This window comes from Cetorhinus maximus, chromosome 13 (assembly GCF_964194155.1).
Source record: "Cetorhinus maximus chromosome 13, sCetMax3.hap1.1, whole genome shotgun sequence".
Classification (NCBI taxonomy): Eukaryota; Metazoa; Chordata; class Chondrichthyes; order Lamniformes; family Cetorhinidae; genus Cetorhinus; species Cetorhinus maximus.
The window spans coordinates 114,045,580-114,189,758 of NC_135891.1; the positions used below are offsets into that span (position 1 = coordinate 114,045,580).

Genomic DNA, 144,179 nt, shown 5'->3' on the forward strand with positions numbered 1-144,179 from the left:
CTTCTGGAAATATCTGGAGATTGGTCAAAGAGGTAGATTTTAATGAAGGTCTTACAAGGGGAGGAGAGGGAAGTGGCGATTGATAAATTCAATGAAGGAACTCTGGAGAAACTTCTTTACCCAGGGAGCGGTTAGTATGTGGAAGTCACTGCCACAGGGAGTAGTTATGATGAGTAGCACTGATTCATTCAAAAGGGAAGCTAGATAAACACGTGAGAGAGAGAGAAGAAGAAGAGTATAAGGCTACGTTGATGGGGTTAGACGAGGGGTGAGAGAATGATCACGCGGCGCACAAACACCAACATAGACCAGTTAGGCCGAATGGTCTGTTTCTGTGCAGTCAAATTCTCCATACTGTAGGAAGTGATTCCAGAAGTGAGGCCTGCACAGGTCAGGCGTCTCTTAACTACAGACTCTTCCTAACAGCACTGTGGGTGTACCTACACCACAGGGTCTGCAGCGGTTCAAGTCGGCGGCTCACCCACCACCTTCTCAAGGGCAATTAGGGACGGGCAACAAAAGCTGGCCTAGCCAGCGACGCCCACGCCCTGGGAAAGAATAAATAATAAAACATCTCCGGGATGACCTTGCTCATTTTGGGCATAGTGATACTGGGCCGAGGCAATTTTAACACAGCCTCATAAATGCTGGGTGACGGGCAGGGGTGGGGTGTTATTGTTTCAAGGGATGTGGGTGTCCCTGGCAAGACCAGCAATTGTTGCCCATCCTTAATTGCCCTTGAACTGAGTGGCTTGCTGGGCTATTTCACAGGGCAGTTAACCACACTGCTGTGGATCTGGAGTCACATAGGCCAGAGGATGAGAGATTTCCTCCCCTAAAGCACATTAACAATCGGTGATAGTTTTTACGGTCACCATTACTGAGACTAGCTTTATGTTGCTGTTTTATTAATTGAATTTAAATCCTGCCAGCTGCTGTAGTGGGATTTGAACCTGTTTACCCCACCCCCAGAGCACCAGCCTGGGCTTCTGGATTCCTAGGCCAGTGACATTACCACTACACCACTGTCTCCCCTGCAGTTTTAAAAATGTCAGCTAAGGGCTCTGTGCCTGATCCCTATCCCGCAAATCTGCCCAGAAAGCAAACAGGTCGGCTTATGCAGGCCTGTCATACCACTGATCCGATCATGGTTCAACAGCGGGGCCAACTCTCACAACCTAAACTCACAAATGGAAAAGGGGCCACTGGAGTGAGGTGTGTAGGCGACAAACAAAAAAAAAATAAAGAGCCCTTGAACTCCCTATTTAGGGAACAGATTCAGCCCACGGTCAACGACATCTCAACGGAGAACCACACGACGGCAACTTTCATTTATATAGCACCCTAACTGCGGAGGTACCTTCGCCACATGGACTGCAGCAGTTCCAGAAGGCGGCTCACCACCACTTTCTTGAGGGCGATGGGTAATAAATGTCAGTCTTGCCATGGACGCTCACATCCCATGAATAAAACAAAACGGCAATTGCAGTCGGTTATGGGACAAGGCAGGAGAGTTCAGTGACTCACCTCGATAACCACTCCACCACCGCCTTATCTTCTTCAGCTGTTGTGGCCTTGCCCTGGTCGTTCGCACCCTCATGCCGCCTCAGCCTGGCGTATGGGTGTTTTGAGCAGTGTCGATTGGCGTGAGTAAATTTGCTGACACAACCTGGAGAGAATTATTATTTTTTTAATTCCAATGTTACTTTACTTACACAGATACCGGAGGTGCACTTAATCCCCACAGAAATGCCACGCCACACAAAATCTCACAGGCTCAACATGGTTTCACTGCTTGCTCAAACTTTTGCCTATCTGGAGTAAAATCGCACGAGATTTGATAAAAGCCTGAGAGCATCTTGTTGCCACCTCCCGGGGGTCAGATTCAGCCACAGTGAGCTACACCTCAGCGGAGAATCATACAACAACAGTTTGCACTTATATAGCACCCCAACACAGCAAGATGTTCCCAAGGTGCTCCGAAGGAGCGTCATCAAAGAAAATTGGATACCGAGCCACAAAAGGAGACATTAGGACAGATGGCCAAAGTTTGGTCAGAGGCAGATTTTCAGGAGCTTCTTGAAAAGAGAGAGAGAGACAGCAAGGCCGAGAGGTTTGGTGAGAAAATTCCAGAGCTGAGGGCCCAGTCAGTTGAAGGCATGGCCACCAATGGTGGAAAATGAATGATCAATGACACGCAGGAGGCCAGAATTGCAGGCGTGCAAAGATGTAAAAAATCCCATGACACTATCTGAAAAGGGCAGGGAGTTCTCCCCAGTGTCCTGGCCAACATTTGTCCCTCAATCATCGTCACCAAAATAGATTATCTGCTCATTATGGCAATGCAGTTCGTGGGAGCTGGCTATGCACAAATTGGCTGCCGCGTTTCCTACATTAAAACAGTGACTCCACTTCAAAAGATACTTCATTGGCTGTAAAGGAGCTTTGGGATGCTCTGAGGTTGTGAAATGTGCAAATTCTGTGCTGGTTAGCAGCAGGTTTAAGCCACAGCAACACTCCCGATGCACAATTGGAGGCTACCCACATCCCCTGCCCCCCAGTGAAGTCTTGGCTCCGACAAATAGCACTCAGATTCTCTGTGTCTAGAGAATTGTGACGTGTCCCCGTCAAGACAGAGTGTGCTGCACTCCACGCTGGGTGAACGGAATCGACAGTAGCTGCTATTGGACACCTGGTGGCGCTGCGAGCGAACAATGCGCTGCAGTTCCTCCGAGCCCGGTCCAGTGCCGTTTGCCTTGAACCTGGGCAAGTTTGTGTCTGTCTGGGGAGTCATGCTGCTCTCCATTTAAATGACTGTACAAGCCCTCGCTCAGTTACTCAACAACCACATTGAATAAGTTTCCCCGCATGTAGATTTTTAAAAAAAAAAACAGCACAGGAAACCATTTGGCCAGTCATGCCTTTGCTGTCTCTTTGAAAGATCTATCCGCATAATCTCACTCCTCTGACCTTCCCACAATCCGTTTAAAATATTTCTCTTTCAAATATTTAGCTTCTTCCGCTGTAAAAGCTTTTTAAAAAAAAAAGTGGTTTGCAGCCATGGAAGTTGAAATGAAATGGGGGAAGAGGCAGGAATGGGAGGCCACAATCAGATCAGCCATGATCTTATTGAATGGCAGGGCAGGGTCAAGGGGCTGAATGGCCTACTCCTGCTCCTATTCCTTACATTCTTAAGATACATTTTGAAAGTGTAGTCACTGATCTGCTTCCCCCCCACTCCCCCAGCTGTGCCTGGTAGAGAATTCCACAAGCTCTAACTGTTCACAAAAAAATGGTCATAAAGCCAGGCTGATTCAGGAAGAATGTCACCGTGACTGTGATTTTACAATTAGCGCATTTCCCAAGGTCCTGCAGGACAGGCCCAGCTCTCCCTCAGTACTGCACTGGAGTGCCAGCCTGGATTTTTATGCACACATCCTGGAGTGGGACTTGGACCCCCAAACTTCTGACTCAGAGGACAGCGTAACTAAATACAAGACAGTTAAAAATAAATCCAATGAAGGAATTCGGGAGAAACTTCTTTGCCCAGACAGCAGTTTGAATGTGGAACATGTGAACAAGGAGAGTAGGCCATTCAGCCCCTTGAGTCTGCTCCGCTATTCAATAAGATCATGGGCACAATGCCACTTTCGTACCTACCTCCTATACCCTTTGACTCGCTTGTTAGTGAAGAATCTATCTACCTCAAATTTATTCATTGACTCTGCCTCCACCGATCTCTGGGCAAGAGAGCTCCACAGATTCCCGACTTTTAGAAAAAATATTTCTCCTCATCCACCTTAAATGAGACACCCCTTGTTTTTAAACTGTGTCCCCTAGTTCTAGTCTCTGCCACAAGGGGGAAACATCCTTTCAGCATCCACCCAGTAAAGTCCCCCCCCACCCAGGATCTGATATATTGTTTTATTCATTCATGGGATGTGGGAGTCGCTGGCTAAGCCAGCATTTACTACCCATCCCTAATTACCTAGAGAAGGTGGTGGTGATCTGCCTTCTTGAACCACTGCAGTCCATGTGGTGTAGGTACACCCACAGTGCTGTTAGGGAGGGAGTTCCAGGATTTTGACCCAGCAACAAGTGAAGAAACGGCGATATATTTCCAAGTCAGGATGGGGAGTGGCTTGGAGGGGAACTTGCAGTGCGTGTGTTCCCGTGTGTCTGCTGCCCTTGTCCTTCTGATGGTAGTGGTTGTGGGTTTGGAAGGTGCTGCCTAAGGAGCCTTGGTGAGTACCTGCAGTGCATTTTGTAGATAGTACACACTGCTGCTACTGTGTGTCGGTGGTGGAGGAAGTGATTGTTTGTGGATGGGGTGCCAATCAAGCGGGCTGCTTTGTCCTGGATGGTGTCAAGCTTCTTATGTTGTTAGAGCTGCACTCATCCAGGCATGTGGATAGTATTCCATCACACTCCTGACTTGTGTCTTGTAGATGGTGGACAGGCTTTGGGGAGTCAGGAGGTGGGTTACTCGTCACAGGATTCCTAGCCTCTGACCTGCTCTTGTAGCCACAGTATTTATATGGCTAGTCCAGTTCAGTTTCTGGTCAACAGTAACCTCCAGGATGTTGATAGTGGGGGATTCAGTGATGGTAATGTCATTGAACATCAAGGGGTGATGGTTAAATGCCCTCTTGTTGGAGACGGTCATTGCCTGGTACTTGTGTGGTGTGAATATTATTTGCCACTTGTCAGCCCAAGCCTAGATATTGTCCAGGTTTTGCTGGATTTGGATATGGACTGCTTCAGTGTCTGAGGAGTCGCGAATGGTGCTGAACATTGTGCAATCATTAGCGAACATCCCCACTTCTGACCTTATGATGGAAGGAAGGTCATTGATGAAGCAGCTGAAGATGGTTGGGCCGAGGACACTTCCCTGAGGAATTCCTGCAGTGATGTCCTGGAGCTGAGATGTTTCAATAAGATCATCTAAACTTGGACAGGCCCAACCTGTCTAACCTTTCCTTGTAAAATAACCCCTTCATTCCAGGAATCAGTTGAGTGAACATTCTCTGAACTGCTTTTAATGCAATAATGTCCTTTTTCAAATAAGGAGACCAAAACTGTACACCATACTCCAGATATGGTCTCACCAAGACCCTGTAAGCTGTAGGCTGTAGCAAAATATCCCCACTTTTATATCCCATTCCTCTCACAACAAACAACAATATGCCATTTGGCTGATACTAACTTTGCGATTCATGTACCAGGACATCCAAATCCCTCTCTACCACAGAGTTCAGCAACCTCACTCCATTTAGATAAGATGCTGCTGTACCTGCCCTGGGAGTGTTTGATGAGGACAGTGTAGAGGGAGCTTTACTCTGTATCTAACCCCGTGCTGTACCTGCTCTGGGGAATGTTTGATAGGGTCAGTGTAGAGGGAGATTCACTCTGTATATAACCCAGTGCAGTACCTGCGCTGGGAGTGACTAATCAGACAGTGTAGAGGGAACATGGAACATGAAGTGGTTGAGGTGAATAACATAGATGTCTTAAGGAGAAGGAAGATAAGGAGAAAGGAATAGAAAGATATGTTGGTGGAGTGAATCACAGAATTGTTACAGTGCAGGAGGCGGTCACTCAGCCATTGTGTCTGCACCAGCTCTCTGAATGAGCAATTCACTTTGTGCCATTCTCCTGCCTTCTCCCTGTAATCCTGCACATTTTTCCTTTTCAGACAACAGTCTAATTCCCTTCTGAATGCCTCTATTGAACCTGCTTCCACCACACTCTCAGGCAGTGCATTCCAGACCTTAACCACGTGCTGTTGTGAAAAAGTTTTTTTCTCAAATCGCTTTTGCTTCTTTTGCCAATTACTCTAAATATCTGTTGCCCTCTCATGCTCGGTCCTTTCAGGAGTGGGAACAGTTTCTCCCTGTCTACTCTGTCCAGGCCCCTCATGGTTTTGAGATGAAGAGGAGGCTCGTGTGGACCATAAACATCGGCGTGAAGCAGGTAAGCCAAATGGCCTGTTTCTATGTTCTAAGCGTAAAGGCAGATCAGCCATAATCTGATTGAATGGTGTAGCAAACTGGAGGGGCTGAATGGCCTACTCCTGTTCAAAGAGCCAGCACAGGCACGACGGACAGAATGGCTGTACAATTCTATGACGCTTATGAATTAGTCGGTTAAAGATCAACCCCAGCCAGACCTCCACATTGCCCTCAGACCAAAGCCCTTACATTCCCGTTTCACTCACCTGGCTCAGAGCAGATGAACGGCTTCTCTCCCGTGTGCAGGCGCTGGTGCGTCTTGAGCTGTCCACTCTGCACGAACGCCCTCCCACAGCTCGGATAGTCACACACATACGGTCTCTCACCTGAGGACCCAGTCAGAGGGGGAGAAGAGGAAGAAAAAAAAAATTTTTTAAAAAGACTTTCCCCCTCAACAATAACACACAAAGACCAAGCTCGGCAAACGTTACGACAATTATGTACTTTTGAATATCTCTTATAGAGCCAATAATTTGACACTTGTCCTTGGCTGGGCATCTTCAGTTTGATTCCCTGCAGAACGGGGCACAGGAAAAGCAGGAGTAGGAGGCCATTCAGCCCCTCGAGCCTGCTCCACCTTTCAACTAGAGCATGGCTGACCTTCTACCTCAATGCCATTTACCCACACTACCCCCAGAATCCCTTGATAAGGAGCCAGCCACTTGGACAGCGTTAAGAGGCGAGCAAGGCTATCAAACCACCTCAAGGCTGTTAGCACCAGGCGATGGCAATGAGAAAAAAAAAATTGATGCTTTCTTGTCGAGAAGCCTGGGTGAAGGCCCAAAGTCCAGTGGGTGAGGCATCAAGCTGACAAAGAGGAGTGAAGGCCACACAGCAAGCAAGAGCAGACGCCCTGGCTGAATTTTCTTTTTAACCACAGGCTCAGCACCGCTGGCTGGAGATTCCCCGATCAAGGTCAACTAACCACAAGGCAGACCAGAAATCAAACCAGTAATCCCCCACTGTGCATGAGTCCACCACATTTACCAACCGAGCCACGAGGGGGAAACTCCCAACACCATTTTTCTTTTTATTAAGCAAGTGTTAGAAACCATAAATAATAGAAATTCTGTAGACAGAAATACGTTTAACACTTCAGCCAGGATCTGTGGAAAGACGAATAAAGTTACCATTTCAGGTTGTTGACCCATTCATCAGAACTGACGAGATGTCACAGACCTGAAACCTTAACTTTGTTTCTACAAATGCCGAGTGTTTTCCAGCACTTTGTTATTATAGAATAGAATCACAGAGTGGTTACAGCACAGAAGGAAGCCATTTGGCCCATCGAGGCATGCCAGCTCTCTGCAAGAACAACTCAACTATTCCCACCCCCCCATAACCCTGCAAATTTGTCTTCAGATAACTGTCTCTTTTGAAACCCACGATTAAATCTGCCTCCAACACACTCTCAGGCAGTGCATTTTGGATCCTAACCACTCGTTGTGTAAAAATAATTTTCCTCATGTCACTATTGCTTCTTGCGCCAATTGCCTTTAGTTGGTGCCATCTGCTTCTCGATCCTTCTGCCAACAGGATGTTTCTCCCTATCTAGTCTGTCTAGACCCCTCATGGCCATGCCTCTTTTCAAATCTCCTCTTAATCTTCTCTTCTCCAAAGAGAACAGCCCCGATTCTCCAATCTATCCTTGAAACTGAAGTTCCTCAACCATGGAATCATTCTCATATTTTTTTTTTTTAAATTGAGGGAGGTGTAGGCGAGATCTTGTGGCACAGTGGGTAACATCCCTGCCTCTGAACCAAAAGCTGCAGGTTTGAGTCCCAGCCCAAAACTTGATGGCCAAGGAGGTTACTTCATAACACAGCCAGGTAGGTTGTTTATCAACCTGCAAATCCTTCCAACACACACCTGTGGCAGGCGGTAAGAGTGGGAGAGATTCCTGATCAGCCATGTGATGGAAAGAACATTGGAGCCTCTCCCATCACTATCCATAACTCCAGACTGCAACATGCATTTAAAAGTGCAAGTTGCCACAGCAACTCAGGCTCCCCAAGTGAACTATGACATATCACTACCACCACCATTAGGAAGGCAGGAAAGATTGAGGTCCAAGGTGCAGATTGTAAGAGACAAGCGAAGGTAAATGGAAAACCAGTGTTAGACGATAACCAAGCTTGAATATTAAAGGCCTATAGATTCACAAACACTAAAAAAATTATTTACGTGAAGCACTTTGATAGTTCAGGTTACATGAGAAGGAGCTTTGTAAACAGAGTTAATTTTAAGATTACAGAAGGAAGGCAAGACTGAAAGAGTTAAGATTTCCCTTAACTGAGACCCCAGAAAGGAATGAACTAGTGTAGGAGACATTGCGAGGAGTCTTGAGCTTGGTGAGTGGGCTAAGAACGATGAAGATAATGATGATAAATTTTGCAAAACATGTATAGGCAGGAGCCATGAAACATTGGTGCTGTCCCCTCAAGTGCTTACCGGTGTGTGTCCTTTTGTGCGCTTGCAGAGATTTCTCCCTCGGGAATACTCGATTGCAGATGTGACAGCGGATCCGACTAGTCGACAGGGTGCCCTCAGTGATCAAATCTCGGACTATTTCTGCTCTCGGACGGCCACGTCTCATCCCATCCTGCAACACACAACCCAAGGATGTCACTTGTGAACCTCCACAATCCCGAGTTAGAATCCTGTGCAGCGATGGCCACTCTCCCATTCACAGCGAGGGAAGGGTGGGGCAGTTGGCACATTGCAATTGGCTGCAGCTCTGTCGAACCAAGTGAAAAAATAGCACAATGATATAATTAAAATAATGGTCAGGGCCCCTGTGCCTGCCGAGTATTCAGCTACCTTTGACTGAAGGAGAATGAATGGGCTTTGAGTGCCCTGATGTCTTTAAGTATGGTATCCCTGGGAAACGGTAGTGCGGGGTTGTTTGCACTGTAGAGTAACGTGCGATTTTTTATGGCAGCTTGACTCAGTAGTAGCAATCCCAGAGGAATTAGAAGGTTCCTGTTCCAAGCTCTGCTCCAATATACAATCAAGACACCATCATGTTGGTGCAGTTTGGGGGAGTGCAGCTTTGTCACCATGTGAGATGCATATAATAGAAATTCTGTAGATAGAAATACATTCAACACTTCAGCCAGGATCTATGGAAAGACAAATAGAGTTAACGTTTCAGGTTGTTGACCATTCATCAGAACTGATGAAATGTCACAGACCTGAAACCTTAACTTTGTTTCTACAAATGCCGAGTGTTTTCCAGCACTTTGTTATTATAGAATAGAATCACAGAGTGGTTACAGCACAGAAGGAAGCCATTTGGCCCATCGAGGCATGCCAGCTCTCTGCAAGAACAACTCAACTATTCCCACCCCCCCATAACCCTGCAAATTTGTCTTCAGATACCTGTCTCTTTTGAAACCCACTATTAAATCTGCCTCCAACACACTCTCAGGCAGTGCATTTCGGATCCTAACCACTCGCTGTGTAAAAATAATTTTCCTTATGTCACTGTTGCTTCTTGTGCCATCTGCTTCTCGATCCTTCTGCCAACAGGATGTTTCTCACTATCTAGTCTGTCTAGACCTCTCGTGGCCATGCCTCTTTTCAAATCTCCTCTTAATCTTCTCTTCTCCAAAGAGAACAGCCCTGGTTCTCCAATCTATCCTTGAAACTGAAGCATGCATGTAAAAGGTGGCACTTTTGTGAAGGGCAGGAAGTTATTCCAGTGTCCTGACCTGGGGAGGATCGGTCACACAGGAACTCAGGAGGTATCCCGAGTGGCCCACATGAATGGTTGACCAGCACCGTATTATCTGCGACCAGAACCGATCTGCCCCCCCACACCCACCCCCTCCCCCTCCCCCACTCCCAATTTTCACTGAACATCCCATGCAATTTTCCACCCATCGCTGGTTCTGGCCAGCATTCTCCTGCCAACAAGTCAAAAGTAATCATTCCTTATCATTTTTGTCTTGTCCACTGCATTGCCGGGCTAGTGGTAATGTTCCCGTACTATTGATCCATAACCCTTGACTAGAAGCCTAGAGAACACAAATTCAAACCCTTCCATGGCAGTTTGAGGACTTGAATGCGATCTTAAATGGCCAAAAGCTGTTGGATTATCGATAAAACCTAACAGTTTCACTAATGTCCTTTAGGGGAGGAAACATGCTGTCTTCACCAAATCAGGGGCTAGAAATGACTCCAATCCTCACCAACATGCCTGGCTTTTAACCGCCCTCTCAATTGGCCTCCTAAGCAACTTGGCTGCATCAATCCCTCCGCGGTTCAAGGTAACTACCACCACTTTCTCATGGTCAACAGGGGAAGCGCATTAAATTTAGTCTACTGCATTCGTTGCTCCCAATGCGGTTTCCTCTACATTGGAGAGACCAAACGCAGACTGGGTGACTGCTTTGCAGAACACCTTCGATCTGTCCGCAAGCGTTACCCAGACCTCCCTGTCGCTTGCCATTTCAACACTCCACCCTGCTCTCATGCCCACATGTCCGTCCTTGGCCTGCTGCATTGTTCCAGTGAAGCTCAACGCAACCTGGAGGAACAGCACCTCATCTTCCGACTAGGCACTTTACAGCCTTCCGGACTGAATATTGAGTTCAACAATTTTAGATCATGAACTCTCTCCTCCATCCCCACCCCCTTTCCGATCCCCCCCCCCTCCTTTTCCCAATAATTTATATAGATTTTTCCTTTCCCACCTACTTCCATTATTTTTAAATGTATTTCCATCCATTGTTTTATCTCTACCTTTTAGCCTTTTCTGATTCCTTCACCCCACCCCCACTCGGGCTATCTGTACCTTGCTCATCCTGCTTTCTACCCTTAATTAGCACATTCCTTAGATAATATCACCACCTTCAACACCTCTTTGACCTTTTGTCTGTGACATCTTTTGGTTATCTCCACCTATCACTGGCCCTCTATCCAGCTCTATTTGTCCCAACCCCCCTTAAACCAGCTTATATTTCATTTCTCTTCTATTTTTACTTAGTTCTGTTGAAGGGTCATTCGGACTCAAAACGTTAACTGTGCTCCTCTCTGCAGATGCTGCCAGACCTGCTGAGTTTTTCCAGGTATTTTTGTTTTTGTTGTTGAAGCGCATTAAATGTTAGCCTCACCGGCGACGCCTATATCCAGTCATTTTGACAGAGAAGGAGGCCATTCAGTCCATCAGGTCCATGCCAGCTCTTGGTGGAGCAATCCGCTCAGTCTCATTTCCGCACTTTATCCTTGCAAGTTTATTTCCTTCAAGTACCCATGTAATTTCCTTTTTGAAATCATTCATCATCTCCACCTCCACCACCCAGGTCATACCCACTTGCTGCACGAAAAAATTCTTCCTCACATTTCCCCAGCATCCCTTGTCCAAAACCTTAAAAATGGATCCCCTTAGTCCTCGTAGGATTTTAATTTTGTCTGGATAATAGCAACCCGTGCTTCAAAACTAATTCACTGGCTCTGACGCTTTCAGAATGAGACATCAATGCAAAATTTTCTTTAACCCTTTGACTACAGTGGTGGGGCGAATCAAAGGGCGATCTGGGAAGCTATTTCAAGGTAGTGGGGTGTTTTGAGGCATTAAGCTCAGGAGACTGCAGAGTTTCCACCCCACCCATCCCTGTACTATAATTGTTTCCAATCAATCATAGCCTGCAGCTATCAGTGAGGATTACTTCGGTGCAGATGAAATAAACGGTGAAGAATTAAATATTAAAAAGGATGAGAATTTGTTTAAACTCCCTTTGCAGAAAGCCCCAGGATTTCCTTCAGCTTGACAGCCGGCTTGAAGAGGCGCTCCCACAGTGTAGCGAACCGACAGTGGCCAATCACATACAAGGGGCGGGGCCACCCGGTGTCCCGTCGCCATGGGGATGGAACGTTGGCGCCTGCTACATTTTTGGCGGGTTCCGCGCAAATACTTGCTATTTCAGGCCATTCAAAAAGAAAAAGATCTGGAAAGGCGGCATCACGACCAGCAACAAATCTCTAAATTATATTTATATTTTTAAAATGCCTGGCTTAAATGAATAATAATTGTATTAAACACGGCCCACGGTCGGGGAGAAGGAGGAAAGATTACAAGTTTTGGCTTGCAAATTAATTTGACAAAATTCAAAAACAGGAGGAAAAAAAAATTTCTGATAGATCCGGAAATTGACCTGAATTGTTAATACGCTCATTTAAAAGAAACAGCCGAAATCCACGCTGGCCTTAGAGGGAGGAACAGCAAGTGATTTCCAACGTATAAAAACAGAAAATGCTGGGAGAACTCAGTAGGTCTGGCAGCATATGTGGAGAGAGAAACGGAGTTAACGTTCCGAGTCCGTATGACTCTTCAGATTTCCAGCATCCGCAATATCTTGCTGATTTCCAGCAAACCTGTTCACCACAAACTAAATATAATCTGCAATTAGGACTTGCAGGAACTCTGCGCCTTTTAGCTCAAAGCTTACAAGATTGCAAATCAAGTTATTAGTCACAAATAGTGGCAGGACAAGTATACTATACATGCAATCTCGCCCTTTTTTTCTGACACAATTAATTATTCGCTGCATTAGGTATTAAAAACTAGTTGACAGTCCCCCCCCACCCTTGTCTGTGCAGCACATCTCTAAGACCCATTACGGGGACAGGCACAGGGAACGCAGCCTCCTTTACCTTGTATGCGGGGATATCAGGACTCTGCCCGGGTGAAGCTGATCCTGTCGATCCGATGCTGGGGGTCGGGCTCAGGCTCATACTGTTGGAGTTTTCCGGCCATTTGTAGGGAAAACCCATTGAGAAATCCCCCAGACTTAACTCCTCGGCGCCGCACTTGGGTTGGAATGGCGCGGCTTTAATCACAGAGACAATCATCCGCTTCGGCGAATTGCAGCTCGCACTCCCAGACATAATAATATACATTGAATTTTCCTTTTTTTTTTATAAAAAGGGAGATGGAAAGTCCAGTTCTTCTAAGTGTCTTTTCCTCTGACTCCTTTCCCGCGTAATTTTGCCTGCTGGGAAATCTCATTAACCAATCAGACCAGGGACACGAGGGAATCCCCGCGCTTTCCGTCCAATCAGCCGGCGAGCTTTTGTGTGTCAAGTCAGGTATTTAAACTGAGTTTAAAGCTGAAGCCGTTTTTTTTAAAAAAAAGCATGAAAATGACTCAGACTCTGGCAAGATAAGGAGATCATTGCGGAAGCATTGCATCACTGAGTGTATTGAGTAATGAGAAAAGTATGCTCTTAAATAGTAATCCGCTTTACAGTAAATTTATACAGTAATGTCTTGTCTAATGATCGAAGTGTTGTTGCGTTGGAGAATTTATGTTTAAAGGGGCAATGTTTTATTACAAATATAACTAACCTATATCTGCCTGCTCAGTGGATGCGAAAGATCCCATGGCACTATTTCAAAGAAGAGCAGGAGAATCGTCCCCAATCAGTATCACAAAAAACTGATTACCTTGTCATTCTCCTGTTGCTGTTTGTGGGAGCTTGTTGTGCACACATTGAATGCTGCGTTTCCTACATTGCAACATCCAAAAATAATTTAAAGCACAAAGTCAATACACAGCCTCCAAGGCATCGAAAATGCTTGGGTTCATGGAACGGAACTCAACTACAGTAAAGGACATTGGTTCGGCCACACTCCGAGTACAGTGTAGCCGCTTGGGACCCATCTACAGCAAAAAAAAACATTACCCTATCTGAGTGAGTTCAACACCGGGCAGCTAGTTTTGTTACAATTACTTGCAAGATTCTAGCGTCTCCCAGCTGGTCCAGTCACGAGGTTGGCACATTCGCCACAACCAAAGGAAAGCCCATAGGCTATAAAAGCAGTGCATTAAGCCCAAAAGTGGTCGAAGAGTTCATAACCAACATAAACCCCAACATGCTTCCTTTGCGAACTCATTTTTCCCCAAAAACAATTAAGGACTGGAACAATCTTCCACAAACCTTCATTCTAAGGATTCATTTAAGGAAAATCTGTCGAGCTTTTTTAATTAATGCGACCATTGACTGCGGTCATTGTGCACCTACTGAGAAAATTCCCTGGTGGAAGGCGATGGAAAGAGCCCTTACCAAATACAATGGCTAAAGTTGAAAAGCACTTAATTGGCTGTGAAGCTCCTTGAGACATCTGGTGGACGTGAAAAGAGCTATATAAATGCAAGTCTGTCTGTCTTTTCCTTTATGTGAACCTTGTACTCAGAGGCAGGAGTGCTACCCTGGCTAACTCAGACATGGTCTGATCCTCTCCAGATGCCCATTCTTCGCGTGTGATTGTAATCAATATGCAATTTGGCTCCTGCTGGCAGAATCCCAGACAAGTGATCCTGCCCTTGGCCAGTGTCCACACAAGTGCACATCCAGATATAGATCACTGGACAGCAATCAGTCAGGCGGTCGAGGGGGTCATGGTCCGACTATCTGCCTTTCTTCCTCAGGAACTTGATAATCATTGATAATCAAAACTGGGTTTTAATTTGAAGTGCTAAATTTTCCTTTAAGGTTTTGGTGTTTTTTTGTTACAGTTAGTGGTGCCCCTTTAAAAAGGCGACATTAATTCCCTCTTCTAATTAGTAGAAACATCCAATTGATTGAATATAAAAGAGGGGGAAATCTGTTTGTCTTAGCGACGACTCTCACGAGTGAAGTTTCCTTTAAAGGTTTGCTTTTTGTTCCAGTTTATTAGTTGTACCTCTTTAAAAAGGGAGCACTTATTACCTGCTTTAAATATTTGATTTAAAACCTGTTATCATTGGTTTACATCAAAAGTAGAAAGTATCCCATTGGAAACTATCCTTTTCACTGAGTTTCCTTCAAAGCTTTTTTTATTACGTTCACTAGTGTGTGCCCCTTTAAGGGGTGGGAGCACATAACCTGCATTTAAATATCTGATTTAAGCCTCTCATCATTGACTGAATATAAAAGGTAGAAACCAAACCCTTGGCTACAATCCCATTTCAATTTGAGTTGTGCCCCTTTAAGAAGGGGGAGGTTGATGGTGGGTTAGTGAACTTGTTACCTTTATGTTGTTGACAAGAACCCCTGTCAAAAGTAAAAGGCAGCAATCAGTAGCTGGGTCCTTGCCTCATTAATTTTCCAGTCCCAGGTGAACTGAGAGAAATTGTAGTGCCCCTACCATTTACACTAGTGTTCTGTCATCTGGTTTCCATAAGTTAGAAATAATCACACTTTAGACATGAAATGGGATGTCTTGTGGTGCAGTGGGTAGTGGCCCAGCCTCTGAGCCAGCTGTTCCACATTCAAGTCCCATTCCAGGACTTGATGGCCAAAGGAAAGTGCTTTCATAATGTTGCCATACAGGTTGTAAATTCTTCCAACACACGCCAATGGCAGGCAGTTAGAGTAGGAGAGATTCCTGGGGAGAAACTGGAGCCTCTACCATCACTAACCATAGCTCCAGACTACAACATGCATGTAAAAGTGCATGTTGCCATAGCAGCCCACACTCCTTTGGGGAGGGAAGCTGGTTGGCTCAATTGGGGGTGCCGGTGTGCATCAGATTGGTGTCAACAGCACAGAGTTCAATCTGTTCTGGCTGGGGTGGATTTGGGACCTACCCCCTTGCTCTACCCGTGGTCGAGGTCATGGTACTGTGGGTAGGACTTGCCTTTGGGCAGAGAACTCAAGAAAAAGACGAATCAAAATGTTAGAGCACCTAAATGTAAGATATCCTAACGTGCTTCACACAGGTGTAATTTTTCTTTAAATGGGTGCTGAGCTGGTGAAAGAAATATCAGGAAAGGTGATCAAAAGTTTAACTGAAGGGATATTACAGAGGACCATGAAGGTGGAGAAGAGTTGGACAGGCAGGGTTTTGGGAGGTGATTTCCAGTACGTGGGTCAAGGCAGCTGAAAGTGTGCCCAGTTTGCGTGGGAGATGGCTTTGGGTTGGAGGAGGTTACAGATAGGATCTTTTACTTTCATCAATGCTGCTGCATTGCTGCAATTTGGGAGCTTTGTTACTCATTTTTTAGCCAAAAAAACCTGCAGCGTATGTCCAATCTGTGGCTGAGTTTAAACCTATGTATTTTTTAACATTGTTTATTCCTGTGCTCAGTAACATATTCTGTGCATCATGGGGTTTGCCAGGGTTGTGACAACGATGCCACTTTTAGTTTCACTCTTCTGACTAATGCCTGTTTTAAACATTTACTTTTTTAACAATTTTTTTTTGTTGAGAGTATTCTGTATAGTGAATGTTCTAGGAAATGGAGAAAAAAAACAACTTTTCACACTGCCATCCAGAGTCAGGGTCTCTCAGCACTCTTAAGGTCAAGTGACCCATGGTTCGTGCATAGTTAAGATGTTTCTATATTGTCACAATATACCTCAGTTCACTCTCCTTCATCAATGAATTTACACCCCTGCCAGAATTGCTCATTTCCATTCCAGCTTTTCTAGGGTTTGATCGAATTATGCTCAATTCTAGACGACTTTCACTGAGAATCCATAAGACTTTCACTTACAATCAGGAGTGTATACTTTTCACCCATCAGTGTGGGTTTGTTTTAAAAACCAATGGATTGCATTTTAACATTGTATTTCAAGTAATCTCAAGCACTGGATTGAGGCAGAGAGGAATGTAGTCAGGGTTCCTTCTCCTGAGTGCTAACCAACAAGTCCTACTGGAAGGAGTGCACGTCAGATAACAAAGGGTCAAGTTCAATTGTGATGGTCCCTGAATAACGCACAGATGCTGGTCTGGTTTCACAAAAGAACGGTTTTTCCTGTGAGGTATTTGAAGGGATGCATGTACCCATGGAACTCTATAAGTCAGTGTGTTCAGCAAAAGTAAGGGGAAACAAATGAGGTTACAATGGAAAAAGGTAAAAAAAAATCCAAATAAAAATACATTGTTTCTAACTGGAAAGCAAAATATTGTGGATGCTGAAACTCTGAAATAAAAACAGAAAATGCTGCACTTAGCAAATCGAGCAGCAGAAACAGAATTTTCCTGTTTCATACCTTTCAGACTCAAGATTTTTTTCTACCCCAAACAATTTCCTCCAAATTTGAAGTAATAAAAACACAAAAAAAATCCAAGACCCAGTTTTATTAATTCAAATTCTAAAATATTATGTGATTCATCACTGTGCCACCATATAGTTTTTTTTGATAGAGAAGCAATCCTTGGATTCACATACAGTCAAATTTCATGTCACTGATCTATTGCATGGGCATTGCTCACTGAGGACGTTAAACAGTATCTCTGCCCATGAATAGATGTCAAATTGTGTTGATTACTAACAAAATTCTTTCTTGTTGGTTATAGATTGTGGATACTGTTTGCACAGAAAACTTTTTCCATCCATTTCCAGAGTGATTACATTTCCTTATAGTCAATTGCACTCATTATGCAGGCAGAAGAACTCGACATTTGGTGCCAGCTGCTCAGTTTGTCTCTGGGGCATAATCTGCAGCACATGTGACTTGCGAGGTTACTAGAGCTGGGATTTAATGCCGCTCCCTCTCCTCTTGTGAGAAAACACGAAGGAGACATGGTCATCCTAATGTCTACTGATTAGTGAAAATATATTTAGCAACTGACTAATCTGAAATCAGGAATTCACCAAGTGAGAATGGATGACCACAAACATTTATCTCATCGTTTTGTAACACAGTGGGTGGTATTTAATGGAGGTGATGGGGGTCTTGCCCACTCTCTGGAGAGCCAGCAAGAGCCCCGCATCACCTCTTTTAGGGAAGGTCCGCCAAGTGCCATTCAGGCACTTAACTGGAAAGCAGAATTGCCCCAGAATCCTTGATCACGGGGGCAGATGTCCTGCCACCGAGAGCTGTCAGCCAGAGGGCAGCAGTTCTACCGAACAGCAGCACTATCAAGAAGGCAGTGGCTGCTGCCTGTACTAAACCCATCCAAGGCCGAGTATCATTGCTGGATCCCAGGCCAGAGGTGAGTGATGGCAGGAGGGTGGGGCTTCCCAATGCAGGGTCCCTCAATTAGGCACTGTACCTTTGAACGAGGATTTGTTTGTGCTCCCCACATAGCCAGCCCCTGCCTACCACTGGGTTAATACCAGTGGCAGTGCAATGAGGCCCTTAAGTGGGCAATCAGTGCTGATTGCCCACTTAAGGGCCTCAATTGGCAGTAGGGCAGGAAGGCTGTCCACAGACCTTCCCACTAGACTTAATCAGGGTGAAGGCTGGAAGAGTGTAGATCTCCCCCCCCCACCAACCACAAAACTTGACATGGGTGAGGGCATTAAATTCCACCCAATGTGTTGGAACATGCCCAAGTGATCCTCAAGCAAGGTACAGCTTAAGGTTGTGAACCTGGGCAAAAAGTTTGGGAATACCCTCCCATACAGCATAGTGTCATTTCTGATTACTGAAATTAATTTTCCTTTAAAAATTAGTTTGATAAGCATTCAAAGCATAAATATAGTAAACAAACATCGCGTATAATTAGCTAGCCCACACCCGTATTGCCAACTGCACTGGGACCAAAGCACCAAGGAATATAATGCACCATTAAACCCAATTGTTTTTCCTCCCTATTTTGTGCCTTTATTCTCATGCTCAGATACAATTCCACAGGTGGCAGAGGCTTTCCTCCCATTACTCATGCATCAGATTTTCAAATAAGGTTAGTGGATAGCCATCAGGTGCAGGGGTAATGGTGGATTTTCCCACCACACCTCCACCTCTCCCCTCCTAAACCAGATTCAAAAGCCAAATGCAGTGTCTCCAGTTCTGGTCAGATAACTGGACGCAGAGTGGGAACGTTCCTAGTTTATGCGGCCCGATAGCACATGGAGTAGACCATCAGGAAACTTTGCCAATGGTTTGAAATCACCAGGTCATATAATGAAACTACATTCCATTAACACTCACTGCATATTCTTTTTATCATGAAGCAAGTCTCAAAGGGGGAAAAATGTGTAGAAAACAAGTACATTTACACTAAAATGTCCCCTTAGTCTTACTGCCTGTAATTAAATATTTACATTCTAATATTAAGCTATTGATTTGTTCACACTAACATTATGTTTTTTTGATGCTTTGTAAAGGTAAATATTTATTACTAACAACATGTGGAAATTCTTTCCGTCATCCTTTCTAAACTTGGTGATTTCTCCTATGGGCGTGATTGCTGCTGCCTCTGCCCAAGTAGCTATGTCTACGTGTTAATGTAGATAGTGAGTAGTGGCAGGCTATACTAATCTGGAGGGCATCACAAGCCTAATCTTGTCCACACTCAATGCCCCCGCACACAGGCTATCCAGCAGACATGTCAGTGAAAGAAATTCCACCACACAACTGTTACAGTGAAGGGTCTATTTGTGTGGAAAGAGCTTATTTCTTAGACCTTTTTCCTCATTGATTATGCAGAGATTACAACTGAAAAGATTTCACCTAAATTATCATACTATTTTTTGGGTTTAAAACAAGGTTTCTGCTACAACTCAGGGAACTCCGGTTAATCTATTGCCCTGCTGAAGTTGTGCAATAAATTCACTTTTGGAAAAAATCCATTTGGAGACCAGTCCATTGGTGGTATAAGTGGAAGGAGATAAGCGCTCACACGATATACAGTGAAATGAACAATCTCAACAGGCAGAAGGGGCGGAGTGTTTGTCCTGATCGATTCTCAGCCCTTTACTCAGGAGGAAGGCCTCCTGCTTTGGCTCACGCCCCAAGAAACTTTTCAGCATTTCCTCAGCATCCAGAGAGCCACCTGGTTTAAGAATGAAGTTTCGGTAATCTACGCCAACCTAGAGGGACAAGCACAAAATGGGTAGGTTAGGGGGGGGTTCTTTTAAAAGTGTATAGGATCTTTCATTAAGAGTTAACTTATTATAAGCTTGCCCAAAGGAAAACTAGGTCTTGGCTGTGATAATATTGTACCAGGGAACGTTAGCTGTAAAAAGTGAGAGGAGCAACCAGCAAGTCCAACGTTAAACTATTGACTCGGCTGCCAGCAAACCTCTCTGAACATTTTTTCTTTTTTTAATTCATTCACGGGATGTGGGCTTCGCTGGCTGGGCCAGCATTTATTGCCCATCCCTAGTTGCCCTTAAGTGGTGGTGAGCTGCCTTCTTGAACTGCTGCAGTCCGTGTGGTGTAGGTACACCCACAGTGCTGTTAGGAAGGGAATTCCAGGATTTTGACCCAGCGACAGTGAAGGAACGGTGATATATTTCCAAGTCAGGATGATGAGCGGCTTGGAGGGGAACTTCCAGGTGGTGGTGTTCCCATCTATCTGCTGCCCTTGTCTTTCTAGGTGGTAGAGGTCGTGGGTTTGAAAGGTGCTATCTAAGGAGCCTTGGTGAATTCCTGCAGTGCATCTTGTAGATGGTACACACTGCTGTTACTGTGCATTGGTGGTGAAGGGAGTGAATGTTTGTGGATGGGGTGCCAATCAAGCGGACTGCTTTGTCCTGGATGGTGTCCTGCTTCTTCAGTGTTGTAGGAGCTGCACTTATCCAGGCAAGTGGAGAGAATTCCATCACATTCCTGACTTGTGCCTTGTAGATGGTGGACAGGCTTTGAAGAGTCAGGAAGTGAGTTACTCGTCACACGATTCCCAGCCTCTGACCTGCTCTTATAGCCACAGTATTTATATGGCTGGTCCAGTTCAGTTTCTGGTCAATGGTAACCCCCAGGATGTTGAAAGTGGGGGATTCAGTGATGGTAATGCCATTGAACATCAAGGGGAGATGATTGGATTCTCTCTTGTTGGAGATGGTCATTGCCTGACTTGAATGTTACTTGCCACTTGTCAGCCCAAGCCTGGATATTGTCCAGGTCTTGCTGCATTTGGACATGGACTCTGCTTCAGCATCTGAGGAGTTGTGAATTGTGCAATCAGCAGCGAACATCCCCACTTTGGACCTTATGATGGAAGGGAGGTCATTGATGAAGCAGCCGAAGATGGTGGTGCTTAGGACACTACCCTGAGGAACTCCTGCAGTGATGTCCTGAAACTGAGATGACTGACCTCCAACAAGCACAACCATCTTCCTTTGTGCTAGGTATGACACCAACCAGCGGAAATTTTTCCCCCTGATTCCCATTCACTCCAGTTTTGCTCGGGCTCTTTGATGCCACACTCGGTCAAATGCTGCCTTAATGTCAAGGGCAGTCACTCTTACCTCGCCTCTGGAATTCAGCTGTTTTGTCCATGTTTGAACCAAGGATGTAATGAGGTCAGGAGCTGAGTGGCCCTGGTGGAACCCAAACTGGGCATCAGTGAGCAGTTTATTGCTAAGCAAGTGCCACCTGATAGCACTGTTGATTACCCCTTCCATTACTTTACTGATGATCGAGAGCAGACTGATAGGGCGGTAATTGGCTGGGTTGGATTTGTCCTGCTTTTTGTGTACAGGACATACCTGGGCAATTTTCCACATAGCCGGGTAGATGCCAGTGTTGTAGCTGTACTGGAACAGCTTGGCTAGGGGCGCGGCAAGTTCTGGAGCACAAGTCTTCAGTATTACTGCTGGAATATTGTCAGGGATACTGCCTTTGCAGTATCCAGTGCCTTCAGCTGTTTCTTGATATAGCTTCACCAGGTTGACACCTCATTTTTAATGGTTTCACGGTCATTGGACTTTTAATTCCAGGTTTTTTATTGAATTCAAATCTGCCATGGCAGGATTCAAAGCTGGGTCCCCAGAGCATTGCCCTGGGTCTCTGGATTACCAGTCCAGCGACAATACCACTACACCAGATGGGACGTAGTTGAGGCAAATAACATGGGGAAGCTAGAAAAGCACATGCAGGGGAAAGAAAAGGAAGGATATGCTGATAAAGTTAGATGAAGTAGAGTGGGAGAAGATGGTGAGGAGCATAAACACCAGCATGGACCTATTGGGATGAATAGCCTATTCTTGTGCTATGCATTCTATATATGTGCACTTTTTTATAATGCTGGGAATAGGAGTTGCATTAGGTGCTTTTTCATAACATTAAAAATAATTCTCATGATTTTATAAGGTGTCTAGAAGATCCAACCAGTCACAAAATCATGGATGATCTTCTACCGCAGCTACAACTTCTCACGCTATTCACATGTCCTTTGATATTCAAAAAACTTGTGCCTTTTAAAATTGTCTTGGCACCACAGAGTTATATTTCGTATGATGCTAAACCCGGTGTAAAACAGCCTCCTGGAAGAAAGCAGGGTGGGGGAAGGGAAGGTCTTGTATCGCTTGGTTTTAACGTGTTCAGATTGGGGCTTGATAGGGTAGTATTGCGACTTTCATGCCAAAGTGCACCAAACTGATTTGCATTGATACAAAAGTTTAATGCAACTGTGCTCATCGACTGCAACCAGGCTACAGATTAAGAGTGCAACCTGACAAAGGAAAGATAGCGCAGTTTAAAAAATTTTTAACATGTTCAAGGGTTTCAAAATGAGCAGAGAAAGAGAATAGAAACTTTTAAAGGGTTATGAAGGGTTTTAGAAGTGTGCATTGGTAAAGATTCCAACTAGGGACTCAGTAATAAGGGTCATTAAACTGTCAGAGTGTGAGGAGAGAGTTTAGAAATATTTCTTTGCTTATAGAGAGTTGTTGGAGCATGAAATACTTTGTCACAGAGAGTGGTTCCATTAGAAACCAATACATCTTTTCAAAGAAAAGTTAGATAAATTTTTGAGGCCGAGGAAAGTGCAGGGCTATGGGAAGATAGATGGTGGGGGGTTTGTTTTGGATTGCTCCAGTAAAGGATCAGCACAAATGAGGGCTGAATAGCTTTCTTTTGTGCTGTAAATTTCTAAGGTCCTACTCCCCCATTCTGGAGGATGCTCACTTGTGCTGGAGACAATCTAACCTGGCTCAGCAGCCAGGGCTAGGGAGGGAAGATGAAAAAAAAGGTAAAAATCAGTCAGGGTTCCTGTTTCTAATCACTATTTAGTAACCAATCTTGCAGAATTAGGAAGGTCAATCTGGTTACAGATATTTGGATAATGGTTATTTTAAAATCAGAACTCTGGGTAAAAATTGATCAGTACCTTTGAGCTCATGACGCCCTCTTGTCGAAATCGGGTATAGAACATGTCCATTGAATAGACCTCACTCCAGAGATAACCATAATACTGGGCATCATATCCCCCAGCCAGGTGTCCAAACGTGGCTGGCATATTAGTTCCTGAAAAGCAAATACAGTTACATTATCATCTCACCTACGTGAATTCTTTTCAAATACCTATGCCAGTGTTTCAATATTTAGTGCCATTTTTTTAATTACATTTTCATAAGTTAGATCTGGACAGGTTTGTGTTAGGATACAGATTGGGTACACACATGCATACTGGAAATGGTTAATTGTTTAGTTGGGTCACAGAGACTGTTCCTTGTAGCGGTGGGGTGAGGTGGCGGGAAGGGGGTGGGGGCGCGGGAAATGGTCAGAAAAACAAACAACATAGCAGCTCACTTGATGATTGTGTTGACAAAGCCAGAGCCCATACAATACAGAAGTGCTGGAAAAACTCAGCAGGTCTGGCAGCATCAGTGGAGACAGAAATAAAGTTAATGTTTCGAGTCCAATATGATTTCTTCAGAACTGAAGAAAGGTAGGAAGGTGATGGGTTTTATGCTATTGATAAAGAGGGGAGGGACAGGTGAAGTGAATGAGAAAGTCAGGGATAGGTTAGAGGGCAGGGGAGATTGAATGACAAATATGTCATGGAACACAAGGAAAAAGAAATGGTAATGATAATATTAAAGACACAAAGAATTTATTCTCTCCCACTCTCTAATCTATCCCTGACCTACTTTGCTCCACTTGCCCCTCCCCACTTTTCAACAGCATAAAACCCATCGCCTTCCTACCTCTCTTCAGTTCTGAATAAGTCACATTGGACTTGAAACGTTGAGTCAGTTTCTCTCTCCACAAATAATGCCAGACCTGCTGAGTTTTACCAGCATTTTCTGTTTTTGTTTCACATCTCTAGCATCTGCAGTATTTTGCTTTCATCTACACAATACAGACCAGGAGAGTTCCGCATCTCAGACAAAAGTAGCAGCGAGGACACTACAATTGGTCTCAGCTCATCTCAGCTGGATGGCTATTCCATATTGTGGTACCTCCCTATCTGCCATTTGCTTCAATGGCAGAAAATAATTTTTCTTTTTGGTTACCTGGTGTTGCTGGAACTCCCATTATCTCTTTACATAGCCTAGCGTACTCTTCCTTAGCATCCACATTCTTGTTCGTACACATGTGTAGTGATTGGTCAACCTTCGCCAAAACTATCTGTCGCAAATTAAAGAGACCTGTTGAATAAAGAGAGAAAAATTGTTTGTACGTTCCTTTGCACAGCATCAATGCAAAAATTGATAAATCTATGATCAGAATGCCTGCAAAGATGAAAGGCAAGTCAACTCTAATTAAAAAAAAGTCTGTTTACTCACTTCTTAATTTACTGTAAGGCTACACAGATGTGAAAAATTGTGCCAATATTTACCGGTGTTAGCTAGCCTGGATTTAAGGAGCTTTTCCAGCAGATCTTGTGGAATCATGCTCCCATCCTTGTAGTGCTTGGACATCCGGAGTAGGGGTTCCTTTTCCCAAACCCAGTTCTCCAACATCTGAGATGGAGCCTCCACAAAATCTCTCTCAACATGTGTTCCACTGAACATGGCAAACTCAGCCTGTCAGAAAATAATAGGATCACTGCATCAACTCATTTCATGGAATACAGGACTCGGCTTAACTGTACAGAGGACAATTTATCCTGCAATCCGCCTGACATTATCTAGGCACTGGATTCAAATACAACAAAGGCACACCCAGCCCAGACAACTCGACAAAGTCCTCCACAGCTGTCTGAGATATGAAACGTACAGAATATTAAAATGAATACATTAAAGATCCACAACAGTTAGTTATTATCTGTCCTTGTCTACAGTGAAGTCTGTTAGCTCAAGAAACAAAATGGAAGTTAGGTCATTTGCACAATCAAGCTTTAAGAACGAGTGTAAGGCAGCAAAACTGTATAAAGAAAGTCAGTCAGTGGTCCCATTCCAAACCGTCAACCGTTGGCCTTTGTTGGAAAGCAAATGTATAACCATTGTATAAGATCAGGTTCAGGCTCAGTTGCATGTTCCAAACTGAAATAACCTGCCAATAAATATTGTCTAGCACACATGGTGAATGGCAGCTTAGCTAAGGGATTGAAGGGCTGCAGCACAGCAAGAGATAGGGGGGTGGAAATTGAGAGAAGAACCTCCGAGTTTCACAACATTGATATCAGCAACAGCAAGGATAATGGCAGAGTCATGAGGGTAAGAAGTCCTTACTTGGGAGCATATTTGATGCATCACATGACCAAACTCATGGAAGTAGGTCTCAACCTCATCGTGTTGAAGTAATGATGGAGCACTGGGAGTCGGCTTGGTGAAGTTTGCCACCATAGCGGCCACTGTAATCTGCCTTGTACCATCAGGTAGCAAACATCCTGGCTGAAGCCCAAAGCAGGCAGCATGTCCGTACTTTCCCTCCCTGTAAAACAAGTATATCAACACCTCTGTGATTACTACTGGTAACTAAGTAAATATACCCATGGCCTTATAACAGCTCAAATAGTTCATGAAAGTCATACTTTAATTTGGTATTATTTACAATAGGTGTGAATGGAATTTAATTCTTGGATTACAATCAACTGCAAGTTGAATTTATATTGACTCAAGACTTAAGCATTACTGCCACATCTCAAGACTCCTGACTTATCGCTCCCCTACTTTTGGCAGGGTACAAGAGAAAGTTTGTCAACTGGCATATAATTCCTCTATTGCTATTGGACCCGAGTGAACCCTTTCTCTGTTCTTATCTTCTGTTTTGATACTAGCTACTTGAAGCCAGCAGCCCCACCGCGGTACTTAAGTGGCCATTCTTCATCTATAAACATAGAGGGAGTGCTAGTTGGCTATTCCACCGTGGGTTCATAGCTCAGTCTGATCCTGAGCTCACCCAATGCCAGCTGATATCTCATGATGTGCTGAGAGAGGTGTCTTGGTATAGGCGGAACTTAAACATCCTCTCTGTTTCAGTGGTTCAGGTGAGTGTTAAGAGATCTCCTAGCACCATAAACATGTTCTCCTGGCCAGTCTGCAATTCTGCTGTGAAATCCCAGTCAACTGTCTTCAATCAAAACCATCCTGAAGAAAAACTAACTTGTCATTCATCTAATAACTGTTTGTGAGTTTGATTGATTGGATTTGGTAGGAGACAGAAAAAAGATAAACAGTCTCCATCCCCATCATTTACAATTTGATATAAGTATATGATCTGCAGCCATGCCTATCCTATTTAAAATCTGTATTTCTTTTGCAGAGTAAGTAAAACGTTATTCCATTTTTTTTAACCTGAGAAACTGAAGTCATAGGGCAGGACACCCCAAGATTGAAACGAGTAGGAAAGAAATAAGGCAAGCTCAGCTGTCAACCTTTAGATCATACAAGAAGGTAGGATTTAATGGCATTCAGGTTCTGGGAATTTTTTTTTTAATTTGAAGGGTTTAGGTAGAGTGAATAAAGAGAATCTGTTTCCAGTGACCAAAGGGTTGATGACCAGAACGCATAGATTTAAGGTGAGTGACAAAGAACTAGACGCAGCATGAGGGAAAGCTTTCTTAACTCAATAAGTGGTTACAATCTGGTATGGTACTTGATGGATGCAGATTTAGTAGTAGTTTTCAAAAGGGAATTGGATAGATATTTGAAAGAAAAAAATTACAGGCTTATGGAAAGAGTGGGGGTGGGGGACCAACTGAATTCCTCTTCGAAAGATCTGGCAGATTCAATGGCTGAATGACCTCATTCTGTGCTGTAGTTCTCTGATTCTATAACCGTGCATCAATTAGCTAACACTTATGCTTACAAAACAATGATTGTGCTTCAACAAGAAGTTATTGTATGTGAAGCACTTTGGGACGTTTGAGATGCCATATAAATTCTTTCATTAACATCCATACATGCAAAGTCCAATAAGAGTCACTGGATACTAATCAGGGACAGGAACCCCGTTGATTTATTTTTTTCTCCTCCTTAGTCTAGAGGCACTGAGACTAACTGTGCTGTTCCATCTACTGACCAAGTTGACATTAGCTAACTCAGCAATGACCAGGGATCAAACGCAAGACTTTCTAGTCCATATTGATCAGTTTCACAGTGGGCAGTGCTTTTCGCCCAGGCAAGATATTTTAATAATATTAGAGGACCTGTAACTTGATGAAAGGCTATCTGTTTTTGAACAATTATATTCCCTCCTTAATAGATTAAGGAATCACCTTGGATATAAATCTAAATAGAATTGTCCCATCAACTCTCCAGTTGCCGTGTCTTTCACTGAGTACAGTTTTACATCCTCATGCCACACAGGCACGTTCTCAATGAGTTGAAAGGTCAATCCCAGCAGTTCCTGGTAGATTCCCAGCAGGCCAGAGGTTACAACTTCCATCGGAAAATATTCCTTCAGCAGATTCTGATCCACAGAGTACTTCAATTCCTCCACCTGGTTCATGTAGTAGCGCAGATCCCAGGCATTTATAATATTATCAAAATCCAGCCCTCGCTTCTCACACTCTTCTTTCTTCAGGTCTAAGATAACCGCCCTCTCCTCGTCACCAAGTAGTTTCAGCTTCCGTGTTAGTTCATCTAAAATATGAATTTGAAAGGTTTATAAGTACTGACATTGTTCCCAGGTGGACGTAGATCTCCTCTGCATGAGGCCCAAGCTTCATTTCCCCATTCCCAGTGAGCTCTGAGTAACTGTTTCAGTGCGCGCTGGTCAGGAATGTTGGTGCGGACGGGGAGGTGGTGGTTCAGAACATCCTTCTGACCCACAAAAGTTAGAAGTAAACCAACCAAACTGAAAATTTCAAAACCATGATTTTTCAGGAACAGCTTGCAGCGGATCTCTTTAAGGACTGCTGGACAGGCCACTTAAAACAGGTTTCAATGGACTAACACCAACCAAAATGGCAGCAGGTGGGAATGGGGCAGTAAGTGAATTCCTATGATTTTTGGGAGCAGTATTACCCCATTTCTACCAGATGAGTAGTTAAAATTGCCTCCATTATTTCTTTTCTCATTCAAGCCAACTTTTATAACAGTCCAGATTGTAGGCAGATGATTTAATTTTAGGACACAACATAATCCAACCCAATACTGCCCTTACCTCACATGTGCCTACATACAATTCCAACTGCTAAGAGCATCCACCTTTTGCACCACGGCAAGTTTTTTAAAATTAATTTTCAACACAGCAATCCTTTGCTCAAGAGTGCCAATTTGTGGATAGTTCCATGGCACGGTATTGAACCCACTAAAAATGGAACTAGACTGAGCATGCTAATTTTATGAAGAGCCCTTCTAGCTAACAGAATGCAAAGGCTTTCACCCCATCAGGCAAGGCTGGTTTCAAATGTGAATCCTCAAGACGAAAAGACCCTGTGTTGACTCACTTCACCCAAGGTAAGCGCTTAGTTGTAAACTGACATTCATTACCCAAAAAGATATTGACATTTTTGCTATTCTTAGCCATGTTCATTTCGAGTACGAAATCCGAGTGGGTCTTAAAGTCCAGAAGACAAGACTTCTTCGTACGAAGTTCCACCAGTTCTTTAAGGATTTTTGTGTTGTCCTAGACAAGGAAGAAAAAGTTATTTCATTTTGACTTTGTTTCCAACACTAAGCAATATTTCTTAAAAGTAGAATCACATTTTGCTGAACTGCCCACTAACCCTCAATGCAATAACAGAGATATCTGTACAATATCATACGTTGGAAATATCTGCTGAGCTTCTACAGTGAATAGCTGCATCAGATGATGTGGTACTGAGCCATGCAGACCAGCAAAGTTCCACACTCGATCCCCCTATTTGAATGAACCTAGGTGATCTCAGCTGGGACAGTAGTTGGGGATGCAACAATTAGCCTCTCTTCTCTGGGAAAGTGGAGGACAAAACAGAAATCAGCCCAGTTTCCTGCTGCTGATGACAATCCAGTGACTCCTGTTGGAAAGTACACTGGATGCTGCGGATCAGGCTTGGCTGCAATGTATAAACTTAGGTATATTCTCAGCTGATGAGGAGGTCAAGAAGTGATCTGAACCAATTAATAACATCCAGGAAAGAAGATTGTGTAAATACGGAAAACATCATAACAATATATGACTCAAATATGAAAAGAAAGAAAGATAGGGTTTTACTTGGTGGAAGAGATAAGAAGAAAAGACAAGGTATTGGGATTAAAAAGATGGAGTTAAGACTAATAATAAATTCAAGTAAAATTTCTGTACTCAGAAGTGAAAATATGGAACTCACTATACTGCAGAGTGGTTGAGGGGAATTGTGTAGCTGCATTTAAGAGGGAGCTGGATAAGTTCATAGTGAGAAAGGATCAGAAAGATATGTTGATGAGTGAGATTAAGTAAATAGAGTGGGAGGAAGTTTGTGTGGATCATAAACCCCGGTGTAAACCAAGGTTGAAGGGCATGTTTCTGTACTGTAAATTCTGTGTAAAACACAAGAAACCGGCTTGACTCACCTCCATGCAGCGGGAATTAAAGGCGTGCTCCATCCTTTTCCTGGTTTCTGGGACATAACATTTCTTCATTAAGGGAAAGTAGTGGGGATACTTTAGAGTTACCTTCAGCTTCCCATTGTCAGCTTTCTCCAGGCTACCGATAAAGTCATCAGGGAGGCCACCTAGTCACACAAGATATTAATATAACCAACATGACTGAGTGAAAATCTTTCAGACGAAACAAAGCCATTCATATCACTTATTAATCATCACTGATTACAGATTGAAATGAGAAATTGAGATGCATCCCTTCTGACTAAGCTTGTAAACGCAGCTCCTAACTCATTCAGAGAGGCCAAAAACGTCTCTGGCTCAATTCTCAGTCTGCATGGAGTTATCTGAACTCAATCAGGACTGCAGTAAACCTCAATATCCCTATGGGAAAATAATGGGGAAAAAAAGGAAGACAAGCCAAGATGCCAGCATGATCATTATCCAAACAACCCTACCTAAAAGAATGCTGTTAGAAATGTCGAATGAGGATGAACTTGGGCTCGGCTGCGATGCCCCCATGTTAAGACAGCCTACCAAAACACTGTTTTTAACTCACACGAACAGAGGTGAGGTGTCAGAGAGTTTCAAGAATTCAAAGGAGCACATGTCAACAGAATCCTACTCTTTCAAGCCTAAAGGAGAAAATTAGCAAAATAAAGAAATTGGATAATGAATGGTTTGGAAGCAGAAAGTGACATGCAGAGTCAAGGATACCTTGCAGTCACCATTTCAGCAAGGCCCGAGTGCGCATGCACAACTGTACCTGATGCCTTTCCGGTCAGCAGCAGGAGTTACAGCGTTTCAGCAAAGTATAATGCCGAGTCATGAATTTTTCTCTGTTGATTTCAGCTGTGAAAAACCTAGTAGTGCAATTCTAGACTGTGTCATTGTAAACTTAGTTGCATCTGCAGAAAGAATGTTGATCTGTACAACACTAGGATGTAATAAGCAATAAAGGAAGAACTTGTATTTAAATGGTGTCTTTTGTGCCATCAGGAAGTCCCAAACCACATCACAATCAAGGAAGTAATTTTGATGGTTGAGGGATAAAGGTTGGTGAGGACACCAGAAGAACTTCCCTGCTCTTTGAATAATGCCATGGAATCTTTTATGTCCACCAGAGAGGGCAGACAGGTCCTCAGTTTAAAAACTCATCCAAAAGATGACACTTTAGATGATGTGCTCCAGTTTCTGGAGTGTTGCTTGAACCCACAATATTCTGTTTCAGAGGCATGTGTGCTAGCACTGAGCCAACGCAGACGCCCTGCCATACTTTAACTGATGATAGCATGGATGGGAGTAATTTCAGGCAATGAATTGAAATCCTAATCACATAAGCAGCAGATTGGCAAAATATTAAAATGATGGCTAAACAGGGAAGAATAGTTCAGCAAGTACTCTGCGCAGAAACGATATGTTCAGAAAATTACTCAATTTTTTAAAACTACAACAGAAACTCACCATGGCAACACTGAATGTGGGAATGGTTTTATTCCAATGCCTCTTCATGAATATTTGGCAGGCAATTTCTGTCATCACCCCTCCAAAGGAGAAGAGAATCATTGCCATGACTAACCATAAATAAATAGCCTGGTGCCATGTTCATCCAAGATCAGTCTGCCTAAAGGCCAATTAAACCTTTATGGTGACAGGCTGTATCTCAGAGCCAAATTCCCAAACTCAAAGGCAATAGCCTTTTTCTTAAAAGCTATTTGGCCGCACAATGGACATAGTTTCATTCCAATTTACAAGGCCAAATTCCAATCCTGTTTTTCATCCACACAGTAACTTATCTCTTACCCAATTCATCCCGTGAAAACTCCAGAAAAGTAGTATTCTCATTCAGGTTCTTGCTGAAGTCTATACATAAAGTGCTGATTTTCTTCTTGATGGCTTTGATCTCCTAAAGCACAGGATAAATGAGCAGTGAGCCCTTTTACTGGCAGTTAATAGTTTACTGAGATTTGCAGCAGTGAAAAGTGGGGCCAGGGGGGTATTTTGCACTTCTAGAATAAGGAGTTTATTTAGATACAGTGTTAGATGCCACAGAAAGATCAAGGCATCATAACTAAACTTCTATTCATTAGACTAAAAATAAAAAGCTGTATTTTCACCAAAGACCTAGTGGATATATGGCATGATACTTAAACATATGAACCAGAAGGCCCCAGGTTGCATCTCTGTTCCGAACTCGGTCAAATGGTCTCAGTAGGCACCAGAAACCACATTGCTGTAGGTGACTGGGATTGATTTTTATGCAAGAGCTCTGTTTATTGGAACTGTAGAGACTTATTTCAAGTGAACTCCCGAAATAGAATTTGATTTCTTTGCTGTTTGCTGAGAAGGTAAACATTGTTTAGTTTGCTTAAAAAATCCACTGTCTGGCTTTAAGTCCTGCTGGTATTAAGTCCTGCCCTGCCTCCAACTCATTGGCTGAGACAGTTGGGTCAATAGACATTTCAGACAAACTAACCTCAGCACCCAAGGCTGGAACAGATGGGGAAAGAGCTCGGAAATGGACTGGGAGGGAAAAATCAGGACTTGGAATTCAGACTATGGACTCTGCGGGGGTGGGGTGAATGCTCTCCTGCTCTTCCTGGCCCACAACGAGTGCTTCAAAAAGCACTTGGCTGTTGTAGCCAGCTGCTCCTGTATCCATTTTGCTGTTGGATTTCCCGAGCCTTAGGAAACCTGGCTGGCAACTGTTAAGTTTAAAACCAGGCTCCCAACTGCATTGGTTTAACATTAAGATGAAGTGTCCCATCACTCCAAGACAGGACACATATACACGCCATGCTATTCACTGCCATAATAATTGGGCCACACACATAAATTTAGGTTAGTGACACAATCTCCGATTTTTAATTTTTTTAACACCCGCAACCTGATAGTTGTAGGAAGTTTAATATTGACCCCACTATGTATTTTCAGCATTCCATTGTGGTTGGGTACCCATCTACAAATGCCATTTTACCGCTACTTACATCTTGCTTATCTTTACACAGGTGGAGTCCATTTCTCTTTCCCAGTTTCAATAGCCTTTCCATGTAGCGCCTAGCCTCTGGCCGTAGGTCTTCCGCCTGACAATTATCCTGGAAGAACAAGCCCCCAGAGTGATGCAGCCACAGCAGCAAGAAATTATCTCAAGTATATCTGTTTTCCTTCTAATTAAATGGGAAAAAGATCTGTGAGTGTATGCAAACATGATTCTTGATTCCTACTGTGATTAGTCTGCCAGAACAGTTAGAGCAACTCACTTCCAAATAACATGGCCTTTCTAGAGATATTTGCAAGATGAACCATTTTATAACAAAATTCCTGCAAATCTTTTGTGAAAGAAATTACTAATGATTGCACTAATCACTGTCAAATTTTACATGTCTTTTGAAGTATGTTATGTAAAGGATGGAAGCCATTCTGCAGCAGTGGAATAAAATAAGATGAATGACCAGTTAATTTGTTTCTTTGTTGTATTGTTTGATGAAAAAACGAAAGCCAACAAATCAGGAGAACTTTAGGTTCTTCAAATATGCAAATAAGATCTTAAATATTCAACTCAACAACCAGAGAAGGCCTCAATTTAACATCTCATCTAAAGAATGACACCTCCAACAATGCAGCATTCGCTCAGTACAGCACAGGAATGCCAACCTAGATCAAGTCCTGGTGTGCTAGTGAATCCCAGAACCTTCTAATGTAGAAGCAAAATGTGCTACCAACTCAAGCAAACCAACACTTTCAGAGTGTTCTCTATTTGATGGGATTGCAGTGAGTCGGCCAGTTCGAAAAGTACAAAGAACGCTTTGGGGCAGCTGCCGCAAAGGCGCAATGGGGAAGGGTCGCTGCCTAAGACCTTTCTGCCACAGTGCACCAAGGGGCTGGGAACTGTTTAAATCCCCTCGGGCTGTACAGCTCAAAATAAATGTCTGCAAATGATTGTAATATTCATTGTTTGTACTGATGCACCTTGTGATACATGTTGTAAAAGTTGAACCTGATTGTACCTTTGTAATGGTGATTTTGAAATGGTTTGGAATGTGGTTGAAGTATTTTATGAATAAAGTATATTTTTGCAAAAAAATACAAAGAACGCGATGGGTCACTGGTGAAAGACACTCTTTGGTCTGCCCGAAACTTGTTGGTCTTCCAGCGCAAAGTTGTCCCCGACCGTGTGTTGCAGACTGGCACATTCCAAAGTCCAGGACTACGTGCTGAGGGACGCACTAAAGCTTGGGGCAGCCGCTGCAAAGGCGCAATGGGGAAAGGTCGCTGTCTAAGACCTTTCTGCCACAGAGCACTGAGGGACTGGGAACTGTTTAGAGCCCCTCGGGCTGTACAGCTCAAAATGAATGTCTGCATTGAATAATAATTGTATTATAAATGTATTGAAGCACCTCAGAGTGCAACATGATGTATATGGATAACTCCAATACCTTTGTCTGATTGTCTGCATTGACCATATTGAAATGATTGTAATATTCATTGATTGTATTGATGCATCTTGTGATCTATGTATAAAAGTTGAATCTGATTGTACTTATGTGATGGTGATTTTGAAATGGTTTGGAATGTTCTCCAGATATTTTATGAATAAAGTATATTTTTCAAAAAAAAACAAAGAATGCGATGGGACAATTAGAGATTGATACTCGTGATCTCAGAAACATGAATAATTATGGTATCTGATATTGGAACAATTTAACCCTAACTGGTCAATAACTATGCTCACAATTTCAGCCCCCCAAAAATATCTGATCCTTGTCTCCCAAAGGAGCTGCATTATACTGCAGGGGAGGTTTCACTGCTGTCAGGTGATTTAATTCATTCATGGGATAGAGGGCATTGCTGGCAAGGCCAACATTCATGACCCATCCCTAATTGCCCTTGTGACAACTCTCAACTTCCATCTGAAATGAGATGAGATAAGTCAACCACATTCCTATGGGTTCAGTCACATTTGGTCAAACTGAGTATGGATGGCAGATTTCCTTCCCTAAAAGACATTAGTGAACCAGATATGTTCTTATTAAAACCTAGTAGTTTCATGGTTACCGTTAATGATGCTAACTTTTTATTCCAGGATTAGTTAATTCACTGACTTTAAATTTCCCGACTGCAGATGTGGGATTTCAACTCATGTCTAGAGATCATTAGTGCAGTAACATAACCACTCTGCTACTGTATCCCCATTCTCCAAGTATGTCCCTAAATCGTGAATGTTGCTGAGCTATCCAACAGTGGAGGACTTCACAACAGATTTGACCCTGTCCTGAAAGAAGTTCATACATAAGCATTTGGTAGCAGGAGTCATCAGGAGCAGGCATTTTGATTTTCTTTTCTTCATCTTAGCTTGAGGAGCTGAGGTCAATCATGGTTGCAACTGCAAGAAACGCTCTACCCACAATTTTTAAACTAATATTCTAAAACTGTGTCAGAAGGAATCCTGGGAGATAGAAGTGATCTGAAAAATGTTGTCATTTCCCACACCAGCTTCTCTCCTCTTTATTTAGCTAGCATCAGTTCTCACCTGAAGAGCGACAATCCTTTTGTAAACGTCTTCTCTCATGCTCATTTCCACATCAAACTCCGACAGTTGTTTATCTGCCTCGGTGCTTGCAGTCCGAATGTCTTTGCAAGGAGAAACATGCTGGGGGAAATCTAGAATATTCCGTTGCACTGAAATATCAAACAGCAAGTCTCAGTGTCTGAAGTAACATGTTTAGCAGATCAATGTCACTGCTAAAGAGGATGATAGGAGGAGTTCCAATCTAATAAAGCACATCAGGAAGGGCACTTTTACTTTCCCCTCTACTGTATTTCAGAATTTTTACTTCTCATTTTAAAGATACTGATTCATATTGGGGTAAAAGATTGCCTATTTGCCACACTGTCCAACTTAAATGTTGCCTCAGTTTATCTGCTGCTGAAAGCCTCACCCGTGCCTTTGTTACCTCTAAAGCCGATTATTCCAATTCACTCCAGCAATTTCCCACGTTCTATCCTCTGCAAACTTGAGGTCATTCAAATCTCTGCTGCCTGTGTCCTAAGTCACACCAAGACCCGCTCACTGATCACCAGTGTTTGCTGATCTACATTGGCTCCCAGCAACACCTCAATTTTAAGATTTTCATCCTTGTTTCCAAATCACTCCATGGCCTCACCTGTCCTAATCTCCTCAATCCCTACAACTCCCCCCAGATCTCTATGCTTCTCCAATTCTGGTCTCTTGAGCATTCTTGATTTAATCATTCCAACGCTGGCAGATGTTCCTTCAACTGTCTATGCCCTAAGCTCTGCAATTCCCTCCTCATATCTCTCTGCCTCTCTTTCTTCCTTTAAGACACTCATTAGAAGTTACCTCTTTGACCAAGCTTTTGATCATCTGACCTAGCATCACCTTACGTGGCTCAATGTCAAACTTTGTTCCATAATACTCCTGTGAAACCTTGGGTCGTTTTATTATGTTAAAGGCACTCTATAAATACAAGTTGTTGTTGTAAAAGTCCACAGGCTTTCTTTTTATGTTCTTTCTGTGTTCCTATGGCACTGTAAAAGGCATCACAATATAACCCGGTCTCATCCTCACCTAACATCCACATACAGACACTTTCCAACATGCCTTACTGGGATGGCAGCTGGAGCAGACTTTCTTACAAAGGAAATAATCATAATGATTTTTTAAAGATAAAACATTGAAAAGAATTTTATAGAATTATTATTTCAATTTACACATATTATTAATAGTTGAAACTTAATTTCCTAAAAATGCAATTATACTGAACTCTTCCATGAATGTATACAATGTGTTTAGTTGACTAGACAGTTCATTATTTTTGGTGTGACCTCTAGGTTCTACTGTACCATTGTGAAAACTGACATAACCTCAGAATTATTAGTCCAACAAAGCCAGGGAGAGAGTAAGGTAAAGCCTCCAGTCAGCAGCTATTCCCACACAAAACTGCTGAATGTTTGGACTATTGCTTACATCTGCTTACAAAGGCTTTTCCACAATACGTAGCGCTCTGACCAGTAGTTTCTAGATACAACGGTCAGTTTGAAGGGGCCACCAGAGAAATTTGTTTATGCTTCATTGTCAGTTCAGACAAAATGTGACATGTTCCTCAATCACCCCCATTCAGCTTATAGAATTTTATTTAGAAGTTATCAGAAAAATGGAGTTTTCCATTCACATGGTTTGTAGATCAGTCTCAATAATTAGAACAATAAAAAGGCTGAAAATAAAAAGGGATTTATCTTGGTCAATTGGCATTTAAGGCATTGAACAAAAATATCAATTCGTCCAAGTGGTGTCACAGTGGTTGAATATATTTAACTGTGATTTCCCCCCCTCTTTATCTCTGTGAATTACTGTAGTGTTTGATTCCATGTGCATTTGCTATCTTCTGGTTCATCAATCTTTATGTACAAGCCTCAACAATGAGCTGCTGACATTAAAGACAACAGATCATCAACCACAGATTCAGGAAATACTGAGTTCAGTACAGTATGTAGCCTTGCCACATTGTTAATTTATAAATCATTCCCCAAGGAGTTTGCTGTACTATATTCCACTGCTATTAATGTCTCCATGAGCAAGCACAACCTAAAAGCTCATGTGTGAAAGTCACTAGTGAGCTTTTAGATTATCTTCCCAGCTAGAAATACAGGACAATATTTCAGTTTTATAGGAAGTATTTCTGTTATAAACTGCATGCGGATAGTCATTTTCACACAATAAATGTAGAGAGCAACTGACTTTCACCCATCGCTCAAGAAACAACACAAGTCAGTTTTATTATTTTTCCCCTCCAGATTTCACCCCTTGTCATCAAGCAGGATACAGATCCAGCAGACACAGCTACTTTAAAATCTAAACAGCAAGTGTCAGAAACCTATTCAACATCAGGAGCTATTAGAGAAGCCCAACTCTGTCCGCACTAGAGTCTACATCTCAGCATACGAAATAGGAGCACAAGTAAGCCATTCGGTCCCTCGAGCCTGCTCTGCCATTCAGGAAGATCTTGGCTGATACGTTTACGTTTCAAGTTCTACGTTCCCATCTATCCCCGATAACCTTTGATTCCCTCATTTCGCAAGAATCTACCTCTGCCTTAAAAATATTCAATGGCCTCTCCTCCACTTCTGCTTGGAGAGTTCCAAAGTCGCATAATCCTCAGAAAAAAAGTGTCTTCATCTCTGTCCTATAAGGGCGACCCCTAATTTTAAAACAGTGCCCCCTAGTCCTGGGCTCACCCACAAGAGGAAACATCCTTTCCATGTCCACCTTGTCAAGACCATTCAGAATCTTATATACCTCAATCAAGTCACCCCTCACTCTTCTAAACTCCAGTGTAAACAAGCCCAGCCTGTCCAACTTATCCTCATAAGACAACCTGCTCAATCCAGGTAACAACCTAGTAAACCTCCTCTGAACCGCCTCCAATGCATTTACATGCTTCCTTAAATAAGGAGACCAAAACTGGCACACAGTATTCGAGATGCGGTCTCACCAATGCCCTGCATATAAGTAAGGATGTTATGCTTCAGTTATGTTCAATTCCTCTTGTAATAAAGGATAGCATTCCATTAACCTCTTGACTACATGCTGTTACCTGCATACTAACTTTTTGTGACTCATGTACGAGAACACCTAGATCCTTCTGCACCTCGGAATTCTGCAGTCATTCTCCATTTAAGTAATTCTCTGCTTTTTTGTTCTTCCTGCCAAAGTGAACAACTTCACATTTTCCCACACTGTACTCTATCTGCCAGATTTTTGACAACTCATTCAACTTACCTATATTCGTCTGCAACCTCCTTATGTCCTCTTCACAACATACTTTCCTACCTATCTTTGTGTCATCCGCAAATTTACCTACCATGCCTTCGCTCCCCTCATTTAAGTCATTGATATAAATTGTAAAACGTTAGGCCCCAGCACAGACCCTTGTGGGACTTCACTTGTCACATATTGCCAATTAGACAAAGACCCATTTTTGCATACTCTGTCAATCTTCCAACCAGTCAATCTTCTAACCAGACTAATATGTTACTCCTATACCATGAGAATTTATTTTCCGAAATAACCTTTCATGTGGCACCTTATCAAATGCCTTCTGGAAATCCAAGTACAGTACGTCTACAGGTTCCCCTTTATCCACAGCACGTTACTCCTTCAAAAAACTCTAATAAATTGGTTAAAATGATTTCCCTTCCACAAAACCAATTCTGCCTCTTCCCAATTACCTTGTGTTTTTCTAAGTGTCCAGCTATAACCTCTTTAATGATCGACTCTAACACCTTCCCCACAACAGACGTCAAGCTAACTGGCCTATAGTTTCCTGCTTTCTGCCTCCCTCCCTTCTTGATTAGAGGAGTTATATTTGCTACTTTCCAGTCTGATTGAACCTTTCCAGAATCTAGGGATTTTTGGAAAATTCACGCCAACGTATCTACTACCTCTGTAAACTTAAGGTAATCCAAAACTCTCCTGCCCGTTTCCTTACTCGCACAAAGTCTTGTTGACACATCACCCCTGTGCGCGCTGCCCAACACTGGCTCTAGTAAAGCAATGCCTCGATTTTAAAATTCTCTTCCTTGTTTTATCTCTCAAGCTCTATAGGACAGTGACTAGTTGTTCAAAACAAGAGTGATGGATAAACTATAGGCTAGATGGTCTGAAATCAGTGGTGGGGCAACTTCTAGAGAAAATAATTCAGGAAAAATATAATTGTCTCTTGGAAGAGTATATTTTAATAAATGTCAGCCCACACGGATATGAAGAATACAATTTGTGTCTGACAAACTTGATTGAGTTGTTCAATGAAGAGGGTTGATGAAGTTATTGCAGTTGACAATGTGTATATGGACTTTCAAAGGGCATTCGATGAAGTGCCACATAATAGATTAGTTAGCAAAATTGTAGCCCATGGAATTTAATGGGGTAGTGGCAGATTGGATACAAAATTGGCTAAGAAGTAGAAAGTACCGAATAGTTGTTTTTCAGACTGGAGAAAACTATACTGTACTATCCCCTAAGGATCAGTATTAGATCCACGATTCTTTGTAACATCCGAATTATTTTGTCTTGAGAAGAGGTGTCATAATTTCAAAGTCTGCAGATGGCACAAAGCTTGGAAATATGGTGGACAATGGGGAGGACAGACTGGTGAAACAGGCTAAAGTTTTATGGGTCACATGGTCTTTCTTGCTCCCATTTCTTATGTTCTTAAATCACTAGGTTCAGCCTCAGCTGGAGTATGGTGCCAATTCTGGACACTACACAACAGGAATTGTGAAGAACTTGGAAGAGGAGATTTATTCATATAGTAACAGGGATGAGGGACTTCAGAATAGGGAAACTAGATTTGTTCTCATTAAGGCAGAGATTAAGGGGAAATTTAATAGGGATGTTCAAAATTATAAAGGATTTTGATAGGCTGGATATGGAATAATGTTTTCACCAGCAGGTAAGGTATCAAAGGACACAGATTTAAGATAATTGGCAAAAGAACCAGGGAGCATATGATGAGAATTCTTTTCTACAGTAAGTTATGATTATATGTAATGATGAATTCTGAAAGGGTGATGGAAATGGATTCAACTGTGATTTTCAAATGGGAGCTTGAAAAAGAAAAAAAATTGCAGAGATTTGGGGGAAAGAACAGGGGGTGGGACTAATGGGATAACTCTTTCAAACAGCCAGCACAGGCAAGATGGGCCTTCTTCAGTGCTGTGTGATTCCATGAACAGTAGCACTCAACCTGCTGTCCCAGTAAAAATAGTTAACTAAAAAGGAAAGCTTTCTTTTTGTTAACAATGGAATTTGATATCATTTTATGAGATGTATCGGTCGTGGTTGACATAATTTCCAAACTAACAAATCTTTTGGGATTCTTTTTCCAGGAATTATCTGAAAAAGGAAAAAAATTGCAAATTGCATCTTTTGATTATCTGCTCCTATCACTGCTTGCTTATCTCCCCAATCACCACACCCTCAACTTCTCTCTCCCCCCGCCCCCCCCCACCTTAAACCAGCTTATATTTCTCCTTTCTCCTAACTATGCTTCAGTTCTGCTGAAGAGTCGTGAAGGCTCGAAACGTTAACTGATTTCTTCTCCACCGATGCTGCCAGACCTGCTGAGTTTTTCCAGGTAATTCTGTTTTTGTTTTGGATTTCCAGCATCCGCAGTAGCTTTTAGCTTTTTGTTTTTATGAAAAAAATTGCAAGGCTACTGGGGAAAGACAGGGAAGTGGGGTCTCCCCTACCCAACTCTGCCCAAAGGGTGGGGTCTCCCCTACCCCACCCCACTCTGCCCAAAGGGTGGGGGTTTCTCCCCTACCCCGCTCTGCCCAAAGTGTGGGGGTATCTCCCCTACCCCGCTCTGCCCAAAGTGTGGGGGTATCTCCCCTACCCCGCTCTGCCCAAAGTGTTGGGGTATCTCCCCTACCCTGCTCTGCCCAAAGTGTGGGGGTATCTCCCCTACCCCGCTCTGCCCAAAGTGTGGGGGTATCTCCCCTACCCCGCTCTGCCCAAAGTGTGGGGGTATCTCCCCTACCCCGCTCTGCCCAAAGGGTGGGAGTATCTCCCCTACCCCGCTCTGCCCAAAGTGTGGGGGTATCTCCCCTACCCCGCTCTGCCCAAAGTGTGGGGGTATCTCCCCTACCCCGCTCTGCCCAAAGTGTGGGGGTATCTCCCCTACCCTGCTCTGCCCAAAGTGTGGGGGTATCTCCCCTACCCTGCTCTGCCCAAAGTGTGGGGGTATCTCCCCTACCCTGCTCTGCCCAAAGTGTGGGGGTATCTCCCCTACCCCGCTCTGCCCAAAGTATGGGGGTATCTCCCCTACCCCGCTCTGCCCAAAGTATGGGGGTATCTCCCCTACCCCGCTCTGCCCAAAGTGTGGGGGTATCTCCCCTACCCTACTCTGCCCAAAATGAGGGGGGGGGGGTCTCCCCTAGCCCATTTTACCCAGAGGGGGGTCTCCCCTACCCTAGTCTGCCCAAAGTGAGGGGGGGGGTCTCCCCTACCCCACTCTGCCCAGAGTGAGGGGGGGTCTCCCCTACCCCAATTTGCCCAAAATGAGGGGGGGGGGGGTAACCCCTAAACATTCTGCCCAAGGGGGTGGCCTCCCTTACCCCACTCTGGGAGGGAGAGAGGGGGAAGGGGAGAGAGGGGGAGAGGGAGAGAGGGGGGAGAGGGAGAGAGGGGGGAGAGGGCTCCCCTACAAACTTCACCCACGAGGTTCCCTTCCTCCATCAATGCTCATCACCCCCCCTCCCCCCCCATCCTTACCCGTGTATTCCACCTCGATGTCCGCCAGATCCTTCAGCGTGTTCTCGTAGTTCACCTCGGCCAGATCCAGTGAACCGACTCGGTCGTACACCTGCTTGGTTCGGCGGATCAGGGCCCCAACCTCCTGCTCCATTTGCTGCTTGCTCAGGTTCCAGCGGAGATGGTTAAGGCCTGCGGGGTCTCCTCTCCCGCTGCCGCCGCCGGTCAGAGGCTCGCCGGTGGGAGACATCGCGATTTATTTTGTGCAGTGTGAGATATATATAAATAAATATAAATCAATCAGGGGGGATCTGGAACAGTTTGATCGAGCCGCACGCGTTGCCGTCTACCGACTGACTAACTTGGACTGTCACGCTGTCATTCAAACCTCGGCCGCTCGCCAACGACTACGGATAAGTCCCGCCTCCCTCTCACCCTCATTGGTCATCTCTCCGACGCGCCCTCCGCATCCGCTATCCCGATTGGTCCTTGCGACCGTCATTCATTGCAACGGGGCGGGAACAGCGCGCAGCTCCAGCGTGATTGACAGTCCACCTGCCTCCCTATCATTGGCTGGATCTATTGCCTTACTCCTCGATCATTGCTGATGTCAATCACATTTGATTGACCAGGTGGCTATTTATATCTCAGCAGACATTAGTGCGTGACTGACTTAGATTTAAATCTGTTCAGCGACAAAAAAAGGCTTACTCCTGCTGCTATTTCTTATGATCTTATAACTTGTGTTTATGTAGCTCCTTTATTGCTGTCAAATGTCCAAAGGCATTTCACACAAAGAAAGTTTAACACCTAGGCACAGAAGAAATTCTTCTTCTTAGGCAGCCCCTTGGGGTCGAGGATGACACTAAACATGAGTTCTCAGGTGACTGAAGAGTCCAATGCACAACCTACAGTCTCTGTCACAGGTGGGGCAGACGGTGGTAGGGGGAACAGCTGAGTGGGGTGCCCAGGTGCCATGGTTGCCACACGCTCCTTTCGATGTCAATGCTTGGCTTCAGTTAACCTTTGGCGATGAGACTTTGAGGTGTTCAGCTCCTTCCCGGGTGCTTTCCCTCCACTTCAGGCAGTCCTGGGCCAGAGATTCCCACATGTCGGTGGGGATGTTGCACTTTTTCAAGGAGGTTTTGGGGGTGTCCTTGAAGTGTTTCCTCTGCCCTCCTAGGGTTTGCTTGCCATGTCGAAGCTCCGAGTAGAGCGCTTGTTTTAGGAGTTTCGTGTTAGGTATGTGGATGATGTGGCCCGCCCGGTGGAGCTGATCGAGCATGGTCAATGCTTCAATGCTGGGGATGTTGGCCTGAGCAAGAACACTAACATTGGTACGCATATCCTGCCAATGGATTTGTGGGATCTTGTGGACACAACTCTGGTGGTACTTTTCCAGAGTTTTGAGGTGCCTGCTGTACATAGTCCACGGCTGTGAGCCATATAGGAGGGCGGATATCACTACTGCTCGATAGACCATGAGCTTGGTGCCAGGTTTGAGGACCTGGTCTTCTAACACTCTCTTCTTCAGGCGGTCGAAGGCTGTGCTGGCACACTGAAGGTGGTGTTGAACCTCGTCGTCGATGCCTGCCCTTGTTGACAGTAGGCTCCCAAGGTATGGAAAGTGGTCCACATTGTCCAAGGCCTTGTCGTGGATTTTGATAACTGGGAGTGCAGTGCGGTGTAGGGGGGACAGGTTGGTAGAGGACCTTTGTCTTGCGGATGTTTAGTGTAAGGCCCATGCTCTCGTATGCCTCGGTGAAGGTGTTGATGATGGCTTGGAGCTCAGCCTCTGAGTGTGCGCAGACACAAGCATCATCTGCATCCTGTAGTTCAATGACAGAAGATGGGACGATCTTGGATCTGGCCTGCAGGCAGCGGAGATTGAATAGGTTCCCACTTGTTCTGTAGTTTAGCTCCACTCCAGCAGGGAGCTTGCTGAGGGTGACAAGGAGGATCAAGAAGGGCATCACTGCCTTGTTTGACCCTGGTCCAAACTTGGATTGGGTCTGTAGTGGATCCATTGGTCGGGATCACGGCTTGCGTGTCATTGTGGAGCAGGTGGAGGATGGTGAAAAACATTTGGAACAGCTGAAATGGAGGAGAATCTCCACAATCCTTTGCATTTGACAGTGTTGAAGGCTTTTGTGAGGTCAAACAAGGCCATGTACGAGGGTTGGTGCTGTTCCCTACATTTCCCTTGCAGTTGCCACGTGATGAAGATCATGTCCGTTGTGCACCTTAGTGGGTGGAATCTGCATTGCAACTCTGGGGCGAGCTCTTCAGCCACAGGGAGAAGGCGATTGAGGAGAATTCTTGCGATGACCTTCCCTGTGGCTGACAGCAGGGAGATTCCCTTATATTTACCACAGTCAGACTTGTCACCTTTCTTGAAGATGGTCGTGATTATGGTGTCCTAGCCACAGAAGAAGTTATTAGGTACATGATCGTAAGTTTGGTCAAAGAGGTAGATTCTGAGGAATGTGTTTAGGAGGAAACAGAAGTAGAGAGGTGGAGCACTTTAGGGAAAGAGCTCAAGGGCTTAAGGCCGAAACAGTTGCAGTAAAGACCAATGGTAGAATAATTAAAACCGAGGATGCACAAGAGGCCAGAATTAGAGGAATGCAGAGATCTCAGAAGATTGTAGGGCTGGAGGAGGTTACAGATAGAGGGGGAGGGATGAGGCCATGGAGGGATTTGAAAACAAGGATGAGAATTTTAAAATCAATATATTTCTTAACTGGGAGCCAGCGTGGGTCAGAGAGCACAAAGGTGATGGATGAATGGGACTTGGTGCAAGTTAGAATGTTGTCATCAGAGTTTTGGTTGGCCTCAAGTTTAGGAAGGGTAGAATGTGTGATGCCAGCCAGGAATGCATCAGAGTAGTCAAATCTGGGTAGTTAAGACATGTATAAAGGTTTCAGCAGCTGATGAGTTGAGGCAGAGGTGAAGTCTTTCCATCTACATCTCTAACTCTTCTTATGCCCACCATCACTTTAACAGTTTCCAATTTCCTGGCCCTAATCTTCTCCTAGTCACCATGGATGTTCAATCTTGCCACACCTCCATCCCGAACAATGCTTCTTTCCTGATTGAAGGCCCAACCAATATCCATCCACCACCACCCATCTCTGTCTGGCTGAATTTGTTCCAACATTGAACAACTTCTTTAACTCTACTCACTCCCTCCAAATAACAGGTGTTGCTATGGGTACCCACATGAGTCCTAGTTATGTCTGCCTTTTTGTGCGACACGTGGAACATTCCTTGTTCGAGTCCTACCAGGCCCCCTCCCTCACCTCTTTTTTTCAGCACATTGATAACTACTGGGATCATTGCACTTGCCCCTTTAGTTGCTCCCCATTTTAACTTTTCCCAGTTCTGATAAAGGGTCGCGTCTAGACAGCTAAGGCACTTCTACCAATAGTGAGGTGAAGGAACTAGGGTTGCACAAGTCAAGAGGCCAGAGTTAGAGGAAATCAGAGTTTTTGTAGGAGATTATGGAGGGAGGGAGGGGTAAGAATTTGAAATTGCACCATTGCTGGACCAATAATCTTCAGAGAAATAAAGGTCACAAACGTTAACTCTGTTTCCCTCTCCACAGATGATGCCTGACCTGCTGAATATTTCCCTGCTTTTTATTTTGAGTGGTTACACCTAATAACACTGCAGATTCTTTTCTCTTGAAAAGCAATTAAAGACTGAGGGGTGACCTGATAAAGGTCTTTAAGATTGTGAAAGGGGTTGACAGGGTAGACATGAAGATGTTTCCACTTGCACAGCAGATCAGAACTCAGGGCCGTAAATATATAGTCACTACTAAATCCAGGATAAACTTCTTTACACAGACCATGTTTAAAAAGTGGAAGTTACTTCCACATGGTGTAGTTGAGGTGAATAGCTTGGATGCATTTAAGGGTAAGTTAGATAAACACATGAGGGCCAAAGGAATAAAAGAATATGTTGATGGGGTTATTTGAAAAAGAGTGGGAGGAGGCTCAGGTGGAGCATAAACACTACACAGCACTCCTTCCAAGTGAAAGAGCAATTCACATCTACTTTCAATTTAGTATACGGTATTCACTGCTCACAACATGCCCTGCTGTACATTGGGGAGACCAAATGCAGATTAGGTGATTGCTTTAAGGAACACCTCTGTTCAGTCCACAAGGATGACCCTGAGTTTCTGCCATTTTAATTCTCCACCTTGATGTCATGATGACCTCTCTGTCCTCAGCCTCCTACAGTGTTCCAATGTAGATCAACATAAACTTGACAAACAGCACCTCATCTTTCGATTAGGTGCTTGACATTCTTCTGGACTCAACATTGAGTTCAACAATTTTGGACTATAATCTCTGCTTCCATTTCGTTTTCTTTCCCTTTTGCAGGTTTTGGTTTTACTCTCACTTTTTGCTTTTGGGTAGCAGTTCTTCATCATTTACTTCTTATTCTCCAGACAAATGGTTTGCTTCTTTACTTGTCCCATTGCCACTCCCTTTGGCCCTGAACCACCAACTCTTGTCATTTAATCTCCCCAAGCTTCCACCCTATCACACACGATCCGTTGTGTTCTTTTTCTACCCTCCCCCATTTCACTTGCTCCTGTTTATAACTTTTCCCAGTTCTGTTGAAAGGTCTAGACAGCTGAAGACACAGCTGCCAATAGTAAGATGAAGGATTTAGGGGATGCACAAAGCAAGCGGTCAGAATTAGAGGAAATCAGAGTTTTTGTAGGAGGTTACAGGGATAGAGAGAGATCATTTGAAAACTGCAGTGTTGCTGGACCAATAAAGTTCAGAGAAATAAAGGTCACATACCTGATATGTTCACTCTGTTTCTCTCTCCACAGATGCTGCCAAACCTGCTGAGTATTTCCAGCACTTTGTTTTCATTTTGAGTCTTTACCTAGGACTGCAGGCTCTTTTCTCTCAAAAAATAATTAAAGTCTGAGGGTTGAGCTGATAATTGCCTTTAAGATTGTGAAAGGGGTTGACAGGGTAGACAGAAAGATATTTCTTGTGGGGCAGATCTGAACTAGGAGCCATAAAGAAAAGGTAGTCACTACAAAATCCAGGAGAAACTTCTTCACACAAAGCATGTTTAGAAAGTGGAACAAAAACAGAAAATGGGTAATACGGACTCGAAACATTAACTCTGTTTCTCTCTCCACAGATGCTGTCAGACCTGCTGAGTTTTCCAGCATTTTCTGTTTTTCAGATTTCCAGCATTAGCAGTACTTTGCTTTTTTTTAGAAAGTGAAATTTGCTTCTACAAGGAGTAGAATAACTTGGCTGCAGGCAAAAGGAATAAAAGCATATGTTAACGGGGTTAGATGAAAAAGAGTGTGAGGAGGCTCGGGTGGAGCGTAAACACTCCATCAGCCTGTTGGATCGAATGGTCTGTTTCCGTGCTTTAAATTGACCCCCAAATAGAATTATTAAGCCGAACAAGTTCTAACCATAATAAATTATACGTCTTTGTGTCGCTTGCCAGTTTTACCAGTTAATGCACTCGATTAATTTATAAACAGAGTAAGGACCATAAGCTTTTATTTTTTCATATCTCCTCAACATCAGATCAGCTCTCAACCCTGAAAGGAGCTCGTGAAGAATTAATCCAAAGAAGGTCTGACAGCATGTGTGGAGAAAAAGACAGGGATAAAGTTTCGAGTCCGTATGACTCTTCTTTGAAATCCTGCGGATGCTGGAAATCTGAAACAAGAACAAAAAATGCTGGAAATATTCAGCAGGTCTGACAGCATCTTTGGAGAGAGAGACAGAGATAACAAAACAAAAACAGAATTACCTGGAAAAACTCAGCAGGTCTGGCAGCATCGGCGGAGAAGGAATAGAGTTGACGTTTCGAGTCCTCATGACCCTTCAACAGAACTGAGTAAAATTAGCTTATATTTCACCCCTCTCCTAATTTTACTCAGTTCTGTTGAAGGGTCATGAGGACTCGAAACGTCAACTCTATTCTTCTCCGCCGATGCTGCCAGACCTGCTAAGTTTTTCCAGGTAATTCTGTTTTTGTTTTGGATTTCCAGCATCCGCAGTTTTTTGTTTTTATTCATATATGAGACAGAGATAACGTTTGAAGTCCCTATGACTCTTGAAGAAGTCATACAGACTCGAAACATAACGTTTCGAACCAGGGATAACCCCGGTCTTTTTCTCCACACATGCTGTCAGACCTGCTGAATTTTTCCAGCATTTTTTGTTTTCGTTTCAGATTTCCAGCATCCGCAGTATTTTGCTTTTACTATTATTATTAATTCAAAGAAGTCTCGCTCCTGCACCGGAGCATGCGCAAAATGACTCCTGTGTTACAGCGACAATGCAACACGTGGAGAAACGCATGCGCTCTGCGATCCGGTCGCGAGTTCCACGGACGGCGCATGCGGCACAAGCCTGTGATTTCCCAGACCGCATGCGCTCGACGATTCGGCCGGGAGTCCAGGACGGCGCATGCGCTCCGCCATCCGGCAGTGACTCCCGAACAGCGCATGAGCAGAGAAGTGCCGAGTTGGTGGTGAAGGTGTCCGTATTTAGTGGCAGAAAACGGTGAGTTTAAAAGGGAATTTTTCTCAACAGGGCTTGTGTGGCGGGGGTGCCTGGAAATTAGCATGTGCTTCCAGGTTTACGACAAGGGATAGTTACAGTTTAGGTCTCACAAGTTGGGTTATTTTCCTGACGGCTAAGTGTGAGTGAGGAGGCGCTCAGGGACGCTAGGCCCAAGCTGGAATGTTCTGTCCTTGTGTTACTCCGGCTTGTGTTTTCCTGTGTGTGACTGCTTCATCTGGTGAGCGATGGCACAATCTTTGCAGAGATCATTGCACAGCTCTTCTGCTAAACTGACGGGCCTCCCAAGAGTATGGAAAAATTGGGTGATAATTTTTAAGGGTCTATTGGTACCAATATGGCATAAGAACACTTAATTTTCAATGAGTTATTAGCTATTTGCTTGCTGTTTTACTATTTCCTTAAATTACATTTGCTGCTGAGAACAAATCACCAGTACTGCAGCGTGAAATGTTCCCTTCAAGCACTCCAACTTTGAAAGGACTGAGTTGGGTTGCTAGTGCTACTTAATTCAAGTGGACAAGGTGTGAACATTTACTGATGGCACTGCATTTTTCATTAATCGGCATGTTGAAGGTTGACGGTATATTTTCCTTCCCTAATCTATTATAAAGTTTCGACAGTCAATCGCAGCAGACAAGATGGATATAACAGCAAAATGCTGTGGATGCTGGAAATCTGAAATAAAAACAAAATGCTGGAAAAACTCAGTAGGTCTGGCAGCATCTCTGGAGAGAGAAACAGTTAACATTTCGAGTCCGTATGGGTCTTCAGAGTCATAGAGGTCTACAGCACAGAAAAAGGCCCTTCGGCCCATTGAGCCTGCACCAGTCAAACAAGCACCTAACTGTTCTAATCCCATTTTCCAGCACTAGGCCCATAGCCTTGTCTGCCATGGCATTGCAAGTGCACATCCAAATACTTCTCAAATGTTATGAGGGTTTCTGCCTCTACCATCCTTTCAGGCAGAGAGTTCCAGATTCCCACCACCCTCTGGGTGAAAAAATTCTTCCTCACATCCCCTCTAAACCTCCTGCCCCTTACCTTAAATCTATGCCCCCTGGTTATTGATCCCTCCACCAAGGGAACAAGTTCCTGTCTACCCTATCTATGCCCCTCAATTTTATACACCTCAATCATGTCCCCCCTGAATCTCCTATGTTCCAGGGAAAATAACCCCAGTCTATCCAACCTCTCCTCATGACTAAAACTCTCCAGCCCAGGCAACATCCTGGTAAGTCTCCTCTGCATTCTCTCTAGTGCAATCACATCCTTCCTATAATGTGGATTCCAGAACTGCACGCAGTACCCTAGCTGTGGCCTAACCAGCGTTTTATACAGCATAACCTCCCAGCTCTTATATTCTATGCCTCGGCTAATAAAGGCAAGTATCCCAGAGCTAAAGAAAAGTAGAAATATGATGGATTTTATATTGCCTAGGAGGAGGTGGAACAAGTTGGAAGGTTGGGGACAGATGACAATTATGGAGAGATTGACAAAGATGTCATGGACACAAGACAAAGGGAGTGTTAATGGTAGTGTGAAGTAGGTGCTGACAGTGGCATGAAGGTAAGACAGCAGAACAAGGGTCAGCACTCTGTGAAGCAAAACATAAAAACAAGTGACAGATGGCCTGTGAGGGGAGGGGGTTTGGGGAAAAAGAACAAAAAATGAGCACAAATAAAAGAATAAAATAAATTTTTAAAATTGGATTAAAAAAGGGGACAAGAGGGAGGTGAGCGTTCATGGTCTGAAGTTGTTGAACTCAGTGTTAAGTCCGGAAGACTGTAAAGTGCCGAATTGGAAGATGAGGTGCTGTTCCTCCAGTTTACGTTGGGCTGCACTGGAACATTGCAGCAGGCCAAGGACAGACATGTGGGCATGAGAACAGAGTGGTGTGTTGAAAAGGCAAGCGACAGGAAGGCCTGGGTCATGCTTGTGCACTGAGCGAAAGTGTTCTGCAAAGCAGTCACCCAGTCTGCGTTTAGTCTCCCCAATGTAGAGAAGACTGCATTGGGAGCAGCAAATACAGTAGACCAAATTGAAGGAGGTGCAAGTTAAGCACTGCTTCACCTGAAAGGACAAAATAACATTGTGTCCTTCCTTGAAACAAACTTGTTCAAGATCACTGTTCCAAAATTCCATTTTGCATTGGTACAGGATTTTTTTCATGTTTAAGATACACCATTTATTGTACATGCTGATTTGCTTCTTTGCTGTTTGTTTTGTGACCTTTTTTATATTCTCTTTTCCAACTTCTTTTGTTTCCTTTATTCCACAAAGGAAGATTTTCCTTCCTTTTCTGATGCCTCCTTTGTTACATTTGTTTCCTGGTTCTTTCTATTATTTAAATAGTGCTTACTGGGTTCTATTGAATTTGTCATTAGCCTTACTGAGAAGCGGGGCTGACTCATCTCTTCATTTTTACCCCTTCTCCCCAATTTTAATTTTATCCCTAGTCAGGGAAATTGACTTATTTTATTGCAGTATGGTGTCCTGATTTTTCATTCCAGGAACAGGAGAAAACAGTGGGAGGTGGACAAGGAAATTTGGGTGGGGATCACTGTACTTCATGCTGTTGTATCTGGGTGCAAACTGTGATTATCTTCTTCAAACTCCACAGATGTATAGCATTTGGTAGCTCTATGCTCTCATCCTACATTTGAAAAGTTGGTGTAGTTGGTATAATAATTCAATCTTTATTTTTATTTGTCCATTTGCATAACCATTAATTTATGAAATCCATTTTAATTATGCTTTTCTCTGATTAAATAGGTACCATCTATTATTCCTAATGAGGCATTTTCATATTTGACTTTGGCGATGTTTCTGAATCAGAGTACTGTGTAGCATAATTGATAAATCTAGAATATCAAAACAATGATTGCTGTGATTATCTCTTGTGATATCCAACTTATTTTAAGCTGTTAAACACATTTTATCAAACAGTTATAAAATGTTGGGTACTTCTGAGATAAACGAGCAAATAAGTTGCAGCTTGCAAAGTTCCATAACCAAGACTTTTAAGGTCTTTTTGGATGACCTGTCAGCTTAAACATGGCTTCATGGCTTAGAGGAACAATGCATTGGACATTGCTTGGTATACTGCTCTTATTATGAAAGCGCTTATTAACTGATTTACTCGGCTAAACTGTGGGAGATCTGATGCATATTAAAACCTGGAGGCCATTTCCACTAATGAAAGAAACTGAGCCATGCAGATCACTGGTTTGATTACCATTGTAAATTAACTAATCTTCGCTAGGGTAGGGGTATTACAGTTTACCCTGAGCGAGGAAAAATCAGTAAGGAATTTTGAAGCATCCATTGATCCCCCCCACTACAGAGTGTGAAAGTGTAAATGTTGGGTGAGGATAGGATCCTAGGATCCACCTAAGATGTGACGTCCTCTAAACGCAAATTGCCTATCAGCACTCAGTTCCTAGGTGCATGTATTAAGAATTACTTCTTAGAAAAGATAGTGCTGGATGAGCATAAGATCACAAGAATAGGAGCAGGCCATTCAGCCCATCAAGCTTGCTCCAAAATTCAATGAGGTCTTAGCTGATCTCCTTGTGGCCTTAACTCCACTTTCCTACCTGACCTCTATAACCCTTAACACCGTTCAGTTTTCCTGATCAAAAACCTGTAACTCAGCCTTGAATATATCCAATGATTCAGCCTCTACTGCGCTCTGTGGAAAAGAATTCCAAAGAATAATGACCCTCTGAGGGAAGAAATTCCTTCTCATCTCCATTTTAAATGGGAGACCCCTTACTTTAAAGCTGGTTCTCGATTTCCCCCATGAGAGGAAACATGACCCCAACATCTACTCTGTCAAGCCCCCTCAGAATCTCATATATTTCCATAAGATCATCTCTCATTCTTCTAAACTCCAATGAGCTCAACCTTCCCTCCAGCCCTTTCACATTAGGAGACAAAAAAATTGATCTTTTCATTCAGGGAAATTGTTCTAATAATCAATACTACTGAGCAGAACTCCCAATTGCCAGTGTGAGCCGTGGCTCAGTTGTTAGCAGTCTCACCTCTGGAATCAGAAGGCTGTGGTTCAGGTCCAGTCCAGCACAAAAATCAAAGCTGACACACCAGTGCAGTACTGAGTGCTACACTGTTGGAAGTGCCATCTTTCAGATGAGACTTTAAACTGAGGTCCTGTCTGCCTCAGCTGGCTGTAAGAAAAAAAATTCCATGGCACTATCTCAAAGAAAAGCCAGGGCGGTGATCCAGTGTCTTAGCCAATCAGCATCACAAAAACTGATTATCTGGTCTTTATTACATTGCTGTTGTGGAAGTTTACTCTGCAAAAATTGACTTCTATATTTCCTACATCACAACAATGATGACACTTTGAGACATCCCGTAGTTGTGAAAGATGCTATATAAATACTAGTCTTTCATTTCTTTTTCAGTAATGTAAAAATCTATTCTTGCCCCAAATTCATAGTCTAATGTCACCTTGGGCTTTCAGCAGTTAATGATTACCAGATGTATCATGTTCTTTCCTGATGAGAATCTGGACAGTTTTATGTCATATTCAGAGAAGTCTTTTTGATTAAACAGTGAAGAAAATCAAGATTCTCGAGACAAAACTGCAGCTGTAAATCATTGTCACTTAATTGTAAATTTAAGATAATCTACAAAAATCTTGTTGCCTGTATATAAATAATTGTCACAATTATTGGTACAGAATTGTACTGAGCCTCTAAAGATCTTTTATATAGCTTAATGGAATAGGCTTCCAGACTATTATTCATATTTTGTTCTCACTTACTCTCTGTCCTTTGTTAATTTATCCCAGTATTTGTTACATTCCCTCATCATCTGTCTTTCTGGACTAGCTCTGCAGAGACATGTAGGATGGATAGAGGGAAAGATGTAGAGTCAATGCGACAGAGCAATGAGAAATGTAATCCTGAGCATGAAGAGTTTGGTTGCAAAATACCTGCTTTAATTTTTATTTTCCTTTGACTGGGAAACCTTTCAATAGACAATTCATCAACTCCAGACCTTTGCCCATGTTATAGTAACTAGTTGATTGGAAGTTGGAAAATCTGGTTTATCGCGTGTGCTTTTCTTCTTCTCCAAACCTCCTTTGGTGAAAAATATTGCCATCTCTGCCTGTCCCACCACTCTATGACACACGCAGCTTCAATGTGTTTCAATGTTGTCACTGATCATCTTCTTCAAATCCTTTTTATCATTGTAGTCGTACAGCGATTTAAGTCTGAGTTCTATGCCAATGAATGGTGATTACAAAATCCAAAAAAAACCTTTTCATAACTCATCCATGCATTTAGTTGGATGGCAAGTAATGGGAGCAAATTGAACTGTAATCTCTTGAGAAGTCCTAAATCTCAGGAACATAACACACTGACTTGGTGCAGTTATCTGAATCTTGGTTCCAGCATTAGATTGGAATGGTAAGACTGCTCAAGTTTCAAAAGCTTTTCATTCACGAGAAAAATCTCTTAAAATCTAATAAAGTAACTCCATATTTGTGTGAAATTCATGTGTGCCCCCTCACACATCTGCCACAATTTTAAACAGACATGGTCAAAGCAAATTCTTGCAAAAATCTTAATGGAGTAAAGAAAATATAAAACAGCTATTTGGCTTGTACAGTAAAACTGCATCAACCCTGCTCCCTTTCCATGAATAACAGAAAGTACTTAAATGTAGGATGATGAAAGCTATAATAAAAATCAGAAAATATTAGAAAAGGTAGAAGCAAGTCAATCGACATCTCTTCTGGGGGGGGAAAAAAAACCCCATAATGTTTTGGATATGTGCCCTTCACCAGTTAGGACAAAGTTGCAGATCTCACGGCTTACTCCTATTTGCTTCTAACGATCGGGTCTTGTAGGATGGATGCCTACATATATAAAACAGTAGCAGTAGTGTTAGTAAAAGGCCTAACTTGTGCTTTAGTGGTCAATATTGCAATAAACGTATATTTTTAGGGCAAGGTTATTTTAAAATGAAACTGTCTGTCTCTTTTGATGTACTTGATTCAGAACAGACATTTAATTATTTTAAATCCTGGTGGGGAAGTGAGTTAATTCAAAGTTTTACTGATATTTGTCGATCAGCCGTGCTTCACGCCTAATGTTCAATTAAGGGGAAATGTGGAGCTTGATACCAAAAGGAGTAGTTGAAGTGAATAGCATAATGCATTTAAGGGAAAGCCAGAGAAACACATGAAGGTGAAAAGAATAGATGGTTGTGAGGAGGCTCATGTGGAGCATGAACACTGGCATGAACCAGTTGGGCTGAATGGCCTGTTTCTTTTGAACGTTTTATGGAACCATCAGAACCTCTTGATTTGAATTACTTGCTAACCTCAATCTGTAGTTTCTAACTACACTCACACCTAAAACATTGACAGCAGTGTTTGTTTTGTGTTATAGAAACAGAAAATGCTGGAAATACACAGCAGAGCAGGCGGCATATGTGGAGAGAGAAACTGTCAACATTGCATTGACCTGAAACATTAACTCTGTTTCTCTCTCCACAGATTCGGCCTAGCCTTCTGAATATTTCCAGCATTTTCTGTTTTCATTTCAAATTTCTAGCATCTGCATTATTTTGCCTTTATATGTTTTTTGAACAAATACAACTAACACAATTCATAGATGTGATGCCCATTACCATCGTAAGTGGATGTTTTGGTAGCTGAAAATAAAAAACGGTTTTCAAGGTTTTTAGTTAATCTGAGCCGTTGGTAGGAGGCATGAAGCTTTCTTTAGGATAAACTTGTAATGACAGACTCCATTTATTAGCGTATTCCTTTGCTAAAAGATACAATGGAAATTTACAACGTGGTTGGAGGCCATTCGGCCCACGATGCCTTTTTTTTAACTAGAACAATTCACAACTAATCCCATCGTTCTCTCTCCCCATAGCCCAATATCTCCCTATATGCAGCATTTTGCTAGCCCGATCCATAGCAAATGAGCCGATGTGTAGTAAAGGTGGGCTGTTTTTCTTACTGTACCCAATGGCCTCGGACATTCCATTCCTAAAGTAGTGTAATAATGATGGATTTGACGAGGGACCCACATACATTTCCCTGTCAACATACTTAAAACCTTACCCTATGTACTAGCAAGTGAATGAATGTTAAGTTTCCCACCCTGTTATGAGGCTGCGCATGAGTCATCTACCTAGCATGTCTTCTACAAGTATTTATCTATGAAAAACTTTGAGCAAAGTTTCTGATGCCTTGGAGAAGTTTTCTATGTGAGCAGAGTGAAGTGAGCACTTATTGCTGTGCAATCTGACAGTCACACTCCCACATACTTCTGTGTGACAAAATACAGTGGTTTTGTTCCAGCAGAATGCTGTTTAATTTTGATCTATGACTTAATGATAGAATTTAAGCTCTAGCCTTTCATAACATTTTGAATATGCAAAGACAGAAATTGAAATCAAAATGACACCAAGTTTCATTAGGGAAGAAGCTTTAAAGTCCTTTTATTCCTCGAGTGTTTTGGAAATAATCTAATAACAATGCTTTGGATTCCAAGGACTAAAGTAGGGTCTGAGCCTCCCAATTAATTTTCAGCAACAACAACTTGTGTTTATGTAGCACCTTTAGCATAACATCCCAAGACATTTCACAGGAGCATTGTAAAGAGATGAATAGCTGGAAATATTTTAAAATGATAAATGAAACATGGCAACAGACACAATAGTTTTAATTTGCATAGTACCCCGAGAAATGTCTCACAAAGGGATAAGGAAATTGGAACCCAAACCAGGAAAGTAGAAGAGCATTAATACAAAAGCAAAATACTGCAGATGATGGAAATCTAAAATACACACAGGAAATATTGGAACCACCCAGCATTTCTGACAGTATCTGTGGAGAGAGAAACAAAGTTAACATTTCAGGTCAATGATCTTCAGAACTGGAAAAAAGTTAGACGTACCAGGGTTTAAGCAAGTACAGAGGTGGGGAAAGGAGGTAGGGAGATAGCAGAAAGAACAAAAAAGGAAGGTCTGTGATAGGAAAGAGAGACTAAATGACAAGGGATCATGGTAGAAGGCAAAAGAGGGTGGTGATGAGACAAATTTAAAGTGATCTTGAACCAGAAATAGAGTTCTGAAAAAGCCTACAGCAGAGTAAACCTGGCAGGAGAGGGTTGTCAGTAATGACCTTCGAACATATTATTGAAAGGCAGCTGTTATTGTGGGCCAATGTCAAATGAGTTATTTTATTTACAAGCTTAACCTAAACGAATCGTAGCCCTTGGAACACATAGTAGCAACTCAGCATACAGGCATGTGTATTTGTGAGAATCTAACCATCACCCTTTGACATTCAATGGCGTTACCATTGTGGAATTCCCCCACTATCAACATCCTGGGGGCTACCATTGATCAGAAACTGAACTGGACCAGCCACATAAATACTGTGGCTGCAAGAGCAGGTCAGAGGCTAGGAATCCTGCGGCGACGAACTCACCTCAACTCCCCAAAGCCTGTCCACCATCTAAAAGTCAGGAATGTGATGGCATACTCTCCACTTGCCTGGATGAGTGCAGCTCTAACAACATGCAAGAACCATCCAGCCATCCAGGACAAAGCAGCCTGCTTGATTGGCATCCAGAAACATTCATTCCCTCCCCCACTGACGCACAGTGGCAGCAGTGTGTACCATCCACAAGATGCACTGCAGGAACTCACCAAAGCTCCTTAGACAGCACCTTCCAAACCCACAACCACTGCCATCTAGAAGGACAAGGGCAGCGGATGCATGGGAACACCACCACCAGGAAGTTCTACTCCAAGGCACTTATGTTCTTGACTTGGGAATATATCGCTGACGGGAAGGGAGGGGGAAGATGTGTTTGGTGTTGCCATCATGCTGGAATTGGTGGAAAATGACATAGGATAATCCTTTGAATATGGAGGCTTGGGTGGAAAGTGAGAGCAAGGGGAACCCTATTGTGGTTCTGGGAGGGGAAGAGATGAGGGCAGAAGTGCAGGAAATGGGTCAGGCATGGCTGAGGGCCTTGTCAACCACAGTAAGCGGGGTGTTGGGGGCATCCTCAGCTGAGGGAAAAAGGAAGACACGTCAGAATCATTGTTGTGGAAGGTAGCATCATCAGAATAGATGCGACAGGGATGAAGAAACTGGGAGAATGGAATTGAGTCCTTACAGGAAGCAGGGTGTGTGGCAGTGTAGTTGAGGTAGCTGTGGGAGTCAGTGGGCTAGCCATTAATATTGGTAGACAGCCTATTCGCAGAAATGGAGACAGAAGTCAAGGAATGGAAGGGAAGTGTTCGAGATGGACCACCTGAAGGTGTGAAAATTGGAAGCAAAATTGATGGGAATTTTCCAGTTCCAGACGAGTGCACAAAGCAGCACCAATGCAGTCACTGATGTACTGGAAAAAACAGTTGTAGGACTTTATAGTCTTCTAGACTCAACATTGGGTTCAACAACTTCAGATCATGAACTTTGTCCCCAGTTTTTAATTCTTTTCCCCCCACAAGTGCCAGACTATATCTCATGTTTTTGCTTTCAGACAGCGCTGACCTTTATTATGCTATTAACACCTACCCTGGACAATGCTTTGTGTCTTTAATACTATCATTATCATTTTCTTTCTGTAAAATGTGGCTAGCTGATCAAAACTCCATTAACTTTGGTGAGAATGGAGGATGCCGCAGGCAGGAGGGGCCATAAAATTCCACCCATTAAGTATGTTTCTCTCTCCTCAGATACTGCCAGACCTGAGTTTTTCCGGCACTTCCTGTTTTTATTTCAGATATCCAGCATATGCAGTATTTTGCTTTTATTTTGAGCTTTATCTCTTTGTGATTGAAATGTTTATGTCACCTTTATCATATCCCCTAAATTGCATCAAAAAAGTTTTGAGTAAAAATTACTTTCAAGTAGAATTATTTTTAGATTTACTATAGCAGCCATTTTATGGAAAGTAATGTCTCAATTAATAAAGTACACCTTTGTCCCAATTGTCTGGGCTGGATTTGTACTTGGAAACTCAGAGGTGGAAACTGGTGCCTCATTACTGTGCCATATAGCCCAGCAAATGTTCCTTCACTGTTTATTTGCCATCCTACCACCCAACGTAGCTCAAAATTAAGGGTTTGTGGAAATCATCCAAAACTATGTATGGTGTCCTTTTGTTTTGATTCTAGGAGACTGACATCTGTGCACCAACTCTTGATATTTATATTGCTGAATCTGGCTCCATTATCCAGGTGGTACCGCAGGGTTAAAGATGGTTTTTAACAGTGAAAATTATGGGACCTGTCTCAGTTTCCCAAAATCAGCATAACACTAGCCAAGTTTACACACGTGCAAGACCAATAGCATAAGACTTGTAAAACCTAAGTTGTCAATTTCATCTGCTATTGTTAAATTTTGATTTCATTTAACAAAGCACCTAAATCATTCAGTGTTATACATTAAACTATTTGAATAGGGTGTGCTTGACTGTTGACTTCTATAAATGTAACTAAATCCTAAAGGCAGGAATAAAGGTGAGACTAATTGAATATTGGAGTCTTGTGATACATATACGCATTATTAACCAAGTGCTATTTTATATTAGTTTCCTGGTAAAATACCCTGTCAAGCCACATTATTGCCCTAGCCTGGTTCTAACATCGCAAAGATGCAGGATCTTACCCCTTTTTGTTCCATGTCAGAGCACATAAGAGTAATGAGTGGCAGTAACAAAATAATTTTCTTTCTACTCTTCCTCTTTTAAAAAAAACCTATATACCACCCCCAAAAGAAATGTATATATGCATTTGTATATGCCTTGGGAATGATCAGAATTCCCCCAGCTACTAATTTTTCGCTAATCTTTCCAGTGTCAAATAATTTAATATTACTAATTTGTGTGATAAGCTTGACTTTTGTTCTACCGTTGTGAACTCATGGGTCTTATGCACATCAGAAATCCCTTTGATAAAAGCAAAATACCACAGATGCTGGAAATCTGAAACAAAAACAGAAAATGCTTGAAAAACTCAGCAGGTTTAGCAGCATATGTGGAGAGAGAAACAGAGTTAATGTTTTGAGTCCATATGACTCTTCAGCTCTGAAGTAGGGTAATTTGGACTCGAAATGTTAACTCTGTTTCTCTCTCCACAGATGCTGCTAAACCTGCTGAGTTCAAGCATTTTCTGTTTTTGTTTCAGAAATATCTTTCCTTGGTAACTGTTTTATTTTTAAGAGGATAATAACTAGAACAAATTTTGGGGGCAGTAACAGCTCTTGTTTCAGTGACATTGAGAATGTGGTGTTGCAGCTTTTAATGCATCATTTAGAGCCTTTGCGTTATTGTCACCAAACAAGTATCAAGATATCTATTATTTTAAATTTAAAAATCAAACTTTACTATTTAAACTGATAAAAATTGACAAATCATACAACCAGGAGGCTATGATTTATCCTTCTGCATGTTCTAGGAACTTCCTAATGAATCAGGAAATTGAGAGGGGAATCTGCATTTGGACTTGTTGTACTGAGTTGTTTGTTCTTTTCCATTCTGGCATTGTTATCCCTACAAGGTGTTGCAATTGATGAGCTCTCCTGTTTTTCCCCCCTCAACAAAAAGATCATTTAATGGAGAGCAAAATGAATTATTGTTTCCCAGTGGATAATAGAGGGACAACTCCTTGAAACCTAACCTCAGGAATATAGGGCAGATCTGAATTAATTTGAATGAAATGTAGACCTGGCCCTGATCAGTCTGATAATAGAGTCTAGTTCTCCCTCTAAATACATTTTATAGATATTGACTCCCTGCAATATATCATTTAAATTAATAGGTCATTTTTAGAAAACTGGATATTTGGACTTGAGTTTGCATGCAAGTGTACCTGCTAATTGATCTTTTTTAATATAAATGTGATGAACGATGAAGTTGACGTTTTTAGGTATCCTTTTGATTAGTGTATCTAGAATACGAGAGTTCTTAATAGGTGTTTTTACATTGGCGTTCATTTAGTTAGGGCCCCAGGGAGCAATGCTGAAGTTTGTTCTCATATTCTGGCAGTAGAATTTTGGGTGCACATTCTGATGGACATCAACTCTCTTGAAGAATCTAATGGAGTAAGGCAATACCCAGTGTAATACTGAGTTACACAGGCCAGAAATTCTCAGCTTCTATTTCAGCCTACTGAGTGAGTGACGCTCTAACCTCTCAATCTTTATCTTCTACATTTCTCCTAACCAAGCTCAATAGACTCTGCCATCTTCTTCCGAAGCCTTCAGGCCTGAGCAATAGCTTAGTAACTTTACCCATGGTCACTTTTACCTACAGCTGCAGATATGGCATGAATCCATTCATATCTGTGTGGGGTGGTAGTTGATTTTTTTTGTGAATCCTTCGTATGGGAATAAATCTGGTGGAGGAGTCTGCTTCTGGCTGACTTATGACATCCACCTCTACCTACACTTCTCTCAATAACTCCACTGTGTTGTCAGACTGTTTGTCCAACATCCAGAAAACTTAAGATACATCTATGGCCCCCACTGTAAATTTGTACCTGTCTTACCAAGCCCATCCTGCTTCTGGGCTGAGCCGCCTCAGTGAATCAGACTAATTAAGCCTTGGGCTTTATTCGATCCCGAGCTGACCTGCCAAGCCAATGTCCGCTCTATTTCAAAGACAGCCTAGTTCCAGTTCTATAAAATTTCGCACCCCCCCCCCCACTCCCCCTCCTCTGACCTGCACCTAAAAACCCTCTTGCTTGCATATGTTACCTTGAAACTCAGCTATTTTGGTGATCTCCTGGCCATCCTCTCATCTTCTATACATCAGCTGGTCAATAACCCTGCTGTTCTATCTCATTGTTTGAATTACTCATTATCTCAGATAAAAGCAAAAAACTGCGGATGCTGGAAATCCAAAACAAAAACAAAAATACCTGGAAAAACTCAGCAGGTCTAGCAGCATCTGTGGAGAGGAGCACAGTTAACGTTTCGAGTCCGAATGACCCTTCAACAGAACCAAGTAAAAATAGAATAGAGGTGAAATATAAGCTAGTTTAAGGGGGGGGTGGTGGGACAAGTAGAGCTGGATAGATGGCCAGTGATAGGTGGAGATAACCAAAAGATGTCACAGACAAAAGGACAAAGAGGTGTTGAAGGTGCTGATATTATCTGAGGAATGTGCTAATTAAGGGTAGAAAGCAGGACAAACAAGGTACAGATAGCCCTAGTGGGGGTGGGGTGGGGTGAAGGATTCAAAAAAAGCTAAAAGGTAGAGGTAAAACAATGGATGGAAATACATTTAAAAATAATGGAAGTAGGTGGGAAAAGAAAAATCTATATAAATTATTGGAAAAAATGGGGGGGAATTGGAAAGGGGGTGGGGATGGAGGAGAGAGTTCATGATCTAAAATTGTTGAACTCAATGTTCAGTCTGGAAGGCTATAAAGTGCCTAGTCGGAAGATGAGGTGCTGTTCCTCCAGTTTGCGTTGAGCTTCACTGGAACAATGCAGCAAGCCAAGGACGGACATGTGGGCATGAGAGCAGGTTGGAGTGTTGAAATGGCAAGCGACAGGGAGGTCTGGGTACAAGCCAATCCTTGGCTCGCTGCATTGTTCCAGTGAAGCTCAACGCAAACTGGAGGAACAGCACCTCATCTTCCGACTAGGCACTTTACAGCCTTCCGGACTGAACATTGAATTCAACAGTTTTAGATCATGAACTCTCTCCTCCATCCCACCCCCTTTCCAATTCTCCACCCCCCCCCCCTTTTTTTTTCCAATAATTTATATAGATTTTTCTTTTCCCACCTACTTCCATTATTTTTAAATGCATTTCCATCTATTGTTTTATCTCTACCTTTTAGCCTTTTTTGATTCCTTCACCCCACCCCACCCCTACTAGGGCTATCTGTACCTTGCTTGTCCTGCTTTCTACCCTTAATTAGCACATTCCTCAGATAATATCAGCACCTTCAACACCTCTTTGTCCTTTTGTCTGTGACATCTTTTGGTTATCTCCACCTATCACTGGCCGTCTATCCAGTTCTACTTGTCCCACCCCCCCACCTTATATTTCACCTCTATTCTATTTTTACTTAGTTCTGTTGAAGGGTCATTCGGACTCAACGTTAACTGTGCTCCTCTCCACAGATGCTGCTAGACCTGCTGAGTTTTTCCAGGTATTTTTGTTTTTGTTTTGCTCATCATCTCATCCTCATTGACTTGTGTTGGCATATAGGCCGCCAATGCCTCATGTTGAAAATTATCAGACATTTCTGCATCTCTACATGCCATGCCCTGATTTTTGTCCCTATAATACCCCCCCCCCCCGCCACATTGCAACCTCTACCATTCATTTCTAGTTTTTACTGTTTTGATTTCATTTCAAGTCTCATGCCATTGGTGGCCATAGCTTCAGCTTGCTGGACCTCAGAGTCTGGTGCCCTAGCCAAGTTTAACCCTCAACCAACATCATTTTTAAAAAATGATCTTGTCATTATTTTGTTGCTGTTTGTGTGATCCTGGTTTTCTTACATTATAATAGTGACTGCAATTTAATTGTATTTCAGTGGCTGTACCACATTTGAGATGTCCTGATGTTGTGAAAGATGCTATATAAATACAAGTCTTTTCTTTCTTGTATTCTGGAATTCCATCCCTAACACCACCTCCAACCTCCCTGTCACCTCCTTAAAACCCAGTCATTCTTCCAAGTTTTTGGTTGCCCCCTCCTAATAGTCCCTTCTTTACACAGCTAGAAAGTAGTAGGTGTGGCCTCTTAAACACTGTGGGACATTATTCTATATTAAAGGCGCAATATAAATGCAAGTTGTCAGCCTTTTTCTTTTTCTCTCATTTTGGAGCTGGTTGACCTTGCCATGTGTTTCCAGCTTTTACTGTTTCTTTTAAGTCTTCTTTGCCTCACTGTGATGTTTTAAATGATTTAAGCCATTTCTGCTTCTCTGAGCAGTTGACAGGTTATTCAGTTCATTAACCACATTGGTGTTTGGAGTATCTGTTGTGCATTTCTAATCATTTCTGTTTTAATTTCAGATTTCCATCGCTTGAGTTTTTTTCTTTATTTCTCCTGCATACTGGTTCAGAATCCTTGAAACTAACACCTTCTAACAGTATAAGGTGCAATGCAAACCAGAGATTGCTGTTTATTTAATTGTCAAAATCACCTGAGTGTGGGATTGTGTTATAGGAAAGATGTTTGCTTTAATTCCTTTTGAGGATGAATCTTATATCTTATAACAATTGTGCAAATTAACTCAACATGTAAGGCTCTGAAACCCATGAGTGACTTGAGTAATTGATGCATTTGTGCTTTCTTTTTGTTTTTAGTGCTTTGTGCTGACCTTAAACTTAGCTTAGAAACCCAATAATGACGGACAATAAACGGCTCGCATATTCCATCATTCAGTTTTTACGTGACCAGCTCCAGTCTGGGAATCTGACTTCAGATGCTCAGGAGAGCTTAGAGGGTGAGTGACAAATATTTGGTGGGGGAAGGATGGTGAGAATTATAAACTGAGATGGAGTTAAAATTGAACACTATAGCTCAACACCAGAGAACTTCTTTTTTTGAAAAATCTTTGTGTGTGATTGTTTAGGATCAGAAAAAGTCCATTCCATTATTCCAGTGAGAGGTGGAGCGTGTACTGATGTATCAATAGGGTAGCTCCCATGCATTGTCTTGCACTGAGAGAAGCATTGAATAGAGGTGGTCTCCCCATATGCAGAGGCAGAAAATAAGCTGATGCATAAGTAACCTGACTTGCAACTGCTATTGGGTGCTGTTTCTTTTTGGACCAGCATTGGTGAAGAACTAAAATTGGGTTTCTAAATAAGTAATAACATGGGGACGTGGAGCTGAAATATAATAGACCTGAAAATGGGGAAGAAAGCAATTTCTAAAGCAGTCTGCAAAATTAAGAAAATTAACTTGTATTTAAATACAAGATATGACAACCCAGACATTAACAAATTTAAAACAGTTCAGTACCAAAAAAAATTAAGAGTAACTTGGCAGAAAATGTGAGATTTTCTGAAAGATCAAGTTTTGGTTTGAAGTGGAAAAAATTCAGTGGACTAAAATGCTAAGTTAATCAATGATTGTATTTTAAATGGTGGTCTGTGATCTTGTCCCCAGTTGCAGTCCAGTGTTTGGAGACAGCTTTTGGCATCTCCATCGATAATGAGGATCTTGCTGTATCTCGGACACTCCCAGAGATTTTCACAGCTGCTGTTGGTGAGGTAAGAGTTGAATTTGAGAGACAAATTTGAGTGCACGACTTTCCTAAATTGATATTTACTTCTTTGGTTATGTGGGCTTTCATTCCAAAAAAAACTTTTCTTTTTTCAAAATATCCATCCATGTCTCTACTCCACATCATTTTGGCAGGTGACAAGTTGATCTCTCATCACTATAGGATCAAAATCTGGCCCTGGAGAGGGTCCAGAGGAGGTTCACGAGAACGATCCCAGGAATGAAAGGCTTAACATATGAGGAACGTTTGAGGACTCTGGGTCTATACTCGATTGAGTTTAGAAGGATGAGGGGGGATCTGATTGAAACTTACAGAATACTGAAAGGCCTGGATAGAGTGGACGTGGGGAAGATGTTTCCATTAGTAGGAGAGACTAGGACCCGAGGGCACAGCCTCAGAGTAAAGGGAAGACCTTTTAGAACAGAGATGAGGAGAAACTCCTTTAGCCAGAGAGTGGTGAATCTATGAAATTCATTGCCACAGAAGGCTGTGGAGGCCAGGTCATTGAGTGTATTTAAGACCGAGATAGATAGGTTCTTGATTGGTAAGGGGATCAAAGGTTACGGGGAGAAGGCGGGAGAATGGGGTTGAGAAACTTATCAGCCATGATTGAATGGCGGAGCAGACTCGATGGGCCGAATGGCCTAATTTCTGCTCCTACGTCTTATGGTCTAACTGAAATCTAGTACTGTGTACAGACTCAGCACTCCCTAATGTAGGAGATTGGGTATACAAGTACTATGTTGCTGACAAAAATTGTTTGGAGGTTGTTAAATTTGACAACAACAGCATCTGACTGAGCCATGTACACTAGGAAAGTCCTGCTCTATACTATTAGGTGGCCTGGACTAAGTTGGCTGTAAGCATGCTATAGCAGTCTTCAGCATGCCTCTGAGTTAGAGGGAAAATAATCGGTGTGTTCCTGTTTTTGATCCATCAGGGAGTTGGGGCAGTCAGATAATGTCCAGTTTTGTTTTGGGTAATGTAAAATCTTTGTGTCCAGCGCCACTTGCTGCCGGTGCAATTATAGCCGCATGGCTACAAAAGCAGAAGAGGAAGGCAAAAATTGGAGGATAAAGCATGCTTTCAAACATATCCTTAGTCATTTAACCAATTTACTTCGTTGGCAGTTTTGACCTTTCAGAATTAATAGCTGTGCATCATACTATGTTTTAAAGTATTAGTCATTTAATTAACATGGTACAACTCTCTCTTAAACACTAATTATTGCAGTTGGATGACCTTTTAATAATAAACAATATTCTAATTTTGCACTATTCCCTCCATTTCTCCCCTCCATGTCCAGTCATAAGCTTTTGTTTTATTCACGTTTATCTTTGCTGTTGTGACTTCCAAGTGATTGCGTAACTGGTGTGATCCATGAGCTAAATGCATCAGAAATAGAGCTTAACTGAAACCAAATAAAACACATGTTTCTGTGTTTATTTCCTGATTGGATGCCCTTCTATTCAACCATGTTAAATTGAAAGTGTAGCAGTGCTTGAATAAAACTTAGGTTTCCTCCAGCATATTAGCAGACCCTACATCAAAATTGCATTGTGCTAGGCTAAAATTTGTGTGTATCCATCTGTCATTTATGAAATACTACCGAAGTCACTTCATCCTAGAAAAACATGTTTAAGATTCATTGCTCTCTGATATTGAGGCTGAATTTTGAGATGTGCGACACTTTTTCCCATGTTTGTTTGCAGGAGATACCGAATGTGACTGTGGACTCTGTGCCTACTTCTCCAACTGGTGAAGATATCTCAAAAGCTGAGCAGCTGAAAACTGACGGTAAAAATGATTGCATTCAGCTAATATTTATTATACTGTGTGTGTTTATTTCATCGCCCCATAGAAACATAGAAAATAGAACCAGGAGTAGGTCATTCGGCCCTTTGAGCCTGCTCCGCCATTCAATATGATCATGGCTGATCCCCTTTCTCAACACTGTACCCATACCCCTTGATTCCTTTAGAGTCCAGAAATCTATCTATTTCATTCTTAAATATAATCAGTGACTTGGCCCCCACAGCCTTCTGTGGTAGAGCATTCCATAGGTTCAGCACCCTCTGAGTGAAGAAGTTTCTCCTTATCTCAGTCCTAAATGGTCTACCATGTAGCCTAATTTATTTACTAGATTAAACAATGGCTTCTTGCCAAGAACTTTTGCAAAGATTTTTGCTGAGGTAGTACACCTTTTAGTGTTTGGGCTAGTAAATTTGCTAGATTGGCGGGTTAAAATTTTCACTCCACGGCTAGCAGTCAGCAGAGTTGTGACTTATCAGCCCACACAATCTTAGTTGTAAATCTCTTTTCAATTAACAAAAAATACTGCATGCAGCAACTGTTTTAATATGAAGGTTCAGAAAAAATATTGCAGGGCAGTAGGGAAAGATCAGGAAAGTGAGATTAATTGGGTACCACAGAACTGGTACAGGCAGAATGGGCTGAATGGCCTCTTTCTATGCTGTATGATTCTGTAATAAGTTTGCTGCTTCCAGTTCTTGAACAGGACTATGTCAGAACCTCAATGTGAGACCCTGCTGAATTGTTGAATCTTGTGTAAGTAAAAGTACTTGAAAGAAAGCTTTTTCATCTTTGGCCATAGACAACCTGCAATCTCAGCTTTGCCCTTATGGTTTATGACCATTTGATATTTACTTTAATCACCCTCACTCAACTATTTTTCTTTTTATCTGAATTTTCAGTGTTAATGTTCACATGGTTACACATTGAAAAATAATGTTGGAGCCATTCCCAATTATTCAAAATGTTCTGAAGCTTTGAATAACTGAAAGTTGGGAATTACAAGCTGTATGAAAAGGAGGAGGGGGTGCAGAGTATTAAAACAGTTTGGAAAAGACAGTGGGCTCACGTTTAGAAGTGTGCTCAAAACCTTAAAAACTGTTTCTTTGGTTACAACTTGGGTCACAAAGGATAGCTGGGCTTCCTTAGGATACATGTAATTGATTCTGATTTTCTTTTCATCATTTAGGAAATGAACAAATGAAAGAAGAAAATTACCAATGTGCTGTGGATTACTACACAAAAGCCATTGAATTGAATCCGAGCAATGCAGTTTATTATTGCAACAGGTACAATGGATACTAGTTTTATTTCCTTCAATTCTGTGTCAACCTTTTGGATATGCATTCCAATTGTATATGGAACCTTTTATGTGAGCTGTGCTCTTTAGCAGAAAGGTTACTTCAAGAGTGAGCAATGAGCACATTGGGTGACATTTGTTATTTTGCCCCACAACCTTTGACTTTCTGGTACTATTTGCCAACCAGTCAAGAACAGTCATAACTACAGCTTCCATGTAACCAAATTTTCCACTTTGTTTGGACACAGTCTGAGGAAATTGGGAATTAAATCAAGGGCTACAGTGGCAAAATGCTTGCTTGTTATTATAACAGTCCGCTGGGATTCTGCACAAACCACTCTGAGATGGGAAAGAACTTCCATTCAAAATCACCACCGTGTTACGTCCTCTGGCATCCCACAGCTCTTCAGTTATTTCTTTACATTTGAACTACATTCATATTATGTAGGCAAACATGACAGCCAATTTACACTTAGGAAAGGAGTCAGGGAGTCCTTCACATGCAGACTGATCATTTTATACATTGAGTTGTGATCTGAAGGGATTGTGGAAGCAGATTCAATAACAACATTGAGAAGAGGATTGGATAAATATTAGAAGGGGAAAGGTTTACAGGACTATGGGAAAAGATCAGCACGGTGGGACTATTGGATGGCCATACCAAAGAGCTGGCACAGATTCGTTGGGCCAAATGCCCTCTTCCTGCCCTGTTGCGTTCTATGCCATGGACTTCCACATAGGGTAATAAAACAAAAACCTTGGAATTATTTCAGAAGCTGTTGCATGCTGTGATGGAGCAACTGGATGGATTAATTGGGTTGGTTTTGAATGCCTTCCTCATCCATATGTATCTTTTGAATGTTGAACATGAAAAATAGCAGGAAATAGTTTTGATATTCAGGCCTGAGGTGCAGATTAGCGGTAAGAAGATCTTCTGAAAACAGTTAGCAGATGGCTAATTATAAGAAAGGGAAACCAGTAAAATAGAAAGTCAAGCTTGCAATTAGATTGAGATGTATGAAGGCTGCAGCATCTAGAACTGTAATGGCTGAGCAACCATAGTTTTTCTAGCTGCATGAGTATAAGATGGTTCAGTTGTCTCTAACCTGCTTTATTACAGCAAATTCCAATACTACAATTTTCCAAGCTGTATTGGATGTAAACTGATCTGGTTTTACTAATCATCGTTTTGTGTTCTTTTGCAGGGCAGCGGCATTGAGTAAATTAGGAAACTATACCGGAGCAGTGCAAGATTGTGAAAAAGCAATAGCTTTTGACCCGAGCTACAGCAAAGCTTATGGCAGAATGGGGTGAATAGAATTTTTTTAAACATATTTCCCTTCTACTCCACTCCTGAAGGTGCTAGTTTCATGAAAAAACAATTCTGAGCACCTTCTACTCAAGTAGACACTCTTCATTTGCCAATATAGGCTAGTCAAACATGAGAGGGCATCACTTGCAAATTTGATCTCATCCTTACTACATGTCCACATGTTCACGGGAGATTACTGGCAAAGCAACAGGGAATCTTGGACTTTCCCTTCACTAATCCAGGACACTGAAGGCAGTTGTGGCTCTACAGCCAAAGTAATTAATATCAACTAAATTGGCACAGGCCATGGATGAAACCTGGTCTGTATATTTGTTCACTGCCTTAACTAGTTAAGCCTTTGGAGATGTTGTTTAGAATGCGTAGCACCTGTAGCTATGGGCCTGTATCCATTGGAGTTTAGAAGAATGAGAGGTGATCTTGTTGAAACGTAGAGGATCCTAAAGGGGCTTGACAGGGTAGATTCTGAAAGGATGTTTCTGCTTAAACCCCTTAGTTACTAGTAGAAGCAATAGGATTTTAACCCAGTCCATTGCTGGAGCTATCTGGAGGATACTGTATTAATGCCTACTAAATTTCACAGACTAACATTTTCTTCTTTGCTTAATTGAAGATGAAAAAGGAGGAGCATTTAAAAAGCATCCTTAAATGTTGAAAAATACCCCGACATGCTCGAGAAAAACATAAGGAGCAAAAAAAAGCGGAGTCAAAATCTTAGTTGAAAAGCTGGACCTTAAGGAGTAGAAGATTTATGGGGATGGGGCAAGTTACAGACTGATAAGAAAAATAATTTTCAATGAGGTGTTGTAGGTGTTTCAAGTCGGGTCAGTGAAGGCAGAGGTTTTGATGAGCTGAAGTATATTGAGAGTGGAAGATAGAAGGCAGGCCTGAAGAGCATTGTAATAATCAAATCTGGAGCTGTCAAAGGCATAACGAAGGTTTTGGTGGTGAGTGGGTTGGTAAGAGTGGAGGCAAGGTGATGACAGAGGTGGAATTCGACAGTTTACACAATGGTGAGGAACTGAGATCAGAAACTCAGGTCCGAGTCTAGTAAGGTTGCAAACAATCTGCTTCAAACCAAGAAATTAACTAAGATGGGGATGAAGTTAGTGCAAGGGTTGAGGACAATGCAACCCTAACAGCTTTCATTCTGATTGCTAAAATTGCAGAAGGGTAGCTGGAAGACCTACACAGAAACCAGTGGGTAGTAATATTAGCATGTATTAAATACTTTATTACCTACCTTCCTATCCTATAGCCTCTTAATTTATCTAGTTACGTGTTAAATCTTTAGATACTATCCCTGCGAAAATCATTGCCAAATTTAGAAGGTGCTTCAGTCTTTAATCAGATTGGACACACATAGAGAGTATGGGAGTTGGTGGCAAGAAAATAGAAATAATGGAGAAGATAGAGCAAACCCACGTCAGTGTGAAAAAAACCATCTGGCCATCCCTGCTAATTTAAGCATAAGAGAAAACACTGGGTTCTCTGGCGTCATTGCTGCTGCCACCTGGTCATGAGCCTGGTCCTGTGGGAAACTCATGCTTACGCACGAGCATCACCCAGAGTTCCAAATAACAGATTACTCAGGAAAATTCTTTGCTTAGTTTTGTGGCATAAATCAGAAAATTTAGGATCACTGTACTGTACAATAATTATTCTCAAATGTCAGCACTGATTAAAAATGTTTTAGTCCTATACAAACATATTAATTAGGAGGAGTAGGCCATTTGGCCCCTCGAACTTGCTTTGCCATTCAGTAAGATCATCGCTGATCTGATTGTGGCCTCAACTCCACGTTTCACCTACCCCCAATAACCTTTGATTCCCTTGTTAGTTAAGAATTTATCTACATCTGCCTTAAAGACTTTCAATATCCCTACCTACCGCTCTCTGGGCAAGAGAGTTCCACAGACTCACGACCCTTGGAGAGAAGAAAAATTCTCCTCATCTCCGTCTTAAATGGGAGACCCCGTATTTTTAAGCTGTGTCCCCTAGTTCTGGAGTCTCCCACAAGTATTGGAAGACTAAAACCATTGTCCTCGACGTTTGCACCAATTTCATCCCCATCTCAGTTAATTTCTTGGTTGGTAGCAGATTGTTTGTAACCCTACTGAGTTTCTGATCTCAGTTCCTCACCGTCATGTAAACTGACGACTTCCACCTCTCATCACATTGCCTCCACCCTTAACAGCCCACCCACCACCAAAACCTTCATTATGCCTTTGACAGCTCCAGATTTGATTATTATAATGCTCTACCGGCATGCCTTCCATCTTCCACTCTCAATGTACTTCAGCTCATCCAAACCTCTGCTGCCTGTATCCTTCCCCATCACCTCTACCCTCACTGACCGACTTGCAACACCTACAACACCTCATTGAAAGTTATTTTTCTTATGTGACTTGCCCCATCCCCATTAATCTTCTACCCCTTAAGACCCAGCTTTTCAACTAAGATTTTGACTCTGCTTTTTTTTGCTCCTTATGTTTTTCTGGAGCATGTTGGGGTATTTTTCAACATTTAAGGATGTTATATAAATGCTGTTCCTCCGTTTTCATCTTCAATTAAGCAAAGAAGAAAATGTTAGTCTGTGAAATTAGTAGGCATTAATACAGTATCCCCCCGCCAGATAGTTCCAACAATGGACTGGGTTAAAATCCTATTGCTTCTACTAGTAACCAAGGGTTTCAAGATGGTGGGGAAAGCAATGAAGCAAAGGTCCGAAGTTCAGCATTTCTATTTGTAATCAACAAAATAAATAAACGAAATATTTACAGACTGTTGGCATAATATAATATCTTTTGTAATGGGCAAGGGTACCCTGGTTTGTACCCCACATCCCCCCTACCTCTGCTTTGGCTCCTCGTAGAGACTTACCCATTTCAGTAGAGATGTTAGACTCCGCATGAAAGAGAAAAAAGATTCCAAGCTAAGAATAATAGCTTCTACTTCAACACTTGCTGTCTGCGGAACCACAGAGGCTGTCATGGTCAATTGATCCCAGTTGCAAAACTGTGAAGGATAAAAGTATATTTGACTCTTCTAGCGTGTTTAAATATACTGTTTGTCATTGATGTCTATCAGGCTGCCGCAGAGCATATGAGGTACAGATGTCACCTTGGCTTATTTGGGACAATATTCACCAAGGAATTGTTGCTTAATTCCTGGTGTGGGACTTCATTGCAGTGCTAAAAGAGCATCTGAAATCTGTCATCTTTTGCACCTTAAACCAAGGTCCATCTGCCTGTTTAAATAGAAACAAAAGATTCCATGATGCAATTTTTCCAATGTCCTGGCGAATGTTTTTCCTCAACTAATGGCCCATTAACCTGCTTTTTTTTATCACTGGCTGCTTGTCAGTCCTTGCTATGATTGAACTGCAAAAATAATTCATTGGCTGTGAAGGAATTTGGGTGCGATAAAGTGCCATATAAATAGAAGTTGTTTTTTCACTTTTTGTGAAGTCCTGGCATTCTGAAATTTTAACATTTTATATTTTCTATATTGTTCTGTAGTGGCGTTGTATATTCTAAGGATACAGACTGTGTTTCTGGCTGAATAAAGACAGTTAACTGATTTGATTCATTTCAGGTTGGCTCTGGCTAGTCTAAATAAATATAGCGAGGCAGTTAATTACTACAAGAAGGCTCTGGAGCTGGATCCTGAAAACGAATCTTACAGAGCAAACCTCAATATAGCAGAACAGAAGATCAAGGATGCACCAAGTCCAGTAAGTGCTGAAAAATGAAATCGAATCTGCTCATATTATTGTGTAATCCTGTGAGCATGCAAGATTTTAAGTTTGCACAAAAGCAAGATATCGTCTGAAATCAATTTTCAAGGGCCTACAGTAACATGAGTACAGTTTTATTTCAGCAGTTCTGTGAAATGAGGGGAGTAAAGGAAGAGAGGGTGCTTTCAAGCCCAAGTATTCCTCTGTTCTATATTCTCAATTTTTCTGACTTTTTAATCATTGATATTTTATTAGAAGTCAAATCTAAATGTCATATAAGTTCCTGAATAGGGTACCCAGATAAAGAAATGGGTCCTTGCTGCAAGCCACTGAAGAGAAACTGTCCAGAGCGAGGTTGTAGATTGAAATGTCAGTTCCAGATAGGCCTGGGAGCCACCTGACTCTAGGACAGAGTTCTTCCAGCTGGCATTGTAGAACAAACATTCTACCCCTTTTAGTGTACAACACAGTTTTATGTGTCTCTTTTTTAGAAATAGCTGTTAGAATTATTCAGAAATACGCTTTGTAAATGCTGTATGATCATGTGCATGATTTAGAATTTGCAAAGGAATTTTAGAAGGTTGACCACCTCAGTATTACGTGCTTTGCTTGCTGCATGCAGAGGAATGGAAATTAAGTAGAGCTGGTCTTCGTGACAAATTTAAAAGCAAAATATTTCAAACTGACTCAGCAGAAAAATCATACGTCCACTATGGTGTTGAGTAACCAACAAATTCCCAGGTCTGTGCTGAGGTAGACAATTTTAGCAAGGACATTGTTAGGGGACATAATTATTCAGTGGTTGAAGGGAAAACTTCACTTATTGAACTGTATTCCAGCACATCTGAACCTATTTTATCCTGCTGGAAGGTTGATTTTGGTAGGATGACTAAATGAGGTAGAAGAAATAAATATACAAATAAAGATCCATGAAGAATTAAAAGCAGCAATGCAAGATGATAAGGCCATAGCAATTGCAAATTATTTACTTGGATTCGTTTTTAGAAGAACAGATGACAAAAGTAGGGAGGTAATAAATTTATATAGAATCTTAGTTAGACCACATTTAAAGTATGGTCTCCACACAAGTGAAAGGATATTGAAGGACTGGAGAAAGTTTCATTCTCTCAGAAACATCCTTGTACATCTTTTCCGCACTATGAGGAAAGATTAAGCAGGCTGGGGCTCACTCTTCTGGATAAGAGGAGACCTGATGGTGATGATTTACAACCATGAAGGGGAATGATGGGATGGATTTGGACAAGCTGCCTTCAGTTATGGGTGACTCCATGATAAGGGGTCATAAATATAAGATTGTCACTAACAGATCAAATAAAGAATTTAGGAAGAATTTCTTCCAACCGAGAGTGGCAAGAATGGAACTTGCCACAACATGGAGTAATTGAAGAAGAGAATATTGATGCTTTTAAGGGAGACTTAATGTTTACATGAGGGACAAAGAAATATTGGGTATGTGTACAGAATAACAAGTAATTAGAGTGGGAAAAGGCTCCTGTGGAGCATAAACACTGGCATAGACTAATTGTGCTAAATGGCCTGTATCCTGAATTGTGGATTCCGTATAATTCTTTTCAATGTACATAAAATCTACACACAACGTGCAAACTATTAAATAACACCAACTTTTCACAATTATTTCAAAATTTTGTGGATGCCAGTAGGGATCTGAGCAACTTTGATTAGCCTGGTCATATTATGATGCATTAGTTTTAATTTTCCAAAATTCCCTAGATTCTGGAAAGATCTCATCAGATTGTAAAATAGTGAATGTGACTCCTCTTTCAAGAAAGGAAGGAGACAGAAAGCAAGAAACTACAGGCCAGTTAACAACATCTATCATAGGGAAATTGCTGGCAATCTATTATTAAGGAGGTTATAGTAGGACATATAAGACATCTCAATGTAATCAAGCAGAATCAACATGGTTTTGTGAAAGGGAAATCATGTTTGACTAATTTATTAGAATTCTTTGAGGGAGTAACAAGAAATGTGGATAAAGGGGAACCTTTGGATGTGCTATACTTAGATTTCCAGAAGGCATTGACAAGGTGCCACATCAAAGGTTACTACACAAAAATAGCTCATGGTGTAGGGGGTAACATATTATCATTGATAGAAGATTGGTTAGTTAACAGGAAGCAGAGAGTAGGGATAAACAGGTCTTTTTCGGGTTGGCAAGATGTGACGAATGGAGTGCCACAGTGATCGGTGCTGGGGCCTCAACTATTTATAATTTATATCAATGACTTGGATGAAGGGACCAAAGGAATGGTTGCTAAATTTGCTGATGCCACAAGGTGGATAGGAAAGTAAGTTGCGAAGAGGACGCAAGGAGTCTGCAAAGGGACATAAATAGGTTAAGTGAGTGCGAAAAAACTTGGCAGGTGGAGCATAATGTGGGAAAATGTGAATTTGTCCACTTTGGCAGGAAGAATAGAAGAGCAGCGTATATTTAAATGGAAAGAGACTACAGAACTTGTACAGGCGGATCTGGGTGTCCTGGTACAGGAATCAAGAAAATTTTGTATGTGGGTACAGCCGGTGATTAGGAAGGCAAATTGAATATTGCCGTTTATAGCAAGGGGAATGGGATATAAAAATAGGTATGTTTTGTTACAGTTGTACAGGGCATTGGTGAGACCACATCTCGAGTACTGTGTACAGTTTTGGACCCCTTACTTAAGAAAGGATATAAATGCCTTAGAAGCAGTTCAGAGAAGGTTCACTCGACAGATACCAGGGATGGAGGGGGAGTGGTTATCTTATTGGAAAAGGTTGGACAGGCTGGACCTGTATCCATTGGAGTTTAGAAGAATAAAAGGTGATCTTATTGAGACATATAAGATCCTGAGAGGGCTTGAGAGGGTGAATGCTGAAAGGATGCTTCCCCTTGTGGGAGAGGCTAGAACTAGGGGGCGCTTTAAAAATAAGACATCTCCCATTTAAGACAGAGATGAGAAAAAATGTTTTTGAGGGATGAGTGACTTAGGAATTCTCTTCTCCAGAGAGTGGTGGAGGCAGGGTCAATGAATATTTTTAAGGCAGAGGTAGATAAATTATGGACTAACAAGGGAGTCAAAGGTATCCGGGGGAGGGGGGGGGGGGGGTGGGGGTTGCAGTAGGCGGAATTTGGAGTTGAGGTCACAATCAGATCAGCCACGATCTTATCAAATGGCAGAACAAGCTCAAGGGACTGAATGTTCGTATTGGAGTTAGGCTATTATTGAACGACTGGTCATTTTTGACAACCATTCATGGTAGAGTTACTCTCCTAGGCTATACCCTCTGGAACATTCTCGATAAAACTCTCCACATCTCTTTCAACTTAAAACCAATCTTGTTTTGAAGCCTTAGGTCACCTCTCCTGATCCTTTTATCACTTTTTTATCTATCTTGTTGTCCTTTTCCCTTACCCCTTCCAAACATGCTTTGAGTGTTTTCTCTTTGAAAGTTATATGAATGCAAGCTGTTGTTCAATAGTGGAATGAATCCTGAAATCTGTGCAAGTGTAGTGGAAGAGGAGTCAGCCCTTTTCTGTCATTCCAGTATGGACAGTGCTATTTTGTGCACGCTACTTTGCAACCAACTTCGCCTCTAATTTTCTCTTGTCATGTGTGGCCTATTCATTTCAGGTCTTTAAATTTTTTTCGTCTGTCAGTGGATGCACAGTAACTTAATGGGTCCAACCTGTATTTGGTTGCTCCGCAAGCCAGCTTAAAGGGAACATTGTTTGCAGCTCCTATTTTTTGATGAAGACGAGTTTTATACTTGGTGTTCTTTTAGCTGGGAGCAACAGGAAGGCAGAGGGAGAATAAGGAAACATTTGCAGGGAGTAGATGCAATCAAGTATCTTGTAACTTGTTGAACAGGAGTTAGAACTTTTTTTTCTATCCAAAATGGGATGGTTCTATTTGTGAGCAGAGAATAGTTCACTGTTGCATTTCAAGCTTAGCAGCTGACTGGGACATGGTTTCGTCATACAGTTGAGTGGAATTGTTTTCCAGAGTGCATGTGTCCTCGACTTCATGTCGGTCCTCCTTCCCTGTTCCACACAAAAACATGACCTCTCGCTTTAGCTCACAAGAGTATTTGTTCTTCTTCCCCCAGACAGGAGGCAGCGGTGGGTTCGATCTGGCAAGTTTACTGAATAACCCAGGCTTCATGAATATGGTAATTTTGCTGCTTGGTCTCTTTTTTTTTACTTTATTTTTATGGTTTTATGTTTATTTTCCCAATCAGTTGCCCCTACAAGACCACTTTCACCCTCTTTCCTCCTCCTCCTCCACCACCACCACCCCCCACCCCCCACCCCCATTCCCCCAAATAACCTTCCCCTGCTAGGTGAAGAAATTCTGAATATATCCCACTACTGCTTTGCGGTCAGCTGTTTTCTGTTTGGCTGAGATGGACAATCTGCCTGATTATTTGCTAGTCTCACAGAGGGATCATTCCATTCATGGTATTCCTCCTACAATCCTTGGTGGGAGCTGCTGATGGAAAATGTTGTCACTAGGATTCCCGTCTGGTGCAAGTGTGCAATCTTCCTACCAGTGTACACTTGTATTTTCTGATGCTGTCACCATTTGATTCCATTTTTTCCTTCCAATGTTGGGTTGCATCTGAGGTAGAGTACTTGTGCCGAATCACAATAGGGTGAAGTACAGATATACACAAGTTGATGGGTGATGGGGGTAGATCATGGTGACAAATGTATTGCCAACATCAAGCATATTGACTTGAGCATATTTGTTCCAACAATGCATTGGTAGCCAGTATAGCCTAGTAACAATAGATCATCTCAGCAATGTAACAAGGAAGCAGACTCAGCACTCTAAACTTCTCCAAATTTGGTTGGAAGACCAGCCCTACAAGTAGGAGGGCATCATACCAAGTAAAAAGCTCTTTACTTTGAATGTCATTTGCATTTTGTAATATGCAATATTTTCTATTTTTGAATGCTTAAAAGAAACTTTGATCTGCAAAAGAAGTTATTTAATTGTGCAAAAAAAACACCAAACGTACAAGAAATAGTTTTAGTTGACCTAAGTGATTTCTCAATGATTTCCTCTTCTAGGCATCAAATCTAATGCAGAATTCACAAGTACAACAATTGTAAGTTTCTCTTTCAATGGTTTGTCTCTTAGTTACAGTTAATTCTGAGCTTTTTGTATTAATTGAATGATTTATTTGCAATTCCGTTGGACAGAATGTCTGGAATGATGTCTGGGTCCTATGGTCCAGTAGGAGCTGGGGGAGCAGGACCTGGGACAGGAGCCAATGATATTGCAGGCCTCATCCAAGCGTGAGTTTGCTTTACATTCTTGCCCTTCTGCCTTTATTACAAGCCAAACAAATCTTTCGTAATAGGCTTGCAACCAAAGGTCAACTGTCCACCTCTCTGCACACAACTAAATTCCACTTGCTGCTTTTATTTCTATCCTTGAAGGATTCCAATGGTTTTCTGGTCACCTTTCATCTCCTTCCATTCCACCCTTGCTCTTTAAAAAGGTGACACATACTGCCCCTTCCTGTCTATTGCCATTTTATGCACACATATGCACCTGACATCTGATGCCTGATGAGAAGGCAAAAACTGAGCAGTGAATGCTTATAAGACCATAGGACCATAAGACATAGGAGCAGAAATTAGGCCATTCGGCCCATCGAGACTGCTCTGCCATTCAATCATGGCTGATAAGTTTCTCAACCCCATTCTCCCGCCTTCTCCCCATAACCTTTGATCCCCTTACCAATCAAGAACCTATCTATCTCGGTCTTAAATACACTCAATGACCTGGCCTCCACAGCCTTCTGTGGCAATGAATTCCATAGATTCACCACTCTCGGGCTAAAGAGGTTACTCCTCATCTCTGTTCTAAAAGGTCTTCCCTTTACTCTGAGGCTGTGCCCTCGGGTCCTAGTCTCTCCTACTAATAGAAACATCTTCCCCACGTCCACTCTATCCAGGCCTTTCAGTATTCTGTAAGCTTAATACCAGCAGCACAGCAAATGTTTTGATAGTAATGACAGCAAGAAGGGATGTTACTGCATAATTATTCCATCTTGAAAGATGTTTCAGTGAAGCACAAAATGACACATCTATCATCGATTACTGGTCATCTTGTATATAAAGGAATAGGAGTAGGCCATTCAGCCCATCAAGCTTATTCCACCATTCAGTCAGATCATGGTTAATCTGTATCTTAACTCTATCTTCCCATCCATATTTCATAATACAAGATACCTTTGCTTAACTTCAAAACTGAGGTAGAGTTTTTTTATTATCAAGTGACTTAGGCTGGATAACTTTGGAGGAGAGGGCTGAAATTTTCAGATTTTAACTGCTTTGTGTGAAAAGATCTCTACCCGACCTCACCTCTATCCTAGCTCTAATTCTAAGGTTACACTATCCCATGAGAGGAATTAGTTTTTTTTCTTTCTATCCTATCAACACCTTTGATCGTCTTAAACACATCAATTAGATCACCCCTTAATCTTCTGTACTTAGAATCGTAGAACGATACAGCAGAGAAGGAGACCTTTTGGACCATTGTGCCTGTGGCAGCTCTTTTGTAGCTATCCAATTAATACCCCTACCCTCTCTTTCCTGAAAGCCTTGTAAATCTTTTTCTTCAATAACTTATCCAATTCACTTTCGAATGTTATCATTGAAACTACTTCCATCAACCTTTCAAGCAGTACATCCCAGATCACAGCAACTCACTGTGTGTTTCTCTTTTTAAAAATGATTGTCTCAACACCTCTTGTTCTTTTGCCAATCATTTTAAATCTGTGGCCTCTGATTTCCAGCCCTTCTGTATTTCATTAAATAGTCGTTTGGTAGTACTGAACTCGGGTATTGCTGAAAAAGAGACTTTTTTTGTCGAAGCTTTTCGTCTTGCACTCATCAGGACAATTCGCAAGAAAATACCAATGTCGGGAGAACAACATATTTTTACTGTATGAAAGATCCTATATAAATGGAAACTGTTCTTCTGCTTGTAGACTCTTCTGTGTCATTAATCTGAAAACTGTGTTGAACTGTAAAGTAAGTACCTGTGATGGGCATCTACTCTCATTTGGGTGACTTGCTATCCCCAGGTACATTGGGCTGCCATGCAAGATTACTGGGTTAAGGACTTGTTACAACAAATGCTTTATAAGCTCGTAAGTTCAAAAGCTGGCATGTTGACTGCCTCTGGACTTGTAGTAACCTGTGAACAAGTCATACAGAAATTGATGGGACATTGACTGTATCAGGTTGCTTGGCCCCTAGCTGTTGCCAGTGTTGTTTTCAGATATCCAATGGGAAGGGTGTTTGGGGGAGTGGGGGGAAGATTGTCTCAAGCAGGTGAGTGGTATGGAGTCTACATAAATCATGCCCCATTTCTAGTGTGACTAGCTTTATTTTTTTCTTAAATCCAGAGGACAGCAGTTTGCACAGCAGATGCAACAGCAGAATCCAGAGCTAATTGAACAGTTACGGAGCCAAATCCGGAGCCGAACCCCTAGTGCCAGCAACGAGGAACAGTCCTAACAGAAGGCAACATGAATGCTGTTTGACAGTGAGTTGGGGATGTAGGCAAATACAGAAGCTAACTTCAGGGATATGAGAAAACAGCATTGTCAGTCAGGAAGCCTGATTCAAAGTTTTCATTGATTTTTTTTTTCTCACTTAATTAAAACGATTACTAGAGGTACATTTTTAGTTGATTTGCAGTTGGCAACAAAATCGGTGTGAATGCAAAGTGCTTTGCTACTTTGTGGGTAGCAGAGAGTCAAATGTACAAAAGCCATTGAGGTTGTAGGGCTTTAACCAGGAGAAGATACTTAAGATGAGACAAAGATCAAACTAAGGCAGAAGTTTCTTAATTCTACTGTCTGGAACTCTCTATAAATCCTTGGCCCCTCTACTTCCCTCAGCATTCTAAAAGCCTGCTGACAATCTCCCTGACCAAGTATTTAGTTGCCTCTTAACTCTTTTTCCCATCAAGCCTGCTCTGCCATTCAATAAGAGCATGGCTGATCTGCTAGTGTTCAAACTCCATATTCCCATCTACCTCCCGATAAACTTAGATTACAAGAATCTATCTACCTCCGCCTTAAAAATATTGAATGACCCCGCATCCATTGCCTTCTGAAGCATAGAGTTCCAAAGTTGCACAACCCATTAAGGGAAAAAAAATTCTGATCCCTGACCTAAAAGAGCAACCCCTAATGCATACTCTGTTTGCATAAATGGTTGTTTTTCTGATTGGCAGGTTGTGATGAGTGGCATCCTGCAGGGGTCTGTGCTGGGGCCTGAACTTTTTACAATTTATATCAATGACTTGGATGAGGGGAGGGATGGCATGGTAGCTAAATTTGCACATGACACAAAGATAGGCAGGAAAGTATGTTGTGAAGAGGACATGAAATAGTAGATGGATCTAGATTGGCTGAGTGAGTGGGCAAAAATCTGGCAAATGGAGTATAATGTGGGAAAATGTGAAGTTGTTCACTTTGGCAGCAAGAATAAAAAAGCAGAGTATTAGTTAAACAGGGAGCGACTGCAGAATTCTGAGGTGCAGAGGGACCTAGGTGTTCTAGTACGAGTCAAAAAGTTAGTATGCAGGTACAGTAAGTAATTAAGACTAATGGAATGCTATCCTTTATTGCGAAAGGAATTGAACACAAAAGTGAGGATGTTATGCTTCAGTTATACATGGCATTAGTGAGACCATATCTCGAATGCTGTGTGCAGTTTTGGTCTCTTATTTAAGGAAGGATGTGAATGCCTTGGAGGTGGTTCAGAAAAGGTTTACTAGATTCATACCTGGACTGAGCAGATTGTCTTATGAGAATAGGTTGGACAGACCAGGCTTGTTTCCACTGGAGTTTAGAAGAGTGAGGGGTGACTTGGGCAGGAAGACTACAAGGTAGGACAGTTGATGAACAGTGGCAGATATTTAAGGCGATAATCAATTCCTCCCAAGTAAGGAAGAAAGATGGCAAGAGGTTGAAAAAGCATCCATGGCTAAGCAGGGAAGTTAAAGATAACTTAACGGCAAAAACTAAGGCGTACCAAATTGCAACGGTCAGTGGCAGGCTGGAAGATTGGGAAACTTTTAAAGATCAACAAAGGGTTACTAAAAAACATAATAAAAAGAGCAAAGGTAAATTATGAAAGAAAACTAGCGCAAAATGTAAAAACTGATAGCAAAAGCTTCTACAAGTATATAAAAGGAAAGAGAGTAGCTAAAGTGAATGTTGGTCCCTTGGAGGACGAGACTGGGGAGTTAATAGTGGGGAACGCAGAAATGGCAGAGACGCTTAATCAATATTTTGCCTCAGTTTTCACAGTGGAGGACACTAGTACCACCCCAATAGTAACAGGTAGTGCAGAGAATATAGAGAAGAAGGAACTTAGAACAATCACCATCACTAGAGAAAAAGTATTGAGCAAATTATTGGGATTAAAGGGTGACAAGTCCCCGGGACCTGAAGGCCTACATCCCAGGGTCTTAAAGGAAGTGGCAGCAGAGATAGGATGCATTGGCTATAATATTCCAAAATTCCCTGGATTCTGGAAAGGTTCCAGTGGATTGGAAAAAATGGTAATATAATGCCCTTATTCAAAAAGGAGGGGAGGCAGAAAGTAGGAAACTATAGACCAGTTAGTTTAACGTCTGTCGTTGGGAAATTGTTGGAATCCATTATTAAGGAAGTAGTAATGTGGGGCATTTGGAAAGTCAAAATGCAATCCATCAGAGTCAGCATGGTTTTATGAAGAGTAAATCATGTTTGACTAATTTGCTAGAGTTCTTTGAAGATGTGACAAGCAAAGTGGATAATGGGGATCCTGTAGATGTAGTATATCTGGACTTCCTGAAGGCCTTTGATAAGGTGCTGCACAAAAGATTAATACACAAGATAAGGTCACACAGAGTTAGGGGTAATTAGTTTGGATAGAGGATTGGCTAACCAGCAGAAAGCAGAGAGTCAGGATAAATGGGTCTTTTTCTGGATGGCAAGCTGTAACTAGTGGGGTGCCACAGGGTTCAGTCCTTGGGCCCCAACTATTTACAATCTATATTAATGACTTGGATTCAGGGATAGAAGGTACTATAGCTAAATTTGCAGATGACACCAGAATAGGTGGGAAAGTAAGTTACAATGAAGAAATAAGAAATTTACAAACAGATGTGGACAGGTTAGGTGAATGCGCCAAAATTTGGCAGATGGAGGTTATCATTTTGATCGGAAGAATAAAAAGGCGACTTATTATTTAAAGGAAAGAAACTTCAAAATGCTTCAGTGCGGAGGGATCTGGGTGTCCTCGTGCATGAATTGCTGAAAGTTAGTATGCAGGTACAGCAGGAAGGCAAATGGAATTTTGGCATTTATTGCTAAAGGAATAGAGTATAAAAATAGGGAAGTGTTGTTGCAACTGTACAGGGCTTTGGTGAGACCGCACCTGGAGTATTGTGCACAGTTTTGGTCCCCTAACTTGAGGAAGGATGTAGTTGCACTGGAGATGGTTTAGAGGAGGTTCACTAGATTGATTCCAGAGATGCGGGGCTTGTCTTATGAGGAGAGATTGAGCAGTTTAGGCCTATACTTGCTAGAGTTTAGAAGGATGAGAGAGGATCTAATTGAGGTATATAAGATGCTAAAGGGGGTAGACAAAGTAGATGTGGAGCGGATGTTTCCCCTTCTGGGGCATTCTAGAATGAGAGGCCATAGTTTTAGGCAATGGGGTGGTAGATTTAATTCAGAGATCAGGAGGAATTATTTTTATCAAAGGGTTGTGAATCTGTGGAATTCACTACCTCAGAGTGCAGTGGATGCTGGGACGCTGAATAAATTTAAGGAGGAGATAGACAGATTTTTAATTAGTAATGGGTTGAAAGGTTATGGGGAGAGGGCGGGAAATTGGAGTTGAGGCCAAAATGAGATCAGCCATGATCGTAATGAATGGCGGGGCAGGCTCGAGGGGCTGAATTGCCTACTCCTGCTCCTAGTTCTTATGTTCTTATGATTGAAGTATATAAGATCCTGAACAGTCTTGACAAGAGGGACGTGGAAAGGATGTTTCCTCTTGTGGGTGAGTCCAGAACTAGGGGGCACCGTTTTAAAATTAGGGGGTCATCCGTTTAGGACAGAGATGAGAATTTTTTTCTGCGGATTGTGTGGCTTTGGAACTCTCCACCTCAGAAGGCAGTAGGGGTGGCGTCATTGAATATTTTTAAGGCAGAGGGAATCAAAGGTTACCGGAGGTAGATGGGAATGTGGAATTCGAAACACACACATATCAGTCACTACCTTATTGAATGGCAGAGCAGGCTTCAGGGGCCAAATAGTCTACTTCTCCTATTTTGTATGTTCTTATGTTCAATCTGTTCCTCTACAAAACAGCTTAGGATATTTTTTACCTTAAAAATGTTGCATTAATATAAGCTGTTGAGAGATAAACTTGCGCAAAACATTTTATTCACTGAACCAGATGAGGAAGTGCCTTATCTCGGACCTTATCCTTCAGTGCCTTAGGGAATCCACTATCATCTGTCTTGTCTGAATGTTAAAAGTAAAATCACTACGTAGTCCAAGGACAACAGATCTCATCTTCAAACACACTGGAAAAGCAAGAGAGAAAAAAAAAGGGAGCAACATTAGAATTTAAGATCCTGAGAATCCACAGGTTATTCAGCATCTGAGAACTGGAAATGTTGAGGCTTCTAGATGCTGCTCACCTGTGCATTTCCAGCATTTTCTGATTTTTTTATTGGCCAAGTATTTTGATTCTGGCTAGTCACAGTAATAGTTTTTTTTAATTCTTACATGGCCAGGCCAGCATTTATTACCCATCCCTAGCTGGCCTAGTTCATAGGGCATTTAAGAGTCAACCACATTACTGTGGGCCTGGAGTCACATGTAGGCCAGACCAGGTTAAAACAGCAGAAAGGGGCATTAGTGAACCAGATGGGTTTTTACAACAATCGACAATGGTTTCATGGTCACCATCAGACTTTTAATTCCAGACTTTTAATTAAATGAATTCAAATTCCACCATCTGCCGTGGTGGGATTTGAACCCAGGTCCCTGGATTACTAGTCCAGCAACAATACCACTACGCCATCACCTCTCCCAGTGGTAAATGTTCTGTCCTTGTCCAAGTATCCTGCTTTTGATGAATCCCACCCAAGGCTGATAAGTGTACATGTGTATGGCCGACGGATGAGGACACATTGGGCTTGGTTGCGATGCCCTCTGTAATGAAATGGCCTGCAGACTCTTGCTAATGAAGGAATGGCCCTTTACACGCCATGGAAGGGGGTGACTCGCCAGTGGAGCCGCATCCCTGCATCATTAGGAAGATGGAAGAAAAGAATGATTTTTTAAAAATCAATTAGATGACCTGTCTGTGATTGAAAACCTGAAATCCTTCAAATAAGATTTTGTATGTGGATTAATTCTTGGATGTTAATTTTACAGGTGATGTGCATCAGTCCAACCCTTACTACTACAAATTGAAGTCGTTTGTTCTTCACTTTGCCATCAGGAACTTGAAGTAATGATTTGTACTGTCACTTGCATGTTCAGGCGGATCTTTAAAGCGGAGAGCTGACAACTTGTAAATACGGAATTTAAAAAAAATACTGGGTTTCAAGCTTGCAAAAACCACTAATTGACCTTTTTGTGGAATTTATGTATTGAGCTTTCTGTGATTCTCTTAAGTTTTTTTAATCAGAATGTTCACAGAGGAACACATAGCTGCTCGATAGCTTCTCCAGAACGTCTGTCATCGTGTAAGATTCTACTGTTCTTCTTAAAACAACAGAAGCTAACAGCAATGGCTCCATATCTCGCCTTCTCAATACTGACATTTTTTTGTCTGAAACATTGTTTTCCAGCATTTCGTCTGTTCAGCAGAGTGGAACAGCAGAAGCCATATGTATAAATACAAACTAATTCAGCTTACAGTGTGATTAACATCACTTGTGTTTTTCATTCATGTAGGCTTTTTAATGTCGCAGAAGATGTTATGAAAATAATAGAAGGATTTGTGCATAGTCTTTTTAAACTTAACTGTTTGAAAACAAGAGGTGAACATGAAACTTAAATTGTCCCCAGGAGTAAAATGGTGAAACATTTCTCAGCTTGAGAAATCATTAACATTACCAGCTTGACCGAGATCAACTTCCAGTTTGTAGTTGATTTATTTTAGGGAATGTTTTTGCAGAGTAAACTCCAGGAGCTGTGGGGGTGGGGGGGAAGCATCCATATCTTATTTAAAATCTATTTGACCACTTTGATTGGTGAAGTGTGCTAGTATGGTAGTGTCAACCACACTGTTTGGGATAGCGCGACTGTTCCCAACACTACCAAAACCTCACGTTTTCTGAGGATTGAGCATGTAATATGCATTGTTCTAGCTGTAGGAATAAAAGGTCTTCATGAGCAGCCAGTGTTTGTGGCCGATACTTGCTGATAAAAGGCGAGAACAAATAGAATGGGAAAGCTTTCACTTTGTTCACTCAAGATATCAAGCTTAAATTTCTGTAGCTGCTTGGTAGTGCAGAACTTGAGTATTGCTGAAAAAAGAGACATGCTGCTGAAGCTTTTCATCTTGCACTCATCAGGACAGAATCGCAAGAATCAAAGGGAGCAACAATATACTGCATGAGAAGAGGGTGCTGATTGGTTTGCAAGTGGACTCTGTTAGAGGCGTTGCCAGTGAGAATGTACCAGGGAACAGTTAACGGCCAAGCTTTCGTTTAAATTCAAACCAGGCAAGCCGACTCTGGTCAAAGCATTGCAATGGGGAATGAACCAGGGAATGTTTCCCAAGCTTTTGTTTAGTTGAAAAGGCGCAATATGTGGACATGTCCTTTCTGTCTACAAAGGACGGGGCTCCGTGTGTGAATATATGTAGCTTCTAGCACGTGTAAGTGAGCCACATTGCAAGCCTGACTGATTATCTTAAATTGGTTGTTAATGTAATTCTTAGCACAACCGTGATTGGACAACACCTACTCAACAATCACTGAATCACATCTAATGTTGGACACTATGTTCTGAGTTTTGTAAACATGGGCTGGTTGACTGTAGTCGGTACTTTGCCTATTGCGAGTAGCCGAAGTGATGTGCTGTTTGATATGATCCACTGTCGTTGGGACGTATGGCCTACACACCTGGCATCAGACTGGTACTGGAATTCATATACCACATTTGTGAGGTAGGCAGAATGTCTTTTTGGCTTGACAGCAGCACCCTATTAGTGGAGAATTCCACTCGTGTTGCCACTGTATAGTAGTAGCGTGAACCGGCTAGCTTCACCTGTTGCTGAAGTCTACCTCAAATTACCCTGAAAGGGTAAGGTGTCTCAAAAATTTGACAAGACAAAGCTTTAACAGCATGTCTTTTTTTCAGTTATACTTAAATTTCTGTACAGCTTTGGAATTTTTAAAAAATATATATATATGCGCATAAGGAATTCATGGAAGTGTTTTGGTGTCCTTTTTGTGCACATATATTCAGCCAGTGCCACATGGCCAAGACCACTTGTTTGCACTTTTGACGGAAAATAGACAACGCAAGCCTAAAATGCCGATGAAAGTCCCTGTAATAAATTTGATTTATCCAGTCAATAGTAAACTAGTGGCTTTAATGAATTAATTCTAAACTTACTGCATCACAGAGTGTAATCAGCAATACATTGGTTTAAAAAGGAAGCCTGGAGTCCCATGTCATAATTGAATTTGACTTATTTGGTCACTGTAAATACTGGTTCTGCAAGTAGGATCTGTTCCAAGGCATGGGTGTCCCAAATATTCAGTCTTGTTAAACCACGGAGTCATCGGGGGGCCTAGGAGTTATCTAACAAAGGAACAACAGTGCTATGAACAGCCCTTTCTAAACAATCTGGCTCTTAAATTGCAAACAGGACAAACCAGCAAAGAAGGAATAATAAAACAATTAAGACCGAGGGGTTTTGAGTGCCAGGCCACCCCTGTTGATTCACAATATTCTAATATTCTAAGGATTGGTTAATTGTAAATATTTGTTATTTTACACATTTAACAAAAACACACATTCCTGGGAACTGAATCCACACACCATTGCAACTTCTCAAGTTCCTTGATCCCATTTAGTGTAATTAGCAGTTAGAAGTGAATATTGAAGCAGGGTTTCAGCCCACCAGATGGTAGGTAGTCTTTTATCATTTGTAATTATGAAAGTTAATACTTTGTCGTAAACATACTGCTACACAGAGTAATCTGCCTTCGTAGATTTGTATTATTTTTAAAGAAAATAGTTGGGCTGAGAGGTGCAATGTTTGTTTAATCCATACAAGAGTCCAAGACTTAAAATATTAGAATTTTGTCATCTGTCAGGATCACATTGTGTAAAACAGTAACAGATAAAATTCTGTACAGCAGTTCAGTTTGTTGTGGAGTTTGTCTTTAGAAAACTTCCCTTTTGTTTGGGATGTGGCTTTGAGTTCTAATGCAAAGTGACAGATCAACACCTCTCATATTTCCCCTCCAATTTTCTTACTTTCCCAAAGCTGTAATGCAATAAAATGCATTTAACAGATTGATAAATACTGGGTTGCCCTCTAGCATCTAAACCCAATTGCCATTCTTCAGACCACAATTCTGCCTTGTTTGGAACCTATGTGTACATTTTTCAATGAGGCTGATCAGATCCTGAGCAAGAACCCTGGCTGTTGTTGCTTCCTTTCCTTTGAACTAAGGCTAATAAGGGAATTGATATTCAAATGTGAGTAAGCGACACTGCGGTAGTTCAGGGCCTTGCTCAGGCCCCATCTCTGGTACTCTGTTCAGTTTTGGCCACTGAATCTCAAGGTGGATATTTATCCTTGGCAGAGGGAGTGTTGATTCACCACAATAGTAGGCTTAGCTAGATTATGTAGAGTGTACAGAAAGAGACCAGTCAGCCCAACTTAATTATGAGGACATGTGGCATAACTTGTCTTGTATTCCCTTAATTTTAGATAATTGAAGGGTGATTTAATCAGGTATTTAAAATGATTTAGGAATTTGATAGTTTAGAAACAACAGAATAATTTCCCATAGTGGAGGAATCCAGAATAAGAGGGCACTATCATAAAATTAGAGCTAAACTATTTAGGTGTGAAATCAGGAAGCAATTTTTCCCACACACACAATCGTAGAAATCTGGAACTCTCGCCCCTCTAAATGATTGTGGATGCTGGATCAATTGATATTTTCAAGACTAACACACCTTTATTTTTGTTAAATATTTAGAGATTTGGAATACAAGTAAATGAAGGTGAGTACAGATCAGCCATGATCTAATTAAATGGTGGAACAGGCTCAAGGGGCTGTATGGACTACTGCTGTTCCTATACTACCAATTTCAGTACCCCAACTGCAGCCTCCAGACTGAGAAGTCAATACTTCACTTGTCTGTGTGGCTTAGTATCATTTTGGAGAATACATCTATCCAATGTCCAGTGGACTGGCTGTTCTAATGGCTTTTGGTGGTCACCAATCAGTCAAGGATGAGTCCCACAGTTTTGAAATACAACGCAGCTTGTTATGACAATTGATAAATCTGACACACAACTGCAGCAGCTCAATCAGCCACTTGGGGGGTGGGGGGATTCATCACTTTAGGGGTGGGTCTTTCATCCGAAACTCCATCCACCACAACTGCCATATAAAAATTTGCAGACCAACGAGCGGGAGACTCCTTTGTGGTTGATAAATATATTTTTAAAAATACTGAAATGTTCTACTTTGAGCTGTGAAGTTTGTGCTAAATCAGTAAGTGTTTTTAATTAAAGGAGTAGCTGTATCAGTGTGTTAAATTGAGAAATTTGATGCCTGCATTAAAATGTAAACTTGTGAAGAAATATGTTCTTGTGTTTAAAAAAAAGTACAGACAGAATTCAAACATTGGAAAGATAATTATCAGCTAACAAGAATCTGGGCCTCCTGCCCTTAACTCTAGCTGTGTAGTGTACAGTGTATCTGAAAACTAGTGACAGTAGGATCGAGCCACCCCCTTTGACTATTGAAGGGCACATCTCTTTCTCAGCAAAAATTAAAAATGCTGGAACTACTCAGCAGACCAGGCAACATTTGTGGAGAAAGAAACAAGGTTAACATTTCAAGCTGGTGAACTTCCTTCAGAACTAGAAAATGTCAAAGAGGTAATGGCTTTTAAGCAAGTTTGGTGGCAGGGAAAGAGGGAGAGAAGGAAGGGACTAAAGGAAAGGTGTGATAGGGTGGAAAGCAGGGGAGATTAAATCAACCGAATCAGAATCCTTACAATCACCTGTCCAAATAAATAGGAGCAGTGGTCATGGTCCAAAATTATTGAACTCAATGTTGAGTTTAGAAGGTTGGGAAGTGTCTAATCAAAAGATTGAAGTACTGTTCCTTGAAGGGGGGAAAATTGATTTTGTGGAGCTTTGCAACTCGAGGGTCATCTGCTGACTAATCAAGGTTCTGCAGTGTGACAGGGCACCACCTGATGGTTAAAACAATGAAGAGAAACTCCTCATCTCTGCTGCTGGTTGCCTCATGGTGGTTATAGTCCAACTGTAAACATCAACTCTTTCACTACTCCCACACTCAAACTTACAACTAAGGAGCTGAAGCATGCTTTGTTTTGTCTGAACATTTGAGCTATATTAATTCTGCCCAGTAACTTAGCGGTGGTCACAGTAAACTATGAGGGAAAGTTGACAGGTGACCTGGGAGTTATCGCTCACTTCTTGAATCATCTTTTACACTAAATACCACTAACAAATGGACACAGGCAACTTGGAATAGTTCTGATGTGTCCCTGAAAAACATTCACCGATTGCTTCCTTATGTGTTGCCCCTATACTGTCATTGGAGTCACATGAGTTTGTACTAAGGTCAGATACATACTGTGGAATAGATCAATATACAATGTCAAGTAGCTGTAGAAAACACATTGCATCAATACATCAAATCAGGTGTCTGATACAAATCATACATTACAATCAAGTATTTGAGACAAAGCATAGGCCACAGTAGTCAGTTGCATACAGATGCTGGCCAAAGCAGTCATGTTGCACGAAACTACCGCATCTAAGTGACAAAAGGGCAAAATGAATGAAATTTCATTTTAACTAACTCTTAGAACACAATTTTTTGTACTATCAGAGGCTGTGGGAATAGACTGGCTATGTTACTGGATTACTAATCCCACCAGAGCAGCTGAGGAATAAAAAGTTAGTATCAGTAATAGTTATGATATAACTCCCGAATTGTCGTAAAAACCCAACTAATTCACTAATGTCCTTGAGGAAAGGAAATCTGCTGTCCTTACCCAGTTTGGTCTGTATGTGACTCCATAGCCACTCGGTTATATTTAAGAAGTTGGATTCGCACCACTTTCTGAATGGGCAAAAAGTTCTGGTCTTAAACTGGGAAGAAGTTATGTGGCCAAAGAGGTTGAGTATCAACTTGTAAATCCTTCCAACATACATCAGTGGCAGGCGGTAAGAGCAGGAAAGATTCCTGTACAGTCATGTGATGGAAAGGAATTGGAGCCTCTACCATCACTATCCATAGCTCTAGGCCACAGCAACTCAGATTTCTTGGGGGACCAGTTGGCTGGATGGCCTGTGTGGATCAGATTGGTGCCAACAGCATGGGGTTTGATCCCCGTTCCAGCTGGGGTGGGTTCGGGACCTGCCTACTTGCTCTACCCAAAGTGAAGATTACAGTACTGTGGGTCAGACCTGTCTGGGCAGAAAACTCAAGATGAGAGAATATGGCGGATAGGCCGAGATCTCGGAGGGTAGAATGTTGGAAGAGGTCAGACAGAGAGAGAGACAATGAAGGATTTGAAAATGAGGATAAGAATTTTAAAACCACCATTCACGACTTGTCCAAACTCGTCTTTCTGTGTGAGTGAGTGCAAGACCTTGTTAGTTTTACGCAGCCAAGCAGCTTCAGTGTATACACTGGTAGTTAACACTATTTCTAAACACAGGGTGGTGCTATTGCTTGACTTCACATTGCACCGATATATTTTCAAGTGCTTTAAACAGGTTACAAATTGTCTTTTAGTTATGCTCCTGATACACTGATTTGGTTTTTACTGCCATGGTAGTAGTTTCATGTTCCTCTCTGTGATTCATGCACACCCAGAAAGAAAAACCAGTAAACTTGGAAATGAAAATGGAACTCCAGTTCAGACCGGTACCAGTCATTCCCAAGTTTTACTGTCTTTTCCTTCTGGGCAGAATGTAAGACGATGGCATGGGACAGAATTGTGTGCTATGGATGAGCTGTTAAACCAAGGTTTATGGGTCTCCTCCCATCTTCCTTCATATAACCCAACAGCACATCTTTCGACTCTTCCTTACATACATATCGAACTTCCCCTTAAATGCGTACTTACTATGTACCTCAACCACTCCACTCAGTAGCAAGTTCCGCATTTTAACTACTCTCTAAATAAAGACGTTTCTCCTAATTCCCTATTGGATTTATTAGCAACCATCTTATAGTTATGGCCCCGAGTTTAGGTCTTTCCCCCATAAGTAACAAATCCTCTCTATGTCTAACCTATAAAACCCCTTCATAATCTGAAAGGCTTCTATCAGGTCATCTATCAATCTTCTGGACTGAGTAAAGAATGTTAAATCATTGGATGTTAATTGAGTTGAGATTCAACCTGCACCCAACTGGACTGCATACAGAAATAGGAAAGCTTAAGAGGTTTGTTTAATAAATCCATCCTTGATCATTGCAGAGAACCATTTTCAAGAAAGGTTTAAAGATTTGGTTGTCATCTCAGGTTAATTAAAATATAGATTAATGATCTAATGAAGTAAACAAATTAGGTTAATAGAATTAAGTTTTATGTTGGAAAGAAAATAAATGGGGTAATCGAAATATAAAATTTGAATAAATGGACGTTTTACATAAAATTCCAGCAATATGTCACAGATCCTTCAGTGTCCATAAAAACTGGGCCAGCATTTTGTCAGTCTTTTGTCAGTGATGGCACTCTCGCCTCTGATTCAGAAGGTTGTAGCGTCAAGTGCCACCTGAGATTTGAGTATGATCTTGGCTTGATATTTTAGTGACAACATAAGGAGTGCTAGACTGTTGGAGGTGCATTCTTTCATTTGAGATGTTGAACCAAAATACTGTATGTCTACCCAAGTTTGCTGATGATTGCACAATATTCAGTACCATTCAAAGCTCCTCAGATACATAAGCAGTCCGTGTCCATATGCAGCAAGAATCAGAATCACAGTGCAGATGAGGCCCTTCAGCCCATTGAGGCTGCACCGACACGTGAGAAACACCTGACCTACCTACCTAATCCCACTTACCAGCACTTGGCCCATAGCCTTGAATGTTATGACGTGCCAAGTGCTCATCCAAAGGATGTGAGGCAACCCGCCTCTACCACCTTCCCAGACAGTGGATTCCAGACCGTCACTACCCTCTGGGTAAAAAAGTTTTTCCTCACATCCCCCCCCTAAACCTCCTGCCCCTCACCTTTAAATTATGCCCCCTTGTGACTGACCCTTCAACTAAGGGGAACAGCTGCTCCCTATCCACCCTGTCCATGCTCCTCATAATCTTGTACACCTCGATCAGGTCGCCCCTCAGTCTTCTCTGCTCCAACGAAAACAACCCAAGTCTATCCAACCTGTCTTCATAACTTAAATGTTTCATCCCAGGCAACATTCTAGTGAATCTCCTCTGCACCCCCTCCAGTGCAATCACATCCTTCCTATAATGTGGCGACCAGAACTGCACACAGTACTCCAGCTGTGGCCTCACCAAGGTTCTATAACAACTCCAACATGACCTCCCTACTTTTGTAATCTATGCCTCGATTGATAAAGGCAAGTGTCCCATATGCCTTTTTCACAGCCCAGTAACATGCCCCTCCGCCTTCAGAGATTGATGGACACACACGCCAAGGTCCCTTTGTTCCTCAGAACTTCCTAGTGCCATGCCGTTCATTGAATACTTCCTTATCAAATTACTCCTTCCAAAGTGTATCACCTCATACTTTTCAGGGTTAAATTCTATCTGCCCATTTGACCATCCCATCTATATCTTCCTGTAGCCCAAGACACTCAACCTCACTGTTAACCACCCAGCCATTCTTTGTGTCATCCACAAACTTACTAATCCTACCCCCCACATAGTCATCTATGCCGTTTATATAAATGACAAATAATAGGGGACCGAGCACAGATCCCTGTGGTACACCACTGGACACTGGCTTCCAGTCACCAAAGCATCCTTCTATCATCACCCTCTGCCTCCTACAACTAAGCCAATTTTGAATCCACCTTATCAAATTACCCTGTATCCCATGTGCATTTGCCTTCTTTATAAGCCTCCCATGTGAGACCATGTCAAAAGCTTTGCTGAAGTCCATATAAACTACAACTACACTACTCTCATCTACACACTTGGTCACCTCCTCAAAAAATTCAATCAAATTTGTTAGGCATGACCTCCCTCTGACAAAGCTATGCTGACTCTCCCTGATCAAACCTTGCCTCTCCAAGTGGAGATAGATACTCTCCTTCAGCACTTTCTCCAATAGTTTCCCTACCACTGATGTGAGACTCACTGACCTGTAGTTCCCTGGTTTATCTCTACAACCCTTCTAAAATAGCGGAACCACATTAGCTGTTCTCCAGTCCTTTGGCACCTCCCCCGCGGCCAGAGAGGAATTAAAAATTCGGGTCAGAGCTCCTGCGATGCCTCCCTTGCCTCCCTCAGCAGTCTGGGACACAAATCATCCGGACCTGGAGATTTGTCCACTTTTAAGCCTGCCAATACCTCCAATTCCTTGTGACTCCCTATATCAATTTGGTTAAGAACCTCGCAGTCTCTCTCCTAGTTTGATACCTTCATCCTCATTCTCTTGGGTGAAGACGGATGTGAGGTATTCATTCAACACTCTAGCGATGTCCTCTGGCTCCACCCATAGATTGCCCCCTTGGTCCCTGATGGGCCCTACTCTTTCCCTGGTTATCCTCTTCCCATTGATATACTTATAGAATATCTTGGGATTTTCCCTACTTTTACCAGCCAGGGCTTTCTCATATCCCCTCTTTGTTCTCCTAATTGCTTTCTTAAGCTCCACTCTGCACTGTCTGTACTCTACTAATGCCTCTGCTAATTTGCTTCCCTTGTACCTGCTAAGAGCCTCTCTTTTCCTTCTCATCGTAACCTGAATATCTCTGGTCATCCATGGTTCTCTGGGCTTGTTACTCCTTCTTATCACCCTAGAGGAAACATGTTGAGACTGTACCCTCCCCATTTCCTTTTTGAACACCCCCCACTGTTCCTCTGTAGATTTCCCCACAAGTAACTGTTCCCAGTCTACCTTGGCCAGATCCTGCCCTATTTTACTAAAATCCACTCTCCCCCAATCCAAAACATTTTTTTGAAACTTGTCGATTTCTTTGTCCATGACAAACTTAAACTGTACCATGTTGTGGTCGCTATTGCTAAAATGCTCGCCCACCACCACCTCAGCTACCTGTCCGGCTTCATTCCCCAGAATTAGGTCCAGCAATGCACCGTCCCCTGTTGGACCCTCTACATCTTGACCTAAAAAGTTCTCCTGTAGAAATCTAGCCCTAGGGAACGTATAGTTAATAAGGAGTCAATAAGCAGTTATTAGATTTAAATTTATTAAATAGTTCTAGAAATGGCAGTTGCTGGGGTGAAGTGCCTCACCCGTGGGATGTGGGAAATCTGTGACGCTTCAAGTGTCCTGGACAACTACATCTGCAGGAAGTGTACCCAATTGCAGCTCCTCACAGACCGCATGGATTGGTTGGAGCAGCAGTTGGATGCACTTAGGAGCATTCAGGTGGCGGAAAGCATCATTGACAGGAGTTTTGGAGACGTGGTCACACCGAAGGTACAGACAGATAGATGGGTGACCGCTAGAAGGGGCAGGCAGTCAGTGCAGAAATCCCCTGTGGCTGTCCCCCTCTCTAACAGTTTTACCATTTTGGATACTTTTGGGGGATGGCCTGTCAGGGGAAAACAACAGCAGTAGCCAGAGCAGTGGCCCCAAGGCTGTCTCTGTTGTTCAGGGGGGAGGGGTCAAAGCACATAAGAGCAATTGTCATAGGGGACTCTATAATCAGGGGCTCAGATAGGCGCTTCTGTGGTCGTGAAAGAGACACCAGGATGGTATGTTGCCTCCCTGGTGCCAGGGTCCAAGATGTCTCCGATCGGGTACGAGACATTCTTAAGGGGGAGGGAGAACAGCCAGAGGTCGTGGTACACATTGGTACTAACGACATAGGCAGGAAAAGTGACGAGGTCCTGCAGCGGGAGTTCAGGGAGTTAGGCAGAAAGTTAAAAAACAGGACCTCTAGGGTTGTAATCTCAGGATTACTCCCTGTGCCATGTGCCAGTGAGGCTAGAAATAGGAAGATAGTGCAGCTGAACACGTGGCTGAACAGATGGTGTAGGAGGGAGGGTTTCCGATATCTGGATCAGTGGGATCTCTTCCAGGGCAGGTGGGACCTGTACAAGAAGGATGGGTTGCATCTAAACTGGAGGGGCACCAATATCCTGGCTGCGAGGTTTGCTAGTGTCACTCAGGAGGGTTTAAACTAGTATGGCAGGGGGGTGGGAACCAGAGCAATAGGTCAGCAGGTGAAGTAAATGACTGGGAACCAGTGAATTTGGCCAGTAGGACTAAGAGGAAGGGCAGGTAGGGAGAAATTACTGAACACAGTGGGACTGGGGGTCTGAAATGCATTTGTTTCAATGCGAGAAGTATAACAGGCAAGGCAGATGAGCTTAGTGCTTGGATTAGTACTTGGAACTATGATGTTATTGCTATTACAGAGACTTGGTTGAAGGATGGATAGGGGTTTGGAAGGGCAGATAAAGGTTCCAGGATTTAGATGTTTCAGGCAGGATAGAGAGGGATATAGAAGAGGTGGGGGAGTTGCACTGCTGGTTAAGGGGAATATCACAGCTGTCTGACAGGAGGACACCTCGGTGGGCTCATGCAGCAAGGCAATATGGGTAGAGCTCCAGAATAGGAAGAGTACAGTCACAATGTTGGGGGTTTACTATAGGCCTCCCAATTGCTGGCGGGAGATTGAGGAACAGTTATGTAGGCAGATTTTGGAAAGATGAAAAAGCCATAGTGTTGTTGTGGTGGGTGATTTTAAACTTTCCCTATATTGACTGGGAATCACTTAGTGCTAGGGGTTTGGATGGTGCAGAATTTGTAAGGTGCATCCAGGAGGGCTTCCTGAAACAATATGTAGATAGTCCAACTAGGGAAGGGGCAATACTGGACCTGGTATTAGGGAATGAACCCGGCCAGGTGGTCGAAGTTTCAGTCGGGGAGCATTTCGGGAAAAGTGACCATAATTCAGTAAGTTTCAAGGTACAGGTGGATAAGGATAACAGGGTTAAGGTGCTTAATTGGGGGAAGGCTACTTATAACAATATTAGGCAGGAACTGAGGAATCTAGACTGGAGGCGGATGTTTGAGAGCAAATCAACAATTGACATGTGGGGGGCTTTCAAACGTCAGTTGATAAGAATTCAGGACCGGCATGTTCCTGCTAGGATGAAGGATAAGCATGGCAAGTTTCAGGAACCTTGGATAACGAAGGATATTGTGAGATTAGTCAAAAAGAAAAGGGAAGCATTCGTAAGGGCTAGAAGGCAGGGAACAGATGAAGCCCATGGAGAATATAAAGAAAGTAGGAAGAAACTTAAGCAAGGAGTCAGGAGGGCTAAAAGGGGTCATGAAAAGTCACTGGCAACCAGGATTAAGGAAAATCCCAAGGCCTTTTATACATATGTAAAAAGCAAGAGGGTAGCCAGGGAAAGGGTAGGCCCACTCAGGGACAGAGGTGGGAATCTGTGCGTGGAGCCAGAAGAAATGGGAGAGATACTAAATGAATACTTCTCATCAGTATTCACCAGAGAGAAAGACTTTGCGGTCGATTTGTCTAGGGAAGAGTGTGTAGATAGCCTGGATCATGTTGAGATCAAAAAAGAGGTGTTAGGCGCCTTGAAGAATATTAAGGTGGATAAGTCCCCAGGGCCAGATGGGATCTACCCCAGAGTACTGAGGGAGGCAAGGGAGGAGATTGCTGGGGCCTTGACAGAAATCTTTGTATCCTCACTGGCTACGGGTGAGGTCCCAGAGGACTGGAGAATGGCCAATGTTGTTTCATTGTTTAAGAAGGGTAGCAGGGATAATCCAGGAAATTACAGGCCGGTGAGCCTTACGTCAGTGGTAGGGAAATTATTGGAAAAGATTCTTCATGACAGGATTTACAACCATTTGGAAGCAAATGGGCGTATTAGTGAGAGGCAGCATGGTTTTGTGAAGGGGAGGTCGTGTCTCACTAACTTGATCGAGTTTTTCGAGGAAGTGACAAAGATGATTGACGGTGGAAGGGCAGTGGATGTTATATACATAGATTTCAGTAAGGCCTTTGACAAGGTCCCTCATGGCAGACTAGTACAGAAGGTAAAGTCGCACGGGATCAGAGGTGAGCTGGCAAGATGGATACAGAATTGGCTTGGTCATAGAAGACAGAGGGTAGCAGTGGAAGGGTGCTTTTCTGAATGGAGAGCTGTGACTAGTGGAGTTCCACAGGGATCAGTGCTGGGACCTTTGCTGTTTGTAGTATACGTAAATGATTTGGAGGAAAATGTAACTGGGCTAATTAGTAAGTTTGCAGACGACACTAAGGTTGGAGGAGTTGAGATAGTGAAGAGGATTGTCAAAGGATACAACGGGAAATAGATTGGTTGGAGACTTGGGCAGAGAAATGGCAGATGGAGTTTAATCCGGACAAATGCGAGGTAATGCATTTTGGAAGGTCTAATACAGGCAGGAATTATACAGTAAATGACAGAACCCTTAAGTGCATTGACGGGCAAAGGGATCTGAGTGTACAGGTCCACAGGTCACTGAAAGTGGCAACGCAGGTGGATAAGGTAGTCAGGAAGGCATATGGCATGCTTGCCTTCATTGGCAGGTGTATTGAGTATAAAAGCTGGGAAGTCATGCTGCAGCTGTATAGAACCTTGGTTAGGCCACACTTGGAATATTGCATGCAATTCTGGTCGCCACATTACCAGAAGGATATGGAGGTGTTGGAGAGGGTGCAGAGGAGGTTTACCAGGATGCTGCCTGGCCTGGAGGTTATTAGCTATGAGGAGAGGTTGGAGAAACTCGGATTGTTCTCACTAGAGTGATGGAAATTGAGGGGCGACTTGATAGAAGTTTACAAAATTATGAGTGGCATGGACAGAGTAGATAGTCAGAAGCTTTTTCCCAGGGTGGAAGAGTCAATTACTAGGGGACATAGATTTAAGGTGAGAGGAGAAAACTATGGAGGAGATGTGCGGGGCAAGTTTTTTACGCAGAGGGTAGTGAGTGTCTGGAATTCGCTGCCAGAGGAGGTGGTGGAAGCAGGTACGATAGTGGTGTTTAAGAGGCAGCTTGACAAATACATGAATAGGATGGGGATAGAGGGATACGGACCCCGGAAGTGCAGAATGTTATAGTTGCCGGGCAATATGATCGGCGCAGGCTTGGAGGGCCGAAGGGCCTGTTCCTGTGCTGTACTTTTCTTTGTTCTTTGTTCTTTGTACACATTAAGAAATCCACTCCATCCAAGCCCTTAACACTATGTCTATCCCAATTAATGTTGGGAAAGTTGAAATCACCTAATATAATTACCCTATTGTTATTGTTTTTACACACCTCCACAAATTGTGCACATATTTGCTCCTCAAATTCCTGCTGACTATCTGGGGGTCTTTAATAAACACCTAATAATGTGGTTGCCCCTTTTTTATTCCTAAGCTCTACGCACAAAGCTTCATTCAATGCCCCCTCCAAGATATCATCTCTCCTTACTGCAGTAACAGTCTCCTTAACTAATAATGCAACGCCTCCTCCTCTTTTACCCCCTCCCCTGTCTCGCCTGAAGATTCTATATCCCAGAATGTTGAGCTGCCAATCCTGCCCTTCCCTCAACCACATTTCAGTGATGGCTACTATATCACAATTCCACATGTCAATCCTCACCCTTAACTCATCCGTTTTATCTGTAATACTCCTGGCTTTAAAGTAGAGGCCATCCAGCCTTGCTGGACACACTTCCTGCACACATACTGGTCATGGGCACCGGAAATGTCCCCGACTTCCCACATGGAGCACACCACGGCTTTGACTACTCCTGCCATGACTTATCCCTTTAAATTAAACCTTTTAAGTAATTACTCTGGGGCCCTTCTTTCCTGATCTTTGTTACTGCAGAGTATACAAACTGTAAACCACAAAAAGACCTTAAACTATAAGCGATTAAAGTAGTAAATACCTTACCCACTACTTACCAGTGATTCCTTTCCCTTGTAGCCTCTCCTGCTGCAGCACACTCTGAAGATTTAAGAAGTTGGCTAGCAAGGAAAAAATGAAAAGAGCATCTCGTCCCCTATGCACCAAATTCCCGCTTTGCACCGAATTCCGAATACCCACTCTGGCTGTGCTCTCTCTCCTGTTCGTGTGCAAGCACACTGTAGCGTGCTTCTAGATAGTCCCTTTCTTAAGTAGAGCTGAGTTGACTCACCACTAGTTAAGCTTCAAATAGTAATTAACACCATTTCAGGCCCTAATCAGGCTTCAGGTGATTGACAGTTAAATGTCACACAGTCAGCTGAGTCAGCTACCTTACCAACCTTTTAACTAGACTACTGAACTTACAGAAATTAAAGAGAAAGACTTACCAGTTCAATTCCCGCTTTGCACCAAATTCCGAATACCCACTCTGGCTGTGCTCTCTCTCCTGTTCATGTGCAAGACCTGGAAAATGTTCAGGCTTAGGCTGATAAGTCGCACAAATGCCAGGCAATGATTATCTCCAACAACAGAGAATCTAACCATACCCCCTTGACGTTCAGTGGTATTACCATCACTGAGTTCCCCACTATTGACATCCTGGGGAGGGGGGTGGGGTGTGGTGGTGGTTACCATTGACCAAAAACTGAACTGCGCCAACCATATAAATACTGTGGCTAAAAGAGCAGGTCAGAGGCTGGGAATCCTGTGGCAAATAACTCAGCTCCTGACTCCCAAAGCCTGTCCAACATCTATAAGGCACAAGTCAAGAGTGAGGTGGAATACTCTCCATTTGCCTGGATAAGTCAGCTCCAAAGAAGTTTGACACCATCCAAGACAAGGCAACTCGCATGATTGCCACCCCATCCGCTCCATCTTAAACATTCACTCCCTCCACCATTGACACACAGCAGCAGTGTGTACCATTTGTAAGATGCATTGCAGCAACTCACGAAGCCTCCATGGATCCACAACCTCTACCACCTAGAAGGATGAGGACAGCACGTGCATGGGAACACCACCACCTGCAAGTTCCCTTCCTATCCACATGCCATCCCGACTTGGAACTATATGGCCATTCCTTCACTGTCACTGTGTCAAAATCTTGAAACTCCCTAACAGCATTGTGGATGTTTCTCTCTGATTTTTACATTTTAAAGCTAGTCTTTGTTTTAATTCATAATTTGGATGAGGCCAATGTTTACAAGTTTGGCATTTATTGTTCAACCTTGCTTGCCCTGACAAGTGGTGTGTTACCACCTGAAACCAAACTCTAGGGGTTTTAATACAACTGATTTATTTTAAAGACCACTTCAGAGGGCAGCTTAGAGTTAACCACATTGGTGTAGAACTGGAGTCACATATAGGGCAGACTAGGAAAGGACAGTTTGCTGCCATTGTTCCACCTTTGGAAGTCATGCCTTCAGCTGCCAAGGTCCTAACTCTAGAATTCCCTCCTTAAACCTCTCCGCCCCCTTATTTCTCTTCCCTCCTTACACTCCTTAAAGCGTACATTTGTGACCAAGCTTTTGGTCATCTGCCCTATATCCCTTTATATGGCTCATTGTCAGATTTTGTTTGATAACAATCCTGTTTAGCACCTGGGGCATGTTGAAGCACCATATAAATGCAAGTTGTTTTTGTGGAAATTACATTAGTGAACTAATAGCTTTTTTTTTACGGGAAGCCAGTGACTTCTTTGGCAATTGTTTTCTTCGCTGAAATCAGCTTTTCATTTCCATATTTTTTTTAGACTGAACTTAAAAGTCTTCAAACTGCCTTGGTGGGATTTTACCCCATGTTCCCTAGATTATTAATCCAGGCTTCTGGATTACTGGTTCAGTCACATAACCTTATCCTAGTTGTTTATTATATAAACATGCTTTATAGGATCAGACATTTGTAAATCAGTTGTTACAACAAAGTAGTTCTCCGTGATTCATGCAGGTTGATTATGAAGTTGGTTTGCCATTTTGTCCCTGGGTGTTGGTGCACTTAATAAATGTCTACAGCAAAAAAAACACCTCTACGCAGATAAATCCTCCTTTTAAAAACTCTTATTCACTATGACAAAGTTATCTTGCATTCTAGGAATGCTTAAGACACTGAACTAAGGTAAGTAAAATGACAATTTCAAACAGAGAAAATGTCACATGATCAAACCCCCAGGAATATGTCCAACCAGAGCTAGGCAATAAAAACAGAAAATGCTGGAAATACTCAGCAGGTCAGACAGCATAAGTAGAGAGAAACAGAGTTAACCTTTCAGGTCGACGTGCTTTCATCTGAACATCATCTACCTGATTTCTCTCCACAGATGTTCACTGACCTACTGAGTATTTCCAGCACTTTTTGTTTTTTTTTCAGATTTCCAGCACTTTATTTTTGGGAACCTTAGGCTTCCTTCTAGTTCTACTGAATATGGGCTGTAAGGATGGAAAATATGGAATACAGTTCTTTTATTAGTTGTGCCAAAAATGCCAACCAGGCACAGCACCTCCAGCAGGATTCCCTGTTCCCCATCAGGGAGATGATGGTAAAAACAAAAAGCTAAAAGCTACTGCGGATGCTGGAAATCCAAAACAAAAACAGAATTACCTGGAAAAACTCAGCAGGTCTGGCAGCATCGGCGGAGAAGAAATCATTTAACGTTTCGAGCCTTCATGGCCCTTCGGCAGAACTGAAGCATAGTTAGAAGAAGGGAGAAATATAAACTGGTTTAAGGTGGTGGGGGGGGTGGGGGGAGAAGTTGAGTGTGTGGTGAGTGTGGAGATGAGCAGATAATCAAAAGATGTCACAGACAAAAGGGTCAAAGAGGTGTTGAAGGTGGTGATATTTGTCTAAGAAAAGTGCTAATTAAGAATGGAAGACAGGATATTCAAAGTACAGCTCTAGTGGGGGTGGGGTGGAAAGACTAACAAGGTTTTAGTTTTAGATTTAAAAATAATGGAAATAGGTGGGGAAAGAAGAATCTATATAAATTATTGAAAAAAAAGTGGGGGGGGGTGGGGGGGAGAAACGGGGTGGGGATGGAGGGAGGGGGAGTTTAAGATCTAAAGTTGTTGAAATCAATATTCAGCCCGGAAGGCTGTAAAGTGCCTAGTCGGAAGATGAGGTGCTGTTCCTCCAGTTTGCGTTGGGCTTCACTGGAACAATGCAGCAAGCCAAGGACAGACATGTGGGCAAGAGAACAGGGTGGAGTGTTAAAATGGCAAGCGACAGGGAGGTTTGGGTCTTTCTTGCGGACAGACCGCAGGTGTTCCGCAAAACGGTCGCCCAGTTTGCGTTTGGTCTCTCCAATGTAGAGGAGACCGCATTGGGAGCAACGAATGCAGTAGACTAAGTTAGGGGAAATGCAAGTGAAATGCTGCTTCACTTGAAAGGAGTGTTTGGGCCCTTGGACGGTGAGGAGAGAGGAAGTGAAGGGGCAGGTGTTGCATCTTCTGCGTGGGCATGGGGAGGTGCCATAAGTGGGGGTTGAGGAGTAGGAGGTGATGGAGGGAACGATCCCTACGGAATGCCGTCAGGGGGGGTGAAGGGAAGATGTGTTTGGTGGTGGCATCATGCTGGAGTTGGCGGAAATGGCGGAGGATGATCCTTTGAATGCGGAGGCTGGTGGGGTGATAAGTGAGGAGAAGGGGGACCCTATCGTGTTTCTGGGAAGGAGGAGAAGGCGTGAGGGAGGATGCGCGGGATATGGGCCGGACACAGTTGAGGGCCCTGTCAACGACCGTGGATGGAAAACCTCGGTTAAGGAAGGAGGAGGACATGTCAGAGGAGCTGTTTTTGAAGGTAGCGTCATCAGAACAGATGGTGATGGAGATGATGGTGTTGTGGTCATGTTACTAGACTAGTAATCTGCAGGTCTGGGCTAATGCTTTTGGGACAAGGGTTCAAATCCATGGCAGCTGGCAAAATTTAAATTCAATTAATAAATCTGGAATTAAAAATTAGTCTTGTGAATAATGATCATGAAACTACCATTGATTGTTGTAAAGAAAACCATCTGGTTCACTAATGTCCTTTAGAGGAGGAAATCTGCCGTCCTTACCCAGTCAGGCCTATATGTGACTCCAGACCCACAGCATTATGGTTGACTCTTAACTGCCCTCTGAAATGGCCTCGCAAGCCCCTCAGTTCCAGGGCAATTAGGGGTGGGCAACAAATGCTGGCCTTGTCAGCGATGCCCACATCCCATGAAAGGATTAAAAAAAATCCTGGCCCAAAAATTACACGCATGGGTAATCTTTGAAATCTCCCTTTGCCATGGGGTGGGGACAAAGAATTCACATCGGAACTATTCATCATTCCTCGTGTTCCTCGGTCGGAAACATTTCACTGTTACCAGGCGCTTAGGAACGCAGGTAAAAAAACACGACGGGTAGCGTTACGATTAATTATTTCGCAGCTGAAATCTTAAGCCTCCTTGTTTTTAAAGCTTCTATTTAAGTTAATACGAAACTGAAATCTGACGCCGTTAATTATTTTATAAACGGGAGGGATGAACGGTGCGGGCGGGCGGCTTTGTTTTTCCGGAAGCCCCAGGGATGGAAGGGGGTGTGGTCCGGCTCTGTGATTGACGTGTGAACGGGCCAATCGCCTATGAGATCCGACTTTCGGTGCCAGTCACTGCCCAATCAGCATACATCCGGGGTTGTTACGGGAGATCAGCGAGAGGGGGGTTAGGGGCTGGCTGGGGACTGTTTGGCTGTGGGAGGCATCACCATGTAGGGAGCTCCCTGAGTGTAGAAGGTATTGAATGTGTGTGGGATGGCGGAGTCCTTTAGTTATATAAAAGCAAAAAACTGCGGATGCGGGAAATCCAAAACAAAAACAAAAATCCTTTAGTTATATTCGATTTAATCACAGAATGTTGACAGGCAGATACAACAAGCAATTAGAAAGAATATGGTTATGTTAGCCTATATTAAAGGGTTGGAGTATAAGAATCGGGAAGCTATACTGCAATTACACAGGGTCTTGATGACACCACAGTCGGAGTAATTTTAAAAATTAGATCTCCCATTTAAGATGGAGATGAGGGCAATGTTTTTCCTCTCAGAGGGTTATTAGTCTGTGGAATTCTCTTCCACAGCAAGCAGTGGAGGCTGGGTCACTGAACATATCCAAGGCTCAGTGAGACAGATTTTTGATCGACGAGGGAGTCAAGGCTCGGAGGGGGCAGTGGTGCAGACAGGAATGTGGAGTTGAGAACACAATCAGATCAGCCATTATCTCGTTGACTGGCAGAGCAGGATCGAAGGGCTGAATGAACATTCTCTGCTTCTAATTTTTGTGTTCTTGTGTATTGTTGTAGAACCTTGGCCCCCTTACCTAAAAAAAAAATGTATTTTCCCTAGAGGAAGTGCAATGAAGGTTCACTTGACTGTTTTTTGGGATGAGGGGATTGTCCTATGAGGAGAGATTGACTAGACTATGCCTATGCTCCTTGGAGTTTAGATGAGAGGTGCTCTAATTAAAATATATAAAACTCTTCAAGGGCCTGACAGGGCAGATGCTGGGGGGATATCTCAGGATAGAGGGTTGGCCATTTAGGACTGAGATGAGGAGTAATTCCTTCCCAAAGAGTTGTGAATCTTTGGAATTCTCAACCCCAGATTGAGTATATTCAAGACAAGGGATTGATAGATTTTTAGTACTGGAAATTAAGGAGTAGTGCGGTAAGATGAAGTTGAGGTAGAAAATCAGTTGTGAACTTATTGAATGTTGGAGCAAACTTGAAGGACCATATGGCCTAGTCCTACTCCTGCTCCTATTTCTCTTACTCATTGGATAGATTAGGCACATGGATTGCTGACATATGAATGGGCAGAGGAAAGGGACCTTCCTAAGTATAAATTATTGAGGGAGTTTTTTGGGCAATGGCAGGTACCTCAGCTAAGTATTAGAACTCTCTGTTTTCATTGGCATTGCCATGTCTGAATGGGGTGATAAGCCAGTTCATGCGTTTTAATTTTTTAAATTTATGTTTCCATTTTTCTGCGCTTCTGTTGTTGATGACACATGATGGGATTTCAACACATGACTATTGTCTAATTTCCAATGGCTGTACTTGGTTTGTGTGAGCCTGGATAGTAAGCACGGGCAGGCTGTTTGACTGTGAGAGGACTATAATGTGCCTATATGCTTGATTCCCAGAGGGGTTCACTGAATAACAATTAGCAGCTATAACCCCCAGATTGTTTCACAATCCAGAGCCTGTAGCATTGAGATCAGAAGTCAAAATTGGGACCTTACTAAATTATTCTGCACTGGACAATGTGTTCACTAACTTAATTGTCATGGAGATTCCTATCATAATTTACTTTGCAAAAAGATTTTCCTCACAAATTAATCACTAAAGATTTGGTAAATCATATTGTTAATGTTGATGCAAGGTTTTAAATTTACTTTTAGTGTGAAAATAATATATCAGTTATCAAAGGGTTAAAGACTACAGTACAACTTTATACACACTTTAATACTGAGTATTGTAGTTAATTCAAAAGTCCTGCTTCTCTACTCTCATTAGTTTTTTTTATTGAATGGCTGATGACAATATTGTCCCCAGTGCACCTGGCATTGGAATGGAAAGCAATCTCCCAGGTTTTCCATTTCTGACCATTATGCAGCAGTTACAGCTAGAAATCTGTTGATATCACATTCTGTGTACACTGATGTTTACTTAGTTCAGTTTACTATAAATTCAGGGTTCTTTAATGTAGCCTTGGTGTAGCTGACTAACTAAGTGAAGACTTAGAGTTTGGTGAGAGAGGAGTTCTGCGAGGGGGGAGAAGGAGTTGTTTGTTTCCTCTTTCTATCTTTCTCATCCCATAGAAATTGGTTCTTGCTCTACTATAGGGAAATGAGCTAGCTGTTTGGTGAGTATCTGGTAAGTGGGTAAGTTCTATTCTATCCCTACGGTTTAAAATAATACACAATTTGGTGCCAAAATTAATAAAATACATAAGAAAGCAACATAAATAAGTGATTAATATAGTTAAGTAATTATTTAAGACACATTAAGGATGGCAGAACGGGTGATGTGTCAAGGCTGCAGCATATGGGAGCTCCTGGAATACATTGTGATCCAGGGCAAACACATCTGCAATAAGTGGTTGCGGCTTAAGGAACTTCAACTCAGAGAGTCTTTGAGCTGGAGGCTGAGCTGCAGACTCTGCGACACATCAGGGAGAGGGAAAATTACTTGGATGCTTTATAGCAGGAGGCAGTCACACCACTTAGGATAGGGTCTTCTGATTTGGTCAGTGACCAGGGACAGGAGGTTTTGACTGCGAGTGAAGCAGGTAAGGGGACCCAGAGGGCAGGAGTGTGAGCCTCTGCAATTGTCCAACAGGTTTGAGGTTCTCTCAGTTTGTTTGGATGAGATTGGGGGCTGCAGGGTGGATGAGCAAACTGATCATAGCACTGTGGTACAGGAAGCCATCCAAGTGGGAGGAGTGAAAAGGAATTTATTGGTAGTAGGGGACAGTATAGTAAGGGGGATTGACACTGTTCTCTGTAGCAAAGAGCGTGAGTTTGGGCGGTGTGTTGCCTGCCCAGTGCCAGGGTTTGGGACATCTGCTCGGGTCTGAAGAGGAACTTGCAGTGGGAGAGGGAGGATCTCGTGGTCCTTTGTAGGTACCAACGACATAGGCAGGATGAAGAAGGAGACTCTGCATAGCCAGTATGACAAGCTAGCTACCAAATTAAGAAGCAGAACCTCAAAGGTAATGGATTATTACCTGAGCCACGTGCAAATTGGCATGGGACAAATAGATGAGAGAAATGAATGCGTGGCTCAAAGACTGGTGTGGGAGAAGTGGGTTCCGGTTTGTCGGGCACTGGCACCAGTATTGGGGAAAGTGGGATCTGTACCGTTGGGACAGTCTACACCTGAACCGTGCTGGGGCTGGTTTCCTCACGAGCTGCTTAACTAGGGAAGTAGAGAGGATTTTAAACTGAATAGTGGGGCCAGGGATCAAATTTGGGTGGATATGATAAACCAAAGAGTAGAGACAAGGCAAGAGAGACAGGTATTAATGAGAAATGATGAACAGGCTGCAACAGGAAGGGGCAGAGAGTACAAATCTAAGAGTAAATAATAAAATAACAAAACTAAAGTCTGTGTATCTAAATGCATGTAGCATTTGAAACAAAACAGATGAACTGATAGCGCAAATAAAAATCAATAAGTATGACCTGATAGCCATTACAGAGACATGGCTACAGGATGACAGATTGGGACCTGAATGTTGAAGGGTATGTGACATTTAGAAAGGACAGGAAGTTAGGAAATGGTGGAGGGGCGGCTTTGTTAATTAATGATGTTATTAGCACATTGGAGAGGGATGACCTAAGTCCAGGAAACCAGGATGTAGAAACAGTTTGGGTTGAAATGAAGAATGATAAAGGCAAGAAGTCACTTGTGGGAGTGGTGTACAAGCCCCCTAATTGTAACTACATGGTAGGATAGAGTATAAAAGAAGAGGTAATGGGAGCTTGCCAGAAAGGTACAGCAATAATCATGGGGGATTTTAATCTGCCTATAGACTGAAAAAATCAGATGGGCAAAGGTAGCGTAGATGAGGAGTTCATAGAATGTTTTCGGGATAGTTTCTTAGAACAACATGTTCTGGAGCCAACCAGAGAGCAGGCGACACTAGACCTGGTATTGAGCAACAAGATAGGATTAATTGATAACCTCCTAGTGAAGGCACCCCTAGGTAGCAGTTATCATAATATGATTGAATTTTACATTCATTTTGAAGAAGAAACAAGTGCGTCCAAGACTAGTATTTTAAACATAAATAAGGGCAATTATGAGAGCATGAAAGCAGTGCTAGCTTAAGTGAACTGGCAAATGAAGTTAAGGGATATGTCAACAGTTCAGTGGCAGACATTTAATGGGATATTTCAGAATACACAGAATATATACATTCCAATGAGAAAGAAAAGTTCCAAGGGAACCATCCATGGTTAACTAAAGAAGTTAAAGACAGTATCAAGCTTAAAGAAAAACCATATAATTACGCAAAGATGGGTGGCAGGTCAGAAGATCGGGAAAGAATATAAAGAACAGCAAAGAATGACAAAAAGATTAATAAGGAGGGAAAAATTTGAGTATGGGAGAAAGCTAGCTAGAAATATAAAGATGGATAGTAAGAGTTTTTATAGATATTTAAATAGGAAAACAGTTAACAAAGTGAGTGTTGGTCCTATAGAAAGTGTGTCTGGAGGATTGATAATGGAAAGTAGGGAGATGGCGGATGAATTAAACTGGTATTTTGCTTCAGTCTTCTCTATAGAGGACACAAGTAACATCCCAGAAATTGCTGTAAATCAGGAAATGGAAGGGAGGGAGGAACTCAGGAAAGTTACAATAACCAGGAAGTGAGCATATTGATGGGGCTGCAAGCTGACAATCCCCAGGTCTGGATGGACTTCACCCGAAGGTCTTGAAAGAAGTGGCTAGTGAGATAGTTGATGCACTGGTTTTAATTTTGCAAAATTGCCTAGATTCCAAGATGTGATGAGTGGTGCGCCTCAGGGATCAGTGCTGTGGCCTCAACTTTTTTCAATTTATACAAATGACTTGGATGAAGAGACCGAAGGAATGGTTGCTAAATTTGCTGACAACACAAAGATAGGTAGGAAAGAAAATTGTGAGGAGCACATAAGGAGGCTAAAAAGTGACATAGATAGGTTAAGTGAGTGGGTAAAGATCTGGCAAATGGAGTGTAATGTGGGAAAATGTGAAATTGTTCATTTTGGCAGGAAGAATAAAAAAGAAGCATATTATCTAAATGGCGAGAGATTGCAGAGCTCTGAGATTCAGAGGGATCTGGGTGTCCTAATGCATGAATCACAAAAGGTTAGTATGCAGGTACAGCAAGTAATTAGGAAAGCTAATAGAATGTTTTCTTTAATGTGAGGGGATTTAAATACAAAAGTAGGGAGCTTATGCTTCAGTTGTATGGGGCACTAGTGAGACTACATCTGGAGTATTGTGCACAGTACTGTCTCCTTATTTAAAGAAAGATGTGAATGCATTAGAAGCAGTTCAGAGAAGGTTTACTAGACTAATACCAAGAATGGGTGGGTTGTCTTATGAGGAAAGGCTGGACATGTTAGGTTTGTATCCACTGGAACTTATAAGAGTAAGAGGCAGCTTAATTGAAACCTTTAAGATCCTGAGGGGTCTTAACAGGGTGGATGTGGAGGGGATGTTTCATCTTGTGGGAGAATCTAGAACTAGGGGTCACTGTTTTAAGATAGAGATGAAGAGAATTTTTTTTCTCTGAGCGTTGTGAATCTTTGGAACTCTCTTCCTCAAAAGGTAGTGGAAGCAGAGTCTTTGAATATTTTTAAGGCAGAGCTGGATAGATTCTTGATTAACAAGGGGCTGAAAGGTTATCGGGGGTAGGCAGGAATGTGGGATTGAGACTACAATCAGACCAGCCATGATCTTATTGAATGGCGGAGCAGGCTTGAAGGGCCGGGTAGCCTACTCCTGCTCCTAATTCGTATGTTCATATGAAGTGGAATAGCCCATTGATGATTACCATTTGGATGTGAGCTCAGGAGAAATTGTCACTTTGCTTGAAGGTTAGTTGACACTAGTGGAATTATGTGTCACTTTGAGTAACCGTCATCCAGCAAGAGAGAAGAGGGGAAACACTTTGGGATGGGGAGCTTCATGTCTTGTTGGATTTTATTGTAAATATTTTTCAATCCATGTTGGTATGGTGATTAATAAATACTTTACAGACTGGACTTACTATTCAGTTCTTTCTTGCTTGTAGGGTGTGTCACCTTTTTCTTATCCCTCTAACTGACTGACTGGTAGCATAGTGCTTATGTTACTAGACGAGTAATCCAGAGATCTGGACAAATGATCGGAAACCATGAGTTCAGATCTCCCAGTGGCAGCTGAGGAATTTAAATTTGGTTAATTAAATCTGGAAGAAAAAGCTAATATCAGTAATGGTGACCATGAAACTACCACTTTGTTGTAAAAAACACATATCTGGTTCACTAATGGACATTTAGGGAAGAAATCTACCCTCCTTAGCCAGTCTGTGTGTCTAGACCCATGACAAAGTGATTGAATCTTAACTGCCCTGTGAACTGGCTGAGAAAGCCACTCAGTTGTCAAGAAGCTAGCTCACCACCACCTTCTGGAGGACTGTTAAAGATGGACAATAAGTGCTGGCCTTGCTAGCAACATCCAAATCCCTGTGACTGAATCAATATAAAAACCTTCATCCATCAGAATATACTTTTAATTGCCAAATTAATTATTGTATGCAATTGACATGACTGAAATCATGACCTCCCACCAGAGGTCAGTAGCTAATGTGTTAAATGAAACTTTGTTACTTTACCAGTTTAAGTTTAAAAATTGCAGTGAGAAAAGAAACTGATGTTGTCACTATTTTGTTCCTCTCCTTAGTTACAATGAATTTGGAGACGTTCACGGGTCATCAGAGAGGGTGTTTAATGAGACTGTTCTGCCCTTTTTTTGGAGAGTAAAGATGAGAGAAGTCAATTCAACAGTTCAAGTGAATCTGCTTTAAAAAAAGTTGAGCATCTTCATTTCTGTGTGAGTTTGAATCCGCACCCCTGAAAGCCGATACCACGTAACTCTGATTTGAAAATGAATGTTTTGGTGATTAAATTCCTCTGCATGGTCGGGGTTTTCATCCTGATGATGTTGGGCTCGCTGCTGCCTGTTCGAATGATCCAAATCGACCATGAGAAAGCGTACAGGTCCAAGAAGGTGCTCTCACTTGGCAGTTCATTTGGTGGTGGAGTGTTTCTGGCCACCTGCTTCAATGCTTTGTTGCCAGTTGTAAGGGAAAAGGTGAGGACTGTCTGCCTGTTAATTGTCTTTGATGAGCAATCCCTTGGGGCAGGAGCAAAATGTGTTAAGTGTTGGTCAGGGTCTTTTGCAGGTCAAAATTCACTGAGTTAAACTTTGAGGTATCCTGCGAGTAGCTTGAACTATCAGAAAGCCTGCTGTAATATTATGGTTCACCTGTAAAATTGGAAGAGTCTAATGATTGGTGCTTGTTCGCATCTTAGGACACAATATCAGTGAAGCAAAACTGTTTTCTTTACACATGTTTGGTGTTCTCCTTTGTGTGAGTTTGGTGATGTGAAATTCCAAATGAGCCTAAACACATGAGTAATAAATGGATTGCTTTGTTTAGAATCATAAAATGGTTACAACACAGAAGCAGGCCATTTGACCCTTCTTGCGTGTGCTCGCTCTCTGAAAGAGCAGCCATTCACATTATATCAGTATCCTCTGGTTCTCGACCTTTCTGCCAAAGGGAACAGTTTCTCTCTGTCCAGACCCCTCATAATTTTAGATATCTTTTTAAAATCTGCTCTTAACCTTTTTGTCCCTAAGGAGAACAGCCCTAGCTTCTCCAATCTGTCCACGTAACTGAAGTCCCTCATTCCTGGAACTACTTTTGTAATTTTTTTCTGCACTTCTTCTAAAGCTTTCATGCTCTTCCTAAAGCGTGATTTCCAGAATTGGCACAGTGCTCCAGTTGAGGCCCAACTAGCATTTTATAAAGGTTCATCATAACTTCATTGCTTTTGTACTCTATGTTTCTACTTATAAAGTTCAGGATCCCATATGCTTTATGAACCACTTTCTCAATCTGCCTTGTCACCTTCAATAATTTGTGCACATATATCCTCAGGTCTCTCTGTTCCTGCGCACCCATCTCTCTTATTTTATATTGCCTTCTTCATAACCAAGTGTATCACTTCACACTTCTCTGCATTAAATTTCATCTGCCACATGTACCCCTAAGTCTGGGTCATTAATATATATCGAGAAAAGCAGCGGTCCTAGTACCAACCTCTGGGGAACCCCATAGTATATCTTTCTCCAGCTTGAAAAGCAACTATTCACAATTGCTCTGTCACTCAGCCAACTTTGTATCTATACTGCCACCAACCTTTTTACTCCATTATTCAACTTTGCTGGCAAGCCTATTATGTGACTCTTGATCAAATGCCTTTGGAAGTCTATGTACATCACCGCAACCACATTATCCTCATCAATCTTCCCTGTTACTTCATTTAAAAAACTCAATCAAGTCAGTTGAACATGATTTGCCTTCAATAAGTCAGTGCTGGTTTTCCTTAATTAATCCACACTTATCCAAGTGATAGTTAATTTTGTCCCAGATTATCATTTCTAAAAGTTTTCTTACCACCAAGGTTAAACTAACTGGCCTACAGTTGCTGTGTTTGTCCTTACGTCCTTTTTTGAACTAAGATGTAACATTTGCAATTCTCTGGTCCTCTGGCACCAAATCCCACATTTAAGGAAGTTGGGAAGATTATGGTCAGTACCTCCACAATTTCCTCCCATATCTCCCTCAGTATCTTTGGATGTGTGGCATCCGGTCCTGGTAACTTATCAACTTTAAAAGAGGCAGCCTTTCTATTATCTCCTCCTCATCAATTTTTAGCCTATCCTGTGCCTCAACTATCTTCTCTTTCACTATAACTTAGGCAGCATCTTCTCCTTTGGTAAAGACAGATGCAAAGTACTCATTTAGTACCTCAGTCATGCGCTCTGCTTCCTGGCGTAAACCCCTTTGTTTGTTTCTAACGGGTGCCATCCCTCCACTTAGTACCCTTTTACTATCTATATGCCTATAGAAAACTTTTGAATTACTTTTATGTTAGCTGCCAGTCTTTTTTCATACTTTCTCTTTGCCTTTCATTTAATTTTTCACTTCCCCTCTGAACTTTCTATATTCAGCCTAGTTCTCACTTCTGTTATCATCCTGGCATCTGTCAAAAGTACCCTTTCTCTGCTTCATTTTACTCTCTTTCTCTTCGTCATCTAGAGAGCTCTGGTTTTGTTTTACCCAGCTTTCCGCCTAGGGAATGTACCCCGATTGTACCCAAACCACCTGGCCTTTAAAGCAATCCATTGTTCTGTTGCAGTTTTGCCTGCCAACATTTGATTCCAGTTTACCTAGGTCAGATATGTTCTCACCCCACTGAAAATTGCCCTTTTCCAATTAAGTGTTTTTACTCTACATTGCTCCCTGTTTGGAAGCATTGGAATGATGATTTATAATACAGGATTACTGTTCTGTTAATCTCCCATTCTCTTAAATTTAAGGCCATGTTAAACTCTTCTGAGCACAACATGGGCTTTCATTTACACATTTTACATCCTGCACTCCATTCTTTCTTGCTGATGTACAGTAATCTTAAAATATTATTCACCATTTACTTATCATCACTGTACATGCTGACTTACATTTGCCCACCTAATAGCATCTTGTATTTTAAAATTCTCATCCTTGTTTTCAAACCCCTCCATGGACTCCACCACCCACCCCCCCCCCCACCCCCCCCCCCACACACACACACACACACACACACACCACCCCGACCACTCCCTACCTCTGTAATCTCCTCTGGCCCTACAATCCATGATACCCTGCGCTCCTCCAATTCTGGCCTCATGCATCCCTGATTTTCATTGCTGCATCATTGGCGGCTGTTCCTTCAGCTGCCTGGGCCCTAAGCTCTGGAATTCCCCCTGTGCCTTCCTATCTCTCTCCCTTCCTTTGACATCCCTTAAAATCAACCCCTTTGACCGGTTTAGGCCATCTGCTCTAATATCTCCTTATGTGGCACAAATTTTGTTTGATAACACTCCCATGAAGTGCCTTGGATTGTTTTACCATGTAAAAGGCACTATGTAAATGCAAGTTGATATTGTAGTATGTTTCAGCTCAACTTTTCCAAAAATGTACAGGTTCCACAGTGGCTACTACATTGATCAATCCATTAAACAAAACTGCATTAAACAAACTCTAAGTAAACTCACAGAGAAATTGCACCTAGCCTTAAAGGACCGCACACCTACATTCAGTTTTACGTGGCTTAATTTTTTTTCTGCCACTGTTTCCTGCTGATCTCAAAGTTTGCCTGGTAGCGCTCTTGTGAAGCTCCTCATTAAGTTAACAGTGCTGTAAAAGCATAAGTTGTTGTTGTAAAACAGCACATCCTTTGCCCATGTGTGGTGTTATTCGCTAGCTACTGGTGAATTTGAGTTGCTTTGTAAACAGGGATTGTATTTGTATAAAGAGAGAAAGTTGATCAGGCATTTAGCAGGAAAATTAATTGAGGAATGAGGACCTGTGTATTCTGTCTGTGAACTCTGAAGATGACCAGATAGATTGAAATACATCTTTTCTATTCCCGGATATTGATATATTTCCTGTGCTATGAAGGGTGCCTTCTGTTATGATGGGTCTAAATGAGATGAGGTAATAATGCCCATCAGGGGTTGTAAGTGCTTGGAGTAGAGGATATCTAGTACATTTTTGGTGCAAATTTGAGTCATAACCTCTCAAACTTGCAACCTCTACTACCTAGAAGGACAAGGAGAGGCACATGGAGCACCACCTGCAAGTTCCCCTCCAGGTCTTGCACCATCCTAACTTGGAACAATAACACCATTTCTTCATCATCATTGGGTCAAAACCCTGGAAATCGCTACCTAATGGCACTGTAGCAGCATAATTCTTGAGCTGCTGAAGTCAGCGCATTAAGGCAGCTCACCACCACCTTCTCAAGGGCAGTCAGGGATGGGCAATAAATGCTTGCCTTACCAGCAATGTCCACATCCCATGAATGAATAAATAAAAAAAAAACATACTTTAATATCCACACATTTTCTTTTATCACTTCCATCGTCAATCGTCCTTTTGGTTTCTCTGAGTGAGGCTGACATTGTGGTAACAGTCTAGACATATGCAACATACTGATGCAGTCTAGAGAGTAGTTAGAATGTGGAACTTGCTACCACAAGGAGCAGTTGAGGTAAGTACAATAGAATCTGAACAAACATATGAAGGGGAAAGGAATAGAAGGATATGCTGATAGTGTTAGGTGAAGAAGGGCAGAAGAAGGTTCATATGCAACATAGAGCTGTCAGGCCAAATGGCCTGTTTATGTGCTGTAAATTTTATGGAAGATCAGTTGCACTCTGAGAATTTGCAGCAAGTTAGAACTGATTTGAGAATATGTAAACTCATTCACTTACTCCTCCCATTCACCCAGGGAGAATAAAAATTGCATCCCATTAATTGGGGCTGGATTGGAAGCTAGGCTGCAAAAGTGCAGGAGCAGTGTTCCAAGGCACAGCACCAACCAGTCTCCCAGTACCTATGGTCAGCTAAGGTTCAGTTGGTGACAGTCATACCTCAGGGTCAGAAAGCTGTGGGTTCAAGTTCCACTCTGGCTTGAGTGTAAAAAATCTATGCTGATAATCCAGTGCAGTGGTGAGGGGATGCTGCTCTGTCGGAGGTGCTACCTTTCGCACGTGACATTAAACCGAGACCCCGTCTGCCCTTAGATGGATGTAAAAGATCCCATGGCACAGTTTCACAGAAGAGCTGGGGAGTTAAACTTGGTGTCTTGGCCAATATTTATCCCTCAATCAACATCACAAGATCAGACCATCTGACCCTACTTTACAGTAGTGACTGCACTTCAAAAAGGTATTTCATCGGCTGTAAAGGTGCTAAATAGATGCAACTTTTCTTCTATTTCATTACCACATTGCTGTTTGTGGGAGCTTGCTGTGCACAAATTGGCTACTCCCTATCTTAAATTATAACAAAGGCTGCACGATATTCCCTCTAATTTTTTTTCCTGGTGCACCGGCTATTTATAAGTGCATTACTCCTTTAAATATTTTTTGTACATCCATACATGTGGCAATTTAAAGGTGCCGGTTTGTGCATGGGGCCTTTTAGGTTGCTGTGCGACCATGCAGCTAAGAGGGAACATTGTTACATTTCAAAAAGTACTTCATTGGTTGTGAAATGTTTTGGCACATTCTGTGAAAGGTGCTGTCTAAGCAAGACTTTTTAAATTTCTTTTGAAATAATGTAGATAGAATGCAGCTCGGAAGGAGTGCAGATTTTATATTGATTTCATCTTCTATAAATGTACATCGTATCACTTTAGGCTATTATTTCCGGAAGGAAACACCAGTATCATTTATGTCACATTGTTATTCACAAAGGTCGTGATGTAACTTGCCTTGAAAAACTAACAGAACCTTTGGGATCTGTTGCTGAATGCCCTCACTTAGTGTCCTGAGGAAAATAAGATGATGAAAAGAATTGACACCGAACACAGAAACCAAAACAGTTCAAAATGCTCAGTATCCACTATGCATGGGCTGAAAAACTGGCTGACAGGATTCCTCAACCGCTCCAGTCCTGAATGTGCAACTCTTGCTGGGGTACAGTTAACTTGTCCTAACAGCCCTCCAGTGGTGGCTATTATTGATGTGTACACCCAGAGAGTGCCTGCTCTTGCCAGATACCCCAAGAGTATTCCCCTCCCCCTGCACCCCACCCCACAATCCCTTTCCCAAGTACAATGTCAATTTCAACTGGGGATCGCTAATTAGAAAATTAGAAATCAGAAGTGTGAAAACTGGATAACTTTTAATTTCCTTTTTCCTCATCCAGGTGCATGAAAACAAACTATATCATCTTTACTGTCACTTGCTCAGATCAGCAAAGGCATGGCATCAAATCTGAAACTCTGTTTGAATTATACTCTGACTTCAAGGAAATCACCAAGAGAGCCTTGATTCCCTTTTTTAAAACATAGAAGTGGAGTTTCCCACTAGATATTTTTTCTAAAAAAAAGGTCACAGTAAATATTAGTTGCAAGGTGTGAAATGAGCCATCAAACATTTCAGGGTTTCTTGTGGAGAAAGGTACACTAGTCTTGTTCATCACTCTGTTCACTGCTTAATTTAAAACTTACAGATGTCCTACAGATTGTTAACTTCCTGTTGCAGGTTCAAGAGGTTCTTAAAAGTGGAAACATATCGACTGACTATCCGCTGGGTGAGACAATAATGATGGTGGGATTTTTTCTGACGATCTTTGTCGAGCAATTGATTCTGACATTTCGAAAGGAGAAGCCATCTTTCATTGACCTGGAGACATTCAACGCGGGGTCAGAGGGTGGCAGTGATTCCGAGTACGAGAGCCCCTTCATTTCACCGGGGAGAGGTCAAAGCAATCTGTACAGCCGCAGCTCCCATTCACACAGCCATTCCTTGAACATGTCCGATCTGCCCCGCTCCAGCCCTTTGCGCTTGCTCAGCCTGGTGTTTGCGTTGTCCGCCCACTCCGTTTTCGAGGGCTTGGCTCTAGGCTTGCAGGAGAAAGGAGCAAAGGTCATCAATCTGTTCATCGGAGTGGCGGTTCACGAAACACTGGCCGCTGTGGCGCTGGGAGTAAGCATGGCGAAAGGAGGCCTACCGATGAAAGACGCACTAAAGTTGGCCCTGATGGTCAGCGCAATGATACCAGTTGGGATAGGCATCGGGATGGGCATCCAGAGTGCCGACAGCTTTGGCAGTCACATCGCATCCGTCCTGCTTCAGGGTTTTGCGGCTGGTACCTTTCTATTTGTCACTTTCTTTGAAATTCTGGTGAAGGAGTTTGAAGACAAGCACGACCGTCTTCTGAAAGTACTTTCTCTGATCCTGGGCTATGCACTGCTGGCTGGGTTTGTCTTTCTAAAATGGTAACAACAATGGTAACAAAGCTAAAATGGTTCAGCTTTAACTACAACTAAGGCACATGACCAGGTTAGACAGGGTGTTTGATTATTACTCAGATTAGAAAATATTAAAACTGTGATCTATCATTATGCCTGTGGGTAGTAGTACAATAGCCAGTGTCACTGCAAATAACTAACTGGATTTATGTTTGCTCCAAGTATGCTGTACAGGTTTGGCACTGGGTTTATTGAGCATCAGTAAGCAATAGGAATTTTTAAAAAAAAACAATCTTAAACCATTGCACTATAATAATGTGCTAGTATATCTCGTGTTATTCTTAATTCAACTGAAATTGCTTCCATCATTATGTCAACCTAGTATTATGCATCTCTGGTTTCTCTTGAGATGGGCTATCACTGCTGACTTACAACTGTTCAGTTCAGACACCTATCATACTTTTCTGAGACTCAATTGACAACACCACTGAATATGTCTATGTACGTGTCTACTGGTTTAAGTTATTGCCTAAGCTTTTAAAGCTTACGCATTGAATTCCTTCTGGACAGCAGTGGCATTTCTGCAGGAAATTTATTTATAAGCATTAATCAAATTTCTTCAGGGTTGTGTTTTTGATAGAATAGGGTATTATGATGCAATATGTTTCTCTACTGTTCCTTCATACTAAAGGGGAGTGCCAGTGTCAAAATTAAGAAAATTGACAAGAATTATTTATTTTTCCCACTGTGCCACTAGCAGGGAGAGTCCTATATTCTTGTGTTGAGTTCACAGATGTCAGTCAGGCTGGTGGTAAAGTTATGACCCATGGCCAGCACTAAGGAGGGGAAAATTCACCACGATTCCAACTACTGTTGCTGGTCACCTATTAGAAAACACTTCCTTTGTGGAAGCCATGCAAGGACAGGATTGGGTCAGGCTATGATTTTCCTTCTCTCCTATGGTTTGTAGCCTGCTGACACTCACTCAATAAGCCTCAAGTGTGAAGAAGATAAGGTACTATTTTGCTGGGGACTGCAAAATTGTGTCATGGCATTTAGATGGAGAAAAGTTAGCAGGTTGGGCTGGATAAAAGCAAAGAACATAATTTCCTACTTTTAACCTGGCTGTGTTTGAACACTATCTCTCATTTAAACAGCCAGTGTCAGTGATGTCACTGAGGAAAGCTTGAATGGAAGAAGACACCGAATACAGCAGTGCGAAAGAATTAACTTTCAGCCCTCGATTAAAATACTTCTGATAAATCAGCTCCCCTTATGTGATGTAGTGACTAACCTTGCTGAGCATCAGAAACAGTTCTGCTTGTTAATGCAGCTCGATGGTATTTTATTATGCTGTGTTAACTATTCTCCCCTAGCCTGGGGCCTATAATCAATTTCAGTGCCACAGGACTGATGAGGAAAAATCAGCACAAAGCTGATCATCAAATTTTGCTCTTGATGGCACTCTAGTGGCTCCGTACTGAAAATTTGCACATCAGATGAGGACAGAATCGAATTCTGCTGTACTGTGATGCCACCAGCACTACCACCAAGGGATAGTATAGCACACCGTGTAGGCACTTAAACAAAGGACAACCTTTTCAGGGTAAGGTACTGGAGTGTATCCAGTGCCTGTGAAAACATGCACTAGCAGTCAGTATCTTTTTTATCTTACAAGATAACTACTGATGATTTTTCCTTTGCTAAGCAGTAGGAGCTGTATAGGAAATAGTCCTGTCAGACATGCCAGGAATTCCGTGTGTGTGCTTTGAAAAGCTCAGGAAGGACACTGTTTCCTGTGGATGGGATTGGCAGAAGATTTGTGGAGTGTGATTGCCCTCTTGGGCTAAGAGCTGTTGCCTGAATAACAATTCATCATGGTGAATAGGAGCAGTTTGTTGTTGTTTATGAATTCCTGAGACAGCTCTGTAAGGGATCTATAAATGTCTCCATTTCCTCTATCATCTTGAGCCTGAGAAACTTTCATCCTGATGTATTCTACTTCCTCCTTTTTCTCTCCTGAAGGCACCAACTCTTGCAGGGATCCCACAAGCTGTCCCAATTTGTACCTCACTGAAGTGAATTGCCTTCCTTTGTGAGTCTAGATAGTATGTGTCAGTAGACTATTTTTCCATGGGGACTGGAAGGAAGAGAAACTGAAATTATATGCAGCTTGCAATCACCCGAGTCTCACCTAAGTAAATATGAAACTCTTTGACATAGATGGCTGGGACTATATTACTGTAAACATATAATGTAGTTTGCTCACTAGCTTCTTTTGTAGAACATGTTTTACGATTATGGAAACCTAGTTGAATTTTAAGTGGAATGTGCTAACAAGTATGAGGTGGAAGTGGGGAGCAATGAGTCGCTTCATTAGTAATGCTTGCTAAATCAGTTCAATTAGAGAAGCTATTTTTATTAAGCTGCTGCAGAAATGTTAACCTACCCTTCAAACAATATTAAAATATATTTGCAAAACAATCTTGCAGTTTAAAATAAATCATACATGAAGCACTTCGAGGCATTTGAGACGTAATAAAGCGTTTGTCAATACAAGATTTTTTTTCTGCAATACCATCAGGGAACACTTATTGTAAACTGTTTGTTTTTGACAGATTTGCAGTGTGCATTTTTTCTTTTAATAGAGGCTTGGCAGCATCTTCATGCCTAAAGAAGAACTATGATATTGGGTTATTTATTTAGCTAAGTTCAGTACTCTAACGGAATTGTATGAAAGCTGGTATTTATTTAGTATGACATAAAGCTGTTTTTTGGGCTTGTGCTTTTGTATGTTGTATTTGAGTTGAGGTGCACCTTCTTTGCTGCATGTTGACACCCATTCTGCTAGTAGTCTGTGTAAAACCATCAGTCTGCTTTGCTTAGAGGTTTGGGTCCTAATTTGGACTGGAAATGCAACAATTTAATTTGGCAGGATGTTTAAATGCAACATTCGTGCCACACAAGTGTCAGGCAATGACCATCTCCAAACAAGAGGGAATCCAACCATTGCTCCTTGATGTTCAATGGCGTCACCATCACTGAATCCCCCACTATTAACATCCTGGGGGTTACCATTGACCAAAAACTGAACTAGACTAGCCATATAAATACTGTGGCTACAAGAGCAGGTCAGAGGCTAGGAATCGTGTGACAAGTAACTCACTTCCTGACTCCCTAAAGCCTGTCCACCATCTACAAGGCACAAGTCAGGAGTGTGATGGAATACTCCCCACTTGCCTGGGTGAGTGCAGCTCCCACAACAGTCAAGAAGCTTGACACCATTCAGGACAAAGTAGTCCGCTTGATTGGCACCACATCCATAAACATTCACTCCCTCCACCACCAACATACAGTGGCAGCAGTGTGTACCATCTACAAGATGCACTGCAGGAATTTACCAAGGCTCCTTCGACAGACGACCACTACCATCTAGAAGGACAAGGGCAGCAGATCGATGGGAACACCACCACCTGGAAGTTCCCCTCCAAGTCACTCACCATCCTGACTTGGAAATATATCGCTGTTCCTGCACTGTTGCTGAGTTAAAATCCTGGAACTCCCTTCCCAACAGTACTGTGGGTGTACCTACACATGGGCTGCAGCTGTTCAAGAAGGCAGCTCACCACCATCTTCTCAAGAGCAACTGGGGATGGGCAATAAATGCTGGCCCAGCCAGTGAAACCCACATCCCATGAATGAATAATAAAAAAAACTTTGTAACAATGCGAGATTGACTGAGTATGCCACCATGCAGAGGGTGTAGAATAATTCTGTCTGCTTTCTTGATCATTTAATGGGTAAATTAAAGACCCTGATCAATATAGATAAGTCTGGTCCTGGGTTCAATCCCCATTTCTGCTGATTTGGATCACTAATGGAGCCACAAAACCCCCAAAAACTGGCGGGCTTGGGTCAGGTGGGATGCCAAAATGTAAAATATCTGAAACCCAACGCTAACCTGCCTGCTTCCTGCTTATAATGGAGTGGGAGGGTGGTAAGTTATGCAGGGGGAGGGGGGGAGGTAACCAATCACTTCCAGGTAGCAGGTTAACAATTTAAATATTATAATGAGACTGCATGCCTCATGCTTAACCACCATCTTAAATTTAACCATGGCCAAATCTCAGGAAAACTAGCAGCTCTCCCCAGAACCCTCTGACCCTACTGATTTCCAGCTCTGCACAGCCTCTGATCCCACACCTCCACTCTTTGTTGCAAATGGGAAACAGAGACAAAAAGTGCTAATTGGCTCCTGCCATTAAATTTGGCAGACCGGATGGAAACATGTTTTTCCACGTCTCCTGACCTCAAAGCAGCAGCAGCACCATCTCCACCTCCACCCCTGCTTAAAATGGTTAAGAAATTTGTACCTGTGGCTACTGTTTTAACAAACAGGTTAATGGTTGCACTAAAATGAATATACAGAAAAAAATCAAACCCCTGGTCTCTTTAAACTGAGCTTGTGGTTTTCAAAAGTATTTGTTTTGTTCTTTCCCCTCCATTTTTTTTTTGCCTTTTGTGCTGCTCTCAATTGAGAGTGCTACCAATGTCATGCACTAGCCCAGCACCCAATTACCCTCTAATGGGAGTTGTACACCAAGCCTGCCTGTTATTTATACTGACCTGTTCTCAGTTTCATCAGGTCACAACCAGGCTTCCCGATGACTGTAACATAAGAAGAGAAAATGCTGGAAATACCCAGTGGGCTTGGCATCATCTGTTGAGAGAGAAACATAGGTTATGGAACTAAAAGTTAACTTTCGTTTGAACTGAGCCCAGATCTGATGACAAGTCACAGATCTGAAATGTTAACTGTTTTTCTCTCCACAGATTCTGCTGAATATTTCCAGTATTTTCTGTTTTAATTCAGGTTTCCATCGCCCACAGTATTTTGCTTTTGTTCCAGATGGTCGTGCCACATTCCTTCCCAGGTGGTGTTGTCACTGGGTTTACTTTGATGCCAAAAATCTGCAGGAAAAATCGCATATTATGTTTTAACAGTGTGCCAATAGATTTCTCATGGGATATTCTTAATCAATCTCCTTACTTTGCTCTACCTTCATCAGCAACCGACCTGCAACCACCAGCCCTGCTGCCTGTTCAGTGAAATGTATCGTTGAAAATTCTCTGGCCATTGCCCAGTTTGGAAGGACAAAATCTATAATTTCACGGTTTATGAAAATTTTATGTATCTGTTATTACATTTTACTGAAATTCTAGTGACTAAGAGATCTGTTACTTTTCCACTTGATCCAGCCTGAATTGTCTCTTTACAGCTGACAAAATACAACATCAAACTAATGTCCACAGCTCCACTTTCTGGATGTAGGGAGTAGGTATTTTGAGTGAAACCAAATTAAGAGAACGAGGTTATAAATTGAAGACGACGCAGGCTAAAAACTAACTTAAACAGAAGCAGCTTCACCTTTTGATAGAATAAAACTACTGGCTAATGAAACAATATGGGTCTGAGGTAGGAATAAGATGGGCAAAATGGCCAGTCCAAGTCCCTAAAGTAGATCTACGATTAGTTGTCATAATACAACTTGAAGGTTACAGGTAACCATTCATGGATGTCCTTCTCTGCGGCCCTGGGATTTAGTGCAGCAGAGAAAAAAGTGCAGGCAGAGAGAGAGGGAAAGGGAAAATTATAGTTTCACAAATCATCGAGAGGTTTTTGTGCAAGTTACGTGACTCTCAACAAACTGGAGTACACCTGATCTAAGGGATGGGGAAAACTTCAAATGATTGTAAGGTTTTTTTTATTTTCTGGCAAATGATCCGTTAGGTTTTTTAAAAATAAGTGCTTGGGGAGCTGGGCTAGGGAGGCGTGGAAAATGGTGAGAGATCTGCTGCCTTGGGATAAAGCTACCATTATGCAGCTCTGAGTGTCAGACTAAGAATTTTTCCAAAAACAGGCGCTCAACAGCACTTGAAAATGGAATGAAACAGACCCATCATTGCAGCAGACTTTGTGTGAGAAAGCATCACCTCTTTGTGTATTGTACTCTGAATGTATTATGTAACATAATATATTGTTTTGTAGAAATACTAACTTTTTAAATTGAGAACTGTGAAGTATATTGCAAATAATTTAAAAAATTTCCAGATAACATTAAGTTCATGTTTTCCAAATTTGGTTTAATTCTTTTATTTGTTTGGGTGAGCTTCCACTATGGGCTCAGACACATTTGGTATTCAGATCTTGTCTATGGTATAAAATGGATGCATCAGTGATGAGTGCCTTTTTCCTTGCAGTTTTTTTTTGTCCTTTTTTTAATTCATTCATGGGATATGGCTAGGCCATCCGTTGTTGCCCATCCCTAATTGCCCTTGAGAAGGTGATGGTGAGCTGCTGCCTTGAACTGCTGCCATCCATCTCACGTAGGTACACCTACAGTGCTGTCAGGAAGGGATTCCAGGATTTTGATCCAGCAACAATGAAGGAACGGCGATATAGTTCCAAGTCAGGGTGTTGTGTGATTTGGAGGGGAACTAGCAGGTGGTGGTGTTCCCATGCATCTGTTGCCCTTGTCCTTCATGGTGGTAGAGGTCACAGGTTTGGAAGGTACTGTCGAATGAGCCTTGGGGAGTTGCTGTAGTGCATCTTGTAGATGGAGACACTGCTGCCGTTGTGCATTGGTGGTGGAGGAAGTGAATGTTTAAATTGTTGGATGGGATGGCAATCAAGTGGACTACTTTGTCCCGGAAGGTGTTGAGCTTCTTGAGTGTTGTTGGAGCCTCACTCATCCAGGCAAATGGAGAGTATTCCATCAATCTCCTGATGTGTTCCTTGTAAATGGTGGACAGGCTTTGGGGAGTCAGCCTCTAACCTGATCCTCATCTCCTTAATTAATTGACTCATGGCAGGCTCCTGTTCCACAGGTGCTGGCCCCTCTCCTCTGAATCCTGGTTGAATCTCTTGTGCAAGCTTAGGTAGTAAGTGTTGACAAACTGTTCAATCATGCCATCCATCATAGCCGAGTCTGTTGCTGCCCTCAGCTGATTACAGGACAGTTACAGATGAAGAAGACTATTAGACTCTTTTGCCTTCTGTTAGCTTATCCATCCGTAAAAGAGTCTGCATTTTCCAGAAGAAATCACTGGATGGTGATCTGAATTGGGAATTCTGCCTCACTCTTTTGTAGCCCCTTTGCTAGGCAAGGGAGGTGAGGCCAATTGTGATCCTCTTCCTGCTGAGTTCGGCTAACTGGACCAATGGATCAAACCCTTGGCCTATCTGAACTAAAGGACTAAGTTCCGCTCTGGGCATCCCATCCAATTCATCACACCAACTATATTTATATTATCTACAAAGAGCTGCAGGACACAACACAATGTCTGGGGGAAAAAGCTGTTCCCTAGATTATGTATTTTTGAAGGGAGCTTATCCCAATTGATGTTTCTAAACTGATGGTCAAAGCCCAAAAGACGCAATATCTTCTTCAACATCTTCAATGAAGCAATAGTATTTCATTTTTCTTGGGTTGTTGAATGCTATACAATAATCCAAGAGGAAAGGTAGGGATAGTTGTTTCTCAAACCTTTGCTAGTGACATTGTCTGGAAGGTGCTGCACAGCGAGTACCTCAGGGTGTCTCCCTTTGATTTTTTTTTTAAACCTATCTCTTGCTTTGAACCCCCAAATTGAAATATATTAAATACAGAAAATGGAAGGAATGCACTGCAAGTTTGTCTGTATCTGTAAGAAGAAATTAGACTGGTTATCATTTCTGGGACAGAACACTTATTGGAACTGAATAGCAGATTGCTTGTCCAACATCCCATCCTGCATGAACCGAAATTTCCTCCAATTAAATATTGGGAAGACCAACGCCATTGTTATTGAACCCTGTTACAAACTCCCTTCTCTCACCACCAATTCCATCCTCTTCCCTGGCTACTGCCTCATGCTGCACCTGACTTTTCTCAGGATATTTGACCCTAAACTGAGCTTCTCTCACTTTTTTTATACGAGACTTTAAACCGAGGTCCTGTTTGCCCTCTAAGGTGAACGCAAAAGATCCTATTTGAGGAACAGCATTACTAAAACAGATTCAAAAGGAAGTTATCTTGGATGCTGGAAATCTGAAATAAAAATAGAAAGTGCTGGAAACACTCAGCAGATCAGAAAGCATTTGTACTGAGGGAAACAGTTAACATTTCAAATTAGTGACCTTTTGTCTTTTATGTTCACCTGGGAGTGGCAGGTGGGGCTTTAGTTTAACATTTCATCCAAAACACCTCCAATGCTGCAGCAGTCCCTTATTACTGCATTTTCAACATAGATTTTATACTCTAGTTTCTGGAGTGGGACTTAAACCCACAGCCTGTTAACTTAGAGATAAGGGAGCTATCCACTGAGCCATGGCTGACATACTGTTAAAACATTCAGTTTCTTAAAACTTTTCCCTAATGGCTGGTAGCAATGCTCTTTGATAATTATGAGAATGAAGGTGGTGAACTAAAGAATTTACAGCCCCCAGGTTGCTAATGACGTCATTATCAAAGCTATGAACCAAAATATGATGTACTGACCATTTTAACGTAATCCTTCAGAACTAAAAATGAATAATTACAGTTCATTTTTATTACATATTAACTACTGAGCTCCTCCTCCCAATTGAATTGTTTTGAAGTGATGAGCAGCCTCTGATTAAATCATAGGGATGCATGTGTTTCTAGCTGTAATGAGCTATTGCAGAGGTTAATTGCTGGGTTGAACTAAGAATGAGTCAGTGGTTCCGCTCCTGGTGACCTGCAGGAATCTCCAGGGAAGCTATTCTCTTCTTTCCCCACTGCGTCGTAGTATTTGGTGATGCTGTTCATAATCGCAGATTGTTTATAATCGTTTACAAGGAGGTACCATGGGAATTGTAGGGGGTGAGCTTGCACCATCCTTATCATGTTAAGTTCCCTGATTCCCTTTTGTCATAGTGAGCAAATGTTAAGCAGACACCTGGCGCCTTGATCATAGCGAGGGTGGTAAAAATCAGAAGTGGTAATCACCCTGCTACTAAAGCTACCTGATGCAGTGAAATGATAGAATATTCTGAGCAATCGACTGCACTAAAAAATAATGTCCTGTCTGGAACTGTGCTGTGGGATCCTAGTGAACAAGGGCCAAATAATGTCCAAAATTACCCCATTCGCTATTTTAGCAGAGCTGCCAGGTAGGGTGGCCAGCCCTGCATGATTAATCTGGAGTCTTCAAGAATTAAATATTAATTTGGACACTGCTGCAGGCAATTCAGCAGAAAAATAATCATAGCAGCAGGAAGGAAACTACAAATTTGGTTCCTTTTCAAAAAGGTGTTCATGCTTACTCCAAAAATATTGGAGATGGGGGATAAGTGGCTGTTTGACTTTTGATCAAGAATTGGGCACAGCAGAATCTGTTCGCTTACCAATTGGTGAGGGAAGGCAAGGCTATGTGAGGATGGAAGTGTCTGGTGACCAGTGGAAGGAGTTGGAGGCAGGACGGCTGGAGGCAGTAGATCAGGGCTTCCCAAACTTGTTGCGAGTTGAGATTTTGGGACCAAGAGCCCTGAGACACCAATGGCTCTTGTGGAGCTCAGATTGAGCCCTAACCACTGCAAATCCTTGCATTTTTTTTCTATTGGTAAGTGTAGCCTAACAAACAGATCTTTGAGGCCTGATTGCTGCTGCAAAAAAGCCTGTGGTAAGGTAGACTGCAATTTAAACACCTCCCACCACACTCACTTCACCCTACTCCCTCCTCAGGCGGTGAAGCCCATCCCCCAACCCCCTGCTCATCAAATGAAGACCTCCCCAAACCCCTACTCAGCAGCTGAAACCTCCACCCGCCCCTGCGCAACAGATAAAGACTATTCCCTACCCCACCCCTTCCACTCAACAACTCTAGTACACCAAATCGTCACTCTGGGGTCACGTGAAGTCTGGGGCATTAAAATGGGGTCATACAAGGGAAAAATTTGGGGGCACTGCATTAAATTATGTTATGAAACCAACTGAAGTTGGCAACCCAAGTGGTAAGTGGGTTAATCCTTCACTAAAATAGTGTTGAGTATAATTTCCAATTAAAATGTGAAACAGTTGAAAAATTATTGTCCTGTCGTAATTTCAATATTTGAATATTTATTGGTTTATCATTCAATATAAAGATTGACTGTCACTCATCTCTTCTCTGTAATTTTGAATGCCTGTGTCCATCTACTAGCAGCAGCTGTGGATCCAATGTTAAAGAGAAATAGCAGCAACAAGCCTGCTGCTATCTCTTCCTCGTCTTAAGATGTGTGAGAGAAAATAGTGTGTTATACTTCCTGGCATGTGACCACAACATAGAGCCTGATATATCCTCCTGAACGTTCGTCCAATACCCTGAAGCCTACTTCTAGGTCTTCCTGTCTAAAGACTCCCCAGCAGCCAGTAAGAGTCCAGTCACTAAGTTTTACAACTTCTGGCTTTACAAATGTTTTCAACTGAACACATTCTGACAAGCAGAACCTGGTCTACAGATGGAGAAAATACACATCCATCACTCTCATCAACCTCTCTCATCCTTCATTATTCCCTAGGACTTCAAAACTGTGCAACTCATGCTTCCATTCTTCACTTTCTTCTATAATTGAGCAATTTTTCAAATTGGCTTAACCATTACTTCATAGTCTTAAAGATTTAACTTGCTGTGACTTCCACATGCTATATTTGTGTTAGATTCCAGTTGCCCAGTTCCTTCCATTCTGTACTTCCCAATTGCGCTGTTCACCCCAATTCGACCCTTGCCACCATTGGCCTTTAGCCCTCTAGGTTCTAAGCTCTTGGACTCCCTCCCTTAACCCCTCTACCTCTCCTCCTTTAAGTTGCTCCTTAAAACCTACCTCCTTGATCAAGCTTTAGGTCAGCTGTCCTAATATATCTACGCGGAACTCAGTATCAAAATTTTCTTTGCTAACGCTCCTGTGAATCACCATGGAATATTTTTACTGTTAAAAATACTGCACAGTTCTACTGAAACCTTATCTTGAGTTCCTGAGAACCATTAAGCTTTTTTTTTTAAACTGAGGGGACTGAAGGTGAAGGCCCAGACCGTAGCACAGGTGACAAGACTACAGCTAAGATGAGTTAATCAAGTAGGGGTTAAATTCTTCAACAGCACTTGCCAAATCCGTGACCTCTACCAGGGCCAGGGAAAGAAATCATGAGCCCTGGTGCTTTTCTTTCCAGGACCCTTATTTCCCCCCATCCCCCAACATCGTGCATGATATTATTTCCCCTTTCAAGACTCACCAGTCAATTCACCAATCACAGAAAGATTCTAGTAACATGATAATACCCATTTTTGGCATATGGTTACAAATATCATCCAATTATATGCAGCATAGGTCATTAATATTAAGAGCAGCAAAGATATAATGCAGTGTTAGTTTGTGTGCTCCCTATCGGTGATCCCACCGTAACTATTAAACAAACCAGAGAGTAACAGCATCGTGCAATATTGGTAATTTGACAGGAAAATATCTGTTTAGTTACTTATTAAACCGTGTAGACGATAACACTGATTTTGGTGACTTCCTCAATCCTCATTAACATGTTCTGCACATTGGACCATATGAACACAGTGACAGTAAATTCATATTTGGGGGAAAGATTCAATACTTGCAACTCAGATGAACCGCACGAGATCTTTTCCATTCTGAAAAAGAATTAGAAGACTCTCCTGGCTGGGTGCATCATATTAGTCAATATAATTATTTCTTAGAAGGGGTGTAATTGGATTCTATTTTATTAGTAATCTCACAGGGTAGAAAGATCAAATGTCTCCTGAGCAACAAAGTGGAATGATTGAATAACATAGGTCTTCACTGTCAGTGAGAAGCATTTGAGCCCTCAGGTGTCTCTGTGTGACACAACTTTTAAGAGGCCAAAAAACAAAGACTGGTTCACAATTTATTTTCTTGATCAGCAAGTCTGAAAACTCTGCTGATTGCTACTTCTCACTGTAATATATTTTCAATATATACTATGCAACATAACTTTATCACGATATTTCATTCCTCAAAAAATTCACAAAAGCACCAAGATAGAGTGGGATAATAGGTAAATAGACAAAAGAACGAGTCTGAAGTCAATGGAAAAGACTCTTGAGAATCAAATGCAGTGATTCACTATGTGTCCATTATTCACTCCTGTCTTGCCAATTTCACTTCACAAAGTCTGTTCACAGTAAACTTCTATTAGCAACAAAATAAACAGAACTCCAGCCATGACTGTACCCTCTGTTGTCAAGATAATTATGGATGACAAAGGCCATCAGCCCAGATCATCTCATCCATCCAGAATGACATACGAACATACGTAATAGGAACAGGAGTAAGCCATTTGGCCCCTCAAGTCTGCTCCTCCAGGATTGATAACATTGTCTACAATATGCCCGTGACCACAACTCAAAAGTATTTAATTGGCTGTAAAACCATTTGAGACATTGTGAAAGATATTGTATAAATGTAGGTTTTATCTTTGTTTCATTACACCTGCATTCAGTAGGCAGACGGACCTGTAACAATGGTGAAATTGGAGGCCCATTTCTGATTCTCCAAGGATGATTAATTACAGAGCAATCAACTGATGTTGATTAGGAGAGTGGCTACAAAGAAATCACTACATTTACAAAACAATTCAATGCTGCAGATAACACAACTGTAACATTCTGACTTCTCTGACACCAACCCATAATATACCATAAATGGCATCTGCCTCTCTTATGCCAATGACACTATCCCCAGGATTTGTCAATTAATATCTATCAACAGATTGTAGATTGAATTGCTGATCTGAATTTTTCAGAGAAGAATGACACATGGTACAAAAATTCAGTACCATTTTTACTCAAGAACTGGATTGTTTCCCTTTCCCAGAAGCTATCATACAAATGGCAGTGTACGCTGTGAATTTACAGCTTAAAATGGAAAAATGTAATTAATAAATAAGAAATTCCAACAGCAAAGATGAGTCTGATAACAGTATCCTGAGAGAAGTCATTACTAGAAGCACTTAAGTCATAGAGGTTTCTATAAAGGCACTTTATGGTAAAAACCCATTATGCCGTTTCTCTGGGATTGCAATGGAATGTTTTGCCAAAGTTACAATGGATGATCAAGAATCCTCCTCACAGAGAAATTTCAGTCCCACAGTGTGACCACCTTGAGCTAGATTTTAAACGGGATGGTGCAGGTTGGGGTGAACCTAAGATGGAGTAGAGATTTGTAAAACCTTTCTTTAAGCAATCTCTTAATGATAAATAGGGACTTAATTCCCTGACTTTGCAAGAATAATAAAACAGATGATAATGAGTCAAAATCTTGTTTTTCATCATTCCTGGTTTTTAGCTTCTTACAATTATTTTGATGAGGCCCAAGATTCTCAAGCCTCCGGTACAGCAACACAGCATGTCATCAGAATTATGTCTTCTTTAGGGCATGATGAAAGTTTAGACTGCTATATTTTTTTTATTCATTCATGGGATGTGGGCATCGCTGGATGGGCCAGCATTTATTGCCCATCCCTAATTGCCCTTGAGAAGGTGGTGGTGAGCTGCCTTCTTGAACCGATACAGTTCATGTGGTGTAGGTACACCCACAGTGCTGTTAGGGAGGGAGTTCCTTTAACCCAGCAACAGTGAAGGAACGGCGATATATTTCCAAGTCAGGATGGTGAGTGACTTGGAGGGGAACTTCCGGGTGGTGGTGTTCCTATGTGTCTGCTGCCCTTGTCCTTCTAGATGGTAGCTGTCGTGGGCTTGGAAGGTGCTGTATAAGGAGGCTAGGTGAGTTCCTGCAGTGCATCTTGTAGGTGGTACATACTGTTGCTACTGTGCGTCGGTGGTGGAGGAAGTGAATGTTTGTGGATGGGGTGTGAATCAAGCAGTCTGCTTTGTCCTGGATGCTGTCAAGCTTCTTGAGTCTTGTTGGAGCTGCACTCATCCAGGCAAGTGGGGAGTATTCCATCACACTCCTGACTTGTACCTTGTGGATGGTGGACAGGCTTTGAGGAGTCAGGAAGTGATTTACTTGTCACACGATTCCTAGCCTCTGACCTGCTCTTGTAGCCACAGTATTTATATGGCTAGTCCAGTTCAGTTTCTGGTCAGTGGTAACCTCCAAAATATTGATATGCTGGTTTAAATTCAAAATAGAGTTTTGAGAAGTGCACATTATTTAATTTTATAGTACTAAACCTTAAAAGTGACACACCCACCCCACCCCCAAATCTCCTCCACCCCACTCCCCAAACCCCTCCCAACCTCCCATCACTCCACCCCCACGACCCCACATCCCAGCCCCCATCCTCCCAACACCCCGCTAAACTCTCCCCACCCCCACCCTCCCCATACCTTCCCTCACCTGCTTCTGCAACTCACAGCATTCAATTTGCTCTAAAATAATTAGAGATTTCACTTGCCATTTTTCAACCAAGAACACTGAGGAACACAGGGGAGATGGTGGCATAGTGGTATTGTCACTGGACTAGTATTCCAGCAACCTGGGTTTGAATCCCACCACGGCAGATGGTGAAATTTGAATTCATTAGAAAAATCTGGAATTAAAAGACCGATGGTGACCATGGAATCATTGCTAATTATTGTAAAAATGCCTTTTAGGAAAGGAAAGCTGCCACCCTTACCAGGTCTGCCCTTTACCACAGCAATAGCATTGACTCTTAAATGCCCTCTGAGCAAGGGCAGTTAGGGGTGAGCAATAAATGCTCACACCCCATGAACGAATAAAAAAACTTAGTTGCTGCTGCTGACCATCGGGCAGCTTTGTGGTTTTTTGGCGTGCTTTCCAAAAAGAAATTGGTGGTGTCCAAGATGCTGATGGTGGCAGCAATGGTGGTTCTGCTGAAGGTCAGGCTTTTTCTTCTTGGAAATAATCATTGCCTGGCACTTAGGTGTTAAAACTATCACTTGTTAGCTCAAGCCTGGATGTTGTCCACCTCCTGCTCTAGGCTGGCACGGCTGCTTTATTATACTAGGAGTTTCCAGTGGATCTAAACATGAGAATTATAAACTGGTAGAGGGAAGATCTTTTGTTTATTCATTTGTGGGATGTGGTTGTCGCTGGCAAGACCAGCATTTATTGTCCATTCCTGTACAACTGAGTGACTGCAAGGCTATTTCAGAGTCAACCACGTTGGTTTGGGTCTGGACTCTCTTATAGGTCAGACCAGGTAAGGACAGCAGACTTTCTACCCTCAAGGATGTTAGTGAACCAGTTAGATTTTTACAATAACATGCTAGTTGCATGGTAACCATTGTTGATGTCAGCTGTTTTTTTCAATTCCATGGGCTGTACCATGGTTGATATTGAGGATGCTCATGGAGACCCTTTCTCCCATTAGTTATTGACTTAAGTCCTGAAGTCATTGAGGATATGAGGAGTGTAAACACTGGTTTAGTGAGGATATAGGGAGAAGGTGAGAGGCCATACATAAATTAAATTTATTCGTGAGTGCATGTTTGTAGAACCCCTTACCTCATTGGTTTATCATTACCGTGAACTACCCAGTGTGCCGCATTGTCTGTCCAGACCTGATATCGTCCCTTTATCTACCTTGTCAACTGGTGCTTTAAAAAATTAATTTCTAATGACATTGAACCCTAATCCACTGTCCTTAATTAAACACAGAAAATAAACTGCAGCTGAAATTGAAACTAATCTTTGTGCTGTGTGCACCCTCTGAACAAAAAGGATAACACCAGAATTAACAGCTATTACCCTAAGCACAATCTAATTTATCAACCTCAACTCCATCTAGGTCAGAAGTATGCAGCTAATTTAATCATCACATCGAAGGCTTTCATCGTATTTCTTCTGTAGTGTTCATCAAAATACAGAGTCGTCCTCTCTCTCTCTCGAGGCTTCCCTCTGCTGTTTGAAGCAAGGTAGAATACATAGGCTTTCTTTGAAATTCAATCCTCAAATGCCTGAGCTGGGAAATGAAATTGTTGTGAATGTCTGTCTTTTTTCCTTTCTCAGTTTCCACTGAATCTCACCCTTTCAGACTCATATGATATTGGAAGTTTGCTAAGTATTGAAAAAAATGAATAAAGGTAAGTTCTCCCTTATAAATTTCTGTCTCATTTCTCTGGACTCCAACAGCAGCCCTCTGCCTTTGACCATGTTGTAATTATGGTGGCCAAATTTACAACTTTATCAACTGATATAATCAGTAATAAGTTGCCTTTGCCCCTTAGGCCAGGGAATGACATTTGGAAGGATGAGAACATTATCTTAAAGTCTGGTCACTGTAGAAAGAAAACCGAGGGTTATTCAGTGTGACTTGGACAAGCTGAGTGAGTGGGCAAATGCATGGCTGATACAGTACAATGTGGATAAATGTGAGGTTATCCACTTTGGTAGCAAAAACAGGAAGGCAGATTATAATCTGAATAGCTATAAATTGAGAGGGGGGAATGTGCAACGAGACCTGGGTGTCCTCATACACCAGTTGCTGAAGGTAAGCATGCAAGTGCAGCAGGCGGTAAAAGAAAGCAAATGGTATGTTGGCCTTCATAGCCAGAGGATTCAAGTACAGGAACAGGGATGTCTTGCTGCAATTGTACAGGGCCTTGGTGAGACCACACCTGGAATATTGTGTGCAGTTTTGGTCTCCTTATCTGAGGAAGAATGTACTTGCTATAGAGGAAGTGCAGCGAAGGTTTACCCGATTGATTTCTGGGATGGTGGAACTGACATATGAGGGAAGATTGAGTCGGTTAGGATTATATTCGCTGGAGTTCAGAAGAATGAGGGGGAATCTCATGGAAACCTATAAAATTCTAACAGGACTAGACAGGGTAGATGCAGGAAGAGAAATACCTGGAAAAACTCAGCAGGCGGAGAAAAGCACAGTTGACGTTTCGAGTCCTCATGACCCTTCAACAGAACTAAGTAGAAATAGGAATAGCTATTTGGTGAGCCTGTGGAATTCACTACCACAGAAAGTAATTGCAGCCAAAACATTGTATGTTTTCAAGAAGGAGTTAGGTATAGCTCTTGGGGCGAAAGGGATCAAAGGGCATGGGGAGAAAGCGGGAGCAGGCTATTGAATTGGATGATCAGCCATGATCATAATGAATAGTGGAGCAGGCTCGAAGTGCCGAATGGCCTACTCCTGCTCCTAGTTTCTATGTTTCAGGAAGCTCAATGTTTTCTCTATCAAAGAAAGATCCCATGGCACTATTTTGAAGAAAATCTGAGGAGTTTCCCCCTGTGTCCTGATTAATATTTATCCCTCAATATTCAATGTCCAAACGTTGAATTTGATTCCACCCCCTTTCAGGCAGCGCATTCCAGATTATGGCAACTCACTGGATTAAAAAAAATCCTTATGTCACCTCCGGTTCTTGTACCAATCATCTTAAATTTGAGTCACTGGTAACTGACCTTTCATTAGGAATGAATCCTCCTTATTTACTCTATCAAAACCCTTCAAAGTTTTGAACATTTCTATCAAATTTTAACCTTCTCTGCTCTAAGGAGATCAACTCCAGTTTCTCCGGCCTCTCCACATAACTGAAGTCCCTTATCCCTGGTGACATTCTCTTCTGCTTCCTGCCCAAGGCCTTGACATCCTTCCTAAAGTGTAGTGCTCAGAATTGGCCACAGTACTTCAGTTTGGACTTAACCAGTGTTTTTTAAAAGTTTAGACTAACTTCCTTACTTTTATAGTACAGGCCTCTGGTTTTAAACCACAGATCTTTCTGCTAGACTTTTCAACTTATCTTGCACATTCAGACACTTGCGTTTGAACATCCATTAGATCTCTCTGTTCCTGCATCCCCTTAACTGTACCACCAAAAAAGATCATTAATCTCATTTGCTGTGTGCGGGATCTTGCTGTACACAAATTAGCTGCTGCATAACTTAGGGCTGCACTTGAGAGAAAGTCATCACTTTGGGATGTCTTAAGGATACAAAGGACCCTATATAAATGCGAGTTCTTTCCATTCTATGTTGTGTTTTTGGTATATCATTGTCATTTGCAGCCCAAGGTGATTGAGGAAGGGTGGAGGACTTAGCTGTGAACTTTTCTTCCAGATCTAGATTTTGTGTCACTTCACTCACCTTATCTGCCAGTTTGCAGCTTATACTGTTCATGCTGTGCCTTTCATTTATACCTCTTTTCATTTTGTCTTGCCTGGAGTGGGCTGCTCTATTTACAGCAATCTTCTTTAAGCTTGGGGATTTGGGTTAAAATCCAATGAAGACTGCTGGACTGAAAGTCTCATATCTCTAATACTTCTAAATGAAATGAGTTTGACCATCTTAATTAAGTTTCTGATAGGTATGATTCCACAGTGTAATAACTGCATACATTTGATCTCTAATTGCCACTAAATTGTCAACCTCAATCAGAAAAGGCTTAATGGAAATAACAGTGCCTTCTTTCTATTCGTTTTTCTTTTGACTGCTACTCCGCTCCTGCATTGAGATTGGACCAGATCCCAGGGAAGCGTCATTAGCACAAATCGGCAGGGGTGGAGGATAACTTATGGTGCTCCTTCAGTTTCCACTCCACTGGCTGAGGTGTGCAGGAATATCTGAGTGATGCATTGGCACTCTATCCCCGAAGGCTGTTGTGGATGCTTTCTGTCAGGTATGAGATGAGTTACAAAACAGCCACCTACAACCACTGGAACTCCCCTTCATCCGGGAAGAAGCAATGGGGACCCAGCAAAAGTGGGTCCAGCTCCAAATTCTAGGCTCTCCACCCAGGAGTAAACCATGTTCTACCCTCCCAGGCCCAAGCACTTTTGACCCATAGTCTTAAAATCGCACAGTGGATTACTAGCATGCAAACACTGATTGTGTCCTTAAGAAATTTCTTCCTCTGCCCTTATGTTGAAGTCACAATGTAATTTGATATTTATTCATCTTTATCCTAAATACCAGAATATAGAAGATGCTTTGGGTAATTGTATCTATTTTAAGTTTTATTGGCTCTTAGTGGTTTTTATTATAAAGTGACTATGAGAAACAAAGTCAGGACTAAACTTTACTCCCTCCACCTATAAATTTGGCAATAAAAACAGAAAATTCTGGAAATACTCAGCTGGTCTGGCAGCATCTGTGGAGAGAGAATGTTTCAGGTCTGCAATCTTTCATCAGAACTGGGAAAAGTTAGAAATATAATAAGTTTTGAGCAAGTAAAAGGGGTGGATGTGAGGAAAAAGCACAAAAGGTTTAGGTCTGTGATAGGGTGGAAAGCAGGAGAGATTAAATAAGAAAAGGGATGATGGTACCTGACCAAATGGAGTGGACAAGGAAAGTTAACCCTTTTTGTCTCGTCACAGATGCTGCCAGACCTGCTGAGTATTTCCAGCATTTATGTTTTTGTTTCAGATTTCCAGCATCCGCAGTATTTTGCTTTTGTTTAAGTTTGGCAGGACTGATTTTTAAATTGCACTCACTCTTTCCATAGAATTGCATAGTATTTACAGAATAGAAACAGACTGTTCAGCCGAACTGATTGGTGCTGGTCTTTATCCTCCGCACCAGCCTCTTCTCACCCTATTTCATCTAACTCTATCAACATAACCTACTACTCTTTCCTCCCTCATGTGTTTACCCAGCTTCCCCTTAAATGCATCACTACTATTTGCCTGAAGTTATGGTCAAGGACTACTCTATTCTCTGCTAATCTTGATGGGCCTTATAGCAGCTCAATTAATTCCCTAATGCCTTTTCTAATAAACTCAAAAGGAAACATGTTTGAAGCCAATGAAACAAAGAGACTGGGAATAAATCTATTTATATAAGAGTTTTGAGAGCCTCTATCACACTCCAAGCATTACACACGCACACACCAGATGTCACACATTCTATAAAACAACTGAACAAACATAAACAGCTACATCTTGCTGTTTTTCCTCCGTTCTTGAGATAACCTGAAAATGGTGAGATAACAGAGTGAGGAACTCAGCAGCTGCCAGTCTAGACAGCCTAGCAACAACCCCAACAACAACCCTCTCCTTGAATCAGATCACTTCCCTAAAGGGAGCTCTGAACAATGGCTTTAAAGGGGCAGGGAAGGCTAACAGCTAACCATGCAAAGAATCCTATAACTTCAGCCTACACATGAAGATGAGCAGTGGCATCATGGGAATGCCATCCCCTCCATATTCCCCTCCCCATCCCTTCCCAAGTCACATATTGCCCAGACTTAGACATATATTGCCATTCCTTCATCATGGGTCAACTCGCAGGAATCCTTACCTATCACAATCAGCACACGACTGCAGCAGTTCACAGAGAAGAAACCTTTTCAGAGCAACGAGGGAAGGGCAATCAGTGGTGCATTGTGAAGATCATTTGTGAACACCCACAAATTTAAAAACATACAAGGAACGCTGTTGAAAATCAGCTGAAAAAAATTTAAAATGGAAGGAAGGAAGTGAAAGCTATCTGGAATAAAAGTTTGAAAACATTATTGAAGAATTAGAAAGGAAGTCTTGCACTTTTCACAACACCCCAAAGCATTTTACAGCCAATGAAGTCATTTTGAAGCATAGTCACTGTTGTAGAAAATATGGCAGCCAATTTGCATGCAGCAAATGACCAGATTACCTGATTTTGATTGAGGGATAGATATCAAGTAGGACAGTGAGGCTGACTCTTCTTTGAAATAGTGCCATGGAATCTTTTACATTGACCTAAGAGTTAAACAGGTCCTCAGTTGAGCATCTGAACTGAAAGACAGCACCTCTAACAGTGCAGCACTCCCTCAGTATTGCATGGGAGTATCAGCTTTGATCTCAAATCCTGGAGTGGGACTTGAACCCACAACCTTCTGACATAGAGGAGAGAGTGCTAACCAACTGAACCAGCACTGACACCAATGCATAGATTGGAAGTTGCAATTTATAGCACTACATTTCTTTCTACCCATCGGGACATCTCAGATCCATCTGCCTATTGTTCTGCCTTCAGGGCAGGGTTCAACTGCAGATTTACAGATTTTCAATTTAAGATGCATCATGACTGTTCCTTCCATGGCCGGCAAGTCCTCGAGTTGAACTTGAACCCTGAGCTTCTGGCTCAGAGGTAGGGTCACTACCTACTGAGCCCACAAGTCCTCCTAATTAGGGAAGGGTGGCTAAATTAATTTATGATACTTTCCTCATAGTTTTTCATCTTTGGATTATCCTCTGCAAAGTGGGCTGGGGTTGTAGTTGCATCCATCAAGTGCATATATCCCCACTGTATGTCAATCTATTACTAGTCTCCACTTACCTGGGTGGTCTTGAGGGAGGCCTGTCCTAAACCCAAGCCCTCTGACACTGGGATAGAAATACTATAGCTGGAGCTTCAGTCATAATAAAGAAAGAAAGATTTGCATTGCTTTAACACCTTTCACCTTTAGCACTTTTCAGCCAAAAAAACACTTGTGAAGTGTGGTCACTTTTGGAATATGGGAAATGTAGCAGCTAATTTGCAAAAACAGCAAGGTCCCACAAACAGCAACGTGATAATGGCCAAGTAATTTATTTTTTCATGATGTTGTTTGAAGGATAAATGTTGGCCAGGACACCTCCTTTGTTCTTCACATAGTGTCATAGGACCTTTTATGACAACAAGAATGGGCAGCGAGGGCTTCGGCTTAACATCTCATCTGAAAGATGGCATCTCTGACAGTGAAGAAATTCTGATGACAGGTCACAGACCTAAAAGTTAACTCTGTTTCTCTCTCCACAGCTGCTGCCTCACCTGCTGAGTATTTCCTGTATTTTCCGTTTTTATTTCACTCACTACCACATTTTTCCACATATAATATACGTTTATGTTATGAGTATAATGTACAACGTGGCTACGAGAGTAGGTCAGAGGCTAGGAATCCAGTGGCAAGTAACTCACCTCCTGATTCCCCAAAGCCTGTCCACCACCTACAAGGCACAAGTCAGGAGTATGATGGAATACTCTCCACTTGCCTGGTTGAATGCAGTCAAGAAGCTCAACACTATCCAGGACAAAGCAGCCCGCTTGTTTGGCACCCCATCTACAAATATTCACTCCCTCCAACACTGATGCACAGTAGCAGCAGTGTGTACCATCTAAAAGATGCACTGCAGGAACTCACCAAGGCTCCTTAGACAGCACCTTCCAAACTCACAACCATTACCATCTAGAAGGACAAGGGCAGCAGACACATAGGAATACCACCACCTCGAAGTTCCCCTCCAAGTCACTCACTATCCTGACTTGGAAATATATCACTTTTCCTTCACTGTGGCTGGGTCAAAATCCTGGAACTCCCTCCCTAACAGCACTGTGAGTGTACCTACACCATATGGACTGCAGCAGTTCAAGAAGGCAGTTCACCACCACCTTCTCAAGGGCAATTGGTTTGGACAATTAATGCTGGCCCAGCCAGCGACGCCCACATCCCATGAATGAATTTTTAAAAATGTGTTATTAATCAAACAGCAATTACAGGAAAGATTTGTTTCCGTATATTTTTGCTGTATCCAAATTCTTAATAAGGTATTTTGTAACCTTCACTGAGAACCTTCACTTGGCTTAAGCAATTTATGAATCAGCTGGTAATGAAATAACAATAAAATTACACCCATAGGTATTTATTCGTGGTGGTTTGTCAAGTGACCTGAGCCCAGCCATTAGATCACACCCCCACGTAACCATCGTTCTACATATAATATCGGAACGGCTTTATGAACTCTTGCACTGCACGTGTTTCATCAAGAAACGACCATCATTCGACTTACTCCTAGACTTGATTTTGGGTCTGCAAGAGGTAATTCTATTTAGAGTTGGAGAATGTGATTAGTGGAGCCATAGAAAGGCTCCTTGAGTGTAGAAGCTGTATTTAATTTGAGGTAGAGCCATGTAAACCTGGACATTGTGGCTGAGGTGATATACGAACGCTGAGCGAGTCGCTAAAAATGCTGAAGGAAGCTTCAATTTGTTTTAAATAATGGGCCGGGGAATTTGAAGCGATACGTTGGCAGCAAACCATGTCATTTCTAAACTGAATTTGGGCTGAACAAAATTGTGCATGTGGGGGTTTTAAAAATAGGCAAATTGGAACAAAGTGCTACAGAGTGGTTTTTTTATTTTGGAGTGAGGAGATCCCATCTTTGGGAGTTATCGGGGATAAAGGTAGACACTGTTCGGAGTTTAAAGGCTGGAGAAGTTACTACGATGAATCAAATTGAATGGGGAAAGTGTTTTGAGTTTAGAACGAGAACCTCCAGTAGACAGCTGGATCTTTGTTCCCAGGTGAAAGGTCCCAGAAGCTGATGAAATGTTTCATTACCACTGAGGTTCTGAAAAGCTCTTCCCCCCACCCCCAGGACCTGCCTCAATCAAATGAAAGAGAATCTGCAGTCGGTCACAGCTTCAAATCTCTCTCGGCCTGCCTACCTCTCCTTCCCGTTAATTGCAACGACCCCTAGCTCACGACACGATGCTGTGGGCCGGTGCACGGGAGGGAGAGAGAGAGAGAGAGAGACAAGAAAAGCAAGTGGTTTGTGCATGCTGCCGGGTCTATCTTCACGTACGATGGAAACGAACCGTGTCTAATGCGATAAAATTCATGGATGAATGGAGACTGGTGTGTGTTGGGGGGTGGGGGGTGGGGTGGCGTTACGGAGCGAGAACTGATTGCCTTGCATTCATGAGGCAACTGTAAATATCAGCAGTTTCCTGTTTTACTGTAGAATTATGTTTATAATCATTACAAATTAGGGTCAGACACAGGAGAGGATAAATATACACGGCGCTCTGATTGTGAGGAATTACAGTTTGTCTATATATATATATATATGTACGTGTAAAAATATATAAATAACTTCAGTTGCAGGAGGTGGTGGAATGTGCTGAGTCCGGGAGCTGTCCGCGCTCGTGTGGTGCTGAATGGAGCGAACGAGAATGTGAAGGAGAGAGAGAGACACAAGCCAAGACAACACACTGACTGGATCTGGGCAACATCGCGCTGCACAGACACACTACACACTGAAGGTAATTGTCATCTTGTTGATGTGCAGTGCAGATGCACTTTCTCCTTCTCTATGTCGCGCTGCTGACACTCAGAATTTCCGAAAATGTGTGCAATGCATTCATAAGAAATAACGTGTGATTGCTGAACGGAAGCTGCTCAGAGCTCAGAGCCAGGGCGGGGAGCCCGCAATTTTTCTAATAGGAGCCTGGAAAGGCAGGATTAAAAGAAATTGGATCATTATGAGTTGATGTTTAAAGTGCAGAGAGAGAAAAAAAAACGTTAAAGGGGAGGGGAATGTAAATCTTCCATCGCTTAAACTACATGTACACGTTTGTGCAAATGAGTGTTTTAATCCATCAATGCAAACGTGTGGAAAGATTGGTCTGCGCGTGGAACTGTCAGTCTTTGCCTGTGCGTAAATGATAGTAAATGGCAAAATTGTGTGTAATTGTGGGTATGTAAGCGTACAAGAGGTAGCGTTGGACAATTGTGAGTTCATATCACAGTGTGTAAATGTGTAAGTACCGCGTGTGTGTGTGTTTTCCAGGCATAGCGTGCAAGTGTGCAAAGGATAGTGTGTGTAAGTGAGAAGGAAGCCTAGAAGTCATCGATGTCTTCAGATTCACGGGCTGAAAAAGGTGAATTCAGGTAGTTCTGGGAATCTCAAAGCTTATCGTTCAATCAGTTTTCGATTGCTTAAGAATTGAAACCAGGGGTTGAACGGGCGTCGTGGTTTTTTTTACAGTGAGATTTTAAAACCATCTGAAAAATGGGAAAATATTTATTACACAATACATAAAGGGCAATCAGTTTAACTCCGAATACATTCTGCTTACCAGAGGAGAGGGAGCATTTAGCTTAAGGTCGGACATGGCCTGGTGTGCCTCGATGATTTCAAGAGTTGGAAATTGGATAAGCTGAAAAATCAAATGCTGCCTGTGGGTGTCAACATTTTTCAAGCCATTTGAGCCTCGGCCACCGCTCTCGGTTCAAATTACACTCAATGCATTTATCGAATGAGTTGAATGTTCAGAAGGATTCATTTTTGAGGAGATGAATGAAACCAACAGGGTCGAGTTTATTAATAACGCGCTTACAGCAGCCTGAAGGTGAAATGGGAAACCACAACTAAGCACTTCCTTAATTAGGTGGCTTTTAAAGAAGTTATAATTAATCAAATAGATTGCATTTTTGTTTGCACAGGAGGTGGGTATAAGTAACGGGGGCGGGGGGCGGGGGGGAGGTCCTAACATCCATTCTTTATT

General features: G+C 42.3%; 5 protein-coding genes across 12 annotated transcripts in view; 3 read left to right on the forward strand and 2 right to left on the reverse strand.

The window, feature by feature from the left end:
• LOC144689258 (zinc finger protein 367-like) overlaps positions 1-12,944 on the reverse strand; it is a 13,746-nt gene extending 802 nt beyond the window's left edge. The window contains exons 1-4 of the mRNA XM_078556352.1: positions 12,669-12,944; positions 8,463-8,613; positions 6,218-6,337; positions 1,528-1,669 (exon numbers count right to left, since the gene is read on the reverse strand). Of these exons, the coding sequence (XP_078412478.1) occupies positions 1,528-1,669; positions 6,218-6,337; positions 8,463-8,613; positions 12,669-12,914 (659 nt within the window). The 5' untranslated portion in view covers positions 12,915-12,944. The remainder of the gene's footprint in view (positions 1-1,527; positions 1,670-6,217; positions 6,338-8,462; positions 8,614-12,668) is intronic.
• A 4,123-nt stretch (positions 12,945-17,067) lies between these two features.
• Positions 17,068-42,258, reverse strand: LOC144688984 (thimet oligopeptidase-like). Its single transcript, XM_078556066.1, has 12 exons — positions 41,868-42,258; positions 35,103-35,251; positions 32,560-32,667; positions 31,376-31,478; positions 29,543-29,703; positions 28,502-28,637; positions 27,283-27,649; positions 25,295-25,496; positions 24,460-24,646; positions 24,134-24,268; positions 23,005-23,141; positions 17,068-19,762 (listed from the first exon to the last, which is right to left on the reverse strand). Exons 1-12 carry the CDS (start codon positions 42,094-42,096, stop codon positions 19,598-19,600), a joined length of 2,079 nt encoding a protein of 692 aa, XP_078412192.1. The 5' UTR covers positions 42,097-42,258; the 3' UTR covers positions 17,068-19,597.
• A 6,022-nt stretch (positions 42,259-48,280) lies between these two features.
• On the forward strand, positions 48,281-86,946 carry LOC144688972 (small glutamine-rich tetratricopeptide repeat-containing protein alpha-like). 2 transcript variants are annotated; one of them, XM_078556046.1, is made up of 12 exons: positions 48,281-48,415; positions 63,783-63,922; positions 64,591-64,694; positions 66,421-66,505; positions 67,710-67,809; positions 69,026-69,130; positions 72,748-72,886; positions 77,018-77,080; positions 77,985-78,022; positions 78,117-78,212; positions 80,336-80,475; positions 85,385-86,946. In XM_078556046.1, the coding sequence occupies exons 2-11, from the start codon at positions 63,823-63,825 to the stop codon at positions 80,445-80,447; spliced, it is 942 nt and encodes a 313-aa protein (XP_078412172.1). In that variant the 5' UTR covers positions 48,281-48,415; positions 63,783-63,822; the 3' UTR covers positions 80,448-80,475; positions 85,385-86,946. The 2 variants fall into 2 exon arrangements, with proteins under 2 accessions (XP_078412172.1, XP_078412173.1); XM_078556047.1 differs by lacking the exon at positions 77,018-77,080.
• A 17,677-nt stretch (positions 86,947-104,623) lies between these two features.
• On the forward strand, positions 104,624-121,393 carry LOC144688974 (zinc transporter ZIP3-like). 7 transcript variants are annotated; one of them, XM_078556049.1, is made up of 4 exons: positions 104,997-107,210; positions 109,615-110,192; positions 111,774-112,184; positions 118,179-121,393. In XM_078556049.1, exons 3-4 carry the CDS (start codon positions 111,978-111,980, stop codon positions 118,938-118,940), a joined length of 969 nt encoding a protein of 322 aa, XP_078412175.1. In that variant the 5' UTR covers positions 104,997-107,210; positions 109,615-110,192; positions 111,774-111,977; the 3' UTR covers positions 118,941-121,393. The 7 variants fall into 7 exon arrangements, with proteins under 7 accessions (XP_078412176.1, XP_078412177.1, XP_078412175.1 ...); XM_078556053.1 differs by lacking the exon at positions 109,615-110,192 and having other exon boundaries at positions 105,031-105,070; positions 107,156-107,210; XM_078556050.1 differs by lacking the exons at positions 104,997-107,210; positions 109,615-110,192 and adding an exon at positions 104,624-104,682.
• Positions 121,394-141,538: 20,145 nt separating this feature from the next.
• The window catches only part of LOC144688975 (GTP-binding protein Di-Ras1), a 10,389-nt gene continuing 7,748 nt past the window's right edge, over positions 141,539-144,179 (forward strand). Inside the window, exons 1-2 of the mRNA XM_078556055.1 lie at positions 141,539-141,708; positions 142,771-142,934. The gene's annotated coding sequence lies outside the window, so the exon portion shown is untranslated. The remainder of the gene's footprint in view (positions 141,709-142,770; positions 142,935-144,179) is intronic.

Bases quoted from the DNA above. Each gene is read 5' to 3' on its own strand.
- LOC144688974 (XM_078556050.1), top strand. From the start codon at position 111,978: ATGAATGTTTTGGTGATTAAATTCCTCTGCATGGTCGGGGTTTTCATC. The intron at 112,185-118,178 runs GTGAGGACTGTC...GATGTCCTACAG, and splicing joins TGCCAGTTGTAAGGGAAAAG to ATTGTTAACTTCCTGTTGCA.
- LOC144688984 (XM_078556066.1), bottom strand. From the start codon at position 42,096: ATGTCTCCCACCGGCGAGCCTCTGACCGGCGGCGGCAGCGGGAGAGGA. The intron at 27,650-28,501 runs GTAATGAATGTC...TTCATATTTTAG, and splicing joins AAATGTCAATATCTTTTTGG to ATGAACTAACACGGAAGCTG. The intron at 25,497-27,282 runs GTGATTCCTTAA...CTTGTTTTACAG, and splicing joins TATTTAGATTTATATCCAAG to GGAGGGAAAGTACGGACATG.
- LOC144688972 (XM_078556046.1), top strand. From the start codon at position 63,823: ATGACGGACAATAAACGGCTCGCATATTCCATCATTCAGTTTTTACGT. The intron at 72,887-77,017 runs GTAAGTGCTGAA...TTCTTCCCCCAG, and splicing joins TCAAGGATGCACCAAGTCCA to ACAGGAGGCAGCGGTGGGTT. The intron at 77,081-77,984 runs GTAATTTTGCTG...TTCCTCTTCTAG, and splicing joins ACCCAGGCTTCATGAATATG to GCATCAAATCTAATGCAGAA.